The sequence below is a fragment of the Plecotus auritus genome (assembly GCF_963455305.1).
Source record: "Plecotus auritus genome assembly, chromosome: 5".
Lineage (NCBI taxonomy): Eukaryota > Metazoa > Chordata > Mammalia > Chiroptera > Vespertilionidae > Plecotus > Plecotus auritus.
The window spans coordinates 153,070,614-153,214,792 of record NC_137776.1 but is presented as its reverse complement, the minus strand read 5'-3'; the positions used below and the strand labels follow the sequence as shown (position 1 = coordinate 153,214,792).

General features: G+C 40.0%; 2 protein-coding genes across 8 annotated transcripts; both read left to right on the top strand.

The window, feature by feature from the left end:
• The first annotated feature begins 59,548 nt into the window (after positions 1-59,548).
• Positions 59,549-113,612, top strand: TUT7 (terminal uridylyl transferase 7). Of its 7 annotated transcripts, XM_080667671.1 has the most exons (29): positions 59,569-59,723; positions 59,930-60,022; positions 60,812-61,362; positions 67,375-67,556; positions 67,859-67,975; positions 68,431-68,608; positions 70,192-70,280; positions 71,465-71,516; positions 72,163-72,232; positions 73,080-73,206; positions 74,956-75,075; positions 77,551-77,703; positions 80,674-80,854; positions 82,621-83,678; positions 84,514-84,664; positions 85,905-85,991; positions 86,811-86,911; positions 88,481-88,538; positions 91,320-91,423; positions 93,597-93,686; positions 94,083-94,196; positions 94,840-94,917; positions 95,522-95,699; positions 97,375-97,422; positions 97,502-97,593; positions 99,206-99,321; positions 100,797-101,122; positions 103,620-103,683; positions 112,597-113,612. In XM_080667671.1, the coding sequence occupies exons 3-28, from the start codon at positions 60,843-60,845 to the stop codon at positions 103,634-103,636; spliced, it is 4,407 nt and encodes a 1,468-aa protein (XP_080523797.1). In that variant the 5' UTR covers positions 59,569-59,723; positions 59,930-60,022; positions 60,812-60,842; the 3' UTR covers positions 103,637-103,683; positions 112,597-113,612. The 7 variants fall into 7 exon arrangements, with proteins under 7 accessions (XP_080523796.1, XP_080523794.1, XP_080523797.1 ...); XM_080667669.1 differs by lacking the exon at positions 103,620-103,683 and having other exon boundaries at positions 112,597-113,611; XM_080667667.1 differs by lacking the exons at positions 103,620-103,683; positions 112,597-113,612 and adding an exon at positions 103,174-103,322.
• A 7,538-nt stretch (positions 113,613-121,150) lies between these two features.
• On the top strand, positions 121,151-132,412 carry ISCA1 (iron-sulfur cluster assembly 1). Its single transcript, XM_080669639.1, has 4 exons — positions 121,151-121,528; positions 126,113-126,166; positions 129,258-129,363; positions 130,749-132,412. Exons 1-4 carry the CDS (start codon positions 121,370-121,372, stop codon positions 130,895-130,897), a joined length of 468 nt encoding a protein of 155 aa, XP_080525765.1. The 5' UTR covers positions 121,151-121,369; the 3' UTR covers positions 130,898-132,412.
• Positions 132,413-144,179: the final 11,767 nt, after the last annotated feature.

The following is a 144,179-nucleotide window of genomic DNA, read 5'->3' as shown; positions in this document are numbered from 1 at the left end:
AAGGTATTACATATGTGTCCTTATCCTCCTATTGCCCCCCAACCCTCCATTCATGCCCTCACCTGCTGTGATCTGTGTCCATTCACACAAGTCCTTTGGTTGATATCTCCCCCTTACCCCTACCCTCCCCTACCTTCCCTCTGAGGTTTGACAGTCTGATTGATGCTTCTCTGTCTCTGGATCTGTTTTTGTTCATCAGTTTATATTGTTCATTATATTCCATAAATGAGTGAGATAATGTGGTATTTTTCTTTCTCTGACTGGCTTATTTCACTTAGCATAATGCTCTCCAGTTCAATACATGCTGTTGCAAATGGTAAGAATGCCTTCTTTTTTACCACAGCGTAGTATTCCATTGTGTAGATGTACCACAGTTTTTTAATCCACTCATCTGCTGATGAGCACTTAGGCTGTTTCCAAATCTTAGCTATGGTGAATTGTGCTGTTATGAACATAGGGGTGCACATATCCTTTCTGATTGGTGTTTCCAGTTTCTTGGGATATATTCCTAGAAGTGGGATCACTGGGTCAAATGGGAGTTCCATTTTTAGTTTTTTGAGGAAACTCCATACTGTTCTCCAGAGTGGCTGCACCAGTCTGCATTCCCACCAGCAGTGCACGAGGGTTCCTTATTCTCCGCATCCTCACCAGCACTTGTTTGTTGATTTGTTGATATAGCCATTCTGACAGGTGTGAGAAACTCTTATTACTAAGTTATATCACTTCCTATTTTTTAATTTAAAAAACAAAACACTCTTCAATCAAACTTCTTAGTACAGCCCATAAAGAACTGCAACTAGCATCATCTGGGAACATTGGAACTGTTCAAGAAATACTTGTTGAATAAACCATTTAAAAAAACACTTTTAAGGGAAACTCCCAAGGAAAGAAATAGCCCCAGCAAAGTAACAGTGAAGGAAGGGCAGGGGGGCAAGAAAGATGATGGTTCAAGCAGGTCAGGGCTCCACAGTAGCAGTTAGTTGCTTGGTCTTTGTGAACCCTCTCCAAAGAAGCCCCTGAAACTCTTCTATCATTGACGATGTATCTGCTTGCTCTCCCATCTCACCTTCCAGCTTCCACATGGTCTCATCATTTCAAGGCAACCACTGAGGAAGCCAGAGTCTCCTGGGGTCTTGTCAGACAGTTCCCTGAGTACCGGGGTCTCTCTCTGATGGTTGGCATCCAGCAAGGAGGCTCCTTGGTCTGTGGGGACAGCAACCACTGGGCAGGGCCAGGCTCCTACTGGTGATGGCATGATCCTTCACAGGGCTGCAAGTAGATGAGGTAGAGTCAAGTGGGTCTTGAAAATTATAAAAACTTGGCCCAGAAAAACCATAAAGAAGAGTCATAGAAGAATGGGATGATAAAGAACAGAATCAAGAGATTGTCAAGACGACATTTCACTCAGCCACACCTTCACCAATTCACAATGAAGCAGGATTAGACAGTACCAGAAACATGTCATCTATTATTTGCCACCTGTTATTTATAATACACTTCCCATTCCTGACTGTGTGTTTAATTATTCTCAATTATCTCTTTGTTTCAGCTGAAGGATCCCTTCAAGTATGTCACTACAATAGATATCTGAATTGGGAAAACACCAATTTCAGTTAAATTTTGGGCAGCATCAGGTCAAGTCAACAATAAACTTTACAGAATGGTGCCTTGACAAGGTTTATTTCTATGTGAGTATACTATGTATTTTTTAATGCCATCCAAGCAGCAGAAACATGACATATAGATGGCAGGACTAACAAACATAATTTGTGCAATGGGAAAGTGTATAACAATTATATGATTTATTCGTTGACAACTACAGAAAGGCGTATTTCAGTTAAGAAAACAAAAGTTGATGAACAGCAGATCATTAGAACTAATGGAAAATTCCAAAACTAAAGAAAGACATTGCAGAAAGAACTGATTGATAATCCCTAGTGCCAATTTGAAAATGTGTTTTCAATTCCTGGATGATCTCATAGAGACTATATAAGACCAACAACAAAATGAAGTAAACAGTTTTCAAGGTGATACTAGTAAATTATGACATTGCCAGATATATTTTAAGTACTGTCAGAGAAAAGGACAATCTAATTATATTTATTTAAAATCAAATGTTGCAACTTGAAATAATAGTATAACTATTAAATTGAAATAGCAGGAATCATAGGGTGTAATCACCCTATTTCTATTTCCTACTGTTCCTTTAAATGTGTTACAGGGCTATTTCTTCCCATGACAGCAGATGAAAACTTGGTCAACCCCTTTATTTTTCTCGTCCCTTTTACATAATACACACAATGTGCATTCGAAGTCACATAGCACAGCCCCAGTTTCAGACTTAAAATGCCCAGCATCATGTAACAGATAAAGCTTGCATCTTGTTTTAATTGTAAAGAATATTTCACAGCCCCCAAGTCTGGTTCAGTACAGAGAGGATGCCCACCAATGGAGGAAGAAGAGATATAGTGGGCACATTCTCTCTTTCCCCCATCTAGATCTTCCATTCCTCTTCCTTGTTAGTCATGGTCTCTGGCCCTTCCAGGGTTGGAGTAGAAGGAAGAGAAGGGGAAAGGAGGCAGGGACATTCTTCCTTGACTGCTACTGTCCTGTAGTGTGACTGTGGTGACCTCTGAACTTGACAGGTGCTTAAAGCTGACTTTCTCTTGAATGCTTTTGTGGGTTCTTCAGACACTCTTCCCTTCTATTGCTAGGGACTACATACTTGCAATTCCTTTGACCTGGGCAAATGAGTCTCTAGTGCACCTGATGGCTGCAGCCTTTTCCTGCAGCAAGTAGACTTCTAGGGGCACTCCTCTAGTGTCTTTCTTTCTCTCATGAGAAAGCCTGGCCCCTAGGAAACACTCGTGTGTCTACAAAACTCTGGAGCACAGGCTGATCCCAGGGAAGCAGGAAGCCCTCCTGTGGTCCACCATCACAGTGGCAGGTCAGCCGGTCACTCATCCTATGGATTTCTAAGTTTGAGTCCAATACCATTGCACTCTATCTACTGAACTGCAATGGTTGCATATTAAGTTCTCCAATGTCCTTGGGCTTTAGGTAAGAGGTACCACAGCTCTCCCCCAAGGTTGAAGAGGACTTGCAGAACATAGACAGATGGCTCCAAAAATCCTCTCGTCTAATCTCCAGAGTCTGCCTGTCATAACCTCAGTGAGGGTGAGAAAGACAGAGAAATAATGAGACTGGGTTTTGCCCATATCCTTTAAAGATTCTGCAGTCTGGTCTCCATCCTCACTTCGGGATGATTGATGTGGACAGATGTAAAATATATTAATAAATATATATTATATATATTATAAAATGGGGTGAACTTTAACCAGGATTTCCATTTTAATAACCTGTTGCATTAATTTCTTTTAAACATCCACTGCCAAGGCTGGTTTGACTTGACAGGTGAGTCAGCTATTAAATATGCCTGAAAGGAAATATGCTACAATAACATACTAGAACAAGATTCCATAGGCCATCAAAATGTCAGCATATGTCTACTTGAGGCAAAAAGAGAAACTAGATTCTTAAACCACTCCCAACTCTAAAATGCTATAATCATGACCATGTGATTAATCAAACGCTGTTGAAGAGCTCAGGAGGCCTCTCTGTAACAGCACCAGGTACATCCCGATTCCATTCTTGACTGCTCTTTTCCCCTAACACTGGCAGCTTCCCCAGTATCTTTCTCACCCACCTCTTTGCTGACCCTGAAGACAAGTTCACAGGCTGTGTCAGAATACTAAACACCTGAGCAAACAAAAGGATAACATTAGCAACAGTCACAAAAACTGGGAAACAGTGAATATTCTTATAGCCCTGGTACCCTCCTCAGGAGGCAAATGGAAGTTCTAGTATATCTGAGCCCAGACTTACATTTCTGAGAATAAGACTCTCTAAGCATTCGGTGGCCATGTAATTTATCATCCATCCTAAGCAGTTCTGGCATTAAAGCCGTGCCAATAATCATTATGCTGGGACAGAAATTTACACACCTTCTTCTCCTCTCCTTCCTGACAAAGTCTGTGCAGACAGGTCACCTCCCCACGGGGGCCATACACAAGCATGAACACATATCCACACTTGTCTTAGCTGCCAATTTGGTGCTTTAGTTTCCACTGGGGGGTTGCCCAATTAGAATACTGATCACTTAGAGCAGTGGTCGGCAAACTCATTAGTCAACAGAGCCAAATATCAACAGTACAACGATTGAAGTTTCTTTTGAGAGCCAAAATTTTTAAACTTAAACTTCTTCTAACGCCACTTCTTCAAAATAGACTCGCCCAGGCCGTGGTATTTTGTGGAAGAGCCACACTCAAGGGGCCAAAGAGCCGCATGTGGCTCGTGAGCCGCAGTTTGCCCACCACGGACTTAGAGTATCTCTGTAGAGGTCAGGTCTTAAAAAAACCGTTCCTGAGTTTTAAGTATCTCCCATGGTTTAGAATTTAAATGGTGTAGAGCAAATAGTGAACCTTCTCAGTGTTTTTAAGTCATTTTACAGAGTCTCCAAAGCATGCAAGTATTCATCATGTGGACATTCTTCATATGGAAACCCTCTACCCAATGAAAAAGAGCAAAGGACAAGAACCAAAGCCTAGTCCTTTAATGAAGCATCTGCCATGAAAATACGGGTGCAAATGGTTTAACAATCTGCATAATTCACTGCCAAACTCAAAAGGAAAACTCATGACTAAAAATGTCAAAGTGAAAACCCTCACTGAATTTTTACACAAAACCACATGATTATAGGATTCCTTCCTCTTTGGAAAATATTAGCTCTTTCTAATTGATCTTTTTCTTCTAATGTAGAGAATTAGCACTGTTTTAAGTCTTCCACTTTTGACTGTTACAACCTTTATTAAAGAATTTAAGCCTAAGCTATTAACTCTGGCTGCAGAACATCAGCCTAAGAGATGGCAAGCAGAATATGCTTTATGTAATATCTCAAGTACATATGAAGAAAACAGTTCAAGCATAATACCCACCATAGTTAGCTCATTCATTTCCTAAGTCTTATCACACTTTGACTATCACCTCAAAAAAAACTGCTGGTGTTATATTTTTCATTATTATTTTCTTAAAATAAATATTACATGAATCATCTATTCCAGATGACCTCTAACATCAAGTTACTTTTTGCAATGCAATGTATGAATATTATTTAAGTTTCAAATTAAATTGGAGCGTTTTGATTAAGGGGCTCAAATAGGAAATGTTTTGTCCTTTGAAAAGGAAGATAGTTTATTAATATCAATGGCTTGAACTATTAGTATAAAATAGTGTGAATATTTCACATATATACAGATTATTAAATAAATCAACCTAATCACCATTCCATATTAAAGTAGCAAAAGGTTGTCCAAAAAATAAAAATTCATTTCGTCACTTATTATCTTCCTCATCCTTTGTCTTTCAACTCTGCACATACCTTCCTATAACTTTGTAGTCCAGCATTACGTTCCACTTCTTTCGCACACGAGAAGAAAAAGTACCTTTACACTTAATTTTAACTAAAAAATTTACATTGTACTTTACAATTTACAAAACATTGTTCATGGGAGTTTGCCCCATTTAAAATAGTTGTGTGTGAAGGTCAAAAACAGTTGAATGTTGGCAGTTTCCTATGGCTCAAGGTAGTAGATCTCATTGGTTCCTCACCATCTTGTGAGAAAGATATCATTATTCCTGTTTTATTGATTAAGCTGAAATTCAGAAAGATTAAGAAATTGGCACAAAACCTTTCAGTTAGAGCATGTCCAATACATAGGGCCCGTATCTTCGGATTCCAAATTTTTTTCCACTATCATGTGTTAAATGCAATACATGGCTCAAGGCCTTTAAGATATCTTGTGTAGGATATTCAGGACCTAAACAATTTCTTTTTCCTCTATCCACTGAGGTGTACTAAGGAGAAGATGCAAGGCCAAGAATGACTGAGATTGCCTTTATGTTTTAAAAGGCAATTTATAAGGACAAGGGAAAGAGAAGCAGAGGAATATGTATAAAGGACCCTATTGTATTCTTGATTGGCTGGGCCTCTCAATCCCCCCTTTATGGGTGCAATGAACACATGAAACTACATGGTTTCCCAGACCATCTGCTTTCCCTTTAATTTAAAGTGTTTCCCTTTTTGACTTGTATGCATGCATATAAGCATAACCAATGGACACAGACACTAGGAGGGTGAGGGCATGTGCTGGGGGAGGGGGGTGGCCGGGGAGAGGTCAATGGAGAAGAAAGGAGACATAAGTAATACTTCAAACAATAAAGAATTTTTAAAAAGGACATGTAGAAATAGATTTCACAGCAGTTGCAATTTAGCTTTATAATTGCTTATAAAATAGTATTTTCTAATAACACAAAACAAATAACTAAAGTGTTTCCCTTTTTCATAATGGATTTTTTTTTCTGATATAAAATGAGGGTCAGTTCTTCATAGAAAGAAAAAAAAAAAAAAGGCCAGCATTCTCTAATTCATAAGCTGGATCGAGCCACTGCAAGTTTCATTCAACTGGGGGGGGTGGGATGAGGGCATGCGACAGGGGTTAGGGGAGGCTGGGGGAAGGTCAAGGGGGAAAAAAAGGAGATATATGTACTACTACATGTAATACTTTAAACAATAAAAAAAATATTTTAAAAAAAAAGATATTCTCACAGATCTTGACCCACACAAATCGCTGGTCCTATCAACACACCAGTGGCTACCGAGCAGAACCAGTACCGATAACCTGGAAGGCAGACTTGCCTGCATTTTTAGGCTGTCTCCCAAGAATTCAGACTCACAGGTAGCTAGAAGCACATAAAATCTGAGCATTCAGGAATTGAGAAATAGCAGATCTGAGTCAATGTGACGCCTTCATCAAACCTCCTCCAAACTCTAAACCTCCTCCATGACATCTCCTGTAATAGAAAGTCAGGAAAAGAAACGAAACCCCAGGTGCATCTTGTCTATCCTAACAAAAGGCATCCTTTACTAACCTGGCATTGTATGAATACTGTACTGGTATTCCATGAAGAGATCCCTACTCTGAAGAAATTCTAAAAGTGGCTTAAGCTTTCACATCTGGACAGCACATCTTGGAAATGCAATGTGAGAGAATGTTCCCGAGGAGATGGAAGCATATTTATGATCCCACCTTATAGGTGAATAAAGCAGGACAGCGAAGACCTAAATTTTCTCTGTAAACTAAATTGGTAAAATATGTTATCTTGGAGGAAAAGGTAGTATATACACACACTCATGAAACCTTGAACTTTTCAGGATTGTTAACATGATAGACTCAAGATACAGAAAGAGCTGAAGAGGGAGACCATAAGCACAATGCATTGTTTCTAATTTTTATTTTTTTAAATATGCTTGTCCTGAGTTTTTTCAGACCTGTCTAAATTTCCCTTTGCGTCTGGAGACTGGGGATGAGTACCAAATGTTGGTGGCTGGCTAAGGGACTCTATCCATGGAGGATGTTTTCCTGTTTCTTATTTAAGGCACTAGTAATTCATCTGAACTGTCTTTTTTCAGACATAGAAGAACCAGATTCTAAAATTCTCTCTTTTCCTTCCTGTCCCCTCCGCACCCTTTCAGGAGAAATGGAAAACATTTTTTCCTGTCATCCTAACCCTCTTGGATTTTTGAATTGCATTTTCTGTTAAGCTTCAGGCAGTTTGAGCTCTGAGGTATCTGAATGACAGGAAGTGATTTACTAAAATTCATCCCCAGAGAACAAAGATTGGAACACAATAGTGATTTTGTTAATAATATGAAAAGAGATTTTCTACATATAAATCACAATGGCATATGTTTCTAGGTTCAATGTCCATAAGGTTCCAATTTAGGCTAGAAAGGGGGAAAAAAATCACACACAACAATCTCATATTGTAGTTTTGATATGGAGCTAGTGAATTACATTCAACAAAATCATTCGCTTCTAGGGGGAAAAAACTAATACAATAATTGACTAAAAATATTCTTATGGTAACTGTTAAAATATTTTCAGAGAAAAAAATCATGAAAAAAACCCATAAGAATTCTCCCATAAAACAGAAGTCTTAGATTCATGCTAATTTGTAGTGAGTTTGACATTTAATAGGGCATTTCTCATTAGATGCTTTACCAAAATCTCCCTTGGGCCAAATGTCTGCAGAGAATGCATTCTTGCTTTTCAGTCAAATAAGGGTGGAAAAGGGGGATGGGGAGGGTGGGATGGTGAAGATAGTCTGGCACTGAGATTCCTTCAAATTTTTTCTGAAAAATTCTTTTTTTTTTCCTTTATTGATTAAGGTATTACATATGTGTCCTTATCCCTGCATTGCCCCCCACCCCCCAATCATGCCCTCACCCCACTGGTGTCTGTGTCCATTAGTTAGGCTTATATGCATGCATGCATACAAGTCCTTTGGTTGATCTCTCCCCCTTACCCCCACCCTCCTCTCCCTTCCCTCGGAGGTTTGATGGTCTGATTGATGCAGCAACTCTGAAGGTAAGAGAGCTGAGTTCATTCATTCATTTACTTATTTAGACACATGACATGTATCAGGAGGCTAGTAGATGTCAGAGATCACTAGAGCCCAGCTTGCTGTTAAGAAATCCAGTCTAAAGCGAAGATTTGACTTTGGGTGGTGGGCGCACGGTACAATATAGTAGAAACCCACACCTGAAACCTATATATTTATGTTGACCAATGTCACCCCAATCAATTTAATAAATAAATAAATATAGCCCTAACTGGTTTGGCTCAGTGGATAGAGCGTCGGCCTGCGGACTAAAGGGTCCCAGGTTCGATTCCGGTCAAGGGCATGTACCTTGGTTGCGGGCACATCCCCAGTAGGGAGTGTGCAGGAGGCAGCTAATTGATGTTTCTCTCTCATCAATGTTTCTAACTCTCTATCCCTCTCCCTTCCTCTCTGTAAAAAAAAATAAAATATATTTTTTTAAAAATGAAAAAATATATATAGATACATAGATATATAGATAGACAGATAGATAGATAGATATCCAGTCTAGTGGAAGACAGCCTGTAAACACTTAGAGTATAATGTATGAGTGCTAGCTCCAGAACCAAGCACTCCACATACAACTCTGTGCATGACTGTCCTTGTCACTTCTGGAGATAAAGGAATGAGTAACAGCATCTCTGCACACAGGAAACACAGGAATCTAACATGAGCACTTTGTGAGCATTATGTTAAGCCCCGCCTCAGCAATCTAGATGGGTATTATTGTTCCATTTCATAAATAAGAAACACGGAGCCTCACCTTTTACACTGCTTGTGTGAATGGTAAATTGGTACAACCACTAGGGAAAACAGTATGGCATTACCTCAGAAAGTTAAAAGTAGAACCACCATATGACCCAGCAATTCCACTTCTGGGTATTTATCCAAAGGAAATGAAATTATTATCTTGAAGCAATATCTGCATCTCATGATCACTGAAACATTATTCACAATAGCCAAGACATGGAAACAACCTAAGGGTCCATCCACAGAAAAATGGACAAAGAATATGTGAGATATATATCATGGAATATTATTCAGTCATTAAAAAGAAGGAAATCCTGCCTTTTGCAAAGCCATGAATGGACCTTGAGGGTATTAAGCTAAGTGGAATAGTCAGAGAACTACAAATAGTTACGTCTCACTTCTATGTGAATCTAAAAAAAAAGCAAACTTACAGCAGCAGAGAGAAGAATGATGGTTGCCAGGGGCTTGGAGTTGGGGTGAATGCAGAGATGTTGGTCAAATAGTACAAACTTATAGTTATATAATGAAGAAATTCCAGGGATCTAAAGTATAATATGATGACTACAGTTAACAATACTGTATTATATATTTGCAAGTTGCTAAAAGAGTACATCTTAAATGTTCTCACCACAAAAAAAAAAAAAGTAATTATGTGAAATGATGGAGGTGTTAACTAACCTTATTGCGGTAATCATTTTACAACTCTATACATGTATCAAATCTCATGTTGTACACCTTAAACCTACACAGTGCTACATATCAATTATATCTCAATAAAGCCGGGGAGGGGTAATCGTAGATAATACATAAAAGCAGCCATCCTATCTAATAAAAGAGTAATATGCAAATGGCCATACCTCCGCTACACCCACAAGCCACGCCCACCAGCCAATCAGGAGCACGTATGCAAATTAACCCAACCAAGATGGCTGTGGCCACGGAGTGAGCAGGAGACTTGGGTTTCCTCGGCAATGGAGGAAGCCAAGCTTCCTGCATACCCTGGCCGGCCCAGGCCTCCGTTCAAGACTACAAAGTTTCAATTATAGAAGATAAATAAATCCCAACAAAAATGACTGTGGCCAGGGAGCGAGCAGAGGCTTGGGTTTCCCCAGCGATGGAGGAAGCCAAACGTCCTGGCTGGTCCTGGCCTATGCTCAAGGCTACAAAGTTTCAATTATAGAAGATAAATAAATCCCAGATACCAGGGCCTCCGGTTGGGTCACCAGGGGGCATGGCCAGCCTGCAAACCACCACAGGCCCCTCGCCCAGGCCACCCCATGCCCCAAGGGAACCCCCACCCTGATCCAGAACACCCTTCAGGGCAAACCAGCTGGCCCCCACCTGTGCACCAGGCCTCTATCCTATCTAATAAAAGAGCAATACGCAAATTGACCGTCACTCCAACACACAAGATGGTTGCACCCATGTGGTCAAAGATGGCTGCCCCCATGTGGACACAAGATGGCCACCACAAGATGGCCAGCAGGGGAGGGCAGTTGGAAGGGATCAGGCCTGCAGGGGAAGGCAGTTGTGGGTGCTCAGGCCAGCAGGGGAGGATAGTTGTGGGTGATCAGGCCAGCAGGGGAGGGCAGTTAGGGGTGACCAGGCCTGCATGGGAGGGCAATCAGGCTGGCAGGGGAATAATTAGGCATCAATCAAGCTGGCAGGGAAGTGGTTAGGGGGTGATCAGGCTGGCAGGCAGAAGTGGTTAGGGGCAATCCGGAAGGCAGGCAAGCGAGCAGTTGGGAGCCAGCAGTCCTGAATTGTGAGAGGGATGTCCGACTGCCCATTTAGGCCCGATCCAATGTCCGGGCCTAAACGGGCAGTCAGACATCCCTCGAGGGGTCCCAGATTGGGGAGGGTGCAGGCTGAGCTGAGGGACACACACACCCCCGGTGCACGAATTTCGTGCACCAGGCCTCTAGTAGATAATAGATAAACCGATGAGTGTGTCTGTGTTCCAATAAAACCTTATGGAAGAAGAGATAACCAAAGAACTTACATACTTATATGCATAGCCCATGGATGTAGGCAATAGGGTAGTGAAGGCCTGCGGAGGTAGGGAGGGGGTGAGGGCTGGGAGGAGGGGGGTAAAGGAGGGGAAATGGGAGATATCTGTAATATTATCAACAATAAAAAATATATTTAAAAAAACACACCTTATGGACATTGGGAAAAAACACTAAAGGTCAGAATGTATAGATCTTTACTGTTCAAGGGGCATAAAATTTCATTTATGTCAGATGAGTAAATTCTAGAGATCCTATAATTAATAATACTATGTTGTACATTTAAAATTTGTTAAGTTGGTACATATCAGGTTTAGTATTCTTACCACAATAAAACATTTTTTTAAGAAAAAAATGAGAGATCTTAAGCACTATGTGAGGAAAAAAGCTGAAATAGAATACAATATCCGGTGTCTTGACAACAGTGGAAGGAAATAACAAAAAAGCAAAGTACCATGTTAATATACAAAAGTCAGTGTACTTCCTCTATTCCAGCAATGAACAAAAGAAGTTCATCACCGCCAAACCAGTATTATATGAAATGCTGAAAGGTATTCTTTAGGAAGAGGAAGAAGAAGAAAAAGGTAAAGATAAAAATTATGAACAACAAATACATGTCTATCAACAAGTGAATCTAAAAATCAAGTGAATAAAAAATCTGATGAACAGAATAAACTGGTGAATATAATAGAATCAGGGGCATAGAAAGGGAGTGGACTGACAATTCTCGGGGCGAAAGGGGTGTGGGGGGTGCAGGAAGAGACTGGACAAAAATCGTACACGTATGGATGAGGACAGTGTAGGGTAGGGGTAAGGGCAGAGGGTGGGGTGGGAACCGGGTGGAGAGGAGCTATGGGGGTTGGGGAGAAGAGGAACAATTGTAATAATCTGAACAATAAAGATTTATTTAAAAAAAGAATTGAAACCTTTTTAAAAAATAGCATTTATAATAGTACCAAAAAAAAACCTGAATACATAGTTATAAATCTAACAAAATATGTACAAATCTATGTCCAGAAAACTATAAGACAGTACAGAAATCAATCAAATAAAACCTGAATAAAGAGATGTTCTTTTTTTTTTTAAATAAATCTTTATTCAGATTATTACAATTGTTTCTCCTTTTTCCCCCCATAGCTCCCCTCCACCCGGTTCCCACCCCACCTTCTGCCCTTACCTCCCCCTCCACTGCCCTCATCCATAGGTGTATGATTTTTGTCCAGTCTATTCCTGAACCCCCCATACCCCTTTCCCCCTGAGAATTGTCAGTCCACTCCCTTTCTATGCCCCTGATTCTATTATATTCACCAGATTATTCTGTTCATCAGGTTTTTAATTCACTTGATTTTTAGGTTCACTTGTTGATAGATATGTATTTGTTGTTCATAATTTTTATCTTTACTTTTTTCTTCTTCCTCTTCTTTAAGAATACCTTTCAGCATTTCATATAATACTGGTTTGGTGGTGATGAACTCCTTTAGCTTTTTCTTATCTGTGAAGCTCTTTATCTGCCCTTCAATTCTGAATGATAGCTTTGCTGGGTAGAGTAATCTTGGTTGTAGGTTGTTGCTATTCATCACATTGAAAATTTCTTGCCACTCCCGTCTGGCCTGCATAGTTTCTGTTGAGAAATCAGCTGAGAGTCGTATGGGTGCTCCCTTGTAGGTAATTAACTGTTTTTCTCTTGCTGCTTTTAAGATTCTCTCTTTGTCTTTTGCTCTTGGCATTTTAATTATGATGTGTCTTGGTGTGGTCCTCTTTGGATTCCTTTTGTTTGGGGTTCTGTGTGCTTCCTGGACTTGTAAGTCTATTTCTTTCACCAGGTGGGGGAAGTTTTCTGTCATTATTTCTTCAAATATGTTTTCAATATCTTGCTCTATCTCTTCTTCTGGCACCCCCATAATTCTGATGTTGGTACGCTTGAAGTTGTCCCAGAGTCTTCTTACACTATCTTCAACTTTTTGGATTTTTTTTTTTTCTTTTTGCTTTTTCGGTTGAGTGTTTTTTGCTTCTTTGTATTTCAATTCTTTGACTTGATTCTTGTGTTCCTCTAGTCTGTTTTTGGGTCTCTGTATAATATTTTTTATTTCAGTCAGTGTATGTTTAATTTCTAGTTGGTCCTTTTTCATATCTTCGAGGGTCTCGTTATATTTATCGGCCTTTTCTAGGATATTCTTGAAAAGCCTTATAACCGTGGTTTTGAATTCTATATCCAGTCGTTTGTTTTCCTTCATTTCTTTCGTTTGTGATCTGTTTCTTTGATGCCGCATTTTCACTGCTTCCCTGAGTTGGTAGGGTAAATTTGTGTGCTAGGTTTCCTATATGGCCCAGTGGGTCGGCCTCCCCAGTTAACCTGAGGTGGACACTCTTGGTGCACCCCTTTGTGGACTGTGTGTACAGCCTTGTTGTAATGAAGTCTTGATTGTTGTTGGTATCACTGGGAGGAATTGACCTCCAGGCCAGTTGGCTGTAAGGATCACCTGTGTCTATGCTGGGAGAAGTTCGGTGCTGGAGTCAGCCTTATTGGATTAGACTTGCCAAATTGCAATAGCCTCTGTGCTCAGCTTGGATGGGGTGGAGTCTCAGGGTGGAGCAGACAGTCTTGGCTTCCCGTCAGCCTTGCCCTTGCGTGCACTCGTAGACCTCTGCCTTCCCCAGCTCCCGAGTCTCTGCCCGAGAGTCCAGACTCCCCCCACAAAAGCGTGGGTCCCCAGGGGCTCGCCTGGAACTGGGGTTCAGTGCAGTCCGAACTGGGGCTCAGTGCAGTCAGGAGTCTCTGACTCCCTTCCACTAGGGAAAGCCTGTGGCAACCTCCGCTGCCTTTGTGCGCACTGGCACGTGCGTACTTTCAGACCTCTGCCTCCCCCGGCTCCCGAGTCTCCGCCCGAGAGTCCAGACTCCCCCCGTAAGAGCATGGGTCCCCAGAGGCTCGCCCGGAACTGGGGTTCAGTGCAGTCAGAACTGAGGTTCAGTGCGGTCGGGGGCTTCCTTCCCCCTTCCGCCAGAGAAAGTCAGCCAGGCTCTCAGCCGCCCTTCCTCTCTGCGCGCACAAAGACCCTTTGCCGTACCTCCAATTCTCTGTGAGCTTTTCTCTTTCCTTCTAGTTGTAGAATTTTCACTCAGCCAGCTTTCCTGTGGTTCTGGATGGTGTCCGTTCTGTCTTTTAGTTGTAGTTTTGAAATTGTTGTGCGAGGCAGCAGTTTAGGTGCTTACCTATGCCGCCATCTTGGTTTCTCCGAGATGTTCTTTTTTTAAAAGGAGACTAAAAAGGGGACATATGTAATACTTTCAACAATAAAGATTTTAAAAATTTAAAAAAGAGCCTAAAAAACAAAATAAATGAACAAGCAGAACAGAAACAGACTCACAAATACAGAGAACATTTTGACGGTTGCCAGATGGGAGGGGGGTTGGAGAACTGGGAGATAAACGTGAAGGAATTAAGAAGGACAAATTGGTAGTTACAGAATAGTCATGGAGATGTAAAGTCCAGCCCAGGGAATATAATCAATAATATTGCAATAATTATGTATGCTGTCAAATGGATACAGGATTTTTCTAGATGATCACTTAATAAGTTATATAATATCTAATTACTGGGTTGTACACCTGAAACTAATATAATATTGTATGCCAACTGTAATTGAAAAATAAAAATTATTTTAAAAATTAAAGCAATGGAAAAGCTGCATAGCTTTATATCTAAAATAAATGAGTCCCACTCTGTACTAGCCAAGCCACACTCAAGTCTTCCTGACACCCCATAACCATGTGCCTTGCACCAAGTGAAAAATAAAGAATAAGCATCCAGCCCTAGCCAGTTTGGTTCAGTGGATAGAGTGAGGGCCTACAGACCAAAGGGTTCCGTGTTCGATTTTCAGTTGCAGGCTCCTCCCCGGCCTCCAGGTCTGTGCAGGAGGCAACCAATCGATGTGTTTCTCTCACATCAATATTTCTGTCTTTCCCTCTCTCTTCCACTCTAAAAATCAAAGGAAAAATATCCCTGGGTGAGGATTTAAAAAAAAAAAGAACAAGCATCCAACAAAAAAAAAAAAAGAAAAAAAAAAAAAAAAACACAAGTAAATAAAATATATCAGTTGTCTAAAGTCGCATAGCTATTAGACAGGAAAGCCACTCTGAAGCTTTGCTGGCTCTGTGAAAGCTCCTGGACCTATTTGTGCTCATGTAAAACTATCCCTGAAGAGAACCATCTGGGTTTGCAACAGAAGCTTATGGTCGTTAGATGTATAACTGTTTGAATTAGAGGTTGAATTAGTTTTAAACTGTTAATTCCCAGGTTCTCATGAGGCAAGGCTTTCCTCAATGGATTTACCCACCACTCAGTTCCACAATAATCCACATTTACAGATATATGGAACCCATCATATCACTCTTATCTCCAGTCACAGAATACGTGGTGTCCATCTGACTAGTTGTCCTCCTTTTCACTGCCCAAGCCATCGGGGCATTTGTGGTCTCTTTGACACTTCCCTGCAACTAACCTGGATGCAAATAGGTTCACCTTCTATTTGGATCATCTGTTCCTTTCAAATACTATAAAATGTTCTGAGTATACAATGCAAAGAATAGACACCGTTTATAAAAGCCCTAGCCGGTTTTGCTAGTGGGTAGGGCATCGGCCTGAGGATTTAAGGGTCCCAGGTTTGATTCCAGCCAAGGGCACATGCCTGGGTTGCGGGCTCGATCCCCAGTGTGGGGTGTGCAGGAAGCAGCCAATCAATGATTCTCTTTCATCATTGATGTTTCTCTCTCTATCTATCTTTCCCTCCCTCTCTGAAATCAATAAAATAAAAAATAAAAACACAATTACACATAGTGATTGCCTTTCCTTGCACTAAAGGGAAAAACATACACACCTGCAGCAACTTCACTAAATATGTGTTTCCTGACTATGCTTATTTTTAGGACAATATGTTATTTTTCATGTCTTAAGTATGGCCAAGTTAAAGCCCCATTGTTTTGGCTATTGAAGATGTTAGCAAGTCACAGAAAAAGAATTTTTGATTGGTTTCATCCCATAAAATTTGTATGGGAAACCTTTTCCTCCTCCTAGGATAGGAGTATTAATTCAATGATGCAATAATTAGATAATATTTTCCAATATATTTATTTTTTCCTTAAAGAGAAAACTGGTCTCATAATCCCCACCCTTCTGTCCCTCTCCACTAATATTAGAATTATCAAAGGTTTAGGTAATTGAATTTTTGGTTGTGCAGGGGCAGGAGGATGTATGGGTGATTCTAGCTCAGAAACTGGTTCGTCCACTGACGGAAACAAGGATTATAGGAGGGTCTTTTTGAGGGGAAGATAAGAGTCAGAAGCACAGGAGAGAAGTCTAGACTGGAATTATAAATTTTGAAGTTAGTCTACTAAAGAGGTGTTGAAATGGGCTCTAGACTTTATATACCACACATACACACACACACACACACACACACACACACACACACACACAGCGTGTCCTTGGTTATGTAGGTGAGGCAAAGATTTCATTCTGATCAGAGTGCTGGACTGATTTGCAAGATGCTACACTCTTCATTCACACATTTGTGCCCTACATGGAATAAATTCAAATGCATGCAGTTGTGTTAATTCAATTATACTCATACCAAGACTCAGGCATACCTGGGCACATCTGAGAGTGGAGGCTATGCACATCAGGGACCAAGGAGCTACCAGGGAAACAACCCAGGTTAATTGATGCGAGGTCCATTTCAGGATAACAAGCGGGTAAAAAAGGAAAGTTATCTATATATATAAAAGGCTAAGCTACCGTCCAACCAGTAGCTTTGATGCGCAATGACCACCAGGGGGCAGACACTCCAACTGGTAGCTATGACGCATACTGACCACCAGGGGGCAGACACTCAACACAGGAGCTGCCAAGCTGCGGTGACTTGGCAGCAGCAGTTCTCGGGTGACGCACCCCGGAATCAGAGCGGTAGGAGCCCCATTCCAGGGTGCGTCACCCAAGAACCGCCATCTCACAATCCGGAACCCCTCGGGGGATGTTGGAGAGCCAGTTTCGGCCCGATCCCCGCAGGCCAGGCCGAGGGACCCCACCTGCCGGAGAGACCCTGCTCACTCCACAGACGCCCTTCAAGCTGTGGCACCGCCCCAGGTGCAGCCTGCCAGGGAGGGGGAAGGCTGGCTCCAGGGCATGTCTTGCCCATCTCGCCCAGTCCCGCCCCACCAGCCACCTTCTAGTTAATTTCCTTTCAATGTGCACGAATCCGTGCACCAGGGCACTAGTTTTTTAATAAAACATGTGCCTGTCGCTCAGGTTTCCCTGCCAGTCTTCAGGGACACATACCCCATATTCACAGTTGAGACAGGTTTATGAAAAAGAAAGAAACACTCACAAATATCTCCATGGGGCTTTGAGAACACAGGTGGAGCCACACGGGGCAATGGCTTTCTCAGAACAACCTCTGTGCAGAGGTGAACACCTTGAGCAAGAACAACTCACAGTCTTGACATCAACTTTGCTGACACCTCACCCTTTCAGCAGGCATCCCAATTGGCAGTGGTGTCTCGACAGGTGAGGACATCAACACTGATGCTCCCAACACAGACCCAAAGCATCAATACCAGGCGCAGGGTCATCAGGGAAAACAGACAAGACACTAGTCTTATGTGAAGACAACAGTCCTGGGTACCTGGGAAGGCGGGAAATAGCAGGTGATAGCGCTCTGAGCATTTATGAAGTTATTCAAATGGACCTCTCCAAAGCTATTTAGGAAGAATTTGAGAATCTGGAGTTTCTAGAGTTTGTCGAGGCAGAACCAGAGATATACTATTTTGTGACTTATTTTCATCTTAATTTTACCCCTAAGCCAGTGTGACTTCAGAAATACAAGTAATGCTGAACAACAGGGTTATAAAAGTAGAGATAGAAAAAACATTTTTATATTTCCCACCATTTCCCCATGCGTGAAGAATTATCTATATTCAATATAGATATTGCAATGCAGAAGTTTCTGATTTTTTTTCCTATAAAAATATAAGCCCAGCTGGTGTTGCTCAATGGTTGATCATCGACCTATGAACCAGGAGGTCAGCGTTTGATTGCTGGTCAGGGCATATGTCTGGGTTGCGAACTTCATCCCCAGTAGGGGGCGTGCAGGAGGCAGCTGATCAATGATTCTCCTCATTGATGTTTCTATTTCTCTCTCCCTCTCCCTTCCTCTCTGAAATCAATAAAAATATTTTTAAATAAATAAATATAATTACAGCACAGTTCCCTTTTCAGCCCCTGGCAATGAAATTCTCACAGCAACTGCTTGTCTCTTAACCTCTCCTGTGGTCATTTGGGCCTCTTTTGCTTTAAGACAGGAAAGAAGAATCTTGTGGGATCCTACTTTTTAATTAATATTCATAGTGATCAAAAAAGACAGTTTTCTTGAAGAATTCAAGGTAAACTTGAGACACAATAGCAGGCACTGTGTCCTACAGCTAATTGGGGGAACCTGGATGGTGCCCAGGTTTGAATCACAAAGAAGTAATTATTCTTTTCCCCTCACAGATAACTTTAGAAGCATTCCCTGACATTCATGAACTTTTCCCACTGGCATGAGAAATGCAGGAATGTGGCTCCGCCTGCCTTGCCTAGAGGAAGATCTGTTTCCCCAAACTGAGTACATAACCCCATTAAAAAAAAAAAAAAGTTGAAAGTTTAGCTCAAGATTTGCTTTTGGGAGTAGAGGGATGGAATTTTATCAGATTGCTGGGAAAGTAATGGTATCTGCCAAAGAATCATATTGCTTTCTTTTTCTTTAAAAGAAAGAAAAACTTATGCTGATTTTGCAGCAGGAAGCCTGCCCATATGACAAATTAGTCAAGATGAAATGCAGTGGTTTGGCCTTTCTGGAAATTTAGTTCTAAGGTTTTGAAAAATCTGGGGAAAACAAGAAATCTTATTGTTAAAAGAGAGAATAAGTTAGAATAGTGGCAGCAACCCACTTATAAGAAAAGCTCATTTGCAAACAGGAAGAGAGTTTTGAAACAGGTTGCCTGTAAAACAGCCATTTAAAATAACTACAGAAAGATCATCTAAAACCTGGAGAGAAAGAAAAAGCACAAGAATAAAGGCCCCAAAGCAAGAATGAAGAAACAGTGCAAGGAGCTAAGTGTCCTGTGCAGGTTTTACCCTCTGCTTCATTTTACCCAAGTATCAGGAAGAAGGGACCCAGGGGCCTCTAGCTGAGATATTAAACTGAATCCCTACATCAGACGAGGATTAAAAACCTAGAGAGAAAAATTAGAAGCAGAAGAGAATCGGAAACGAGAAAGCAAGGTCAAGAATACAAGCGATGAGAACCAGGTCACCACGCCAAGATCAGGAATACTGAAAGTCAGAGGGAAGGGACAGAAAACCACCAAGTCCAAGCCACTTACTGAAAGAGGGCAAGCCCAAAGAGGCCAAGGAGTGACTTAACACTAGGCTTTCAGACTTTTGCAAGAAACCCTAATGATAGAACAGAGTAGATTCATACCCACAAAGATCCTGGAGGCATGGTGGGGGCAGCATTTGTAAATATCTTATAACTTAACAAATTAATGGAAAATGTGCATTTTGCCCTATACGGTAGCTTTTTTCTTTTCCGTGTAAAGTTAGTGTAACATCCGTTTCTCACCACTGAGTATTAGTATTAGTAAAATAGACTGCTCAAGAGAACACACCAGAATCAGCATAGGAATATTGAGTATCATTGAGTATCATTTCATCTCTCAAAAGTAAGTCTTTTATTAAGTGCAGGAGCAAACAAGATTTCATATTGCATCAGAAAAAAAAAGTCAATAAGCAATCATTTAATTCCCAAAGTATACACAGCACTTAGGAGATTACAACTTGGAATTCAAACTAACCTTCTTGTTTGTTTTGTTTTGTTTTGTTGCTTCCTTCCTCCTCACACTGGAGCTCCACCAGGTAGTTCTCCTTATTCTTCATCAATAGGTAAATTGCAAGAAGTAGAAAACCTAACTGAAAAAAACCTACATAACCAAGAACTGGGATGAAAGGCAATATGTGGTATTTTGCTCCTTGTGTTCCAAATTGAGAAACATCTGTTCTTGCCATTGTGTCCATCTGATTTGTCTTCTAGAACTGCAAGTCCCATCCATCTCTCTTACTAAATCAGAGAAAATGGGGGAAAGTCTGGGCAGGAGATAAAGGGGACTTGTGATTGGACTGTATACCATTTCCAAATTCTCATCTCAAGAACAAATTAAGTCCAGGTGGGAATAATTTAAACTATTTATTTATATCATACTTTAAAATATGGAGCCAGCTGGAAAGAGGGCAGCTTGAAGTCAGCGTGCCCCTTAAAGTCCCCTTCTAAAGCAGTATAACAATGTGAGCAGACAAGGCAATATGAATTGCTGTAACTCTTAGGGAAGGTAATCTGTCACTCTCTATTAAAAAGTAAAATGTGCCTACACTGAACTCAGTAACCCCACTTGGAGTAATGCAGCAGTCCATAAAGATATACGTGCTCATGCTTTGATTGCTGGTTATTTGTTATGGTTTACATATTGGGAAAAGAAAAGCTAACTAAAGACACGTGCATTGTGTTTAGGTTGATGGGAAGCGATGCTTTTTAAGAAAAATCCACTAAAGAGAAACCAAGATGGCAGCATAGGTAAACACCTAAACTGCTGCCTCGCACAACAATTTAAAAACTACAACTAGCCAAAACCGGTTTGGCTCAGTGGATAGAGCGTCAGCCTGGGGACTGAAAGGTCCCAGGTTCGATTCCGGTCAAGGGCATGTAACTTGGTTGCAGGCACATCCCCAGTAGGAGGTGTGCAGGAGGCAGCTGATCGATGTTTCTCTCTCATCGATGATTCTGACTATCTATCACTCTTCCTTCCTCTCTGTAAAAAATCAATAAAAATATATTAAAAAAAATAATAATAATAAAATAAAAAAAATAAAAAAATAAAAACTACAACTAAAAGACAAAATGGACATCATCCTGAAACACAGGAAGGCTGGCTGAGTGAAAATTCTACAACTAGAAGGAAAGAGAAAAGTACACTGAGACTCACAGGAGCTGCAGGAGGCAGAGGTACTGAGACGCGTGTATGCTGAAAGGACTGGCAACTGAGTGCGCGGCTGGCTTTCTAAAATGGGAGGGAGACGGAAGCTCCCGACTGCGCTGAACTCCAATTCCGGGCGAGACTCTGGGGACCCAGACTCATTCGGGGAGAAACTGGACTGTCTGGCAGTGAGCGGAACTTGAGGGCAGCTTTCTCTCAGAGGTGCTTGCAGCAATTATCGCAGGACACTCAATTATCGCAGGAGACCCAGGGGCCTATTAGGGCAGGGCTGATGGGAAACCAATGCTGTCTGCTCTGCTCTGAGACTCCGCCCCATCCAAGCTGAGCACAGAGGCTTTTGCAAGTCTTGTCTCATAAGGGTGTCTCCAGCACAGAAGTTCTCCCAGCGTAGACACAGCTGATCCTCACAGCCAATTGGCCTGGAGATCAATTCCTCCCAGTGATACCAACAACAATCAAGGCTTAACTACAACAAGACTGTGCACACAGCCCACAAAGGGGTGCACCAAGAGTGTCCACCTCAGGTAACTGGAGAGGCTGAGCAACTGGGCCCTCTAGGACACCTAGCACACAAAGCCACTCTATCAACTCAGGGAAGCAGCCTAAATGTGGAGACAAAGAAACAAGTCACAAATGAAAGAAATGGAGGGAAGCAAACTACTGGATATAGAGTTCAAAACCACGGTTAAAAGGTTTTTCAAGAATTTTCTAGAAAAGGCCAATAAATTTAGCGAGACCCTCGAGGATATGAAAAAGGACCAACTAGAAATTAAGCATACACTAACTTAAATAAAAAATTTTACACAGAGATCCAACAGCAGACTAGAGGACCACAAGAATCAAGTCAAAGATTTGAAATACAAAGAAGCAAAAAACACTCAACCGAAAAAGCAAAAAGAAAAAAGAATCCAAAAATATGAAGATAATGTAAGGAGCCTCTGGGACAACTTCAAGCGTACCAACATCAGAATTATGGGGGTGCCAGAAGAAGAGAGAGAGCAAGATACTGAAAACCTATTGGAAGAAATAATGACCGAAAACTTCCCCCACCTGGTGAAAGAAATAGACTTACAAGTTCAGGAAGCACAGAGAACCCCAAACAAAAGGAATCCAAAGAGGACCACACCAAGACACATCATAATTAAAATGCCAAGGGCAAAAGACAAAGAGAGAATATTAAAAGCAACAAGAGAAAAACAATTACCTACAAGGGAGCAACCATACGATTGTCAGTTGATTTCTCAACAGAAACTATGCAGGCCAGACGGGAGTGGCAAGAACTATTCAAAGTGATGAATAGCAAGAACCTACAACCAAGATTACTCTACCCAGCAAAGCTATCATTCAGAATTGAAGGGCAGATAAAGAGTTTCACAGATAAGAAAAAGCTAAAGGAGTTCATCACCACCAAACCAGTATTATATGAAATGCTGAAAGGTATTCTTTAAGAAGAGGAAGAAGAAGAAAAAGGTAAAGATAAAAATTATGAACAACAAATACCTATCTATCAACAAGTGAATCTAAAAATCAAGTGAATAAAAAAATCTGATGAACAGAATAAACTGGTGAATATAATAGAATCAGGGGCATAGAAAGGGAGTGGACTGACAATTCTCGGGGGAAAAGGGGTGTGGGGGTGCAGGAAGAGACTGGACAAAAATCTTACACCTGTGGATGAGGACAGTTGGAGGGGGGCGGGTTAGGGCAGAGGGTGGGATGGGAACCAGGTGGAGGGGAGCTATGGGGGAAAAAAGAGGAACAATTGTAATAATCTGAACAATAAAGATTTATTAAATTAAAAAAGAAGAAGAATCCACTACAGTAAGAAGGTATGTAACTTGCATTTTTCATCTAACACCCCCAAGGCAAAATGAGCATCAATAGATATTAAGTATAATGGACCTTTTTAAAAGGTTTAATAAGCTTCCTGATGAATCACTCACATTAGCTGTTACATTTTAAAATCATCATTAGTTTTCACAACAACCACTGTTTTATGACTCATGTAATTATCTAAACATTGTTTCTGAAACATTTGAAATAACTGAGCTCTATAAAGTATCTATATGTGTGTAGAAAAGTCAAGTTTATTAGCCCTAGAAAGATTCTTGCCTTTTTCACCTTCCATGTCACCAGCTTTAGAACAAAGCTGAAATGCACTTGTTTTTCAGATTCTCCTTAGCCTTGAAAATCTACCTAGAGACAGAACCTTATTGTTTAATGCTTAACTTTCATTCTTAAAAATAAATCCATATTTCTGATCTCATATTTCTTCTAAGATGAGATGCGGGTATGCATTTCTTGTATAATGTCTATCGAATGGCTAAATAAATTGTGATACCTAATTAATATGAAATATTGCACAGTTTTATTTTTTAAATGTTTGATCTATATTTATCATCCTGAAGAAACCCACATTATATAGAATGAGAAAAGAAATTTGCTGAATGTCTTCAGCAAAGAAAAATGAACCTCAAAACAGTTCCAATATAATATATAATCTGTACACTGTAATCCTAGTTAAAAAAAACAACTCTGTGTGTGTGTGTGTGTGTGTGTGTGTGTGTGTGTGTGTGTGTGTGTGTGAAAAAAGATAAAGAAATGGAAACATTTATTCTAGGTCATTAAGGGGGTAAGGTATCATGAAATTTTTCTTTATACGTTTTAGTTTGTTTAAATAGCCATAATGATCATAAATTACCCTTGTTAATAACAACAAAATCAAGAGGAAATAAAAGTAAAAAAGGAAATTGGATGAAGGGGGAAGTATAGATGGTACTAATAAGTTCTTTCAAAGTTTTAAATGCCAATAATGTATTTCTAGTAACCTAAATTGTTTCCTTGTTTTTAGTATTTTTTTTTCCTTTGGTTAATTCTTTCCACCTTCAATTCATCTTTCAGGAATATTTTTGATAAATTAGAGTTATCTAATTTAACTAGCAGTTAGTTTTATAAATTGCATCTATATACATAGTCAGGAATAATCTATCATTAAACAATGATGTGTAAAAAGGAAGAGCTAAGTAGTATGCAAAGTTTATTCAAATATTTGATGTGAAAGAGAGGACTTGAAAAACCAATATGGAAATATAGATCTTTGACTTCAAAAAGTTCATCTATAACTTGCCAATGCCTTCAGACAGATCAATATGGGAATATATACCAAACTGCTGAGATTCAAGTATAATCACTCTCTAAAGTTCAAATAAATATATATATAAATGTGTTCCTTAGTGAAAGCATCAAATAATATTTTGATAGGATTGTGGAGAAAGGTGGCATCTACCTAAAGTACCACAGCTTAAATGTGTGCTCTTTGGAAGACTGACCTTGAAACTGGAAAGAGAACATTAGAATAAGAGAGGGCAAAGGTGCCCCACAAGGTTCAGCACCTTGCAGTTTATACATGCCTGTGTGTACAAAGGTTAGGCAGACTCCAGCATAATCCTGACACCAGGGCTGCTCTGGGAGCCTGAGGCTACGGAGTGTTGGTAAGGGCAGGGAGAGCAATCTTAGCCACAGGCTAGCTGATAACTATGACCTTGGGCCAAAGTTCTCTAGACATCTGAAAGGGAATTTCTGCATCCTTCCAGACCCTAATTCCTTTCTATTGAGTAGAAAACGCAAGACAATGTGAATATGTAACTGTAAGGTTTGACCATAACTATAGGACTTGACCAAAAGGAGCAGGACCAGAGAAAAGATCAACATTACCAGGGGCTCTCTGGAGCCTCCAGCCTCAAGTTTACTCTTTTTTCCTAAGTCAAATTCCTTCCCTTCGTGAGCTCCTTCTGCAACAGATCCTTCCAAAAACTTTCTTCAAGGTGGGGCTAAGTAGACCACATTGAGATAGCACTGGTTAATAAAATTATGTAAACTTCTATAATACATCATCTGTATATTGTATTGTGTGTTCACCACCCAAAGCCACGTCTCCTTCTATTGCCATTTATGCCCCCTTTACCCTCTTCTACCTGCCCCCAACTCCTTTCCCCCTGATAATCACCATACTGCTGACTGTGTCTATAAGGTTTTTTACTGTTTGGTTTTTTGTTTGTTTGTTTTTGCTTAATCCCTTCATCTAATTCACCCAGTCCTCCAAACCGCCCCCTCCCCAACAACTGCCAGTCTGTTCTCTGTATCTATAAGTCTGTTTCTATTTTGTTTGTTTTGTTTTGTTCTTTAGATTCCACATAGAAGTGAAATCATAGTACACTTTTGACTGCTGATGATAATTTTGAGCTAACTCAAATCATCCCATTGTCCCTAGTGCTTCCCACTTTGCAATGCTGCCATCATCCCCTCATACAATTGTCTGTATTTTTTGTTCAGGATCACCACTCCAACTTCCAGTTGGGGTAGGAGAGTTCTCATACCCCTGAAAGAGCCCAAATCACAATCACACATCCCTGTCCCCATAGTGTGTTCAGTCTCTGACAACTCAGGATGCATGTCAGGGGATTCAGGAAATATCCCATGGCCCCATTAACCTCCATCCTATAGTAGCCAAAACTAGTTTCCAGGGAAGTAAATGAGGAGGAGCACCCTAAGCCCCCACAGTTGGGTTACAGAAACCACAGGAAGAGCTATCCCAGCACCCAACACGTAACTGTTATAAAAGGTGGCTTGAGATAAATGTGGTGGCCTGACCTACCACATTTGTGGTGGCTCCATTTACTCATTAAAATGAGTTCTTCCATTTGATGAGCAAGGCCCACATTCTTAACTGGCTCTACCACCCTAACAACTCAAGTTGGAAAGTGCTTGCTAGTCCACTTCTTTTTCTCTTTGGTAAGGAGACGCTGACTTGAGTTTTTACTTCAACTTTCCATGGACAGCAAACATCTTGAGCTGTTTCTATACTAGGAAAGGGGTGATGTTGGTTTTGATTTCCTGCCCCATACTTTGTGACATTCCCCAAGAATATGTGTGAATATTCACAACTGACAAATTTGGGCACATATAAAATCCTCGCCCGTGTGGGGTTCATACTTTCCTCTCCTCTGCAATGGGAGCTGTCAAAAACAAATTAAGTAATTAAATAATGTTGCTGCAGCTGTGTGTATCCTTCATTACATTATATGACTGTAGCTAAAGGATGACTCTCTCCTGCCTAACTGTTAAAATATTTATAAAGGAAGGTGTGTTGTCAGGGCATGTTCTACTGTTGCCAGAAAAAACAAAAAAATAAATGAAAATGACGTTGATGGCATGGCATGACTGCGCGCAGAGCTTGTGTGTGTGTGTGTGTGTGTGTGTAGTACATGCTCTGCTGTAAAAGTTACTCTGGTTACCTGTTTTTTTAAATTAATTTTTAAAAGGCCATAAAAATAGAAACAGAGGGTTTCTCAATTTTCTAATGATTCAATAAATAAAATATCCTTAGAACAAACAGTAGGATTTACTGACCACAATTTATCATTTCTTTTAAAAATTAGTACTCTCCATTGAAAAAATTGTATAAATAAATAACAAGTATTTATCCAAGAAAATAACACCTTCAAGAAAATAACACCTCCAAGGTGAGTGTTTGGTTATCTTTTATTGTTGATATATGTATGAAAGAAAAGAGTAAAGAAGGAAAAAGGAATTAAAAATGGTTGATCATTCTAGAATGTGTTGCTTTAAAAATCTCACATTAGCCTTTAGACACTGGTATCCTCAAAATCCTTAATTTTAGCAATATTAGTAAGAATGAGGGAAGAAAACTTATCATTTCAAGGTTTGTGCCTACTTCCTTAGGGAAATGTCTCCATCTTGAAGTAGGTAATTTTCAACACATTGGATTTTTCATAACTCTAAGAATGCATACGTTTAATGGAAATACCAGGCAAAGGCATCTGAATAAAAGAGAAGTTGTTACATATGTATCATATATTAACCACATATTAAATGTTTAAGATAATATACTAGTAGCTTATTTAAAATATATATTATACTAAGAATGTTAGAGCTTCAACTGAAAGCAACAAAAATTTAAGCGAAACAAAGAATTAAAGGACAACAAAGAAACACAAAGACACACCAAGAAACAGGACAGAGCCAAATGAGTATAAACAAAAAAATCTCTAAGACCAATAGGACATTCAAGAACAGGAATTTATTTTGTTGTCATGGAGGAGTCATCTTCTCATTATAAACATTTAGAAGTAATAAGTGAATCTTAGCCAAATCAACAACAAAATTTAACACATATCTATGCTGGAAAAACAAGAAAATCCCCATGTGCCAGATAAACAGAGAAATCAAGTCCAGAGTTGAGAGCTGACCCAACAGAACTTTCCACCTCAATCACAGGTACTAGAGGTTCGGGACCAGATTCTAATGCCTCTGTGAGGACAGAACATAGAGTGTCTACAAAGGGCCAAAGAGCTGTAATTGAATATCCCATGTAAAGCATGGAGCCATGAAAAACTATGTCCTCCATGAAAAAACTAAAATACTCCTCCTACTGCGAAAGCACTTAATAAGCTTGCCACCTCTCCAGGGCCTTCGGTTAAAAATAAATCACCTGTGAGAAATCAAAACTCCCAGTACCCATTACCATGGGTATAGGGTTTAAGTGTGTAACACTTCCATGATTAAGGTACCACAAACCATGCAGTTGATATAAAATGTATTCTGAAAGCACTCTTAGCATTGAAGAAAATGTGAAACCGCTCTTTGGGGATACTTTAAAAAGGAAGGAGGAACAAGGATTTAAGAAACTTGCAAGGGGACTAGGGTGGGGGTAGGGGAGCCCCATTGTTGAAAATCATTTATAAACCCAGTAAGAAATCAAGACACTGTAAGGGAAATTCAGAAAATTCAATCAACAGGAAAATTCTCACTCCCAAAATCTGGGTTATGCACAGTATGAAAGAGACTACAAGTAAATTTATTTAAAATTATTGAGATAGCGCTTCCAGTCAAGATGGTGAAGTAGGTAAATGTAGTACTTGAATCCTCCCACAACCACATCAAAATTACAACTAAAGTACAAGCAACCATCATTCAGAACCACCTGAAACCTACCTGAACAGAAGTCCTACAACTAAGGATATAAAGAAGCAGCCACATTGAAACTGGTAGGAGGAGCAAAAACAGGGAATGAGCTGGTCCTACACCCATGTGGGGTGGATAAAAGTTGAGAGGGATATATGGGCTGTGGAGATCCCCTTTGAGAAGCAAGGGGTTCAAGCCTCACTCCAGGCCCTCCAGCCTGGGGTTCCATGGCCAGGAAGTGAAGTCCCCATACTCCTTGTTGTAGAAACCAGTGGGGATTGTGGCTGAGTGAGACAGAGGGATGCTTAAGTCCCTGGTGTTCCTCTTTAAGGGCTTGCCCACAGACTTACTCATACTCATTCGCTTTGAGCTCAGGCACTAGGGCAGCAGTTCAAAGGGTGCCAGAGACATATGGGGAGGAACTGAATTGTCTGGCATCAAGGTGAGAAGTAGAGGAGCAGCTTTCTCCCAGACAGAAGTACTGGCAGAGACCACTGTTCCTTTTACCCCCCTCCCCACTCCAAGCCACCAGGAGGGTGCAATATTCGAGTCTCCATCAACCTGGCTACCAATGTTCACCTCTCCCTGGTGACTCCCGGAGACCCCACCCCACCCAGTTTTGGGGGCTCACCCAAGCTGTTTCCAGTGGTTTTTCCATATGAATGCCTGTCTTGGCTCATGCTTCAGACTTCCCTAAAATATCTCAAACAAGCAGCATCTGGCCTTTGCATGCCCATACCTCTTGCTAAATAGCCCCAGGCCCAGCACTAGCTGCAGCTGGCTTTGGTTTGCAGCTTAGCCTCTTCTGGGCACCTCCAAGCCCAACATAAGTTGCAGCCATCTGCAGATCACTTTATAGCTCATGCTGGGTGGCCCCAGGCAGCAGCTGACCTTGGCCTGCCCCTCCTGGGAGGCCCCAGAGCCAGCACACCTTGGGGACAGCTATAGACCATGTAGAAGTACCAGCCACCTCCACAAGTGACACACTCCAAGGGCAGGATCTTCCATCTCTATCACAATAGTCTTTCCCTCTGGCCTTCTCTTTTTCTCCAAACCTCTACTTCCCCAGACCTTTAAAACTCAACCTTTTCCATCACATCCTGGTGTTGGGGATTTGAGAGACACCATTAAGTCAGTCCAGCTCCCTTCTTCGCCTCTAGATCAATTGCAAAATAAAAGTAAAGCAGGTGGGAGTGCCTTATCCTTTTTAAGGAATAAAGCTGCCTTTCCCAAAGTCTTATATTTAAGATCTTTTCTGAATATAGCAGCCAAAGACACTTGATCACCGTAGCTATACTTTAAGAATGGCCAATAGTTCATCTATCTCACAAAGCAAGTCACATGAGAGTGACTAGTGATTAACTGAGCAGTTGGATTGAAATTCTCCATCCAAGCACACTGACCTAAAACAAGCATAGCACACATGCTGACTTGTTAGAGAGAGAGAGAAAAGAGGCCTAAAGGTGACAGTAAGAAAGAGCCAAAGAGAAAAACAACAAAAAACAGTTCACTTACTTTTGAACCCAGATTGACCCTGAAAATATGAACATATTATTGGAATTGGACATTTACCAAAATCTGATGAAATAAAGGAGGAAATAAATTGAATCCCAAACAGCACAGATATTTTTCTCTTTTTTCAAAAGGGTGGAGGGCAGAATTGCTGATTGGTACTGAATTTCTGTATCGTTTTTCTCTAAAACACTTTTGGCCAAATGAGAAAGATCTCTACTCCTGCATAGAAGATTCTTTTCAGCCACAGGTATTAATGCACATATAAGGTTAATGCTTTAGCATTTTAGTTGGAGAGAAAAAGCATAAACAAAGAAAAATATTAAATTTTTTAAAAGGAGATTTAAACACCTGCTAAACAAATACAGGAGTTATAAGAAGGCCTAGAGCTAATGTCAAAAGAATTGTATTCCAAAGAAATCTAAAAGGATGGCCTGATAATATTACACTAAAGCATTGGTTTCCAAACCAGAAGATAAGCAAAGACAAAGAAAAGAGCCCCACATAAGTCTAACTGAACTGGTAAAGGATGAGCAAAGCATCGCATAAACCAACAGTTTCAGAAAGGGGTGGAGGCGGGGAGGTGCCTCATTCGCTCAGCCCACAGCCCCGTTGCTAAGGAAGAATCACACTGTGGGAGAGAGTCAGGAGAGACAGGAGAGAACAGGAGGGGCATCCCACCTCTGCTAAGACAGCTGTGGAGACAGCTGAGGACAGACATTGGCGACTCTGGAATGGGAGCTGCTGGGAAGAAGAAGGCATCCCAGCTCCCACTCTGCAGCCACATTAAAGGTTTCAAGGATTAGCAAAAATGTCCAACCCACTGTTCAAGTAATTCTGGATATCCAAATCTAAACTGGTCGACGAGTTCATTCAGGCCAGTGTTTTGTGGACTTGATACAAAAGTCACATGTCATTTTTTGTCAGGGAAGCAAAACAACGGTCTTTATGCAGCACCCTAGTCAACATTTCCCAATGGCAGTAAAGCAATTCTTTAACTCTGCTAATTCCTTAACATAAAATCATGATTGTCAAAACCAAATCACAGTCCCAGAATTCTTTCTTTCTACATAAAATCAAATATTGGCTATCTGTACGGTAGTATCCAGCCTAAGCACTTATTTGCGATCCTAGAAATCAAAGCATAGATGCATTGCTCCCTCTACTGGCTTTGCAACTGCAGTTAAGGATGCGTTCAGAAAGCCCCTTAGCTAGATTCCTTTCTCCAATGAATGAAACATGTAACAGTGCAAGTTTCTTAAAGTAAACCTTAACCACAGATTTACAAAACCTTTAGCAAGCATCGCACTAAAGAGTTAACATAAACACGTTTAAGCCCTTACAAATAAATGTTATTCTTTATTTTTGTTGGCCTTTGCTGGAACTATTGAAATTTTCTGATCTTGACTACCCTGGGAATTAAGGACTAGAAAGGAATTTTTAAAAGGAAAATAATAATGAAGCCATTTTAGATGTTTTAAAGCAACATTTTCATGCATTTCCTGTTATCTCTCTTCTCAGTACTTGCAGAACCTTTGCCACCCATTCTTCCATAACTCATACCTCTATTTTCTCTGAACTTCCAGAAGAAAATACAGCTATATAGATTTTATTAGGTAAAATTGAAAACCATGTGGTATTTCCTGGTTCTTGAAAATTAATAAAAATAATGGCAATGATCTATACCAGCAGGTGAAATAACCTTACTGGAGCCAATTGTTACTCAGATGGCTTAATGGCTGTTTCCTCCTCACTAATAAGCTGGCAAATAGTCCAAATTTGACATTCTTGATTCTCTATTCCAAGTTCCCAGTTCCATCCTGAAGTGTTTATTAAGCCAAATTCACTCATTTGGTCATTTGATAAATATTTATAATGTAAGGATAAAGAGAGTTGGAGTCCTGTATTAACATCAGACAAAATAGATGTTAAGACAGAGAAGATTTTATGATCAACATACAAAAATAAATTAAAATTTTAATTTTTGATAGTATCAAAAGATAAAATACTTAGGAATAAATTTAATAAAATAAGTGTAAGAATTACACACTGAAAACTACAAAGCATCATTTAACAAACTTAAAGAAGACCTAAAGTAATTGAAACACATCCTACTAGTATATTCATGCAGGATGGGATAGGGACACAGAACATCAGGAAAGGTTTTATAAAAGTATCACTAGAAGGGAGTATTCATTTTAACTTTTTTGTAAAGTTTTTCTTCCCTAGGTTGAGGGGAATTGGGAAATAGGGCATTCCAAGTGGAGGAGGTAATAACGGGAAAGCATCATTTGTTCGAGGAGCTGTGATCAGCTCAGCATGACAGGAAGGCACCCAAGGTGAAAGGCAGTCAGAAAAAGGCTAGCAGCGCAGGAGCCAGATCACAGAAGGCCCCCTCCAGGAGGGCAGACTGAATCTCCTGGCAAATGTGAATCCCCCTCCCCTCTCCAACAGAGGCATTTTCTTTGGTTAGTTTTCTTTCCAAAAACCACAAACCAAAACAGAGGAAGGATTGAACCTTTGAGACTGCCTATTTCTAAAGTGTTCTAGTAATTTTAATGCTGAATGACAGACATTTATTGGTCACTCACTGCAGAGCACTCAGAGGCTGCAGGATAATTATGAGTGGCAGGTATCCTGGACACGTGCATCTGCGCTGTGCATATACCCAGCGTCCCTTGCGTGCTCCCAGAATGCACTGTTCCCACACTGCGAACCAGAAGGGCTGAAGCAAGATGTCCACTACTGGAGGAGGGCCTTCAATTACCCACAACAAGCATCTGGGCACAAGTCCTCATCATAGGTGATTATGGCCACGGGTTAATCTAGCGGTTCCTCCTAATTAATGGCCTGCAGGATTGAAGAAGCCAGAAGCAACCACAACACTCCGAGTTTTTGGAAAAGCCCAGCTGGCCGAGTGTCAGCCTCCGTTAGAACAAACCTTGGTGTGTTGTTAAACCGCATCACCCTTTCCTGGAATCCAGCCCTTTGGCTGACACTCTTCTGTGGAGACAGAGTGTCCCTCTTGTGGCTCCAAAATGCCATTTAGGCTTTTCTTCTGCCTCAGCATTGCTCATTCTCTCAGCTTCTTTCGGTCCGTTCTTCTCTGGGAAATGCTCTGTCTTTCCTCATTCATTTCTTTATTTTCTCCACAGTTGGTTTATTTTTTCTTTTCCTTCAAGAGATCTGATGGCCCTTTCTTTCCTGTTCTTGATTTCTCTCTTTCCTCCATCCTTCCTCCCTCTTTTCCCCATTCCCTGTCTTTTTCATTGACCTGGACAAAAATAAATAGATCATATTGTATTACATGACACTCTCAGCAGGTTCCATGCATGGCCCTCTTTGATTTGGTTCATGTTTCTTTCTAACTACTTGTTTTAATAAGATAAGCACCAAAGACTCTAACAACCATTGAAACTAAAAGGGGGGGTCACAACAATATCCTCCAGCAAACCATTGGTAGCACATGACCCCACCCCAGGGTCCCTCACTCAGGGTAGTTACCATGCTGAATCCCGGCCATCCTTCCTTCCTTTCTTTTTATACAGATTAATTGTATCTATATGTAGTTCTAAAAAATTATTTTGACTCTATTTTTTAAGTCTATGAAAAGGTTAGTGCTTTCACTTTGTTTTACCTATATTTTTACAGGTTTTTTACTTTTTGTCTTTGAAATAAATTCAAACTTTTAGAAATGTTTCAAGAATAATACATACGTTGAACTCTCATATGGCCTCCCTATATATTATATTTTTATATAAAGTTATTCATATCATTTGAAAATAGGGTGCATACCTCTTTACTCCTTAATACATCACTGTGTATTTTCTAAGAATAAGAAAAATCTTACATTACCACAAGTAAGAAAATTTAATATTAATGCCATACATATATGCTTATATCTTATCAATAGTCCATTTTTAAGTTTTTTCAATTGTCACAATAATACCATTTATAGCAAATTTTTCAGGTCCAGAATCTGGTCTAGAATCACATGTTGCGTTCCATTGTTGTGTCTCTTTAGTCTTCTTTAACCTGAAATAATTCCTCAGCCTTATTTTTTACTCTATGACCTTAACATTCATGTAATATTTGGTTAGTGGTCCTCAATTTAGGTTCTCCTGATACTTGCTTTTGATTGCATCAAGGTTATAGATTTTTGGCAAGAATATCACAGAAGCAATAGCATGTGCGGTGTCCTCAGTAAATCATATCTGGGGGTGCACTGTTGGTGACATTATCTTTGGTCCCTTGCTAATAATACTGCTCAGTTTGTACAGATTATATCTATGCATATAATTTCACTTAATATTACATTGCTAAGATTTATCCATATTGTTGCATCTCACCTCTCTCTACCTCACCCCCCATTTATCTCTCTCCCACTCCCACTCACAGAACACACACATACATCTACACACACACATATTTTCTTATCTTTTTTACTTCCCTGTCTCATTTTCCAACCACATTCTTACTTGAAATCAATTTGGAAGTATACAACTCCTTTTCCATTACTACAGACCAAATCTCCAAAGATTTGTAAATAGCATGCCAAAAATATGTGTTGTAAAAAATAGGTGACTTACCAAAGAAGCATATACCAAAAAGATTAAAAAGGGATCCTTCACTATTCACTCAACTAACCAACCCTTCAACATTTATTAACAGAGTAACTATTATTTTCCTAGAACCATGATTGACTGGATGGGGGCATATAAAGTACAAAACTACAAAGGCTTCTGAAGCCTGATGCTTCCCCCAACCAGCAGTGTACCTACCCTTGGACACTTTCCTCAGGACTCAGCTCAAATTTCACCTCCTCTGTAAAGCTACCCCTGCCTGCTCTTACTCAAGTACCTATCTAAATACCTACTGTTTTCCAAACACAGTATTAGAAGATTTCTTCACAGTAGTTCTGGAAAGAAGGTGTTACCACCTTCATTTGTTCGAGTAGACAGAGACCCAAATTTTTAAAGGACTTTGCTGTCACTCAGCTGTTTCAAGGCAGAGCCAGAATTGGTGCCCAGGCCTGACTTCAAAGTTGAGTAGTCCTCTCAACTATTCCAAAATGACTCCTAAAAGAGATAGTGCTTTTTCTTTAAAACTCTGATAACATCTTACTTATAGTTCAATATCAGTGGTTACTGCCTAAGATTGATTTTGACTATTCAAACATACGAACTAAGTAATACTCATCTATGAGTCCCCAGAAGTCAGTAAAGTAACTGCAAATATAGTAAATCCTCATTATTCACAGGTTCCATATTTGAGAATTTGCTAAAATTTGTCACCCCAAAATCAATATTAGGAGCACTTTTGTGGGCATGAGCATGTGCAGAGGGTAAAAACTTTGAGTCACCCAACTCGCACAAGCTGAGGTCCAACAAGGCAACACTCTGCCTTCTTGTTTCAGCTCTCAAACTATAAAAAAGTGTCCTCTATATGGTCTATTTAGTGCCATATTTTTCACAATTTTGTGCTTCTTTTGTGATTTCACTATTTGAAATGACTCCCAAACCCTTAAACACTATTGTTGGGATTGTAAATTGGTACAGTCACTATGGAAAACAGTACAGATGTTCCTAAAAAAATTAAGAATAGGACTACCAGGTGGTCCAGCAATTCCTATTGTGGGTATTTATATGAAAATACTAATTCAAAAAGATGTGTACACCCCTACGCTCGTTGCAGAATTATTTACAATAGCCAAGATATGAAAACAACCTAAGTGTCCAACAACAAATGAGTGAATAAAGAAGATGTGGAATATATATACAATGGAATACTACTCAACCATGAAAAGATGAAATGTTGCTATTTCCAACAATATGGATGGATCATGAGGGTATTATGCTAAGTTCAATAAAACAGATGAAAAAGAATAAAAACCTTATAATTTCACTCATATGTGGAATATAAGAGAAAAAAAAGAAATGAACAAACAAAACAAAACAGAAACAAATTCATGGATACAAACATCAGATTTGTGGTTACCAGAGAGAGGAGGAGTGGGTTGGAGGGCAAAATGGTTAAAGCAGGTCAAATGTATAGTGACAGGTGGAAACTAGAGTTTTGGTGGTGAGCACACAGTAATATATAGAGATACTGAATTATAATGTTGTACACCTGAAAGTTATACAATGTTATTAACCAATGTTACCTCAATTTAAAAAATGTTTTTAGTTAAATAAAATGACTTCCAAGCATTGTACTGAAATGCTGTCTGGTATTCCTAGGTGCATGAAGGCTGTGATGTGCCTTACCGAGAAAATGTGTGCCCTTGATAAGTTTTAGCATGAATTATAGTCAACTTGTCAACATTTATTAACTGAGTAACTATTATTTTCCTAGAACCACGATTGACTAGATGGGGACATATAAAGTACAAAACTACAAAGGCTTTTGAAGCCTGATGCTTCCCCCAACCAGCAGTGTACCTACCCTTGGACACTTTCCTCAGGACTCAGCTCAAATTTCACCTCCTCTGTAAAGCTACCCCTGCCTGGTCCGATGTGAATAAATCAGTAATATATATTAAATAGGTGTCCTTAAATGAAAACATCCATAAAATAAGGTTATGTATTAACTCGTTTACAAAAACATTGTGACCACAGACTGGTAGGAACCAAACCCTGTATTTTCCCCTAGGAGCAATGTTTCAGTATTGCTAATGTAGTGTTCCCACTGACTTTGTAAAACATAACTACTGTGAATAGCAAGAATCAACTTAGTCAGTGGTAAAGAAGTGTATGATGAAAGAATAAAGAACAGAAGACATCTGGTTGGAAAAAAAGACAAATAAATGAAAAGCTGCTTCATGAACCCTCATGAAGGCAAACATATACAAAGAGAATTTTATGTTGATACTAGAGGCCTGGTGCACAAAATTCGTGTACTCAGGGGGACGTCCCTCAGCCTGGCCTGCACTCTCTCACAGTCCAGGAGCCCTCGGAGGATGTCCAACTGACAGCTCCTACGGGGAGTGGGCCTAAGCCAGCAGTCAGACATCCTTAGCGCTGCCATGGAGGCAGGAGAGGCTCCCACCACCACCGCTGCACTCACCAGCCGTGAGCCAGGCTTCTGGCTGAGCAGCACTCCCCTTGTGGGAGCGCACTGACCACTAGGGGGTAGTTCCTGCATTGAGCGTCTGCCCCCTGGTGGTCAGTGCATGTCATAGTGAGCAGTTGAGTGGCCTTAGCATATCATTAGCTTATTATGCTTTGATTAGTAGAACAGCCAACTGGATGACCGGACACTTAGCATATTAGGCTTTTATTACATAGGATAATAAAGAGGTGCCAAGTTATGTAATACAAGCAGAAATAGACTGCCATATAATGAGAACATACAAAAGGAATAGGTAATAAATGTATATTTTTTTATTCAATGGAAAGAAAATGTTCTGTGATAATTTCTTGCCAAATGAATGTTGTTATGCAAATTCAGCATATCTGACTGCCCTGAATTTAACACTCCATAATAACTTTACTCTTTGTATCTCATTGAGCACATCAAAAATCTGCATGTCTTTTATTTGCAAAAAAATATAATAGTACCACATTTTTTAACCACAGGTGTTTTCAAGAGCTCATTACAACTCTTTTCCAATTTTTTTATTATTAAAATTTTTATTATCAAATAACACAGCATTATTGTGTCCAGTTTTAAATAAAAATGCACTGGAATATTTATCTGTGAGCTCTTCATAAAGCAAGGAAGAAGAATTTGTTTACTCTCCCGCCTGACTTTACTAGTATACAACAGTTTCTACACTGTTGCATGATGGGAGAGGGCCTGACCTGCCAGTTCTTTATCCATATGATTGTGGTAAAAGCAGACATAACATTATGGCTCAACAGAACAAAGATGAGCATACAAAGTACATGGTTTAAATAATTCCAGAGCTTTTGGACACAGATCTCTTTTTTCAAGACACGAATCTCATGTAACCATAATCATGATTGGTGGTGGAGAATTTTAAAAACAGAATCTCCCCTAAACCTCCAGACTTAGTTATACCACAGCTAAATCAGGTGATTCCAACACATGATTCACATCCCACAAAAAAATGGAATGTTTACAAAAGCAAGGCTCCCAAAAGACAAAGTAGCCTTTTCTCAAAATCCATCCAAATTTTAAGACAATCTCTCTATGTTTTGACATAACTACCATGTTTCCTATTCTAAAATAAAAGGTTCATATAAACACACAGTTTTCACATCTAAGTATCAGGGTTCTGACATACATTAAATGCAACTTTGCCTTAGTAGATTAGGTCATGAATCAAGTCTATTACTATAGTGATGTGTACATACATACGTTATATTTTTCATTATGGAAATTTTCAACTATACACAAAAATGTCAGAAGAAATAGTATAACAAATTCCTATGTACCCATCACCCAGCTCCAAAATTATTAGAGATGTTAGGGATTATGTTTTAAATACAAAGAAAAGATTACACACCATCCTGCCTTGTCCTGCCTACACCTGCAGCAAACAACAAACATCACCACCCACACTGAATGCTTTGCAGGATATGAGCTATTTAATCTGCAAACATATTTAATTCCAACTTGAGATGACTAGGGCTAGTAGCTGCACAGAGCAATTCTCCTAACTCCCTTGTATAATGCAATTGATGCTAAAAATTCATGTTGACTATTTTAAAATCTGATTTTTAAGTGTTTTATTTTACTATTACAAAGCTAATACATTTTCATTTTGTAAAATTGGCCAATACAATCATAAATTTGCATATGGATAGATATTTTATGATATTATAAAATAATTGCTTATTTTCTTTATTGTGATAATGGCCTTTGAATAAGTAGGAATATTACTTTATTTTTAGGAGATATATAATGAAGTATTTGAGGGAGAAATATTATTTTTAAAATATTTTATTGATTTTTACAGACAGGAAGGGAGAGGGATAGAAAGTTAGAAACATCGATGAGAGAGAAACATCAATCAGCTGCCTCCTGCACACCCCCTACTGGGGATGTGCCTGCAACCAAGGTACATGCCCTTGACTGGAATCAAACCTGGGACCCTTCAGTCCGCAGGCCGGCGCAATATCCACTGAGCCAAACCATCTAGAGCGAGGGAGAAATATTATAATGTCTGCAATTTGCTTTCAATGTTATACAAGTAACATTGTGTGTGTGTGTATGCGCGTGCGTGCAGATCCTGGGTTGACAAATTATTTTCTGTAAAGGGCCAGATAGTAAATATTTTACACTTCGCAAACCAAAAGACAAAAATCAAAAATATTCTTTGGATAGCCATATAACCAGTTAAAATGTTGTTGCTTGAAATTTTTAAAACCCTTCTTAATTGGGTCTGTACAAAAACAGGTGATGGGCGCTGGCCGGGTAGCTCAGTTGGTTAGAGCAGTGGTCGGCAAACTGCAGCTCGTGAGCCACATGCGGCTCTTTGGCCCCTTGAGTGTGGCTCTTCCACAAAATACCACGGCCTGGGCAAGTCTATTTTGAAGAAGTGGCGTTAGAAGAAGTTTAAGTTTAAAAATTTTGGCTCTCAAAAGAAACTTCAATCGTTGTACTGTTGACATTTGGCTCTGTTGACTAATGAGTTTGCCGACCACTGGGTTAGAGCATCTTCCCAATATGCCAAGTTGAGGGTTTGATCACCACCTGGTTAGGGCATACACAAGAATCAACCAATGAATGCATAAATAAGTGGAACAACAAATCAATGTTTCTCTCTCTCTTTCCTCCAAATAATTAAAAAAAAGAACAGGTGATGGCCCAGATTTGGCCTTGGTGATAGTTTGCCAGCTACCAATGTATACAAATGGATAGACAGATAGACCATCCTCATCCCAGCTCTGTAGAAAATTCACCCAAGTTGCTTTGGATGTTTTCCTTTAATTCTACTGCCCTCTAGTGTGGAGGAAAAAGAATTCTGTACTCCATAAAAAAAAAAAAAGAGAGAAAGTGAGTGTGTACTATTTGCTTACTTATCTGGATTCAAAGTCTGTTTTACTGCAGAATAAACTTTTGAAAACTATACCTACCATGATCTTCTTGCTTTACTTTGGATGAAGTAAACTTTCTAATAAAGACGATATTTTTATCAGTCTTCACCTGGAGACGATTATGCTAAGTGAAATAAGCCAATCAGAGAAAGACAAACATCACATGATCTCACTTATATGTGGAATCTAACAAAATAAACTGATGAATAAAATAGAACCAGTGGCATGGAAACATGGAATCTCAGAGAGAAGGGCAGGTGGTTAAGAAGAGATTGACCAAAGAACTTCTATGCATATATGCATTGCCCATGGACACAGACAATAGGGTGATGAAGACCTGGGGGGTGGAGGTGGGAATTCGGTGGAGGGGAACAATGGGGGGAGGTAAGGGGGACAATCTGTAATATTTGCAAAAATAAATACTTTTTTTAATACTTCAAAAATTAGACTGTATTTCACATTACCCTAAAAATAAGCTAGGTGATAAGGCTTGGCTTTCCCAGGGACCCTCTCACAAAGGATTCCTCCAGCTGCTCCTTTCACTACAGTTGTGTACTCAGGTCTTTGGCAAAATGTAACAGGTTAGAAAGGGGGAGGTAAAAAGAGGAAAAGAAGGAGAAAGTCAAAGGAAAGAAGAAAAGAATAAGACAAGGGTGTGTGTGGATGATAGGAAAAATAATAGACTAAAAAAATGGAGTACAGAACAAGAAAAAAAGTGAAGAAGAAAACCACTCAGTGTTAGAATAGGAAGTCCAGGAGTCAAGAAAGAGAAAAACAAGGGGGGAATGTCAAGGATGCAAGATAAAAAGAGGAAAGGAAAGAAATGAGAAGGCAATGAGTTGTGCTGGTCAGTTGGTTGTTCATTGATTCACCTGAGGAGGAACCACCAGGCCAGGCCCACACACCTTGGGCAGTTTGCTCAACCCTTCCAGTCTCCACATCCCACCCCACCCCACACAGCCACTGCTCCCCACCCTACTGTGTTTTTTCCCTGGTGCTCACAGCCTCCTTTTTCACAGGATAATTGGCTTATTCGTTATACAAAAATGTAAGCCCCAAGAGGGCAGAGAATTTTGCTTTTTTCCCCCGTTTTGTGCACTGGTGTATCCCAAATGTCCAGAGCAATATCTTGCACATATATGACATGCATTTAATAAATATTTATTTAATAAATGAAGAAATGGTGAGGGCACCTCTAGAAACGGACAAGAAGATATATTTGCAATGTTTGTTTTGCTATGTGTTAGGGTCACCGAATAAGGATCACACAAGGCCAAAAGGGGTAAAGAATTATAAATTTCTAGAGGCCCAGTGCATGAAATTCATGCACGGGGGGAAGGGGATCCCCTCAGCCTGACCTGTACCCTCTCGCAATCCGGGACCCCTTGGGGGATGTCCGACTGGCAGTCAGACATCCCTCTCACAATCCGGGACCACTGGCTCCTAACCGCTCACCTGCCTGCCTGCTTGATTGCCCCTAACCACTATGCCTACCTGCCTGATCGCCCCTAATCATTCTGCCTGCCTGCCTGATTGCCCCTAACCACTCTGCCTGCCTGAATGCCCCTAACTGCTTGCCTGCCTGCCTGACTGCCCCTAACCGCCTCTGTCTCGGCCCCTGCCACTGCAGCTTCGTCCGGAAGGATGTCTGGAATGACGTCCAGAAAGTTGTTAGGCTGTCTGGTCTAATTAGCATATTATGCTTTTATTGTTATAGATTATTACATTTGCTAGCAGAAGGACTGAGACCAAAATTGCATCAGTGGGGCAGAGTTGGAGGAGTGGAAAATTTATGTGTCTTGTAAGGGTCAGCCAAGGTAACCAGGTGCAGGTGGAGGCGGGCCACTGGAAACTAGGTGAGGCAGTTTAGTGGAAGCCAAAGTACAGGACAATTGCCGGAAGGGGCAAGAGCCCCAAGCAGAGCATAATGGAGCCTAACACTGTGATTATGATTCCTTTTCTCCTGGGCACAGCACATTTTCATTTGCAGGCTGCCACCCAGTTTTTAACATATAGTTCTGGCTATAGACTGAATCTGTGTCTCCCCAAAATTCATCCATTGAAACAAATACCCAATGAGATAGTATTAGGAGATGGGGCCTTTGGGAGGTGCTACCCAATGAGATAGTATTAGGAGACGGGGCCTTTGGGAGGTGCTTAGGTCATGAGGTGGAGTTCTGAAAATGAGATAAATGCCCTTATAAAAGAGGCACCTCAGACAGAGACCCCTTGCATTTTCCACAATGTGAGGACACAATGACAGAGGGCCCTCACCTGACGTTACTGGCATCCTGATCTCAGACTTCCAGCCTCAATAACTGTAAGAAATTCATTTCCATTGTTTATAAGCAATCCAGCCTATGGTATTATGTTATAGCAGCCCAATTGGCCTAAGACACTTCGCTTCTGAGGAGACAAGCACTTCTTAGAAATCACTGGTTATAGCTCCACTCAAGTCATCATTGCTTCTGAAAGTCAGATTCTGACATCAGAAGCAAAAATATCGATAGGAACCATGTAATTCTATAAGCAAATCACTTTTTAAAAACCACAAATCAAATTACAGAACATATAGATCCTCACTTCAGGCTAAATCATGGAAAGAAAGTTCTAGAGCCAAATAAATCAAGTTATAAAAGGTTGTTTTCCTTTCTTTCTATTGCCTTTTCTGTTTTCCATCTTAAATGATGTTCCACTCAATCTTCAACATTACTCACCAGATATTTTACAATGAATATCCAATGACAGTCTAAAATACTTCAAATAATGCAAAGGCAGCAAAACAAAAATGCCCAAATTTTAACATGAACTCACCTCCATGATTACATTTCCAAAGACAGGCTGAAATCCTTTGACCTTGGTCAATTAATGTAGGAAGACATTAAGGTTTAACATTTTCTCCTCAGATTTGCTGTATCAGAGGAATCTTCTTCTCAAGTACATAATCCTGAAAGCAGAAAGACAGTGGATTGTGGATCCAGTAACACAAAAAGAACTTTTAGGAACAAGCCAGAGGTTTGAGGCACCATCAACAAGCAATGCTTCCAATGGAGGAGCCATTAAAATGGTGGCCAGTGACTGACAAGCACTCCCGTATCTCCTTCTCGAATGCTATAACTCTGCTTCTCACCTAAGTAAAAGAATTTATTCTACATTTTCCACTCCCCAGCTCTGTGCTCAAGAAGATGCTAGGACTGTCTATGCATCTTCAGGCCATTCCCAGCACTATTGGTGCAACAGGTACCAGCTGCCATATTGAGGCTCTGGCTAAAGTTACCATAAAGAACAATCAGTTAAGGAGAACCACGATGGCGGCGTAAGTCAAATGCCTGAACTCACTGCGTCCCACAACCACACCAAAATTACAACTAAAATACAGAACAACCACCATACAGAAAAACCATCATACAGAACTGACTGAATGGAAGTCCTATAGCTAGAGAAGTAAAGAAGAAAGCACACTGAGACTGAGAGGAGAGGCAGGGGCATGGAATGGGAGGGAGATTTTTTTAATTGGGAGGGAGACTGCCTCTGCAGAGGGCATCCGGAGGAGCAAGTGGTCCCAGCCCCACACCAGACGCCCAGCCCAGGGTCCCAGAGCTGGGAAAAGAAGTCCCTATGGGCAATAAGAACTACAGGCCGTAAAAACCAGTGTGGATTGGGGCTCAGTGACACCAAGGCTGCTGGAGACCCAGCTGCTCCTCTTAAAAGGCCAGCACACAAACTGAATTTACAAGGTCCTGCTTCCTCTGAGCTCTAGCACCAGAGAGAGGCTCTGGGAGACCCAGACACATATAAGGAGAAACTGGACTGTCTGGCATCGGGGCAAGAACTCAGGGGCACTTGTAGTGGTCATTGTTCCCATGCTGGGACCTCCCCAGTTGCAGGGCTGACTGGAAGCCATTTCTGTTTGCTCCACCCTGGTGATTCCCTGAGATTCTGCCCCACCCAATTTACAACCCTACCCAAGCTGTGGGCAGCAGCTTTTGCATATGAATGGCCTGTCCTTTCTCAGGCTAAAACCTGTCAAACAAGCTGCAGCTGGGTCAGGGAATCCCAAACCTATCAATAAAAAGCCCAAGACCCAGCACTAGCACCAGCCTGCCTTGCTTCACAGCTGGGCCTCTTATGGGCACTTCCAAACACGATACAAAGAGGAGGAATCTGCAGATCTCTCTGTAGTTCCTGCTGGGTGGCCTGAGGCAGTGGCTGACTTTGCACCTCCTTGGAGACCCAAGAGCCAGTGTTCCCAGTGGTCAGTGTTCCCAGTGGTCAGTGTCAGATTACAACTCTACACATCCATAAGCGACACACTCAAGGGGCAGATTCAGTGAGCACCAAAGCCCCAATGAAACAAGTCCCGCTCCATAAGGGTGTCTCCTACACAGCAGCTCTCCCACTATAGGCTCAGCTGGTCCCCTCAGCCAATGGCTTGGAGGTCAATTCTTCCCAGTAACACCAACAGCAATCAAGGCTCAACTGCAACAAGACTGTGCACACAGCCCACAAAAGGGGTGCACCTAGAGTAGCGGTCGCACTGTGAGGTCCAAAAGGTTGGCAACCCCTGCTCCAAAGGTTTCCTTAAACCAGCGGTCACCAACCTTTCAGTGGTCACCAAGCAGTGTTCCGCAGACCACTGGTGATCCATGAGGTCCGAAAGATTGGCGACCGCTGACCTAGAGTGTCCACTTCAGGTGATTGGGGAGGCTGAGCCACTGGGCCCTATAGAACACCTACTACACAAGGCCACTCTATCAACTCAAGGAGATTTAGCAGCTCTACCCAATACATAGAAACAAACACAGGGAAGCAGCCAAAATTCAGAGACAAAGAAACATGTCACAAATGAAAAAAATGGAAGAAAGCAAACTGGATATAGAGTTCAAAATGACAGTTATAAGGTTACTCAAGAATCTTCTAGAAACCTCCAAGAGTCTTAGTGAGACTTTCAAGGACCTTAGTGAGAATGCCAAAAAAATCTAAAAGGACCAGACAGAAATTAAGCATACACTGACTGAAATAAAGAATAATATACAGAGATTCAACAGTAGACTAGAGGATCCTGAGAATCAAATCAATGATTTGAAATATAAGGACACAAAAAACACCCAACAAAAGAGCAAAAAGAAAAAGAATCCAAAAATATGAAGATAGTGTAAGGAGCCTCTGGAACAACTTCAAGCGTACCAACATCCAAATTATGGGGGTGCCAGAAGAAGAGAGAGAGCAAAATATTGAAAACCTATTTGAAGAAATAATGACAGAAAAATTCCCCTACGTGGTGAAAGAAATAGACTTATAAGTCCAGGAAGCACAGAGAACCCCAAACAAGAGGAACCCAAAGAGGACCACACCCAAGACACATTATAATTAAAATGCCAAGGCAAAAGACAAAGAGAGAATCTTAAAAGTAGTAAGAGAAAAGCAGTTAGTTACCTACAAGAGAATGCCCATATGACTGTCAACTGATTTCTCAACATAAACTATGTAGGCCAGAAGGGAGTGGCAAGAAATCTTCAAAGTGATCAATAGCAAGAACCTACAACCAAGATTATTCTACCCAGCAAAGCTATCATTTAGAATTGAAGGTCAGATAAAGAGTTTCACTGACAAGAAAAAGTTAAAGGAGTTCATCACCACCAAACCAGTATTATGTGAAATGCTGAAGGGTATTCTTTAAGAAGAGGAAGAAGAAAAAGATAAAGATAAAAAATATGAACAACGAAGTGGCAACAAATACATATCTATCAACAATTGAATCTAAAAATCAAACGAATAAAAAATCTGATGAACAGAATAAACTGGTGAATGGAATAGAATCAGGGGCATGTAAAATGGAACAGACTAACAATTCTCAGAGGGATGAGGGTGTTGGGGGGCGGGAAAAGATTAGACAAAGATCTTATATGCATGTATGCATTACCTATCGACACAGACAATAGGGTGGTGAGGAACTGGGTGGAGGGGGACTATGGGGGAAAAAGAGGTACATCTGTAATAATCTCAACAATAAAGATTTTTAAAATTAAATAAATAAATAAAACACTGTGCTAACCAAACACTGAATCTGGAGGTTTGATTCAGCCCAGAGGCCACCATTTTCAGCCTTCTGCCATCACGCCCCTTAAAGATTATTTGGTTTCAGTGACCATTCATATGTTTAACACACGGTTCTCTCTCTCTCTCTCTCTCACACACACACACACACACACACACACACACACACACAACTTCCACACAAAGAACAATGAGCAGTTGAAGTATTCGCTGACAGCAAAGTATAGTGAGATGGGCAGTGGAAGAAAGTAGTTATAAATCCCAACTATAGCCATGTGGCCAGTTGCAGAGATGAGAACTGTAATAATTATGAATATTTCTTTCTTACTTTGTTATGGGTGTGTTTATATATGGATAGTAATCAATTATTTTTGTTTTCTTTTCTCTCTTATTCCTTTATCACCACCTAACTTAAGATGCATGAGTAATAATTACCTTTATATCACAGCATTGAAATCATAGGACATCAATGAGAAGAGTGAATATCATCCAGGACTTCACATTCTCTTGTGGGAAATTGGTTAGCATGTTTCAGTTGTATGATGGAGAAGTTGTATGATGTTAGTATGCCTTTTATTTTCTTTATTTGGAGATTAAGTATGGTTTAAGATGTATCTGGTGCTAAGTTGACAAGGGGTGGGCTATGATGGTCTTTTTGATATGCCAACTTGGCTAGGCTACAGTCTCCAGTTAACCAAACACGAATCTAGGTGAAGGTATTTTGCAGATGTGATTAAAAGCCATCAAATTTTAGGTAATCTGGATGAGACTCATTCAGATTAAAAGTCTTTAAAGGACGAAGGGAAGGAAAGAGGAGGAGGAGGAGGGGGAAGAAGAAGAAGGAAGAATCGTAATGTAAGTATCTGTGTTTTCCAATGGTCTTAGGCTCTACAGCAGCGGTTCTCAACCTGTGGGTCGGGTTGAGAACCACTGCTGTAGAGCCTAAGACCATCGGAAAACACAGATATTTACATTACGATTCATTAACAGTAGCAAAATTACAGTTATGAAGTAGCAACGAAAATAATTTTATGGTTGGGGGTCACCACAACATGAGGAACTGTATTAAAGGGTCGCGGCATTAGAAAGGTTGAGAAGCACTGGTCTGGTGTCTCTGGGTTAATGAGACTCTATTTCCAGTAAAAGGAAAAATTATACTATGCTTTTAGGCAAAAAAAGGGGGGGAGCTTTTCCTGCATTTCCTGCTTCTTAATAGTTTTCAAAATAACTTTTTCTGTCAAGGAGGCATAATTTGGAGTAATATATTCTGCTTTCCTTCACAGAAAAAGGGGTAACAAAGAAAGGATTGAGGATAAGGGTTTCACTCCCCACAAATTGAATACATTCTCTTTATATAAAATTCACTTCCCTCTTTCTTTGTTTTTCACTTTATCCAAACTGATGAACATTTCCTATCACCAATCCAAGAACTTGCATGGGAGGAACATTTGAGGAGTATTCCTTTGAAGTCCTTTTTTGCTCTAAAATTTCATGCTGCTAATACTGTTGCTTCTGTTTCCACCACTTCTCCCAAAATCCCAAGAATTTAAAAGCTAATAGAAGGCTGGAGGGAATGCTTTGTGCAGATAAAAACTTGACAAATTGAAAAAAAAAAAATAAGGCCTTTTCTCCTTGCGCCAGGTTATCCAGGAACTCATCTGACCTGAAGTTCCATCTATTTATCTGAATCCAGGGTCTGCCTGGACTGCGACATTCCTATGTGGGTGGAAAAAAAAATACCAGGAGTGACACAGCCCAGGAACACACTGCACCAATAATAATTTTGCAACAAGCTACCCAGATTGTTTTTACTTCATGAGTCTGCCTGCAAATTCAGGTTTCTCTGGTTCATCTCCTTTATGTTAGTATTTATTTATTAAAGTGAAATGATCACATCTTCATTTTTTTCATGCCAGGATTAAAGTTCAAAGTTACATTGAATTGTCTTCACTTCATGTTGTTCTCCAGGTATCTGGGTTCATCAGAACTCATATATTTCTCTGAGACTTATTAGCTCACTCTCTCTACCATGCTCCCAAGCAGAGAGAGAAAAAGAACTCTGTGTCCCCACCCCCACATAAAAAAACATTTTCTCTTTGCAAGCAACTGTTGTATTTTTCAGCTGGCATGTCCTAGATTATTCTAAAAAGAGCAGCAGCATGAGAAATATAAGAACAGCTCATTCAAAGACTCCCTGACAACGCACAGCTCACAATTACAAATGCAGGGGTAGGCGGAACATCTGTATTCTGAGTCATTCCAATTTTCTAGAAAGGAGAAGGTCCTTAACCCTCCTTCTGCATAAGCTTTTGTGGTCTACAAGCAGGCTCCAGAACTGGTTCACTGTGTGCTATGTCTTTTTTTTTTTTTTATCCTCACCTGAGGCTATTTTCCATTGATTTTTTTGAGGGAGGGGGAGAGACAGAGAGAAAGAAACATCAATGTGAGAGAGACACATCATCGATTGGTTGCCTTCCACAGGTGCACCGACCAGGGTTGGGAACCATGCCTGTAACTGAGGTATGTGCCCTTGACCAGAATTGAACCTGGGACCCTTCAGTCCGCAGGCCAACAATCTATCCAGTGGGCAAACCAGCTAGGGCAGGTGTGCTCTATCTTGAGACTGCAGCAGACTCCCTCCCTACTCTCACACAAGCTCAAGGTATTTTGAAGTCATCTTAAATATTGACTGCCTGCAACCAAGAGTTTTAAAGTACATATTTTGAGTAATGAATAATGTCTATGCAAAAGAAACGTGTGTGTGTGTGTGTGTGTGTGTGTGTGTGTGTGTGTGTGTGTGTATTTGGGGGAGAAAGAAGTAAATAACCTTAAAAATCCCATATTGGTTTATGACCTTGGTTCTCTCAGGCCTGGAATAATACAAATTTAAGAGATATTCCCTTTTGTGGGAAAAGATCCTAGGAAAAAGTGAAAAGGGAAGTAGATATTTTTTCTAGAAAACTATAAAAACAGCTATTCCAAAAGAGAGCTGGTTCATTAATGAGTAACAAAAGATGCTGACAAAAGAACAGTAAGACATTGATCAGTAAAATCAAGAGCTCACAGCAGTTAAGGCAGAGCCAAGTTCACCAATGTGTTTTTAGGAGTTACTGTTTCTTCTTGTGTAACTCCAATTTCACTGTTTATACAGAGACATGTCAACATATCTGTTGACTTAACAAAACACAGATTTTCATTCCTCACCCTTCCCTCCCTACCAGCCATGGTACACAGTCTGACATTTAGGCTCATGGGCTTTGGTGTTGAGTCAGAGGTTCAAATCCTGCTCTTTATAGCTGTGTCTTAGGACAAGCTTCTTATCTGCACCTATGTGATGGGGATGGTATGTCTGTCAATCTGTATCAAAGGGCAGTTGTAAGTAATGATGAAATAATGCAGGTAACCACCACACAACAGCTCTTGGCACACAAAACGTGCTCAGTGACTGTTGGTGTGGAGTGGGATGACAGGCTCACACTTACGAACACCTGGTACAGAAACTAAAGCTCTCAGGGTATGGGCACTAAAACCTCAAACTCTAAAGTGACAACATCATCATGTGAAATTTGTACAAGATTGCTTTGGGTGAAGAAATACAACAGAGCCTGAAAAGAACCGAGGATGGCAGAAATACCCACTTGGAAAACTTAAGACACACTTAACTGCTTGTGAAAGAAAGATGACATATTAAGGTCAGGACTCCTTGAACTGATCCTACCTGGTAATTCCAGAAATTCAAATGCCCTGCCCTGAATCTGATTTTGTCCAAGTGTCCTCAGAGGAACTCTTGAGAATGGTGTAATTATTTCTGTTATTTTGCCTAAGGTAGAAATGGGGAGAGAAGAGAGTGTCTGGAAAGTAATTTTAGGAAGGACATATGCTAGGACTGCAGTAGGAGAAATGCATCTCAGAGTACAGAAAGCATTTCATTATTCACACTTCCTCTCACCCTCCCTTCCACCAATCTCTCTCAAAATGGCATGGGCTAGGGCAGTGATCAGCAAACTGCGGCTCACGAGCCGCCGTTTGCCGCTCTGTTGACTAATGAGTTTGCCAACCACTGACCTAGACTCTCAATTCCAATAATTACAAGCTGTTGTTGTTCCTTGTGATTAAGCCCCTACCCCAGTGGTCGGCAAACTCATTAGTCAACAGAGCCGCAGTTTGCCGACCACTGGGCTAGGGCACTGGACATCCTTCAAACTTGACCAGAAATTATCTCACTCTGAGATAATGAAACTGTATCCTTTTATTATTTACTTTAGTAGCTGGCACTATAATTCTTCTTGCACAAGATCTATCCTTATTGGGAAAAGACCTGGGTAAGGACCACTTGGGAAAGGGGAATATCTGTGGGGTCATGGATGTTGGCTGGCACCATGGATTCTGCAAAATCACCCAGTGTAGGATGAGTTGCCTGTGACACTCCTGACGAAGAAGAGGAAGAAGAGTCAGGAGGGAGAAAGAGAGAAGAGAGAAGAGCACATGAAATGGTGGCTGTGTTGTGATGAAGGAGACAACTCCTCAACTTCTCACCAAAACCCCTAAACCCATGAAGCTTAGAAGTGGGTTGCAAGTATGTGTGGGGTTTGTGTCTGAGTTGATAGGTTACAAAACAGAGGATATACATGCAGACGAAGGAGCTAGAGAGCAATGCAATCAAACATACATCTACTAATGGCTCCAAATATCATAAGCAGATACAGAAAGGTGAAAATAAAACCTAGAGAAGATGCTAAGGATGAAAGTGGCCTGCTGAGCATAGGAAACTGCCTGTGCTCAGGCATGCATGCAACCACACACACCAACACTCATTATCAATATTGGATGAACTCCTACAATGTGTCAGGCACTGTGCTAGGCTGTGGAACACCATAGTGAGCAAAGCCAGAGTGTGGAAGAGACAGACATTGATCAAGTAACTGCACAAACATTTGTAAAGTTGCAATTGTGAGGAGTGCTATGAAGAAGGAGTACATGGTATTAGAGAACATAGTCCTGACCGGTTTGGCTCAGTGGCTAGAGCATCGGCCTGTGGACTGAAGGGTCCCAGGTTCAATTCCAGTCAAGGGCATGTACCTTGGTTGCGGGCACATCCCCAGTAGGGGGTGTGCAGGAGACAGCTAATCGATGTTTCTCTCTCATCGATGTTTCTAACTCTCTACCCTCTCCCTTCCTCTCTGTAAAAAATCAATTAAAAATATTTTAAAAGAGAGAGAGAGAGAATATGAGAGCCCTAGCCTGTCTGGCTCAGTGGATAGAGCATCAGCCTGAAGACCAAAAGGTCCCGGGTTCGATTCTGGTGAAGGGCATGTACCTCAGTTGCAGGCTCCTCCCTAGCCCTGGCCCTGGTCAGGGCTCACATAGGAGGCAACCAATCAAGCTATTTCTCTCACATCGATGCTTCTCTGTCTTTCCCTCTCTCTTCCACTCTCCCTAAAAATCAATGGGAAAAATATCCTCAGGTGAGGATGGAGGAGGAGGAGGAGGAGGAGGAGGAGGAGGAGGAGGAGGAGGAGGAGGAGGAGGAGGAGGAGAAAATATAAGAGAGATTGGCCCAGGCAGAGAGACCAGAGCTTCCCCAATAAGTGATGCCTGAGCTCAGCACTGACAGATGAAAAAGGTAAAAAAAAAAAAAAAGAGAGAGAGAGAGAGAGAGAGAGAGAGAGAAAAGCAGCCCAGGAAGAATGTGTGTAACTGCCCGGGATGACAGGTTTGAGGACTGAAAGAAGGCACAGTGTGGCTAAGGCAAAGACAGCCTGGGGAGAATGAGCAACATGAAGGTGGAAGGCAGGGAGGGACCAGGCTCCTCAGAGACTGTGGACCCCAAGGTGGAGTCCGTCTTTATCTTAACAGCAGTGGGAAGTCATTAAAGGGAGACTGACAGGACCCCCCCCCCCCCCCCCGAAAAAAAAGCCTGAAAATGGTAAATGAGACCCCTGTTTACACTTTATCCCCACTTTTCTAGGCATCTCCATTGACTATCCATCTGGCTTAGCCTGAGTAACTGAGCCCAAAATCAGGGGGAAAAAACCCACAACAAACCAACATTTAATAAACACTGTTAACGCAGTTATTTTATTTAAATAATCAGTATTTTTAAATTAATTTTCCATCAGCATACAAGAAAAAAAAAAAAACACCAATTCTGACCCACCATTGAAACACAAATGCCCAGTGCATACTAGTAAATTCATATTAATTCAGTATTTAATCTTTACTTTAAAAATACTGGATTAGGAGTCAAATAGCCTGAGATGTAATTCTGACTCAGCTACTTGCTAGTCACATGATCTTGGATAAGTCTCCAAACTTTAGTCTCACCTATAAAAAGGGTAAAAACTTTTGCCCAACAGACCCTACAGAATTCAAGTGAGAGCCTTGCCCAGCTGTCCTGGTTCAGTGGCTGAGCATCAACCTATGAACCTGGAGGTTACTGTTCAATTCCTGGTCAGGGCACATGCCCGGGTTGCAGGCTTAATCCCCAGTGTGAGACATGCAGGAGGCAGACAGTCAATGATTCCCTCTCATCATTGATGTTTTTATCTCTCTTTCCTTCTCCTTTCTTCTCTGAAATCAATAAAAATATATTTTTAAAAAATAAAGTGAGAACCTTTTGTGAGAGAGCAAAACAGCAAATAAAGATATTATTATTAACCTTCCTCTAAACTGCAGAGGAAAATACACAACATATTCTATTCAGATAATCTTTCTTTTAACGTCCCATATCTGTTTTGCAATATTTTACAAAATAATGCTTTATCTTGAAAGTCATTGCCCTCCAATCCATTATAAAACCTTGTGTACATGAAACCACCCAGAGGGATATTCCTTGAAAAAAAATTTTTTTGTTTCATTTATTTTAGCACAGATAAAAGATTCAGTTCAAGTATTATCACCAAAGTTTTATATTTACTTTTTAAAGGAAAAGGATATATAAAATATGCTCAATTCATAAAAAGAGAAGTAGATGTTAAAACAATATGACATGCTATTTTTCACCCATCACATTAGCAAAATGTAAATTCTTGTAGAAACAATCTGTTGAACAGATTTTTGGAAAACAAACATTCTCATTCACTACTGGTGGGTACAAAATCGAGAGGAATTGGGCTATATCGAGCAAAACTACATGTGCATTTCCCCTTTGGCCTAGAAATTCCACTTGTAGGAATTTACCCTAAAATACAACTCTGACAATACAAGAAAACACAGGCATAAGGTTATTCATTGCAGCATTATTTATAATTGCAAATATTGAAACATCCCAAAGGCCCATACACAGGAGTTTGGTTGTATAAATTATGGTACATTTACTTAATGGAGTACTAAACAGCTGGAAAATTAAAAAACAAAAAACATTTCCATGAAATGACAAATTAATTTCCAGAATATATTATTAAGTGGGGAAAAACAAGATACTAAAGATTATATGTAGCATGCTAGATTTTATACATATTTACATAACTATATAAAATATATATTCATTTATTTTTACAAAACACAGCAAAGATAAACATAAAAACAAATGAATCTGGTTACCTAAGGGGGTTGGGGAAATGGAATAGAAGAGATAAAAAGGGGAACTGTTTGAACATAATGTTCTATATAGCTTTGGATTTTGAACCATGTTATCATTTTACATATTCAAAAAACTAAATTAAATCAACAAGATTGGGGGTAAGGGTGGAAAGACCTACAACTGCAAAGAAAAAAGAATCCAAAAAACTTTTTGAACATAAAGTATTCTGACTATACACTTTCAGTGGGATATATTCTAAGGACAAAAAATATCTTGAACTTCACTTGGTAGGTTTGTTTTGGGTAGTAATGTGGTAAGGCAATTCTGAAACTGCTTTGTGTATATTGCAGGATTGAGCAAATGAGTAAATATACTGTTTTGAGGAAGCAGAGAGTTCACTGTGGGAGAACAAAGACACAAATATGGAATGGTGCAAGGAGAGGAAGAATCCTCTCCTACTGAACTGGGTATCAGTTAGAGCTATCATTATGAATTAATGGTTTTTAAAACATGTTTCCTAGTTCTTCCATTGAGAGAACCTAAAAGCAATTTTAGCCTAGAACAATGAGTACACATGGAACCCAGGTTTCACTTTCCAAACAGTATTGGGAAAATGCCTATTTTAAGGTAAACCTGGGACATCTTGTGCCAGAAATTAGGGAAGCGCTCAAAACTGACGAAGATCTGTGAAGGAGATGTAAGAACCAGTTTAAGGGGCTGCCACTTGCCAAATTTGGAACAATTTGAGAATCAAAATAGATACTGACTGGAATGGATTATAACACACTTAATAAAATAGAATCCATGAGCTCACACTGGCCTTAAAGAGAAACTTTAAAGAAAATGGGAGAAAGTGAAAGTCCTCCTTTATATAAGAATGCCAAATAATAAACATAAGAGGGATGATAAAAATAGAAAATCGCCATTTCACAACTACATAGCAATATTTGATTTCAGGAGTTAATCTTTAATGGATGCTAAAACCTTTGGGAGAAAGATAGGGGGACAGAATATTCACACAGCCCAAAGTATCACAAGTTATTTATTAATTTCAAATGAAAAAATGAATGTTTATAATGGAGAAATATGGTAGATATTATCTTAACCAAGTGATCAAACTTATCATTAAAAAAACATTGCCACCTCATATGTCCTCTGCTGTGCTACACTGAGATGTGTGATACAACATCACCTATATAGTATTCCTGTCAAAAAAAAATGGTTAATGAAGTCGAACCATAGGGAAACAATCAACTGCAAAAGAACGGGCACAGACTGTTCCAAAATGTCAACATCATGAATGGAAAAAAAATGGCAACCTGTGCTACATTAAAGAACACTAAAAAAAAAAAAAAAAAGCAATGTATGAATCTTGCTCAAATCTTCAGTAAAAATAAGTGTTAAATTAAAAAGTATACCATTATTGGGACAATTGCAGAACTGCATGTTAGAAAATAATACTGTCATGTCCAAATATCCTGAGTGTGATAATTACATTTGTGGTTATGTAGGAAAATATTCTCAGTTTTGAGAGATCAACACTAAAGGTTGGGGGTTTAGCTATCTAGATGTCTGCAACTCTCAAATGGTTCAGCCAAAAAATACACACATACACAAAGGAAGAAATGTGACAAAATGTTAAAATTGGTGAATTATATAAATAGTATATGGATGTTCATTGTATATTTCTTGAAACTTTTCTGTAGGTTTGATGTTTTTTCAAATACAACATGGGGGTGTGGAGGGAGAAAAGGGAGTTGTTTACCAGTATACAGTCACTGCAAGAAGACAGCATAGACAACCTGACAAGCAGCCAATATAGCTGTTGGGTGGATCCTCACCAAAAGTGCAAGCTCCAGCAGAAAGGTTCCGGGAGATACTGCAGATAGCCAATTTGGGCAACATTATTCATTCATTCGTTCATTCATTACAGGGTGCCCAGTCAAATTTGAATTTCAGATAAACAACAAATAGTTTTTCAGTATGTCTCCCCCTGAGAGGCTGTTCCATACCCAGGGGACAAGGGACAACAGGACAGTTCAAGATTAGAGCCATTTATATTCCTACTTACTATTTTTATTTAATCAAATTCCACTCTATTTTTATTTTTTGAATCTTTATTTTTCAGAGTATTACAGATGTTCCATTTCTCCCCCCATTGACCCCTTCTAGCCTGCACCTCCCAATCCCCCATCCCAAGGACAGTTGGCAATACCTGGGGATATTTTTTATTGTAAGTGAGGATGGGATACAGAATAAAATTTAGGTCCCTTCAGGAAGGACAAAGGTGAGAATGGATAGCAGCCAACAACATCTATTAGGTTTTATATCAAACTCAAAGCTGTATGCACCCTAACTGACTCAAAGAAGTATTCTAACTCAATTATTTGAGAATTGGGGGGTGGGGTGGGGGCGGGGGAGAGATTGGGGAGAAGAAAGCCATTGTGAGGATGTTGAAAACTTTAGGCAGATAGTGAAAGAGGAAAGAAGGGTAGAACATTTTTAAGTTTCTGAGTTTATTTTTCATATATATATATATATATATATATATATATATATATATATATGCCAAGCGACCTGAACGACAGAATGACCAGAATGACCGGTCACTATGACGCGCACTGCAGCAGCCAACTGTCCCATCGGGGCCCTGATCAGGCCCCCCTAACCGCCCTCTGCTCCTCCCCCTGGCCAGCCCTGCCCCAAATCGGCCCCCATCGGGGCGGGCCAGCCCCCATCAAGACAGGCCGGCTGGACCTCACCTGTGCATGAATTCATGCACCGGGCCTCTAGTCCTATTATAAAATTAGACCTCTGTCAGAGTACTAACACACCATAAGAAGAGAGGGGAATCAAATGTTAATGACAAACTACTGCTGTACAGCCTAGTTTGTCCTCCTGGATGAAAACCTAATCTGTAATAAACCTAACCAAAGGAACCTCACAGGGTGATCTGATCACAAGTTCCTAACTGAGCAGGTCCTGGTAGTTAATCACATCCCAGGCCCATAAAAGGTTTATCTTTGCTTTAAGCAAGCCCTGTTCATTGTTTTTTATGCATCTAGGTTAACACACTTGAAAAGCCTCTTTTTAAGACCCCTGTGAAGCATAACCACCCTGAAGAGAGAACATATTCTTATTAACTATCCTGTAATCCAATCATAGAGATTTCCCTGCCTTACTTTTCTTCCACATTCATGTACTAACCTTCTTTACCCTCCCTCCTTAATTCCAAATGTATAAAAGGAACTGCAAACTGTCATTCTGGGAAGCATTTTTCTCACTCTGAGGAGATCTTGCGTCCAGATGTGTCCTCTGCTGGTTCAAATAAACTGTTACAAAAATTCTCCAAACGTTTGGATGTTCTTGCATTGACATCCTGCATCTTTCATTCATCCCACAAATATTTCTAGGGAATCTAGCATGAGCCAGGTAATGTTCTAGAATCTAGATCAGGGGTGGGGAAACTTTTTGATTCGAGGGCCACAATGGGTTCTTAAACTGGACAAAGCATGGATGGAGTGTTTGTGTGAACTAATATAAATTCAAAGTAAAGGAGCGGAGGGGAGAGCAAGAGAACCAGATAAAACAGCCGGATCCGGCCCGCGGGCCGTAGTTTGCCCAAGGCTGATCTAGATCCTAGAGGATATACTGATAAAATTGGCAAGTCTCTGCCCTTGTTGAACTTTTCTTATGGAGTAATACAGGCACGAAACAAATAATCATGACAAATACAGACCAAGTGAGGGGAAGACAGAGGAGAGGGCAGTAGACAGCAATTTAAATGAGTGATAAGAATTGCTCTCATTGAGAATGTGAGCAAAGGTTTGAAGGAGATGGAGGTGTGACCAATACAGACACCAAAGGGAGGGAAAGCTTTCTAGCAGAGGAAATAGCCAGTGCAAAGCCCTGGCATGATGAAGGAATTGCAAAAAGGCTAGTATAGCTTGGGTGGAGTGAGTCAGAGGAATAAAGAGTGCCATCAGAAATAAAAGGAGGGGCTTTGTAGCCATTTCAAGGACTTTGGCTTTTACTCCCAGGGAACTGAAGAGCCACTGAGGGATTTTGAGTGGGAAACAGTAATCTGACTCAGATCTGAACATGAGTTTTCTGGCTACAGTGTTGAGAATAGATGAGGAGGGCAAGGGTGAAAGCTGATGATTGCAACAATGCATCAGAGCCATGGTGGTTACTAACATCAGGTTGGGAGCAGTGGAAGTGGTGAGCAGTCAATGGACTCTGGACAGAGTTAAAGGGGGAGCCAATATAATTCACTAAAAAAGTGAATAAAAAACACTAAGGGAAAAAAATTGGCTGACAAAGCTATGAATACAACCTCTGCACTTCTGACTCCATGGCCCTACAGGAAAAACAGCACTGGCATAGTGTTTGTTAAAGGTTAACTTGTCAAGAGGTGCCACAACGTTAAGCTTCTGGTTCAAGAGAAGACACATTATAACATATGGAGCAATATTAATGTCCTCTGAACCAAACAGGCCCCAAATTTGTGCTCCAAGTTGTTGGAAAAATGTCTAGACTGTGAAGCAATCACACAAAGAATCTGAGAAACTCAATTCCCTACAGTAACATTAAAAAAAAATTTTTTTAAACTGAACTTTTCAACTTAAAGAGTCCCCATGACCAATTTAAATTGTCATTGCAGTATAATATAGACAGAGGTATATTAACTGTCAATATCCTTTGATTAATATTGCATCTTGTTTTAGAGAGCCTCATTTATCCTCAAGATGGCTCTTGTTAAAGAACAAACTTCAACTGAATAAATCTGAAGGTCTAGTTGGTTTATTAATTGATTCATGAGTCAGTCAGCATCCCATCTAGCAACTAGAAGGGCACTACAAGGAGTTGTACGAAATGTAAGGTTGTTTTAGACAGAAAGATGGTAGATAGGACAAGAAAGGTAAAAGAGTGGATTATTTCAGGCAAGATCACCTTCCCTTAGGGAAGGACAGGGGGGTCTTACTGGGCATATTACCTCATTAGTGCTGATCAGGAAATTTCAAATTGAATTAAAATTCCACTCCTGGGAGAGGCTGAAACTGTAATTAGTTTAGGTATTAAGTCTTGGTTGGACTTACCACAGTGACTGCATTTTGGGTCTGCTATTTCTTTTTAACAAACCTCAAAGCAAGTTTAGGTTTTTGGAGATGCATTGAAAAAAATGCGAGTAAAAAATATTTTTAAATCCTTAAAAAGATGTATCTTCTATTGCTCCTCTAGAACTCTTCCTAAACCAGTTCTTGTGTGCAAGAATTACTCCACTGGGTGAGGCAACGCTACTGTCCCTTAGCAAATGCAATCATGTATTACCAAGCTCCCTTTGGACTCTATTAAAGGCACTGTCTGCCTGTCAAACAGATTACTGGCTTGATTCCCATGTATTTTTCAGAACCAAAGCATTTGGATATGGCATGGATTAAGTGACTTAATATTTGTTAAGCCCCCAGACCAGTTCCTGGCAGTAGCCAGTACTTATGGGTTCATAATTATTTTAAGTCCAAGGCCTCACAGGATCTCGTGAATATGTTTAAATGTTTTAAAGCAGAGCAATCAAAACTATCACATTTTTTCAACGCTCTGGGGTGTTTGCTAGTTCCAGGTGTGCAATTTTCGTTCAAAAATTCGAGTACATCTCTTGGGTCATCTTTTTAGATTACACATATTCTTAAAAACACCGTTCTGTGTTGTTTTTAAGTAAAACTAATACGCACCCAATCTAAGAAAAAAAGCAAAGCATCTCCCTCGACCATACTGAGAGCTGGGTGAACAGCGGATGCTTAAACAGGATAGGCATTTCTACAGGACCGGCAACCAAGACGTCCTGAGACGTTACATCACTCGGAATTACCAGGAAAATATCAAGAACACTATGAGACCTCAGACCCAGCAACCAGGAGCCTCCAGGGGCAAGCCGAGCTTCCGAGCCTACCCCGGCACGCGGGCTCTGCGTCTCCCTCGGAGAACCAGAGGTTCCCTTCCTACGCTTCCCCGGTAGAGAGGAGACCTGGGCGAGGAGAGACTGCCCGTTCTCCCCAGAGTCAGCGCACGGCGGCGGAAGTGGGCGGGGCGCTGCTGAGGCGGGAGGGGCGGGGCTGGAGGCGGGCGGCCCTTCGGAAGGACGCGCGTTTCCGGCGTGAGCGGCGGAGCTCTCCGGCGGGGGCGGCCCCCGTCTCCCAATCGCGCACAATGAGCCAGCGCTGAGCGCCGGAAGTGGGGCCGAAAGAAAACACAGAGAGGGAGCCTAGCCAGGACCGAAGGAGGCGGAGGAGCGCCGCGGAGGTGGTGAGTGTTTCGAGCGTCTTCTCCTCGTGTCCCTCCCAGACTCGCCTCCGGGGTGCGTCTCCGATAGGTTCTCCGGTCCCCAGACTGGAGGGCGGGCTCCGCCCAGGAGTTGGGTTGGCTTCATCCTCCGCTGGCCTCGGTCCCTGTTGCCAGGCCAGCGGGGACTGAGCTATCAGGTTCGAGCCCGTATCTTCACTTTCTGTCAGACCCTGCGAGAGCCGAAGAAGAAGGGATTTAGGTGGAAGAACTCGGCCTCGGCCCCCTGGCCAACCTGGGGGACCTCGGAACCCATCAGGGAGGTAGGTCACTTCCTGCTTCCTGGTACCCGCGGTGGCTTCGTGGCCAGGAGTACGGGGACGCTTCCTCTTTCTCCGCCTCCGTTCCCAAAGGGTGGAAACTGAGGCAGGTCGGGGGTGGGGCGATCAGATGGGGATCGTAGTGGGAAAATTGCAATTTGTGACAAAAAAACAAATTTGTTTGGGGTGGAGAAGGAGATCGGGGGAGAGTAGCTGGAGTTGTTTCTTGGTTGGAAACCCAGCCCCTTTGACTGAAGCGGAGCCTCGGTGGGGCCTCCGTAACCCAAGCGATCGAAGCCATCGTTCTAAATAGTGGTGGTGAGGTGAGCCAAGGTCCCGGGACACGGAGGAGGGACGGAAACGTGGAGTTTTAAAGACTGTTTCGGGAGTTTTCTAACAATATGGGCTTGGAATAAAGCGGGTGTGTGTGTGTGTGTGTGTGTGTGTGTGTGTGTGTGTGTGTGTTTTAAGAGAAGCGCTTTTGTCATATAGGTAAAACTTGGTAGGAGTAATATTTTTTAACACTACAGTTCTCGAGACTATAGGGAGCTTCCCTTAGTCACAGGTTTAATCTTCATGTTAAATAGTAGGTACTAATTTTCATGATGAATACCATAGGATAAGCCTCCTAACTTCTAGTGTAATACACTGGTTATTGGAATGTGAAGGAAATTAGGGGGGGGGGGGTTTCCTTATGGGCTTTTGAGCATCTGTGCAATACATGTGGTATTTTGTACATTAGGTATGATATCTTGTTATAGTTTTATTTTCCCCCAAAATGCTTTCTTTCAGGTGCAAAGTAAGAAAAGTGAAGTCAAAGACCATGGGAGATGCAGCAAAACCTTATTTTGTGAAGCGTGCTAAAGACCGGGGAGCTATAGAAGATGAGGATTTCAGAAGGGGTCACCCTCAACAAGATTATTTAATAATGGATGATTATGCCAAAGGCCATAGCAATAAAATGGAAAAAGGCCTTCCCAAGAGAAAAATAACACCAGGGAACTATGGGAATACTCCTAGAAGAGGACCATATGCTGTTTCCAGCAATCCATATGCATTTAAAAACCCAATTTACAGTCAACCCGTTTGGATAAATGACAACCACAGAGATCAAAGTAAGAGGTGGCTATCAGATGAACTTGCTGGTAGTTCAGAGAGTTGGAGAGAATTCAGACTAGGACCTAGAATTCCTGTTATGAACCGACCAAGAAAAGACTCCTTTCAAGAAAGTGAAGATGGATATCGGTGGCAAGACGGAAGAGGCTGTAGAACTGTAAGGCGACTATTTCATAAAGACCCAACAAGCCTGGAAACCATGTCAGAAGTGGAAGCAGGAAGCCACGGTAATGTGTTGCAATTTGTCAAGTTAACAACCCAAAGTCAGCAAAGTCTTTTTTTCTTTTTCATCCAAATGAGTTTTATTATTTTCAGCAATGCAGTTCAAATTTTTCATAGTTTCTGCTTATTTAATATAATTATTTTAAGGATTGCAGTTGTGATACATGTATATATTGGTCCCTTTAAAAGTTTCCTTTGCCATAATGCTCATTTTACTTTAGTCAACATATTTCCTGTTGGTGCTTTTTACATAAGAGGGTGATCATATCCTCGAGGAGACTATATCATAATTTCTGAGTGTGTGTATATAATTTCTAAACCATGTATCACAGTTTTGTATTTGAATAATATAAATGACAGACTGTGAAGATTTTAAAAATCTTATTTGTTATAAAAGCACACTATAGTCTGCATATATCTCCTGCCACAGTGGGATAGGAAGGTAGTCCAGGATTTTTTTTTTCCCCTCAAAAGTGAGCTTTAAAAACGTATTGAGAGATATTAAGTTTAGAAGTCAGAAATACACATAAAAGTTTTACCTTTCAGTTTCAAACCAGAAGCCTATTCTGAGTGCCCTACGTGTTTGATAATAATTGCCCCCAAAGCGATTATACAGTTTTCTAAAAGGTGAATTGTCTTTGTTCATGTACCTATGATATCTGTAAATAGGAAAATTGTTTTTATCTAACGGACAGTTAATTACTAAAATGAAGTGAAGTCATATATTTGTAGAAAAAATAAAACTAATATTTAGTCTGAAAATGCAAAGTATGCTCAGAAAATTATTCTTGGAAAAATGGGCTAAGTTTGTTGACTTTGTTATTATTGTTGTTAACGTTAATCCTCACCAAGGATATTTTTTCCATTGATTTTAAAGGGAGTGGAAGGGAAGGGGAAAGACAGAGAGAAACATTGATGCAAAAGAGATACATCGATTGGTTGCTTCACACATGAACCCTACCAAGGTCAGGCCAGGGATCAAGCCTGCAACCAAGGTGCATGCCCTTGACTGGAATCGAACCTGAATCCTTTCAGTCTGAAGGCCAACTCTAACCACTGAGCAACTGGCCAGGGCTGCCTGCTTTTTTTTTTTTTTTTTAAGCAACTTAGTTATGTTCTTTTCCCCTTCCTTCCCCTTTTGAATAAGTTATAACCCACTAATTTTACCACCAAAATTATTCCTGTTAATTTTATTACTGAAATCTGTCTTCTTTATATTCCCAGTCTGTAGTTCTTCATCATCTCTACTACCAAATCAGCCTAGCTAAACACTCTGCCTCCATCATCACTACTGGTTTGCTTCCTATTAAAAAATATATACTCTACTATGCCAATTTCTTCCTAAAAACTTAAAGCACTTCCTGACTGACTATAAAATAATGAAAGAAATGGAGTGCTGGGCCTGGCGGGGAGTGAGGGAGAGGCGGTTGACACTTTTTAAATAGACTTATCAAGGTAGCCCTCACTGAGGTAGTGAGGGAGCCAGCACTGGGAATCTTTGAGGAAAACGTCCTCCACTCCCACCCCTGTGTAAAGGCACTGACAGAGCGTGTACATTCCAGGAAGAGCAAGGAAGCCAGTGTGGCTGAAGGAAAGGAGGCCATATAGAATGAATTGCAAACTAGCTAGCACTTTTACAGGTTTGGTTTTGTGTATGTGTGTTTGTTTTTTTAATTTAAATGCTGGCAGACAGTGTTGGCACTTTCGAGGCCCTTTTCCTTCATATTATCTCACAGTGATGTGTGTGTGTGTGTGTGTTTTAAACCTGTAGGACATTTGTGCTTTAAACCTGTAGGACATTTGTCACCTGTACATTTAGAAGTCTTAGTAGGAAAAACATCATGTTCTATCTTTAGAAGGTCTTATGAAAGTATAAAATGGGAGAAAAGGTGTTATTTTATATTTTTTTAAATAGGAAAAGTAAAAGAAAATGCTTTGAATCAAACAGCCAAAACAGAATGAGGTATTAGGAATCAAATGGATGGGAGAGATCAAACCTTAGCCTCGAAAATCTTGAAGCTGTAAAGAACTTGAAGGAATTGTCTGTAGTGATATACCAAAGGTAGAATCACAATTTTACAAAGCAGGAAGTTGTGGCTCAGGGAAGTTAAATTTATCCAGAATTGTTTATGTAGAAAGGTAGATGAGGAAGTGAAACTGAAATCATGTACTGTGCTGCTCTGGCCGCTAACTCAGCATCACTGGACCGGAAATCTGATAGAGGGAAACTGAACACACATTGATGAATTCTGGACTTTTCATTTGTGTTTTTCTTTTTAAAAGTTTGTGTGATTTTAAGTTATTTGTGTATTACGGTGTCTGTGGGACATGGACATTTTAATTTAGTTACCAGTAGTTGGTCTTTTAGAAAAGAAAATTTGATGTTGAGCAGCATTATGAAAAGAAAGACTTATAGATCAATAGTTTGCAACCAGAAAGATATTAAAAGGAACTGTTTACATATCAAAAACCTCTTATATGTGTTTGTGTTTCGTTTTAAAAGAAGTTGATTTTAAGAGGTTTTGAACAGGAAATACGTCTTCACTGTCTTTTTAATTGAAAGCTCCCGTGTTTTCTCTCTGTGAAATACAGGTGTATTCTTTCACAAATGCAAATTAAAGGTCTTTTCAGTCTCTATTTCTTGAAAATCTTCATACAGGAAGTATTAAGCTTTGGTATAACATTGCTCACTGTAGAGAGAAATTTAAACTTCGCACTACACTCAGAGATTCCTAAAAAGGAATTTTCCTGAAATCAAACTTGTCTTAATAAGGAAGGGTCTTATTAAATGATGTGAGAAAATGTAGTGAAATTATCTCGAGTTGCTTTGTTTTTAATACTGTCTATTTTTCAGTTCTCCATTACCACTCACACTTCATCTCTCATATATCCTAGGTTGCCAATTTATCGTATTTGGGACAGTTCCATTAATAATCTTAGCTGGAAAACATCCACTCAAATACACATGTCCTTTGTGAATGGAACAATGGTTCATATGCAAGTAAAATATGGGAAACTTAGAATACTGTATATAGAGAATTCATTCATATTACCAAAAAACTTGGGATAAGCCAGGTAGTCTAAGTAATTATGGAAATTGTTTTTAGCAAAACCCAGCTTTGCTTTCCTGATTCCCAATAGCTAGATTTTATTTGGTCATTTTTGCCATGCAGGCCTGTGAGGTTCATAAGGTTATATTGCCTTATCAGTACTGGTCTGTTCCAGTTGTGAATGAGTATGCTGCAAGAAGGGATTTTAATTGGTTCTTTTTAGTTTGTATATTGTTACAAGGCTGAATTTAAGAATTTCACCTATGCTTTAATCTCTGTTTCAAGTCCCTTTGCTTTGACTTAGTCATGTGTCTCTGCACAAGTCACTTATTTTCCTGGACCAGCATTTTCCCCATCTGTACAATGGGAGTAATTTTAGCGTCCATGACAGGATCACTGTAGGGATTAAATGAGGCAATGCCATATAAACTGCTTGCATTGCATCTGTTGCATAATAAAATACTCTGTAATGGTAGCTGCTGTTATCAGCATCAGACAAAATTTCTGCAGCCACCTACTTCTCTGTATAAAAACAATAAGGAGTTAATTGTGTTCTCTGGAGGGAAATTGAAGTCATTCTTTCTAGAAAATGACAGCAAATATAGTTATATTTAGCAGTCTTTGTGAGTAGGAAAGAGAGGAGGGATTAAAAAAAGGAATTTGGTTCTATATCACTTAGTGTTTTTGAACTAATATGGACTTTCCTAATGGGTATTGCACATATTGGTGTAAATCTCTAATGAGTGTTTGCCTAAGTGAGAAAGTTCTGTCCTGAATACTGAAATCAGATGCAATTTTTTTAAAGTTGGTAATGACAAGCAAATTAAATGAAAATAGACATCCTTTAAAGTAAAAGAAGTGCCTATCTCAAAAGTTTAGGGCAGACCAAGAGTACTGTCCTTAAAAGATTTATATTTTAACTGGGAGTAGGGGGAGTATTTAAAAGCAGGTATTAAGGTATAGACTGATTTTTTTCTTCCAATGACTACTTTTTACTATTTTGTTTGGTCTATGTTGATTGCTTTTAAAAATAAAACTGTATTTGTCCTAATACTTCTTTAATTTTGTTTAACTGCCACTTACTGTAGTACAGAAACTGTTTGCAGAATTTCACTGTATTCATCTTATGGTAGTTTGAACACAGTGCTTGCTGATTTCCATGTAGAACTATTGGCAGGTAGCTTTTGTAAAATAAAGGTCCTATATCTCTCTTTTCTGACAATTTTTTTTTTCAATTAACTGATTTATTGTACCTGCTATACAAGTAATAAGTTCCAGTGGAAACTTGACAGGAATTGCCTTATGCAGGGCATTGCAGGTTTCTATTTTCAGACTATTTATTGATAAGCCATTTAGAAGCTCTATTCAATCCATTTATCACAATTTTAATTGGAGAAATGAATTTAACTTTGATTGCATGTGTTACTAATAGTTTCATTTTTCAGAACTTGAGGGAAGTTATCCAAGTTATTTAAGACAAATTTTTTATAAAGCAATCCCACAATCACCTTTAGTTTCACAAGTTAAAAGTTACACATTTTTTTAAAAAGTGACAGATTCATTTATTATAAGGATTGTAGAGCAGCACAGTCTATAAACAAGTGAGAATTAGTCTATACTTGCAGAAAGTTTTTAGTTCAGCTGCTAATTGTTTCTTCCTTTGATATATATTCAGTGTGCATGCCATTGAAGAAGTGAAAATGAAAGTAAAGATAAAATGGGAAATGGTTGTCCTCAGTAAATAAAATTTTGGCTTAAACTTCTTGATATTAATGTGGAGGGACAATTATGTGAAGACTGAATTTTCACTTCAGATAAGAATGTAGTTGATTTCTGAGATCTTTGGAAATATATTTATTGTCCATCTGTGCTCTGTTGATATTGTTCACTTATGAAAATGAAAGTAAATGTGGATAGTTTTCATTAGAACAACAGGTATACTTACAAGTATCCTATATAATAAAGAGCTAATATGCAAATGGTCATCGCGCCCTCATGCTGGGGCTGGGGGACCTGAGGGCTGCGCCCCCTGCCCAGAGGGCCTTGATGGGGGACCTAAGGCCGTGCCCCCTGGTGCCAGAGCTAGGGGACCTGAGGCCACATCCCTGGCACCAGGCCGGGGGACCTGAGGTTGTGCCCCCCTCCCAACAGGGCTTGATGGGGGACCTGAGGCCGCACCCCCCACCCCCACTCTGGCACCAGGGGACCTAAGGCTGTGCCCCCCACCTGGCAGGGCTTGACAGGGGAACCTGAAGCCGTGACTCCCGGGGCCAAGGGACCTGAGGCCGCATCCTGGGGCCAGGGGACCCGGGGCCAGGGGACCTGAGGCTGCAGCCCCCCGCCCTGCAGGGCTTGACAGGGGTGGGGCTGGCCAGGTCTGGGTCTCACGCAATTTCAAGGTGCGAGCGGTGTGTGGGGACTTGACTCTGGGTCCTGCGGTGCACCCCAGACTCTGACAGGAAGGAGATTTTCATATACATTTTACTAATTTTCTTTCATCTCTGACACTTCCATTATAGGGAAAGAGCAAATAGCAATATTAAAATATTTCCTCTAATTAATTCCCTTTTAATGTGCACAAATTTTGTGCACCAAGGCCCTAGTACTAGACTATAGTAGATATATGTATATTATATATTATGATGATATATCAGGTATATTAGAACAGGTATACTCATCTTCAGAGGATACTTTCAGCAATATACCAAAAAGATGATAAAATCAAATTATATGATTGAAGTAGAATTCCTTTTAAGTTTAAAAAACACACCTATTTCTATGGATTAATGTATCTAGATGAGGTGCTTAATGAGTATTCAGGCATTCTATCCATGCCTATCCCTTTCCTTATGCTCTGTTCAGTTGTCATTCAGATATTACACGATTTCATTAATAAATATGTAAATTCTGCTTTTTAGTCAGTTCTGTTATTTAATATCACCAATAATATTTTTTTCCTAACTTAAGAAGACAAGAAGCAGAAGTCCAGACCTAGGAAGCCACGGAGGACTAGAAATGGGGAAAGTGAACTGGACGGGGACTTGGAAGGCCCTGTGATTGACGAGTCTGTGCTTTCAGCAAAGGAGCTCCTGGGTTTACAGCAGGCTGAGGAGCGATTGAAAAGGGACTGCATTGACAGGCTGAAAAGGGTAACATCTTTTATTTGTTAGTTAAAATCCTTGTTTTGTTTAAACTGTGTTAGTAATTGGGGATATGTGCTTTGATGAATTAGATATCCTACTTTGGTTATTAGTATTGAAGCACTACAAGCTACAAGTGATAAGTCAGTTTGATTTAATGAGTTTCTTAAATAAAAATGACTATTAGGATAGTGATAGAGTGACAGCAACATATTAACTGTTTTAAAAGTGGAGGGGAAATCATTTTCTGCCTAATTTTTGTTGACCTATAGTTTTGAGGATATATACCTATAAATCTCATTAAATTACAGCGACCAAGAAACTACCCTACAGCAAAGTATACCTGCAAACTTTGTGATGTTTTCATTGAATCTATTGCATTTGCCCATAAGCATATCAAAGAGAAGAGGCACAAGAAAAACATTAAGGTAAGTTTAATATAACCAAAACAAATGTTTATCTGTCAGTTGTTATTTCTTGTCTTTGTTACTTTCTTCTCCTTAATAACTTTGCTACCTATATTATTGAATTTACCCAAAATACTTTATGCTGCTCAGACATGTTTTGCTGGGTAGTCTTACGAATTTCCTTAAGGACACTATGAAGATGAACAAAGTCATTGATAGGACTTAAGTATATGTCGTTATGCCAGTAATAAAATAACTTGTCATTGCTGTTTTTAATATTCTTTTTTAGAACTTTTTTCTTATTCCTATCTTCCCTCTATTATCACTTTATGTGCATGAAGAAATGTTTGATAACATGAAAACTAACACAGCTAAAGTAAAAGGGAAGGCTAAGAATATTCTATAGTGTTGTCTTGGTAAATGGTAGAAGGTTAAAAACGTGTGTCATTTTTTAATCTCAACATTGATCTTAAAAGGAGAAGCAGGAGGAAGAGTTGCTCACTACATTACCCCCGCCTACGCCCTCCCAGATAAATGCAATTGGTATTGCCATTGACAGAGTTGTACAGGAGTTTGGGTTACTCAATGAGAACTTGGAACAGAGACTAGAAATTAAACGTATCATGGAAAATGTGTTCCAACACAAGTTACCAGGTATTTTCTAGATTTGTTTTTCTATTTAGCTAGCTAAAGGTACTTCAATCATTTTTCCTACTAGTAATAATTTTCACCTAATAGAAATTGATTTGCCATATCTTTATTTTTTGCCTGTTTTTGTTTTTCCTGGCTTCCCCTGAGGAAGCAAAGACTTTTACATGCATTGTCATTAAACCTGTTTTCATTATGAATTTCATTATGTGCATGTACTTGAAATTAAATACCCCATGTTAGTGGGACACTATGGGACTCTTGTGTATATATTTGTTTACCTTTCTACCCATTTAAATTGACAAAATATTTTTAGTTAAAGAGAAGTATGTTGGAGTCAGTTTCACGTATGTGTCCAAAAAAGGTTCTATTTAACCACACTTAAAAGACTTAAAATACCTAAAATGAGCTTTGCAAACTAATATGTAATAGATTTTGTGTACTGGTGAATTCATTCTCCATATTATGTCTGTGGAACCATGGGAAACTATTTTTTAGAATGTTCCTCAAGTGATTCTAAAACATAGCTAGGGTTGAAATCACTGTTTTAATTATTACTGTATTACCCATAGAACCATTTGTTCCACAGTAAGATCATTACATATAGTATATCATTCATATTCATACATGCTTTCCTAAAAATAAAGGGTGAGAATCTGCTCATTTCATTATATAGGGACCTCATTCTTTATGTTGTAGATAGTTCCTGAAAAGTCACTTATAATTTTGATGTTTTTTGCCATAGATTTCCATTCTAAAATTGAATGTATTTTTTCCATGAGAAACTTTTAAAGCCCAAAGAAATCACTTGACTTAACCTGGGGGGAAAAACCCACAAAGTTTACTGATGAGAAAGGATAAAATTTTGGCACAATAGTGGTAAAACATTGAGTGGTAAATATAGGCCATATACACACTTTTCTCTTAAAAGTGAATCACATGTTGCCTAGTGTTTTAAATTGTATCAGTTATATAATTATTTTTCAAAAGTTTTCCTAAAGGGATTATATTATGTTAAATGCTGCTTGTTTATAATATGAGTATTTCTATTAAAAAACTTCATGCTGAAGGTCATTTTTATGTATTGGTTTATAGAAACACAATCTTTATAGTAAATTACACCTATGTGGCCTTTCTAAAAGGTGAAGTGTTTATGTTAACTCTTTAGTATACTACCAGGTTTATAAATATAAAACAAAGCCATTTCTTTTTCACTTTCACATTTAAACATGTAAAAAATGATAGCAAGTAGTATTTTTTGCACAAAATGTGAAATAATAATTTAGGAATTTTTGAAATATGTTTTACAACTGAAAAGAGTAGCCCTTATGCTAAATCACTGTCAATGAAGTCTTCCCTATTACATAAAATAAAATAAAATAAAATAAAATAAAATAAAATAAAATAAATAAAGGAAGAGCAAAGAGTCACCCTTGCTATCCTTTGTTTATGCCAGACTTGAATAGTGTTTTGCTTTTGTGTATAGTTTTAATTTATGATCCTATTTCTGAAATAACAGTGCTTTGTTATAACTTGCAAGAAATTTTACCTTATTTATGACTTTTATTTATTTACTTTTTTTTTTTTAGATTGTTCTCTAAGATTATATGGGTCATCCTGTAGCCAATTGGGTTTCAAAAATTCGGATGTAAACATTGACATTCAATTTCCAGCCATTGTAAGTACAAAATTAAATGTTGCAATTTTCATAGAGTGGTATGGAAATCCTTTTTTTCAAATGTGAGCTATATTTCAAATATGAATATAGTTTAGAGATTTTCAGATTCGTTTAAGTGTAATGGTGGCAGCATTTTCCCCAAAAATTTATTTCTATGTTCTTTTGCCTGTCTTCAGTTTTAGGGCATTATTTCAAATACTCTATAGCTTTTCATACTTACTTTACTCTTTAGATCTTTCATACGTCAAATACTGGTATTCTTACCATGTGAATCTTATGGGGCTATTTAGGTTCAGTTAACTTGAAATGATTAAATTACCTTGGTAAAGTCAACTTTCCAGTGCAGGAAAGAATTTTAGATGTTAAGCAGTGTTGATATATAACTTTTATGACCTGAAAGCTTAATTTGCTTCTGGGTTTCCTCTTTTATACACCTACTTTATTAAAATAATTATGCTCTTTTTTTTTTAATTCCCTCCTATTATCCCCAGCCACTCAAAAATAATTATGCTTTTGAAGAACCACACCTGACCTAGCTTTCTGGTTTAAATATGACTCAAAACTTTTGATGAGTCAGAATTTTAAAACTGGAAGGCACTTTAGTAGATTATGCATTTATCCACTGGTGGTTACCATAGGTGGTTACTAGTGTATAGATGGTTTGTGTCAATTTAATTTACCTGGGTTGCTAGTTCAAATACAAATCCACCCACAGAAGTTCTATTTTATGGCCTCATTCTTTGCCATCCTGGGTACTATTGCTCCATGGTCAGCTGATCAATAGATTTTACTATTCTTTTAACCTTAAATTAAGATTAGTAATTTATCAGCACAGCAGTTACTTTGATTCACTCATTCATTTAGCAAATATTCACTGAGTCTCATAGAGTGAGAGAGGTAATATTGTTTACAGTAGGTCAACTTGTAGCCACAACTTTTGAGATTTGCTGAGAGGCTAAGTAACTCAGGAATTAATTTGGCGTTAACTGTGTAGTAGGTCTCCTTTGCCCATATTCATCCTCGTTTGGTGCTCATTGCTCTGTCCCTGACCAATATAGTGATTAATTTCTTTACTCTGGTCGTAATGTGCTTTCTAATTTGGATAATTTCAGATGACTGTATATCATCTCAGTGAAGCAAAGTACTTACAGATAATTTGATGTATTCATTGATCTATTTTCTAGATGTCTCAGCCAGATGTTCTCCTACTTGTTCAGGAATGTTTAAAGAACAGTGGTAAGACCAGATTCTTTCTACATTTTGCTTTTAAATGTTTCTTTTGTCTATAATTTGAATATATCATTTCTGAAACTTTGAAAATGGGAAGTCATTATTTAGCTTGATGATAATGTCACAATTTGTAAAGATTAAATGAACCTTAGACCAAGTCTAAGAAGACACAAAATATGTAAAATTTACTCTTGAAGGTAAAACTAAAGGGTAATCTGCTTTATACAGTGGTTTAAATTAATACTTTCTAATGACAAATAGGTGTGACCCAAACCTGATTAATGAATCAACAAACGTTTGTTCCCAGATAGATTTGTCAGTTTCCATATTTTAGAAGCTTTTGTAGCAATTTTGTTTGAATAGCCTACCCATATTTCTAATTATGTTATTCATATAACATTTAAACAGTCTAATTCAATAATATAGTCATTTTCAGTCAAGCATAGTTTTACAAAATAAGAGTTTTAAATTAACATGATTACTTAATTCTTGAATGTAATACTTTCTCCTTTTCAAATCATCTTGGAGCTTTACTTAATAATGGTTTTGAAAAAGGCTGAGCAGATAAATCACAACTGGAACTTGTACTTTATCTAGTTCTCTAAACAAAAGTGTAATTAACCTACTTAACATTTTTGTCTTCTTTCCTCAGATTCTTTTATTGATGTTGATGCAGATTTTCATGCTAGAGTGCCAATGGTGGTGTGCAAAGAAAAGAAAAGGTCTGTTTCTTTAAGCTGTTTATATATTAAATATCAACTTGCCAAAAGCACGTGTATTTCACTAAACCTTTTTTTTTTCTATACTTCACTAAATCTTATGTCTAATTTCTAGAATGATAGAGTCCTTATGTGGTTAATTTCATAGGCTTACTACTAGCTTTCTCCCTATACTTTTGGCAATTGATGCAAAGGAAACTTTAATTTTGAAAAGAATAAAATTTTTTAAAAGGAGAAAATAGAGGAAGGAAGCATTTTGACCCATTTCAACATGGTAAAAAAACAACTTCATTAGTTACTTGCTCAGATCACCTTTTGCCATCTTTTTTAACAGCATTTTTAACACTGCTAAGTAGCAATTAGATGACTTCACCCATGTATTTCTTCCTCCATCTGGAAGTACTATCAGTACAATAAGTGGGTGGTTTATAGGCTGTAATGATTGTTTACTAGGCACATTTCTCCAACTCTTGGAAGAACACTTTTATACTTTCAAATAGGAATTCATGCTCTCATTTGAAATATTTTATAGTATTCCCTTATTTTCATTTCCACACAAAATAGTTTTAATGTATGAAAGTACATAGTTTTTAGTTCTGAAAATAAAATTTACTCAGAAAATGGCTGCCCTATTTTTTTTATTAAAAAACAACAACAACAATAACACACTTTCTTAAGTGACCCATAAAGATTTAGTGAGTTTTGGGTTGTTGTTTTTTCTTTATTTTCATTTTTAAAGTACTTACTATCAATGTAAATTAGTTGTTGGCATAAAAGATAACCTAATACCTATATAACACTTTTTATCTTTCTCTTTTTCCTTCCCATCCTCACCCCTGACCCCCACCAGTGGTCTTTTTTGTAAAGTGAGTGCAGGAAATGAACATGCTTGTCTGACAACAAATCACTTATCTGCCCTTGGAAAACTAGAACCAAAACTGGTTCCTTTGGTGATTGCATTTAGGTACTGGGCAAAGGTAGGTCTAGTGCTCAAGTTTGTGAATACGTTCTGTGTATGCATAAGCAGTATGCTTTGATTTTTGTATGGTTAATTTAATTTTAAATGTTTGGTATATTTATAAACAAAGAGTAGGCATCTGAATATTGCAACAAATTTTTTTTTAAGTATATTTTATTGATCTCAGAGAGGAAGGGAGAAGGAGAGGTAGAAACATCAATGATGAGAAAGAATCATCAATCGGCTGCCTCCTACTGGGGATCGAGCCTACAACCTGGGCATGTGCCCTTGACCGGAATCGAACCTGGGACCCTCCAGTCCACAGGCCAATGCTCTGTCCACTGAGCCAAACCAGCTAGGGCAGAACAGAAATTTTAATGTGCACAGAAAGGGCAATTCATTGTTTCTGTTTCACTGTATAGTAGTATTGCTCAAAAGATTTATAGTGCATATTATAAATCAGATTTGCGAGTCAAATCCCAGAAGATATGGCCCACAAATTTACATTTTAACTAGTTTTATGAGGTGATTATAAGGCACAGGAAAGTTTGAGAAAAGCTTCATTTCCAGTAATATACCCAGAGACTCCAAAAAATGAAAACCACTATCTGGCCTTGCTTACATTTTCATAATGTTTTAAATACAGTATCTCAATTAAAATGCCAGTAGAGCATTTAACATTGGCCCAAACTGTAAGGTCCCATCAGGACTACAAAAATGAGTTGCTGTGCAGGTGCTTTATAGAGAAAAATCCAAAGCTTTACTGATTAATATATAGCAGTAACAATGCGTATAGCCCTAACCAGATTGGCTCAGTGCATAGAGCGTCAGCCTGCAGACTGAAGTGTCCCAGGTTCGATTCCAGTCAAGGGCATGTACCTTGGTTGTGGGCACATCCCCAGTTGGGGGGGGGGGGGTGAGGAGGGCGGTGCAGGAGGCAGCTGATCGATGTTTCTAACTATCCCTCTCCCTTCCTCTCTGTAAAAAATCAATAAAATATGTTTTTTTAAAAACAAACGAACAGTGCATATAGTTCCTGTGGCTTGTGTCAAGGCTAAACAGAGAGTACCCCACTCTTAACTTGGTAAGTTGATAATTACAGTTTGCCTTTTTTGAAAGCTGCCTCCTGCTTGATCACAAAATAGTCCATCCTTTTTTTTTTTTTAATCCTCGCCTGATTACACACAGAGAGGAAAGGAAAGAGAGAGAAACATCTCTCAGTTGCCTTCTGTATGTGCCCTCACTGGGAATTGAACCAGCAACCTTTTGGTGCACAGAACAACCAACCGAGCCACTCTGGCCAGGCTAGACCATGCTTCCAAGTTGTTTTTGTTAGTGTTAATGAATCTGCCCACATTCTCTCCCCTGATCACTTATGTGGTTAAAGCATGCATTTTTAAGGCAGTAGGTTAGGATGATGAGGGCTTGCACTTGGAATCGAACCATCGTTTTGATTTCATTAACAAGTGTTTTAACCAAGTGAATGGATTACTGTGGATGTGAAAAAAATGAAACAGCAAATGGTATTTTAGGATCCTTTACAAATATGTATAGTTAACAAGATTAAAATGTTGAAATTAAAGCTGTTACTCAAAACCACAGTATGTGGTTGCTCCAAAAGTATAAGGAGGTTTTACATTTTGTCACTGTGGTGTTTTATTTGAGAAGTAAATCATGTAATACAAGGAAAAGAAGTTACAGGTTTTAGACCAAATTATATAACAAGTTGGTACAAATGAAAGCTTATCCTCTTTTCTCTCATTTGTAGCTTTGCAGTATAGATCGCCCTGAAGAAGGAGGTTTGCCACCGTATGTGTTTGCCCTGATGACTGTTTTCTTTCTTCAGCAGAGGAAAGAACCCCTTCTGCCTGTTTATCTAGGATCATGGGTATAAAACTTCAATATTCAATATTGATTTTTATACAGGACCACACAATACCTGTGCATAATTTCAAAATCTAAAAACCTACTCAGAATTGACATGAATTTATTTATCCTATTGTGAATACTCATATATTTAATTGCTGAAATGTTAATGTATTTGTTTACAATATGTTGCTCTATCCTCTTCTGGGAGAACTATTCTATATTGAAGAAAACACTTGTGAAACACATATGATCCTGAGGGTTTCGAACAAGAGAATGTGAACCTGTAATAAATTTATAATTTGGTACACACTGTCTCTGGGTATAGTTTTATAATTTGATATAAGAATTGCTGCTGATGCAGAACTTAAGTAATCACCTCTTGAATAATACTTTGGCACTATCTTTAAGAACAATTAAACTCTCTTTTAATACCGAGGTATTTATCTTAATAAAGTCTGTGTACACTTACTTTATAGAAAGTCTCACTTGGTGAAAAGCTAAGACCCAGGAATAAAGACTAAAGCAGAATAAGCCCCTTATAAACTCTGTCCTGGAATAAGGAGTTTCAGTCCACTTTGTGCCAGCTTGCCTAAGGGAGTCTCTTTGTGTTTCTAGTTCTAAAATGAAAGAATTCAGGCCTTGAGACGGTATCTTTGCTAGACTGCTCTTCTCTGGTGGAAAAAAAGAATGAGAGAACAAAGTCAATTCTTAGTGGATAATGCTTCCTGTCACACCCAAGTCTGAAATTCGAATGACTTGCCACAATTAAGCAGTTTCCCCCAATTAAGCAATTCATTGGGGGAAAGGAAAGTCTTTTCAACAATTGATCTTGGAAAAACTAGATATCCGTAAATGAACATTAAATCTATGCTGAAATTAACTCAAAATGAATCAGAGACATAAGTGACATGGTTAAAACTATAAAATGCCCAGAAGAAAGCCTAGGAGAAAAATCTTTGCAGCCTGGGGATAGGCAAGGATTTCTTAGGTAGAAAACTAAAAGTGCAAACCACATCAATAGGGAAAAATATTGATAAACTCTTTAGAAATGTTTTACTCTTCAAAATCCAACAAGAAAACAAAAACATAAGCTATAGAATTAAAGAAAAATATTGAATATATAAATCTAACAGTCACCGCACCTCGTATTTTCTGTAAGAGCGGTTTGTTTTTTCAGTCAGTTAGCAAGTCCTTATTGAGCATTTACCTGTGCTGGGAACAGTTCTAGATGCTAGAGTTAGAGCAGTGAACAAAACATCCTTGTCCTCAAATTTCTATATACAGTGAGGTGAGAAAGGTAAATAAGTACATATCAAGTGGCAGTAATTTCTCTGAGGAAAAATAAAATGGGGGAAGGACAGAAAGTAAAAGGGAAGGATCTATTTAGAGAAAAAGATATTTGAGCAGAGCCTGAGTGCATTGAGGGAGAGTGGGCTAGTAGCAGGTATCAGCTGTGAGTCAGGAAGATGGGTCAGAGAAGAAGCAAAGAGCCAGATTATGTGGGCCCTCTCTCGGCCCTGGAAAAGGCTGTGAATTTCATCCTGAGTTTGAAGGAAACCATTATAACTGGGACCAACATGATTTCTCTCTCTCTCTCTCTCTCTCTCTCTCTCTCTCTGGATTACTCTGCTAAACCAAAGAAGCATTTGATACGGAAATACATTTGGGAAATAGTATACCACATCACCCCACTCCACATTCATTGTATACATTACCTGTTTCAAGGCTTATGATAAATCCCATTCTACACTCAAGAAACCTGTTTAGATTTGTCCACGTTTCTTAGACCTTTTGAGCCCAGACTTTTCTTTAGCAATTTGTATCTCAGCAACATCAGTAGAAACAATTTCTTACATTTATTGACATTTACTCCATCCCATACCTGTATCTGAATCCTTTATTTCCATTATTTCATGTCACAACTATCCATGAAGGAGGTTCTAGTGTTATCTTTTTAAACAGAAACCTGAGACTTAAAGAAAGTCATGAGGGAGCTGTGATTTTTTTTTCACTTTTTTTTATTGGACTTATTGGGGTGACTGGTTAATAAAATTATATAAGTTTCAGGTGTATAGTTATATAATACATCATCTGTATATTGTGTGTTCTTACCCCAGGTCAAGTCTCCTTCCATCACCATTTATCCGCCCCCATACCCTCTTCTACCTGTTTCCACCCCAGGAGCTGAGATTTTATCCCAAACAGATTTACTGCAGAACTTGTGGCCTTGGGCCTGGGCTGTTTTGCCTTCTCTTATTTACTAAAGAGTTATTTCACAAAATCATTTATTTTGCAAATCAAAACTTTATTTTTTACTTCAAAAAATATATTTTTAAAAAATTTATAAATATCTCAGAAAATTTTCATAACGATACCTTTTACATTTTTAATGAACCATAGAGTGTAATCTTTATATTCCTTTCAGGATTAATGTGTTCTGATTGATATAAAATTGTTTCTACCTTATAATAATGTATGTCTAATTTTTCTCTAGATTGAAGGATTCTCATTAAATAAACTAGGCAACTTCAACCTAAAAGATATTCAGAAAGACGTTGTGATCTGGGAATACACTGATAATGCCACAGGGGATGCAGACACAGCAAAAGAAGAGGCACAAAAAAAAATACCTGTTAAAACAGGACAGGTGTGTTCTCTCTTATTTTTAATTTTACCATCTATTTTTAATTCTGTCATTAATTGTAGAGTTCATTAATTAATCAGTCCTCTCTTCTTTCCTCAATTATCTTAACTGTTTCATTGATGTTTCATTTCCTAGTCTGTGCAGTGCTTTGAATAGACAAGTAATGAGAAAAGGTAAAATTCACAACATTAGATTTACAGTTATTGATGTAGTTTGTGTGCAGGGTCCTGTGGAAGATACTGAGAATTCAAAGCTAAAGCCCTACCTATTCTCAAAGTACTTGGGTTTTAGATGGTATTATGAGGTTTAAACAGATGAAAAGTTAACCTCAGATTATTAAAATAACAATGAGTAATTATATGAACTTGTTTCCATACTATTAGGGGTGGGCAGGGAAGTTTATGCACAAAGAAAGAATTGCCATTTGAATTTCAAACAAAAATCTGAGCAGTATAACTAGTAGTAATAAGAATAGGATTTCAGCCCTAGCTGGTTTGGTTCAGTGGATAGAGCGTCAGCCTGTGGACTGAAGGGTCCTAGGTTTGATTCCAGGCAAGGACACATGCCTGGGTTGTGGGCTTGATCCCAGTGGGGGACATGCAGGAGGCAGCGAATCAGTGGTTCTCTCTCATCATTGATGTTTCTATCTCTCTCTCCCTCTCCCTTCCTCTCTGAAATCAATAAAAATATACTTTAAAAGGAAAAGAATAGGATTTTGCCCCAAATTGGGGCAGACCCCACAACCTTATAACCCTTGGGGGTGACATGATAATAATATCCACAAATTACTTCTGAGACCAGGACTTTAATACCAACTTTACACCAGTAGATCATGTCACTCTTCTAGTCCATGCCCGGAAAGAGGAGGTAGTGGTGAATCATAAGATACTCTGGTTTGCTTTCTATAATCCTGGAGGGGTGAGGGGAAGGGGGAACCTGTCTTTCTCTGCTGCCACCAGCATAGCAACACTTTTATCTGTGTCCTACTTATGGTTCAGTAGTGGATAAGAGCACAGGCTGTGGAGCCAGAATATGTGTATTTGTATCCCAGCTCTCCCACTTCTAGCTCGTGTGTCCTTGAGCAAGTGACGTAATCTTTCTCTGGGCCCCAGTTTCCTCACCTAAAAATGGGGATGATATTGGTACCCTCTCATAGGGTCATTGATTTATTGAATGCTTAACTCAGTGCCAAAAAAGAAAGTGTTCTCTACTTTAAAAAAACAATGACAATAACAAAAAAACCACTGAAGTACCACTAGTTTAGATAAATGAAAGGTCTCTTTAAGTTCCGTAGTACAGTATTACCAAGTCATTTCAGTGAGATGCTTAAAAATCCTTAGTAATGCTGAATAAGGCATATGGATGAAGAGGTAAGATTTAATAAGGCTTTCAGTTTCTGGGGGTTTTCTTTGTGTCCTCAACTATATAGAGTTTGGGACCTAGACAACTTCCTTTTTCAACCAGGTCTGCTTTGTAAATCCACCGGATGACTTTGTTTTATTAGATAGATCCTGTGTGGTTGAGATGTAGTAGTTATTAAAATACTCTACCACTTGTTTTGAAGCTTGCTATAATAAAGTGCAATCAGGAACAAATTTATACCTTAGAAGGAAAAGTTATTACTATAAGTCCAATTAAAGACTGTATCTTTACATTTTTATGTTATTTGGAGAGAGTAATCATGCTGCCACTTCTGAAAGGGATATCTAAACTGTCGAAATTGCTTGGTGTGATTGAAATAGCACTGTACTGGGATGGGAGACTGTTCTCATTCTGCCACTGACAAGCAGTGGGACCTTTGACAAGTCACGTAAACTCTCTGGCTTCAGTTTCTTCTCTTGTAACATACGGGAGTTGAACTAGATTACTTCTTAACAGCATCTTACAGTTGTGACTTTATGTTTCAGTGATAAATGGATTTCTTGTACTTAAAGACTTTAAGTGAAAAAATACAGAGAGCAACCACGTCTGCTTTCCCTTGTTTCTGATTTAATCCTCATAACTATCCTGTGTTATAGGTGGTATCATCCCTACTCTGCAGATAATGATAGCGACCATTTTTTGAACATGTGTGCCAGGCACTGTGCTAAGCTCTTTTCAGACACTCTCTCACTCAATCCTCCCAACAACCCTATGAGGTGGGTACTGTGATCCCCGTTGTTCACATGAGGAAACTGAGGCTTGGACAGCTTATATACCTTGACTAGGATCATGCACAGCTAGTACATGGCAGAATGGGATTGCAAACCTAAGCATGTCTCATTCCAAAGCCAGTTCTCCTATTCACTGTGCTATACTGCCAAATGAGAATGAAGAAGCTAAGTCACAGAGCAGTTAAGAACTATGAAGTGGCAGAATTAGTATTGGACACTTTTTTTTTCTTATTCTAAGTCCTGTGTGCTTTCCAATTAATTACAATACAGTGTGTTCCAACTTGTCAAGAGTCTGTGAATGTAAAACTAGCAGTAATAGCTGATATAGAGAGTTATTTGACTTGCAAATTAATTTAAGATCACTGGCACATTCAGTGAGCCAGTGATCTTCTCAGAGCAAATCAGGGGAGCATTTTTCCTTTTGCTCTGTGATTTAGCTGCCGCCCATTTTTGTGTGTAACATTGTAAAGGTGTCCTCCAGCAGCAGAAACAGGGAGAGCTCAATGAAATAGATGCACAGTTCTCTCCACCTGTCATTAAAACTTCAAAACTAGGAGTACTGTCTGATTACATACAATTGCCTGTCTATTCCTATGATGATGACAAGGTTTTAAAATACTCTAATCCCAGCACTGTAGTGAAAGAATGCTATTTTTCTACAAGCAAAATTAAAACTAGAATGCGATTTATCTAAATGGTTGTCAAATTCATATCTTTGCTAAGGTTTTTAAGATTTTTTAAAATGTCATGCTTTTGAATGCTAATTTTTCAAATTGTGCTGACATCTGAAATACCTGTGTTTTCTCTTTGCGATTAATAGGTATCATTAATATTTGATTTAAAACACCAGCCTTCAGTGCCAGTTGGGCAGCTCTGGGTGGAATTGCTTCGATTCTATGCTTTAGAATTTAATTTGGCTGATTTAGTGATAAGTATCCGAGTCAAAGAAATGATATCTCGTGAATCAAAGGATTGGCCCAAAAAGCGCATTGCCATAGAAGGTATCCCAAAATGTTTATCTTTAATTCCTTTTTTATTTTTTAAGGTATCTGTCTAACAGCATGCTTTTTATTTCAGTCTCTTTTCAGTTCCTACATGTAAGGTAGGCCTGACCCCAAAAGTGAAATAGATAGGATCTTGGATGCATTACAGTGGTCATTACAATTAACCAAACTTTTTGTTTTGAAATGTATTTTTTAAGTGCAACAATAAGTGCATCTTAATTACTTAAGCAACTAATATAATGGCTGGCTGAGTCCTTGCTTTCTTTGTAAATTGCTTAAAAACTTGAACCCTTAAAAAGTTTTCTCCCAGTGATGTACGAATCCCCTTTCTTCTTTTAATGTCCTCATTTCTGTATTTTTTTAATTGAGTCATTTCATGAATTGTTGATGTTGTTTAGTTTTACAGAGGTTGAGGGTAATACTTTTTCTTGTGCAAAATAACATTCTTTGTTAGATTCCTCACCATAGAAAAGATAAGTTATTTTTGGAATATCTGCAGTAACATTTAGAACTTACTTAATGAAAACACTTTTTCTAGTGAGGCTCATTTAATCGAAAACATTGTTTAAAAGACACACTGATGTGGCCCTGGTCGGGTGGCTCAGTTGGTTGGAGTGTCATCCCATACACCAAAAGATTTCAGGTTCAATTCCCGGTCAGGGCACATACCTAGGTGCAGGTTCAGTCCCTGGTCAGAAGCAACCAATCGATATTTCTCTCTCATCTTGATGGTTTTCTCTCTCTCTCTCTCTCTCGCTCTCTCGCTCTCTCGCTCTCTCGCTCTCACTCTCTCGCTCTCTCTTTCTCGCTCTCCCCGTCTCTCTGTCTCTGTCTGTCTGTCTTTCCTTACCTCCCTCCTTTCCTACTTTCCTCCCCTTCTCCCTCCCTCTCTCTAAAACATATCCTCAGGTGAGGATTAAAAATAAATAAAATAAAATAAAATAAAAGACACACTGATGTGCCCCATAGACTTCATTAAATGGACTAGCTCTTCTCAGCTTTTCAAAGTCAGGCAGTTGAAACCTCTCTAGAAATCTTAATTCTCCTCCTTTAAATAATTTAAAGAATCTCCTAAATGGAATTCTCTTATTTTTGCTTGATTTTTTTCAAGCTTTATATTGCATAAGAGGGTTTTTTTGTTTTTTGGGGTTTTTTTTGCATTTAGCATAAATTCTTTGTACAGTCATAGGGATCTCACCTTTTTAAACCCTCCCCTGCAGTTTCTCTGGCTCAGCTCTTCTGGCCAATTGCCTAACCTGCTGGAGTCTAGGGGAGGAGAAAAGATTGAGAGAAGTGGTGTCTCCTCCTGGTGCCTCCCTCTCGCCCCTGAATTCAGCTCAGCCAGTTCAGTGATGGGGCTTCCCAGGGCAGAAGAGTGGAGGTAAGCAGTACAAACCACACAGCCTGGCTGAGTGGGGAGGCAGAGCACTCAGCAGAACATGGTAGAAAGCCCTCACTTCCCCAGGCACAAGAGCCACACTCAGGACATATTTTTTACCTCCATAGTCATAGAACAAAATAGGGAAGGGGTACTGGTTCAAAACAGAATGGGTTCTCTTCATAGAGCAGATATTTAAGAAAACATTTCTTTTTGTTCTTCAACTCTAATCTTCTTACTCCCCACCTCCAAGTTTTTAAAAGCATAGATAAGGTACATGCTGAATTTTATAATTATTCATTTGTTGTCTAATTTTATCTAGAGCAGGCTAATTTTAAAAATATGTAATACAAATGTATGCAGTGAATTTTTTTTTTCATTCCAGATCCTTACTCTGTTAAAAGGAATGTGGCAAGAACCCTAAATAGTCAACCTGTGTTTGAATACATACTTCATTGTTTAAGAACAACCTATAAATATTTTGCTCTTCCACACAAAATTACAAAATCTAGCCTTCCGAAGCCTCTGAGTACTGTTACATGTTCAGAACATTCTAAAGAAGTAGCAAAGCATGATCTAGATTTACAAGCAAAAAATGATAAACTCAAAAACTCAGTTGTTGTTCAAGGTCCCAGTGCTCCCAGTTCAACTGCAAATACCTGCAAGGTACAGCCAGTTACTCTTAAAGAGACTGCTGAAAGCTTTGGAAGCCCACCAGCAGAGGGAACAGGAAGCACAGACATCAGTGTCCACCTGGGAAACACAGATTGTATGAAGGTAGAAGTTACTTGTGATGATCATGAGGATGTTAATGTACACCATGGAGAAACTGGAAGTAAAGCTGAGAAAGAAAAAATTGGAAGGGAGGGCAAGCATCCTTTGACTGCTGATGCTCAAGATTTAAGCAGTAGCAAACATGGAGAGCCTCTCACCTCTGGTAGCACAGAAAATACTGAGACAGATTGCACTTTGGATGTAGAAGGTTTCCAAAGCTCTACAGCTAAAGAATGCGATGGATTTGCTACTTTAGATAATAACATAGATGTTGATGAAGAAAGCTTAGATGTTGATGAACTAGAAGACTCTCTAAGCCACTTTGCCCCTTTAAGACAGGGCCAGATATCAGGAGTCATTCACTCTGATGAAGAGGAGGAGGAGGGCTTTACCCGAAAAGAAGAGGAGGACGATGGTGCTAATGAAGATGGGTTAGACAATGCCTACACCGGATCAGGGGATGAGGATGCCCTATCTGAAGAGGATGCGGAGGTAGGCGAGTCTAAGTATGAAGACTCGAAAGAATGTGGAAAAGATGTGGATGGAGCTCTACTAACAGAACTTGATAAAATCAGTCTTAAGGAGGAAAATGTATGTGAAGAAAATTCAACCTTGGATCCATCTAACTTCTTCTATGAATTTAGTAAGCTCCCCTTCACCAAAGGCAAGGTAGGTAATCAGTGCCAGTCTTAGACATAGAACTGGGAGACTTGAAACAGTTGTAATACATGTGATTACAATTTTATATACTAGAACAGGGGGCTCCCCATTTTGGTAGTGATTAATGAGTTGGTCTACAACTCCAGTACTGGTCCACTTCCCTCCTTAGTCTCATGGAAATTTGCACAGGAGAAAGGGAATGCTGTTGGTAGTGAAAATAACTTTCTTTTCCTCTTGAGTATGCCGTCCAGGTGTCCCCATCTCAGATAGCTTGGAATGGCTGCACTTTTTATTTTCACTAGAGGCCCGGTGCACAAATTCATGCACCGGTGGGGTCCCTCAGCCTGGCCTGCAGGATCGGGCCGAAACCAGCTCTACGACATCCCCCGAAGGGTCCCCTATTGTGAGAGGGCGCAGGCCAGGCCGAGGGACCCCACCAGTGTACTATCAGGGCCGGGGAGGGACCGCAGGAGGTTGGCCAGCCAGGGGGTGACCGCAGGAGGGCTCCAGGACATGTCTGGCCTGTCTTGCTCAGTCCTGATCAGCCGGACCCCAACCACAAACTAACCTACTGGCCAGAGTGTCTGCCCCCTGGTGGTCAGTGCACATCATAGTGAGCGGTTGAGTTGCCTTACCATATCATTAGCATATTATGCTTTGATTGGTTGACTGGACAACCAGACGACCGGACACTTAGCGTATTAGGCTTTTATTATATAGGAAGATTCCTGTGGAATGTGAAGAGTAGATTGTGTACTTAAAAATAAAAAAAGATTTAGGGCCCTTTTATTTGGCAAATAAAGTTTTATCTTAAGTCTTGTTTTGCTTTGCCCTCCTCCTGCAGTCCCCTACAGTAGTGTGCAGTTTATGCAAACGAGAGGGTCATCTAAAGAAGGACTGCCCTGACGACTTCAAAAGAATCCAGCTGGAACCTTTGCCACCATTGACACCCAAATTTACAAATATCCTAGATCAAGTTTGTATCCAGTGTTATAGTAAGTTGTTAACATTTCTTTTGATTTGTTAAATTGATGTTTTTTCTCAAGAGTCACCTGAATCACTAACCGTCTAGCTTTCTAGGGACTAAGTCTGTTCCGTTCCCCAATGTATCCAATGTTCTTTGTCTCCTGTTCCATTTGGGATACATAATAAGTAATTGTTAAAGACAGGAAGGAAGATCTTTAAAGGCTTAAGATTAGAGTACTATCGTTTCCCAAGTGGTGTTTCTTGAAATGTGTTTCTAGGTACAGTTAATAGTGTTTTGTGACAAGAAGTATTCCACAGGTCAAGTAGGGAATAACTCTACTTACTGTTCCCTCAGAGAGCACAGGGCACAGTAGCATAATAAAGGCTTTTGATAAATGTTATGGTAAAGAATTTATTTAACTCCTTAATCCCACATTTCCAAAATTGAGCATAGAATACTTTTGGTTAACAGTAATTAATAGCCTACATAACAGCACTTTAAGAAGCATTGGTTTTGGGAAGCACTGGTATGCAGAGGTTTAAATTTCTACTAAGAAGAATCTTTTAAAAGAAAGGGATGCAGCTACTTAGAGAACTGGATGCATCACGGTGCTATATCCTGAGGTGTCTGTGTGCTAAAAGATCACCATTCTTAACAAGTGATTTACTTTTTAAGACTTTTTGGAGTTTATAACCTATGAAAGGAAATTGTAGGTCCTCCTTGAATATATATATACACTAGAGGCCCGGTGCACGAATTCGTGCACTGTTGGGGTCCAGCTGGCCTGCCCGATAGGGGCCATCAGGGGTAGGCCAGCTGGGGCGAGGGGCCACAGGTGGTTTGCTGGCCAGCCCCGCCCCTGATCAGGTTAGGGGGAACCTCTCGGGAGTGGGGCCAGCCGGGGGGGAGGGGCTGAGGGTGTTCTGGTCTTTCCACCATTTGGTCAATTTGCATATTACCCTTTTATTATATAGGATACACATGCTCACAAACTTTTGTGTGCGCCCTCTGGAAGAGTTCCCTGAAGGCTGCCCTTTAGAGAGTCCTGGGTCTCTGAAATGCAGTACTTCTCAGATTACTTTCCATTTCAGAAGCAGTTCTTGGTGGTAGAATCTTTTTTTAAAGGCATCCTCTTTATTTTACATGCTTTCTACTGAGAAGACACAAAATTTAGGGTGTTTTTTTTTCTTTAAGCCTGTTAGGTTTCATATAGTTTTCAGAGAATGTGAACATCATTTTTTCTGAATGTTTCTCTTTATTTTAAACAGAGGATTTTTCCCCTACTATTTTAGAAGATCAAGCTCGTGAACATATTCGGCAAAACCTAGAAAGTTTCATAAGACAGGAGTTTCCAGGTAACTAACTTTTTACCTTTAAGAAAAGAAGGGTAGCATGACCTTCCTTTCAGAAAGCGTCCATGTGTTACAGTCACACTAATTTTGAGAAAGAGAACATAATCTTGCAGTGATGGGGACAGGGCTTCAGTGTGTGGCATGCCTAGGGTGGCCATTGGTCGGCTCAGTCCTAGCTTCCCAACAGAGAAGACAGCTGCCTATAGGATTTCTCTTAGCAGATGCCTCGAAGTGAATTTCATTGAGGACTATGTTTAGAGTCAAAGTTCACACCTCTAAAAAGTCTATTTAGAAAGTAGTAAGCTTACAGTATTAAATATGTTTAGGAGATCCACATTTTCCTCAAAATGGCCTTACATTTTTTATTTATTTTTATTTTATTTTATTGATTTCAAAGAGGAAGGGAGAGGGAGAGAGAGAGAGATAGAAACATCAGTGATGAGAGAGAATCCTTGATTGCTGCCTCCTGCATACCCCACACTGGGGATCGAGCCTGCAACCTGGGCATGTGCCCTAACCGGGAATTGAAACATGACCTCTGGTTTATAGGTCAACATTCAATGACAGCCACGCTGACCAGGCAATATCCTTACATTTAAGAATAAAGTGGCACTTGGTAATCTTTCATGCCATGTAGAACTTGTATTTATTTAAGGTAAAGTTTGAGAGAAAAATACAATAAATGACTGATTAATAAGGACATAATTAGGTGATTAATATAGGATAGTTAACTGGGTATTTTGATTTATGAGCAGGACCTTTTGATCCAAAAATTAAATGTAATCAGGTAATTAGTTATTACTTTTCATATATCCCTAACAGGAACTAAATTGAGCTTGTTTGGCTCCTCCAAAAATGGATTTGGGTTCAAACAGAGTGATCTTGACGTCTGTATGACAATTAATGGACTTGAAACTGCTGAGGTACAGTGACCACATAAACTTCCATTTGCTGTGGCAGTGTGATTTGATAACTTTGACTGACAGTATAGCTCGGTGTTCTCCAAATTTATCAGGACACAGTCTGTCTGACCAAATATAGTAAGAAGTTTAGAGTGGATGTAAGGGTTACAAAGTCTTATACTTTCAACCTGGAATACAAAGTGAATTTGAAAGCAACTTCTGGGAATTCTAGAAAGCCAAGCCAGCCTCTCCAGTGTCCCATTGGTATAGCAGCTAGGCTTAGATTAGAAAGCAGTACTGTGGTATAATGATAAGAGTGCTGAACTTGTAGTCCAGTGACCTGGATTCAAGACAAACTTGGTTTTATCAGTCCCTATACATGTGGTCTTTGGTTGATAATCTACAAAATGGAAATGGTAATTCTGGTCCTTTTGCTTCAGGAGATTGTTATGCACATCAGCCTGGATCATGTAGGTCAGGAGTCAGCAAACACTGTGGTCCATGGGCTAAATTCTGCCCACTGCCTGTTTTGTAAATACAGTTTCATTAGAACATAGCCACACCCCTTCAGTTATGTATACTCTACTGCCACTTTCACTCTAACTGCAGAACTGAGTAGATGCAACAGACTATATGATCCACAAAATAAAAGGTTTGCCAGCTCTGGTGAAAATGAAATAAAAATACTGTGAAAAGGTATAAAATCTGAGAAGTACCAAATCCCTACTCTTAAAAAGATATTTAGCAACAATCCAAATACTGTATATCCACATGAGTGATGCTGCTGTTGCCCAAGATCTTTTTATGCCTTTTCTTAGTTTCAAGTCTGTCTTTGAGGATGTATCTGATTTGGGAAGATAGCCAAGTTAGCCCAACTTTAGTGAATAAGGTAGATAAGTAATACTGGGATCGATACATAGAATGACTTTAATGTACATCAAGATGGAATTTTTACATGATTTATAAACTAGTTTTGAAGGCATTTCTAAAATAAAATTTCAGTGTATTGTGGGTCATATATAACCTTCAAAAAAAAAAAAAACCTATGTTGGAAAGGGTCAGCCGAAATATTTTTAAGTATGATCTATTAGAAATATTCATATTTGCTGTATGATTTTCATTTTGTACATTATATTTTTGTCTAGTCCTATGGAAAAATAATCTGAGCTTAATCACTCTCCACAGCAATTCATCAGCTCTTAATGAAACTATAAGGAAGGGCTACCCAGAATGAATTAGGGCATAGAAACTCCTTCTTATTTATGCTGGCACATAGGGTACTTCTTGGTGACATAATTACCCAGAGGGAACAATGGAGGTCCTCACTGGTTCAGAGACTTTTCTGGAGGCTCCAATTTCAGCCTCTGTTGAGCCTCCAAAAGCAACTAGTAAGTAGGCTGTATTTGGGGGAGGGGGGTGTATCTTTAGGATATTTGCTATGTATACTAATTAATGCTCACCTAAAAGGGAAAAAAAAAAAAGAGTTGAAATTAATTTCATTATTTCTGAAGGTAATAGAAACTATTTATAACAGGATTAGAAACCTATTTTCCATTTTTGTTTCAGTACTTTATGCCATTTTTGTTACAGGGGTTGGACTGTGTAAGAACTATTGAAGAATTGGCCAGAGTCCTCAAAAAACATTCAGGTATCTCTATAAAATTTTTTCTAAGTATAAATTTAGATATAGAAATAGATTTATTTATTTACAAGCAAAAGTTTATTGAGAAAATCACAGAGGTAGAAATGAGCCATGGAGGAAGTGAGCTAGCTGGGCTGCATGGGCTCAGGAAACAAGCTACAGAAGCAAAAGAATGGCCATTGGAGCTTAGGAAAAGGAAAGAAAGAGACACGCCTAAAGGAAGAGGGCGCAGGCAGAGAGAGAGGAAGAGTCCTAAAAATATTTTCGTCTTTTTTTTTTTTTAAAGGACCAGGCCCGCCCCCCATTTTTTTTTTTTTTTTTTTTTTTTTTTTTTTTTTTTTTTTTTATTCAGAAAGGAAGGGAGAGAGAAACATCAATGATGAGAGAGAATCACTGATTGGCTGCCTCCTGCATGCCCCCTACTGGGGATGGAGCCTGCAACCTGGGCATGTGCCCTTGACTAGAATCGAACCTGGGACCCTTTATCCGCAGAACTATCTATGCTCTATCCACTGAGCCAAATCAGTATTTTGCATAGTTAGAATTTACTAATGCCAATAAAACAGCATCATGGCTTATTTATACTATATTTGCAGAATTGGCATCTTATTAATATTAGTAAGTATTAAATAACTTCTGAGGAGAAAATGGGAAATTGTTGCATAGGAGAGGTTTGTGGAAAAGATGGCCTTGTTCTGATCTCAAATGATGACGAATATGATTTGAAAAGAATAGGAAGAGAAGTCTTTCCTTAAAATGGAGTGTAGTATATTTTGGAGAACAGTGAGAAGATTGATACATTTAGAGAGGAGTTTCAAGTAGAAACTATGAGGAGGTAAGGTAAAGTCTGTAGATATTAAGAAGCCACTGAAGTTTCTGCAGGAGAGGAGGAACCCAATAAAAACATAACTTGAGCTTTTTAGGCAACTAGCATTGTCTCTGTTGGAGGGTATAACCTAAGTGACAGAGCAGAAAGACCTGGTCCAGGTCCAAGTGGTCCGAAAAGGAAAAGATCAGAGGTTCCAAAGGAAAATGTCTTAGATTTGGTACCTACAAGTAGGAAGTAAGGGTTCAGGCTGATGTCTGGGTATTTGGGAAATGGGAATATTTGCAGAGAACACCAGTGTGGAGGTGTTTAGTTTGCCATGAAAGTATAATCTCCAAGAGGTAGCACTCTAGTAAGAAACTAAAAATATGGAGTTGTCAAATCAGGATTGTAGAACAGAATAGAAGTTTTGCATTGAAAGCCTTAACGAGAGAGAAGTAGAGAAGCCAAGAAAGAGAAAAGTAGAGAGGCCAAGGGAATTGTTGTTTAGAGAAGTTGAGGACTACACTTTAATTTCTGTGTGTAGAAATTAAGGAGGGACACTGAAAAAGGAGCCATTGGGATAAAATAAACCAGGATGATGTGCTGTGACTAAGTCCTAGAGGATGGACTTATAAGTGTCATTAAGGTTAACAGTGTCAAGTTCTAGAATGAGAAGTAGGTGGAGAAAAAGCTGTCTACTTCGGAAGCAGTATAGCAAAGTAGTTGGGGGTTCTAGAATCAGACTTTCTGGTTTTAAATCTTGGCTCCCCCGCTTGCTGGCTATGTGATCTCAGAAAGTCACTCAACCTCATTATTAGCACTCAGTTACTCATCTGTAAAGTGGGAATAACAATAAAGTTAAGTTTACATCCATATTATATTGATATCCTATCTAATAAAAGGGTAATATGCAAATTGACCATCACTCCAACACACAAGATGGCTGCCCCCATGTGGACACAAGATGGCCACCACAAGATGGCCAGCAGGGGAGGGCAGTTGTGGGTGATAAGGACAGCAGGGGAGGGCAGTTAGGAGGGACCAGGCCTGCAGGGGAGGGCAGTTAGGGGAGACCGGGCTGGCAGAGGAGGGCAGTTGGAGGTGACCAGGACTGCAGGGGAGGACAGTTGGGGGGACCAGGCCAGCAGGGGAGGGCAGTTGGGGGGGGAGGGACCAGGATGGCAGGGAAGGGCATTTGGGGGTGACCAGGCCTGCAGGGAAGGACAGTTGGGGGCAATCAGGCCTTCAGGGGAGTGCAGTTGGGAGGGATCAGGCCTGCAGGGGAGGACAGTTCAGGGGGACCAGGCCTGCAGGGGAGGGCAGTTAGGGGTGGCCGGGCCAGCAGAGGAGGGCATTTATAGGCAATCAGGCTAGCAGGGGAGTGGTTAGGGAGTGATCAGGCTGGCAGGCAGAAGCAGTTAGGGGCAATCAGGCAGGCAGGCAGGCGAGCAGTTGGGAGCCAGAAGTCCTGGATTGTGAGAGGGATGTCCGACTGCCCGTTTAGGCCCGATCCCACTGGGCAGTCGGGCATTCCTCGAGGGGTCCCAGATTGGAGACGGTGCATGCTAGGCTGAGGGACACCCCCTCCCCTTCAGAACCGCTAGCGACCTCGAGGGGTCCCAGATTGGAGACAGTGCATGCTGGGCTGAGGGACACCCCCCCTCTCTAAGGGATACTCCCCCCTCAGAACCACTAGCAACCCTGCTAGCAGTTCTCAACCTGTGGGTCGCGACCCACAGGTTGAGAACCGCTGCTGTAGAGCCTAAGACCATCGGGATACACAGATATTTACATTACGATTCATTAACAGTAGCAAAATTACAGTTAGGAAGTAGCAACGAAAATAATTTCATTGTTGGGGGTCACCACAACATGAGGAACTGTATTAAAGGGTCCCGGCATTAGGAAGGTTGAGAACCACTGACATAAAAGCTTCCATGCCCTGCTGTATTTAATGATATTCTCTTGTTTCAACCTAGGTCTGAGAAACATCTTGCCTATTACAACAGCAAAGGTGCCAATTGTAAAGTTCTACCATTTGAGAAGTGGTCTGGAAGTGGACATCAGTTTGTATAACACATTGGTAAGATAGACATTCTAAGTGGCTTCTCTAGAGAGATTAAGGGAAACAGATGTCTCTCAAGCCATTCATTCCATTGCATTCATTCTTTCAGTAGTTACTAGTGCTTGCTCGGTGCCTGGCAGTGATCTGAGGCTGGGGGTATTCATTTAAAATTAGGTCAGAGTGGCAGGCACTTGGGTTTGGCTTGAACTTTTTTAATTTTGGAGTGTGTGTGTGTGTGAGTGTGAGTGTGAGTGTGAGTGTGTGTGTGAGTGTGTGGGAACCCCTTTCACGTCCCGCGTGGTTCAGGGTTCCGGTTCAGGGTTCGGGTTCTGGAGAAGGCCGCACACAAATGAAAAGAGACTTGGAAAAGAGTTAATTTGGAAATATTGGGGGGCCAGGCGGGAGCCCACCTCTAGTGGGAGGACTACCTCTAGGCTCTGGCCTTGCTATCCCTTTTATTGAGGCTATGGGATACACCCATTACCCTTAAGCAGCTTTGGGAAACACCCATAGCCCTTAAGCAGGTAATAAGCGGATTATCATATCAGTAAGGATTTACATGATTACAAGATGGGGAAGTTGCCTCAATTACCATTGTCTCAATTAGATAGGGAGTGGTTGGCTCTGACCTTTCAGAGCTTCAAGGTTGACCAGCCTTCCAAGGTTCCTTGTCCACACCTTTCTAATTAGTGAGACAATGATCGGTTTCCGGCATGAGTGAGTGTGTGTGTGTGTGTGTGTGTGTGTGTGTGTGTGTGAGTGTGTGTGATTGTGTGTGTGTGTGTGTGTGTACCTGGTTTCACACTTGGTTTGTTTCAGGGCTTTATGGCACCTCTCTGGCCCCTAAGGGCAATGCCAGGGCAGGTTGGGGAATCATCTATCTACTTACAGGAAACTGATTTTTTTATTTTATTTAAATTTTTTATTGTTGCAAGTATTACATATGTCTCCTTTTTTCCCCCATTGACCTCTCCCCAGCTGCTCCCAACCCCTAGCACATGACCTCACCCTCTCCCCTACTGTCTGTGTCCACTGGTTATGCTTATATGCATGCATATAAATCCTTTGGTTGATCTCTTACACACACACACACGCACACACACACACACACACACACACACACACACACCTTCCCTCTGAGGTTTCACTGGCCTGTTCGATGTTTCTATATCTCTGGATCTATTTTTTTCATCAGTTTAGGTTGTTCATTATATTCAGGAAACTGATTATTGTAATAGCCCTTATTTTTTAGGAATGTTTACACTAAGGACATCCTATCTAATAAAAGGGTAATATGCAGGTTAACTGTCACTCATCACAAAGATGGCGGCACCCAGTCCTCTCAGCCCCGCCAGAGTCCCCAAGTCCCGGGGGGCGGCCACTGATGAGGCAAGCATTCCTCGCCTGGCCGCGGATGGTCCTCTGGGCTGTGGAGAGCCTCTGGGCAGCGGGTGCAGAGCGGCCAGGCCCCACAAAGAGCTACTGGTGCACGGATTCGTGCGCAGGGCGACTAGTCTATATATGTAAAACTCTAAGCGACTGTTTGACCGGTCACTATGATTTGCACTGACCACAAGGGAGCAGATGCTTACTGCAGGAGCTGTCCCCTGTTAGTCAGTGTGCTCCCACAGCGGGAGTGCCGCTCAGCTGACTGACAGGCGCCAGATGCTGGGCTTATGGCTGGCGAGCACAGCTTCGGCGGTGCAAGCCTCTCCCATCTCCACAGCAGCGCTGCCGAGCGGTGACAGCAGGTGTAGCGGGGCCAGGATGAGCGGGAGCGGTGCAGCACCCTGCCTGGGCTGGGCTCGGGCTCCTCCCCGGCCACCTGCCGCTTCAGGCACTACTACATCCCTCGGGATATCGGACTGCCGGTTTCGGCCTGATCCCCGCAACCGGCAGTCTGACATCCCCCGAGGGGTCCCAGATTGCAAGAGGGCGCATGCCAGGCTAAGGGACCCCACTGGTGCACACTGGGTCCTCTAGTAACATAATGGAAATCATGAAATCAAATGTCATTTACAATTCTTAATATCTCTTAAATTATCGAAGCTTATTTGGGGGGAAGAAATGCTAGTTTTAGTCTAAGTATGTTTATTCTAAAATGAATTACAGTATAGCCTTTTCAGAATATTCTAGCTTAAAACTTTTTCTTCTAAATGATAGCCTTATAGTATCATTTCCTTTTTAACAGGCCCTTCATAACACAAGGCTCTTATCTGCTTATTCAGCCATTGATCCCAGAGTGAAATATTTATGCTATACCATGAAAGTTTTTACAAAGGTGAGTATGCTTTCAGTTTTACCTTATCAGGAAATTTTATTGCATCTTCAGACCTTGTTGAAAACAGGTCTCTTTTTTTAAAGACTAGCCATGTCAAAAAGCTTCTTTTAACTATTTGGGAAGCCCTACTCAGCAAGCTAAAATTTTGTCTTAAATTTTACATGATTATCTGATCTTGCTATGACTGATTGTTCCACTGCTTTGTTGGGTCCTTTGTTTTATTTGGGTTTTTTTTTTTTTTTCTTACTTGGTTTTGTTGGCATATTTTAGCATTTGAAAATGTAATTATTATATTAATGCCCTGTAGAAGCACTTACTTTTAGTGTTAACAGAATAGCTGCAAGCAGAAAACATTGGTAATCTTTCCTTTGTGCTCCTCGTTTTCCTTCCCTCCAGATGTGTGATATTGGTGATGCATCCAGAGGCAGCTTATCATCATATGCATACACACTTATGGTGCTATATTTTCTCCAGCAGAGGAATCCACCAGTCATTCCTGTCCTTCAAGAGGTATTAATAAAGTAAATCCTAGCCCTACCCGGTTTGTCTCAGTGGATAGAGCGACGGACTGTGGACTGAAAGGTCCCAGGTTCGATTCCGGTCAAGGGCATGTACCTTGGTTGCGGGCACATCCCCAGTGGGAGGTGTGCAGGAGGCAGCTGATAGATGTTTCTCTCTCATCAATGTTTCTAACTCTCTATCTCTCTCCCTTCCTCTCTGTAAAAAATCAATAAAATATATTTTTTAAAATAAAATAAAGTAAATTCTATTTCTTATCTGTAAAGCTGGGTGATATTTTGAGCGTTCTTCCTTCTCAAAAATTCTTTGGTTGTAGTCCAGCCAGCATGGCTTAGTGCTTGAGCATCGACCTATGAATCAGAAGGTCATGGTTTGATTCCCAGTCAGGGCACATGCCCAGGGTACAGGCTCAATCCCCAGTGAGGGGTGTGCAGGAGGCAGCCAATCAATGATTCTCTGTCATCATTGATGTTTCTATCTCTCTCTCTTCCCCTCTCCATTTCTCTCTGAAATCAAAATATATTTTTAAAAAATTCTCTGGTTTTGTAGTTAAAATTTTAACAATTTTTCTAAAATTTTTGTATCAGTGCATCAAGTTTGTAATCCATACTAATAATTTAAAAATTAATTGCAGATATACAAAGGTGAAAAGAAACCTGAAATATTTGTTGATGGCTGGAATATTTATTTTTTTGATCAAATAGATGAACTGGTACGTATTTTAATAGTAAAGATTTTTTTCTTAACATCCTTGACTAAAAGTTAGCTATACTATGCTGTAGTGTAGAAAGATGGTCAACAACTATATTATCATTTGCTATAGTTATTTGTATTACGATAGTGAAAAAACGAGCATATACAAATGCTTCCTTTGAAGTTGAAAACATTTTTAAGCCCAGTGAGTTTTTAGGGACTATATCCAGGTTCTTTAATGCCTAATAATTTCAAATAATTTGGTAGTTTTTTCCAAATAAACGAATATTTGCTCGGTGATTTTTGTACACAGCTTGGAAAGACTTTTAATTATCACCAAGGCTCTTAAAGTTTATTTCAAGATTCTTCCACTAACATGCATTCTGAGGTTTGATATTAAAACCCTGAGCTCTCCCTATCTCCAAGTCATAGGCTGAAGATTAATAAACTCATGTAGGTGGTATTTTAAAATGTAAAAGAAAAGTTTTGTAATTACATATTTTGTGTATTTAAACTCTAGTTAATTAGAAATAAGTCCATATTTATTTCATAAGGTACAAGTGAATATTGACATTAACACTTTACTATAGGGCATGATATCCCTTGTTTTCTTCTGTTTCTAGCCCACCTATTGGCCAGAATATGGAAATAATACAGAATCTGTTGGGCAGCTCTGGTTGGGACTTCTTCGTTTCTACACAGAGGACTTTGATTTTAAAGAACATGTTATTAGCATCAGAAGAAAAAGTCTGCTTACAACTTTTAAGAAACAGTGGACCTCAAAATACATTGTTATTGAAGGTACAAATAGAATCAAAACTTAAAGTTACATAGAATATAGAGTTTGAATTAGGAGGGCATTGTTCTTCATCTCTCCAGGCGGGCAACCCGGAGCCACTGATTGCGGTGCACAGTGCACCATCCCATTACTGCCTGCATCAGGTGGAGCCATCTGCTTCCCACCTAAACACTTACTTTTAAGTGATTGGTACCTTTATGTGGAGCCCCTCACATTACATCTCTGGTCACCATGACAGATCTTTTACTATCATTGAACACTTAGTGGCGAATAAGGAAAGTCACAGTAGACATAAGCCAGCTTCAAAATAAGTGGGATTTTTAAAACCTTCCTAATAAAAGTGAATTTTCAACATCTTTATTGGCTATTAATGGAGGGTTTTTACCTATCAGGAGTCATATCACCTAAATAATGTGTTACTCTAGGTCAGCGATTTTCAACCTTTTTCATCTCATGGCACACATAAACTAATTACTAAAATTCTGCAGCACACCAAAAAATATATTTTTGTTGATTTGGCAAAAAATAAATTGGTATAATTTTGACTCATTCACATTGAATGGCTATTGTTGTGTTGGCTGTTGTCATATTTTTATTTAACAGTCTCAGGGAAAAGAGATCAGTCCCCCTGACTAAGACAGGTATTGCATGTTTTAAAGTTCATGTGGCAACACACGGGTTGAAAAATCACTGCTCTAGGTTAAACTTTCATCTACCTATTGATAGTCTTATAATGTGAAAATATGTAAAATGAAAATCAAATCACAATGGGTTGATTCCCCCCACCCCCCCAAAAAAAAAGATTTTTGAGTGGTTTTTGTTTTGTTTTTTGCTTTCTTGAATATGTTTTTAAGCATTTACAGAAAATAATTAAATATCTACACATTAGGTTTCACTTATGAATTATCATGCATGTAAATTTATTTTAAATCATTTATAAAGTATTTTGACTTAGAAAGCATGATTTATCCCCATTTATTTTGATAAATATTCAGATCCCACATATATCTTTGACATCAGCAGCTTTATATCCTTCCTACTGCTTTCTGGATCATCTAACAGATAGTGTTCCAGAACACAACAGATATCCACTCATCTAAGATGTTTGAGTGGAAATATTTAAGATCATATGGGAATGCTTATATGAAGCCTTTACTAGAAATTGAGATCCAAGTAGCTATTGCCTGTGTGTGTTTTAATTTATCATGTGAATGCATTCTGTGATATCCATGATGAATTATATTCTAAAGTGACCTTTAAAAAGCTTGTTAATTGGCAGGAACATTTAATTCTAAAATGTTTTAAATATATTTGTGACCTCTATATGCCTTCAAAAACTAGCATTTTAAATAATGTCAGGCCAATGTTAGTTTTCTCCAAATAGTATTTTCTTGTTCAAAATAAAGCAACTCCTCATAATGTGAAAGATTTTATAAGAATTCAAATATAAAGCAACACCCTCTTTTCTGATGGACACTTTTGAGAAAAAAACTTGCCTTACAGTTGGGAATATATGTTACCTAACTATGTAACAAATTTGAAGATCATTAAAAAGGTAGTTATTTAATACTTTTAATAATGATAAATTGTGTAACAATTTCTTGTTATATAAACCATTTATTGTATGAATAGTTGCATTTTCTTTTTGGTTATCTTATTCTCATTTTTTTTACTTAGATCCCTTTGATTTGAATCATAATCTTGGAGCTGGATTATCAAGGAAAAGTAAGTTAACTTTGTTTATAAATATTCATGTGATCTCTTTTTAATTCACCTACTTGAGCTCTTATTCTTTGCTTTTTAGTGACCAATTTTATAATGAAAGCATTTATTAATGGTAGAAGAGTATTTGGTATTCCTGTCAAAGGATTTCCAAAGGACTACCCCTCAAAAATGGTAAGCATCTGTTGGACATAAAAAAAATAAAAACAATTCTGAAAGCCTGTATTAAACATTTAATTTGTACACATTACTTCAATAATAACTTAAATACTCTGAATATCTGGTGAGTCTAGCCACCAAGATGAACAATTACAACACAAATCCCTAAAAACCCTTTCTAAAACATCCCAGCTCTGAGACAATTCATCAGGAGTACGGGAGAAATAGCCAGAGGTGGAGTTTGGTTGAGATTTATAATTTTGGTGCTGCTTTTCCTTGGTAACACATATAGGTGGCATTGCTGTGCCACCAACATTGAGCTCCATGCCAGCCTCAGCCAAGCCGTTTGCACATGCCTAAGGGCATCCATATGAAGTCTAGACTTTCCTTTGTTTGTTTATTACTGTACCTGCAAAGAGTAATACATCCCTTAATGGGATGGTGCTGCCTGTACTAGAACTGTCTGTTCTCATATAAACTAATGCTCAGGTTTCTATTGAGCCGCATTCATTAAAAACAAAACAAAAGTGCATTATAAAGATAACGTATTTCAGTGAGAAAAAAGGGGGTTAGAAACTAGAGGGTTTTTTAATTATTATTATTATCCTCACCTGAGAATATATTTTACTGATTTTAGAGAGGAGGACGAGGGGGAGAGAGAGAGAAACATTGATATATGAGAAAAACATCAATCGGTTGCCTCCTGTCTGAGTATCGAACCTGAAACCCAGGTATGTGCCCTGACCAGGAATCGAACTGTCAGCCCTTCAGTGCATGGGATGATGCTCCAACCAACTGAGCCACACCAGCTAGAGCAGAGCTAGAGGGTTTTATGTTTAAAATAAAAGTTTTCTGCATTAATCTTCTGAATACACTTTTAATGAAAGTGTATTTTAACTATTTGGTGTGTAGCCATATTCAGCATTTGATTGCATGTGTACATCTAGTTGTAGATATTGCTGGGTAGTCTGTCAGTGCTTCTGAAACTTGTCCAAACATATCACTTGGGGATTTTGTTAAATGCAGATTCTGATTCAGGAGGACTTTGCATTTCTTACAAGCTCCCGGTGATGCTGATGCTGCTGGTCCCCCACCTTAATTTCACTGGTAAAGAGGCTAAAGTCCAGACCATTGTCTTTCCTTTCTTCTGGTATTTCCCTTCAGAAGCCACTATGAAATAAAGCAACAGCACATAGCCTCTTTCTTTTTCTCTGTAATCTGTATATGCAAATCATGTTCCTCAATTCATTAGATGTTAGCCTTTCTTTTTTTTAGAGCAGCAAAGCCTTTGTACCTGGACTCAGTTCCCCCCGAGTCCTGGGGCAGCTGACTTCTGGGGAATGTGATGCTCCTATTTAGAAGTGCTGGGGAAAAGCTTACCTTTGTGGTTAAGGATAAACAGTGCTGCGTGATGAAAAGGACTACATAAAATTGGAGTTTAGGTAAAATTAACCTGATTTGACCTCATAATGGTTTCAGATTTGAAATTAATCAGTATAAATAATATTTATTAAGTTAATGATAATGTTGATGTTGAGATATAAGATACCTTATTGCTGTCGGGTTAGTTTTTGTGTTTTGATCTCACAGTAATAGTTCATGTTTGTATATATTTATGTTTTCCTAGGAGTACTTTTTTGATCCAGATGTGCTAACTGAAGGAGAGCTGGCCCCAAATGATAGATGTTGCCGAATTTGTGGGAAAATTGGACACTTCATGAAGGACTGTCCTTTGAGGAGAAAGTAAGTAAATGTTCAAAAGTGGTGGTTTTGATTTTATGCTCTTAATGTACCAGTTTTTAAATGAGGTTCTGTTGTAACAGAAAATAAACTCATAGGAAATTCAGCAGTTCTCACGTAAATTTAAGGTTTTTTATAATGAAAATGAGGTGATTTAAAATATGGCTGTACATACAGATAATGAGAATTGACTCCAGTGTAACGGTGACAGTCTCTCAGTCTTGGTCCCTTTTCCTAATTTTGGTCATGGCCCTAATCATTACTCAATCATTTGGTTATCGGCCTCTCCAGCTGGGATGGAAGAGAAAAGAGGAAAGCAAAATGCTTCCCTTTTACCGCGGTGAGAAGTTCAGAATCATTTCAATCAATGAAAAGTAAAAGTGGTTCCTTCAGGATGTCAATTACACTTCTAATGTACAATAACAGGTGTGCCATGGTGGGATTGGGACTCACTGACAGTGTCTCAGATTCTAAGACCCTTTCACTTGTACACAGTTTCACTTGTACGCCTTAATATTGCTATGGTGACCTGCTCAGCTTGGTGACCATGCTTTCTTCTGTTTGCAGGAGGACAGAGGGACAAAGTGGATGCTCACTTTGAACATATTGTTTAGGGTGGTAGTGGTGCTTTTACTTGGATGATAATATGCTCATTTAAAAACAGGTTATCATCTCCCTGGCTGGTGTTACTCACTGGTTAGAGCATCGGCCCTGGCACCAAAGAGTCGTGGGTTTGATACCTGGTCAAGTTCACGTACCTGGGTAGCAGGTTGGAACCTTGGCCCTTGTCAGGATGTGTATGGGAGGCAACCAATAATGTGTCTGTCTCACATCGATGTTTCTCTCTCCCCCCACTTTCCACTCTCTCTAAAAATCAATGGGAAAAATATATTCGGATAAGGATTAACCAAAAACAGCAACAAAAATAAAACAGGTCATCATGTGAAATTTAAGACTCTTATTTAGTACATATTTGTTTTTTACTCAAAAATAATAATAGTCACTGGTCATGAGCAAGGAAGAAATTATTTTAATATTTTAAGACCCTAAATCTCCTTATATAACTATCACTTGCTTGTGAACCTATTTCCTTCTAGTCCCTTTTGTGGGCATGTGAATGAATGTATTTAAAGTTTCACATCTCAAATTTCCAGTGTCTAGTAAAAAATGCTAAGCAGGCCAGAAAGGTTCTAAAAAATCACCCCAAGGATAAGTTTCAGTACATCAATATCAAGGAGTTCCACTAATTGTAAAACTGGTTTTAGAGCACTGGAGTAATTGTGAAAATGAAAAGGAAAAACACCCTTAAGCCCTGAGGTTGCTTCTTAGTAGAAAAAAAATAGATTTAAGTTTGTTAAATTCTGCGGTTGTCCTCTAATGCCCTCTGTTTCTCGTTATTTTCTAAACCTAGAGTTGTCTTATTTTGTTAGAATTCTGTTTGGGTTTTTTTCCTACCAGTATTATATCATTTTCTACAGAGTGAGGCGACGGCGAGATCAGGAAGATACCCTAAACCAAAGATACCCTGAGAACAAAGACAAAAGAAGCAAAGATGACAAAGAAGTTCAAAACAAGTGTGCAGAGAGGGAGGTGCCATCAAAAGAGGAGAGGCCCGTGCAGTACACGCCTCAGAAAGCCAAGCCGGCGAAGGCAGTTGTCGACCTGGGGAGAGAGAAGATGCTCAGGCCACCGGTGGAAAAGTGGAAGAGACAGGATGACAAAGACTTGAGAGAAAAACGTTGTTTTATTTGTGGACGAGAGGGGCACATTAAAAAGGAATGCCCGCAGTTCAAAGGCTCTCCAGGTATGCACACCAGTCACACTTTGATGTTCCCGATCACATCTCAAGGGAAATCTCCTTTTTAGAGTTCTGTACTATTTATTTCTTCAACAAATCTAATGACTCAAAAAGATTTCTTTTAAGAATGTGAGATTCCCTCCCCTCCTTTAATTCTGATCTTTTATAAGTTAAGTCTTAAACACTTAATTCCTGGTTTTATTTAGAAGCTTATGAAAGTAATTTGGTTGAGTTTTTAAATAAGATTATCAATAAAATGAAAACCTGGTCATCCCCAGTACCTAAAAAAACGTAGCCTAAGTGACCATAAAACAAACTGTAACCTGAGCTTCGCTACTCAGTGTGGGCACTTTTGAAGTTGAAGCACTGCCCAGCCACGGAGGAGGCATCAGGTTATCTCAGGATGCCAAACTGTGTGTTCACTGAGCCACGTGTATTTTTATTTAAATACGTAACATGCACATGCGTGGAAAAGGGACTAGAAGGAAATAGGTTAATAGTGGTTCTAACTGCAGAGGAGAATATGGAGGAGTTTCTCTTTGGATTTTATCATTAAATATTTTTCTGCAGTATGTATGATGATTAAAAACATAAGTCAGTAGTTCAAAATCATCCATTATCTTGCCTCTTTAAGTTGTTGGATCTGAATTAACATATTATCTTAAATGGCTCAAATATCCATTGAAGGTACCTTTTTAACAGACTGGTAAGAGTAAGGGTGCCTTTGTGTATGTATAAGCAGTTTATACACTCACTTTTTTAGAACAAACCTGTGAATGTGGATGAAATATGGTTAGTTTAGAAAAGAAACTCTGAGACCATTTTTTAAATTAAAATAGTACCCTATTTCTGTCCTCAATTGTATATGTTTGTGAATAGCATACAAAAGTTAGCACTGCTGATAGTTTCCTTAAAGTGTTCATTCCAGTGTTTATTGTTCCTGGAACACTAATAACCTCTTCCCCACTTCATTAAATCAGCAATATGGTGTCTCTTTCTTTCTTTTTTGTCTCTTTCTTTTTAAGACAAGAAAGTTATAGATCACCTGTACTTTTTCCAACAAGAAGCTTTATATGCAAAGGAGTATATTTTTTAATTAATTATTGATTTTAAAACAGGGTTTAAAACATTAATGAAAGATACATCTTGCCCTACTTCTAAAGAACTCAGACAAACTCAAGCTCTTTTGCCCTAATGTGGGACAAATGCCAGAATAAAATGATTTTCTTTTATGATTATATGAGATAAATATAATTAAAAGAATTTAAAATAATAGCAATAACTAACATTCACTGAGTGCTTAATATAGACCAGGCACTATTTTAACTACATGGGTAATTTCATGTAATTTTCACCACAGCCCCATCAAATGTGGTATTATTGATATCCCCAGTTTACAGATGAGGAAACTGTAAACAGTATAGATAAGATGTAATAAAGTTTTACCACAGTTATTTTTGTAGGCCACCATTCAGAGGAACTCAAGGTCTGTGTTACTAATAGCTCGAAGCACATTGTCATTGTGTTCCTTTTTGGTACAATGTAGTGGTGAAGGAATGCCCCTGTGGTCCCCAGCATGGATGGATTGCTTCCTTCTAGCTAGTAGCAAGTTTTAAGTTATCTACTAGTGAAGCTCTCAAAACAATTAGAGCAGTGATTCTGTCAGGCTGGGACAGCAGCAAATCAGAGGAGAGGGGACATCCTGGCGGGGAGGTGGGTATAATCCAACCAAAGAAAAAGCTTTATAGTCTTAACTTCAGAATGCAGTATGTACAGTTTAAGTCAAGAAGTCATATTATAAAAGTAAAATAAGGGAAGAGTGGGGCTGGAGTGTGGTTAATTTCCTCCAGTAGCAATGAAAAATAATTAGCTGCTGCTTCCTATCTAAGAGTTATGTTGCTCCCTCTCGTTTCTGCAAATACATTATTATTTTGTCCACACAATATATTCTGTGGAGCTTCTGTCCTATCAACAGACAATCTTTCTGTGCAAGTTTGAAAACAGGGCCACTGCTTTCAATTTAAAGTAGGAACAAAAAGTGCCGATTTCTTTCTTAGGTATGTTTAAATCACATTGGGTATGTGGATCCCCTTCTTCACCTAGTACTTTGAGACCAACTGAAACATTTGTTCAGGTAAATCTAGCTCAAAACTAAGCAAGAAGGCCTTGCAGCATCTGTCTATTCAGCAAACCTTTACTGGGTGATAGCAGCTCTGTGCTGGGTCCTCGCGGTGCTGGGCAGGCCCAGGCCCTGATTCCTTCCTTCTGGCTAACCCCCGGCTCCCTCCCTCTGCCCTCAGCACAGCGTGGTGAGGAGGCTTGCTGTGCTGGGGACGGCAGGGCATGCTTTAAGGATCTCTGCATATGTGTCTTGCTTTTCAGTAACTTGCAAAGTTCTGCCACCCACATGCCTAATTTCAGCTCTCGGATAAGGTTGCAGTTTTAAAGCTCTTTCGGATGCTATTCCTTTCAATTTTGTAAACCAGTGTATTTCATTTTTTAGGCAGTGCTTTTACATGAAGACAAAAAGAAACAAAAAGCAACTATGTTTTTGAGTCCCCAGTCAGGTATGTGGGTTAAAAAGAACAACAAATGTGTGTTATTTTACTTACTGCATAGTTACCACATGCCTTTTGAGACACTTCTTTTGAATAAGCAGTTTTAACAGGGATTGGACATCAGAATCCACTGGGGAACTTACCCTGCCCCACCTTCATCTCCTAAATCATATTCTTCAAGGGGTAGGCTTGGGCCTGTGTATTTTTTTAATTTATAGGTGATTCTTATACCATCCCTGAGAAGAAAACATAGTCTTGAATTATTTGTCCCTCTTCCATGCTTTTTGTTTCTGCTTTGAAATTGCCACTGTGTTGTCAACAGTGTAATCCCTTTATGGAGATTATTCACTGCACCAAAGTAAGGGAAGAAAGTAATTGTTGGTCTGAACTCCACTCTCTCACTAAGTCATTTGTTCATTCCTTTAACAAATATTTAAGGCCCACACCCACCCACCTGCTAAGTGCAGGGCATGGGTCTAAACACTGAGGATACAGCATTGAACCAGCATAGCCCTTTCTCTCATTCTCGTCAGAGGAGATACATAAACATTTCACGTAGTGACAGGTGTTAAGAAATATAAAGCAGGAAAAGGGAAGCAGAGAATGTTGGAGCGGGAGGCGGCCTTTCTTATAAAGTAACTTCTAAATTTAAGCAAAGAATCAAGGAAGGGGCAAGTCATGGGAAATTGGAGTTCGACTGTTACAGCACAACTAAAAATAGTTTTTGTCCTCCAGGGTCACTGAGTGGAATGAGCAGGAAAGGGTGGTAAGAGGTGAGGTCAGGGTAGATGGTTTGGATCAGGTAGCACCTATCGATGACATTAAGTGAGGACTTTTACTGTATTTTGAATGTAGCATCTTCAAACATGATTTTTGAAGGTTGGATGACAAAGTATAAATCAGAGATGACACTATGATATTTGGCCTGAGCAATCAGAAGAATAGAGGTTGAATTTTCTCTGCTGAAGAGCATATTGGCGGGGTGGGAGGGGGAGAGTTTAGTTTTAGAAACCTAAGTTTAAGAAACTGGCTAGATATCTGTGTAGAGATACCAAGTAGCCAAGTGGATATACTACAAGCCTGGCCTTTAGAGCAGAGGTCCAGGCTGGAGATATAAATTTGAGTATTATCAGTGTGTTTTAGTACTTAAAGGCCTGGGTCTGAGTGAGATCACCTAGAAAGGAAATTCCGATAGAAAAGAGAAAAGCATTTAGAGACTCAGGTAGAAAATAAAGGAGACAGAAAAAATGGTGAGAGAGCAGAAGCAGCAAGCAAGTTGGGTCCTGGAATTCAAATGGAGGAAAAAGAGAAGGGAATTGCGTGAATTGCTGCTCATAGGTCTGCTGCAGCTGTAGACTGAGAATTAAGCATTGGACTTGGCAATGCAGAAGTCACTGGTGACTTTGAAAAGAGCTGTTTCTTTGGCCTGCAAGGGAGAAAAATGTGATTACAGGGAGTTCTGGTAAGAAATGCTGGGAGAGGAATTGTAGGCAACATGACTTCAGCTATGGGCACCAAGTGTCAGGGCCCCAGGTCTATGGACAGGTGCTGAAAGGGAGGGGACAGTGGAAGGCTCTGCAGGCCTTTTTATAGAGTTTCAATAATGCTTTTGAGTCTTGAAATGGAAGGGAGGAAATTGAGACAGAAAAGAAAAATAAAATAACTTTAACATACTAACTTTTTCAGCTTTTTTGGTATGAAGGGATGAAACTATAAATTTGATGCAAACATTCTGACTTCTGGCCTGTTGATATCCTTAGTAACTTTGCTTAAAAGTGTCCATCAGTCTTTCACCGCTCCCCTTTCCTCTCTCCTTTCTCTCTCTCGCTCATCTTGTTCAGTAAAGTCGTTTTAAAGGAGGGACATTATATAAGCATGTGTAGTCTTTTGAACTTGATTGTGTACTTTATGAGAAACGTTTTTGAAATTTTAAAACTTCATTAAGGTAACCTGACATTTTTGTACATCATGTCAACCCACATTTTGTATGCTCAGTTTGTATGTGTCATATTATTGCTAATGCACAAACAACTGTTTGCCTTTATATTGGAGAGATGCCTGTGTTAGTTACAGAGTGTGAAGAGCCTAAGCTATCTCCCATAAATGTCAGTTACTGAGAAGTAGCACTCTCAGGTCCTCAGCAGCCTCCTATATCCTGCAGTAAAGAGAGCTCTTCCCTGCTTCACCAGCCGGGTGCCAGGGCACAGTGGTCTCACCTGGGAAGGCTAAGAAAGCTCCAGTGAGGAATGTTTGGTTGACTGTTAACAGGAGAAAAGTAAATGGAATTGTTAAGTTATTTAACTATTTCCACTTCTGTAGGGGCCAAGGTCAATTATCTCATATAAAATAATCTAAAAAGAAATAGGCATTTATTTTTATGATCCGTGAACTTGATAGGTGGTGGGTTTTTTAATAGCATCAGAACTTTTTTGCAATCAAAATTTCAAAGGCATGGGGATTGAGGTTGGTATACAGAGTGAGGTCAGATGATTCACAGAGAAGCACAAAGCTTCAAAGAATTGCCACCCTTACCCAAAAGAGGACTGGAATGCATGAAAGGTAAAGACAGGAGGCTTCAGTGAGAAAATTCAGGAGCAGCTGTTAGCTGGGAAGGTTTTGTAATTGTTCTCAGTAGAATTCTTGGACTTATAAACCAAAGAAGTACTACTGGGAAAACCCCCAAAATCAAATAGACAGAAGTGAAATGAGAATGGAGCCTATTGTGAGATGATTTGATTGACAATGAGAGCAGCCATGAAAGAAGGATAAGGAAGTTGACAGGCTGCCCCTGGAAGCAACTTTGATTCAACAAATGAAAGCCTGTGGGAAACAGACTCCACTGCAGTTTATGGGTTGTTTCTCAGAGATCCTCAGAGTTTGAGGGTCACAAGGTTAGCATATGTAAACAAGCCAAGAGTTGTTTTTATAAGGTCAGCCTTGAACAAACATTTCCAAAACATGTTACATAGGAAAAATACTGATTCTTGCTTAGGTTAGAAGTTCATTTGGCCAAAGATGAAATGTCTTAAGAACATCAGCTCTGCAGTCAGATTGCATGGTATATTTTCTAGCCTCCACTTGCCTCAGTTTCCTCATCTGTTCTAGGGGATAATAATAAGAGAAATACCTGATTTGTAGGAATGTTGAGAAATCCATGTCAAAGCACTTATAACAGCGCCTGCATACAGCAAGAACAGAGCAGAGGTTTGTGGTGGGTGGTGATTCATTGGTATTTCTGCAGGGCTATGTCAACATTGCTCCTGCTAAAGGTTTTACACATCTTGAAAGTAGAATTTTATTATAATTTTTTTAAGTGCTGGAAGAATACAGATGTTAGACATTATAAAATGGCATTACCGATTGACAATAAGTTAGGATTTCTGTAATTATCTTCTAAGTAAGAAACTGACACTTAAAAATTTTTTGAGCAACTGTACTAGTAAAACTTAAATTTACTACAGAAAAAAAAAAATAGTGTGATACCAGAAAAATACAAATAACAGTTATAGGTAGCTAAAATCTATCCTTTTTAATAAATTAAACTCTTCAAGTAAGTACATGACAGCTGTTAAGACTGTCAAACTTATCCATGATAAACTTACCCAAATTATATATGTTGTTATGAATGTGAAATGTCTCAATTATAAGTAGTGTTAAATTTCCCCAAAGCTCTTCCTTCTCACCAGAGCCTGTTGATATGGACAGCCCCTACTCTTGCACCTGAGCTGTGTTGACCTTAGGCAATAGGTTAACTTTTCTGAGCTCCAGATGTCTCATGTATAAAATTGCAGTAGCACCATTTATCTCGCTGGGTGCTGAGAAAATGCACCCAGATTATAGTAAGCACTCAGCCACGTTCCCTGTCCTCTCCTAACACCTGTCGCCATTCTTTTTTATTTATTTATTTCAGAGAGGAAGGGAGAGAGAGAAACATCAATGATGAGAGAGACTCATTGATCGGCTGCCTCCTACACACCCCACACTGGGGATCAAGCCCGCAACTTGGGCATGTGCCCTGACTGAGAATTGAACCATGACCTTCTGGTTCATAGGTTGATGCCATGAGCTTTTAAAGTCAGACATACTTGAGTTTGAAATCCAGCCCACTATTTACTGGCTGTGTCACCTCAGCAAGTTTTGAACCTCTCTCTGCCTCAGTTTCCTTATCAATTAATTGGGACTAGCATCTTACAGGGCAATAAGGATTAATTTCATATATGTAAAGCCCATAGCACAGTATCAGGCACATACCACTCAATAAATTATCACCGTTCTTTTTTTTTTTTTTTTAATTGATTTTTTTACAGAGAGGAAGGGAGAGGGATAGAGAGTTAGAAACATCGATGAGAGAGAAGCATCGATCAGCTACCTCCTGCACACCCCCCACCCCCCACTGGGAATGTGCTCACAACCAAGGTACATGCCCTTGACCAGAATCGAACCTGGGACCCTTCAGTCCCCAGGCCGACGCTCTATCCACTGAGCCAAACCAGCCAGGGCAACCGTTCTTATTACTGTAATTAACAGGAGGTATCAACCTTGCTGTAATTTATCTTACAGGACAAATTTCTTAGTAAGATAAGAGTATTTGGAGATTAGAGAATCGTGGTTATAAACTGACTTTTTTGCATAAATTAATTACTCTGGCATAATTATGTATAATAGTTTATTCAGTCTGTGAATCTCAAGGACCTAACATATTTCTGATCCTTAATCCTCCCCCACTTTTTAAAGGAAATTACTTTTCTCAAGGAACTACCTGTTTCTTCATTTATTCCACTTTAATTCCATGGTTTGAATTTCTTAAAAATTAAAGATGCTGTACTAGTAAATAGATTAATCGGTATCTTTTCTCCCTCATGATGATGTGTACTTATACAATTTTTTTTCTTTTTAATATATTTTTATTGATTTCAGAAAAGAAGGGAGAGGCCCTGACTGGTTTGGCTCAGTGGATAGAGCGTCGGCCTGCGGACTGAAAGGTCCCAGGTTCGATTCCGGTCGAGGGCATGTACCTTGGTTGCGGGCACATCCCCAGTGGGAGGTGTACAGGAGGCAGCTGATCGATGTTTCTCTCTCATAGATGTTTCTAGCTCTCTATCCCTCTCCCTTCCTCTCTGTAAAAAATCAATAAAATATATTTAAAAAAAAAAAAGAAGGGAGAGGAAGAGAGAGAGACAGGAACATCAACGATGAGAATCATTAATGGGCTGCCTCCTGCACGCCCCACATAGGGGATCGAGCCTGCAACCCAGGCAGGTGCCCTGACCAGGAATCGGAAGTGTGACCTCCTGGTTCATAGATCGACACTCAACCTCTAAGCCATGCCAGTATTTTTTGAAATAATGTGGAGAGATCTTATTATCCATGAATGTAAATCATCCTTTTAGATATCCGGTATTCTTGCTATTCCAGTGTATCACTATATTATTATTTCTTTAATCATTCCTGATTAAGGTACCGTTTTCAAGTATATGATATATCAATGTCTTCAAAACATTTTTTGATTTCATACTCTTTCACAAAATATTGAAAGTTCATATATCTCCTTTATATTTTTAAGTTGATGTCTAAATTTTTCATCATAGTTGCAAAGCTTTTATAATTTCTGTGGGTGTGGGGGATTATAAATACTGGCATTATAAAATACAACTTTTAAATCAGCCTTAAATGTATCAAATGAAATATAAATATTATTGCAGAAACTTTACATCATTTCATTTTTTTCCTTGACTACCTTTGTTTCACTTCCACAGAATTTTATATTAAGACTGAAGGCCTAGTGCATGAATTCATGCACCAGGTGGGGTCTGGCTGGCCCGCCCCGTTCGGGGCAGGGCCGGCTGGGGGAGGGGTTCCAGGTGGTTGGTCCCACCCCCATTGAAGTGGGGCGGTGATCAGGGGCAGGGCTTACCTGCCCTGCCTTCTGGTCAAACTGCTGGTCGAGGGGACAATTTGCATATTAGGCTTTTATTATATAGGATGATATATTTTTATCATATAATTCAAGCATTTTATTGATCACTCTATCATACTTATCTGAAATAAAAATATTTATGTAAATTGGAATTTTAAGCTTTTTCTTAAGTCCCAAAGTATAAAATTTTTTTCTAAGTTGTTTTTTTTTTTAAAAAAAAAAAAATTCTTTATTGTTTAAAGTATTACATGAGTCTCCTTTTTTCCCCTATTGACCTCTCCCCCGCCATTTCTAAGTTGTTTTTACAACAATTAGAACAATGTGATTGATCAAAGCAAATGTTACAAATTTGGATTTAAAATTACTTTTTATGTTTACATACTAAAAATGACTATGATTTAATGAGCAGATGGGATTTTTCCCAGTGCATTTATCTGTCTATGGACCAATACTACTTATTGCAGGAATGAAAACAGTGTTCTTTATCATTATTATCTCTAATTTTTGTTTTTTTGTTTTTATGGTTGGTAAATTTTGAGAAAACTTAGTAGTCTTTATGATAGCAAATTAAAAATAATACAAATTCTTTTGAGAGTTTGGGAATGGAAAATGTATTATAACAATGACTCTTAATTATTTTTCATTCCTTAAATGACCAAAAACCACATAGTAATGTAATATCAGAAATTGTTCATGATGATCATCAGCTATTAATGTAATTTTACAAAAAACTAAAACTTTGGGGTTTCATTAGAGGCATTTGCGTTCATCATTTTCTTTGCCTCCTTGCCTCCAGGTTTTTCCACACCAGGGCAACGTACCACATTAAGATTTGGATGGTTAGGAGATAAGCCTGTCTTTTGTATTATAGTGAAAGTAGGAAAAGCATTGTGGAAGGGGAGTTGGAAAGGAAAATTGGTGTGATCTCTAATAACCTGCCCAAAGCCTTAGCCATGAAGGCATTCTCAGGAAGAATTCAGATAGAAATTGAGAGGCTGCAAGCAATTCTCTTAATACCCCTTCCCCACTTGTCTTGTTAAGTCAGCTCAGAAATACATATACCCAAGTTTGAAGATCACTATGTATATAAAACCCTATAAAAGATATTTGTCTAGGTATATATCCTCAGGATAAATTCCCAGTTAGAATGATGGGTTGAAAAGTATGTACCTTTCAGCAGTGGTACCAGTAATGCCAGTTTATGATTGGCAATCCCAGAGAGTCATTCACAACCTGTTTCCCACACCCTCACTTCACTGAGATACTCTTTGTTGTCGATCTGCTTGAATTTCTATTATACCATTGAACTCAACATTTTTGTACATGTTTTCATTTGTATTTCTTCATGTTATATCTTTGCACTTTTTATTATAGTAGTCATCTTTGTTTTTAGTTCTTTCTACATAGAAATTCATTCATGCTTTGTCAAAAGTGTTACAACATGCTTCACCACCTCCACCCCCAGTTTATTATTCTTTCAGGCTCATTTATGATTTGTTTTGCCATACAGACATTTGTTTGCTTGTTTGTTTCTTTTTGTAGTTTGATTTCAAGCCAACTTTCCCATAGTTTCAAGTCATGCTTACACAATTTATTAATTTCATGGTGTTCATTTATATTTTACTCCTATTAGTTTTAAAGTATCTTCAGGTATGCTGAGATTTATGTTTATACTAGAGGCCAAGCGCACAAAATCGTACACAGGTAGGGTCCCTAGCAGCTGCTGGCCGGGGCCTCCCTTCATTCTGTGCTGCCCCCTGGTGGTCATAGCACATCATAGCAAGCAAGCGAACTCCTGGTCAGTCAAACTCCCGAGGGGATACTTTGCATATTAGGCTTTTATATAGCGAGATATAGGTGGTTACATGTTTAGGTAATATATTAATAAGACTATTAGTACTATTAGAAAAGAATGGTTCTTAACATTTGGGGAAAAATATAAAAAGATACACATAATATAACAACTACCCATCTACTAGAGAAATAGCATCATTTTATTTCCATTCCTTTTTTTGGTTAATTCTCACCCAAGGATATTTTTCTATCTTTTTTTTTTTTTTTGGCCAGGAATTGAACCTGTAACCCAAGTACGTGTCCTTGACTGGGAATTGAATCTATGGCCCTAGGTGCTCAGGCCAACGTTCTAACCACTTAACTACACTGGCCAGGGCTCATTTACAATCTTTTTTAAAATAAAAGATTAAAATATTGAAAGTACCCTTTTACTACCACCCCCGGGTCCATTCTGTAAGTCATATCCCCCTCCATCCTAGAGGCATCCATTATTGTGAGTTGAGGGCTCATTCAGTTCTTCGTGAAAGGTCACACATATGTATCCTTTAACATATTACCCCTGGTGAATTTTTAAATTTACATGGCATCATGCTGTATAAAGTGTTCTACAACCTGCTTTTTCATATCTATTTAACAAAATGATTTTTAAATTTTAAACATATTGCTGTATTTTAAACATATTGCTGTATATAAATTTATGGTATTTTTTTAATAGTATTCCATCATATGAATACAGAATATTGTATGTATCCATTACCTAGTACATGAGCATTAAATTGAGTCTGATTTTTTGCTGTTATAAACAATGTTGTGCACATTCTTGTGTGAATGTCCTTGAGTATAGGTGAGAGGTTCCATAGGGTGTGTGTGCTCAGAAGTCAAATTGTTTAGGTTACAGCATATATTATTATCTGTTCTGTGGTGTGGTTTTAATTAGTAATCCTCGTTTCTGAAACTGTATTAAAATGATGTCACTCTAGCGACTTGTCTGTATTTAAAAAGACTTTGACTAGGCTTATGTTTAACAGATCACGTTTCATATGCTGTAGACTTTTTTATATCTAGCCTAATTACTTAATTCAAAACAAGTGACCATTTCCAGTGTGAAAAGTTTCCGTGAATAATTAACAATAAGTAGCAATGTTACAGATTTCTTGATGAAGTGAGACTTATTTCATTTATGTTGGGTTTTGTTTCTTCCCCTCCTCTAGGTAGCCTTTCCAGTAAATATATGACTCAGGGAAAAGCCTCAGTGAAGAGGACCCAGCAGGAATCATGAGGGAAGGAAAATGCAGCGCTCTAAATGGCCACTCAGGCATTCCTAATCACTCTGAAAATTAGGTTCATTTTACAGGACTCAGCAGCATAGATCAGGCTTCAACTTAACATTTAAGGGAAATGTCAGATTTTTTTTTTAACTGAATGAAATTCATAATAAGGAAAAAAATTTTAATGTAGTCTTACCTACCACAAATCCTCATAGATTTAAGGATTTTAATAGAAAGCCATGGTGTATGTATTTAAGCCAGGTTTAAAAAAAAAAAAAAAGGAACGATGGGCCAGTATTCAGTGAATACAATTTCATGGTTTTTAATTTTCAAATCACACTAAAATGGTGTGCTGATAAACCCCAAGAAATTAATCCTTTCTTTCCTATAAATCCCTTTTTTGTTTTGAAGAGGGGAAATTATATTTATTGTTGTTTACTGAACCCTGTGTGAAAGTGTGTCAAATATGTGTGAACTGCTACTACTGTGTTTACCATTTACAAACCTTATTTTATTGATATTTGTAGAAGAAGTGATAACATGAACATGATTACCTGTTTATGTGAGTCTTCCATGGATGAGCAATGCCAATGAGGGGCTTTTTGATATTTTCCCTCTCTAATATTAATTAGGTTGACATATATCTACTATGCTCCTAAAAATGAAGTGAGGAAAACAGGTAGTCCTGTTTGCTGCTAAAAACATTTTCAAAGGAAAAATGACAAAAGTGCTTTTCACTTTTTATGGTATTCAGAAATTAGGGTGGAGAACTTCAAAAAAAATCCCTGCAGATTAAAGAAGCCATCTCTGCCAATTATAAGTTTGCTTGGTGTCATTTTGGGTCTGACTGGAACCCTTATGGAACTGTTTCTGTAACTTCACAAGCCTTTCAAAAGTAATACATGGTCAGAACTATGTTTCTATTTGATTTTGAAATAAAAGCAAAATTTCGACCTGTAATTTTATCCACATCCCTTTCTAGTGAGAGTGCTAGCTTTTATGAGGAAACTAGATCGGGAGAAAGGGCAGTACAGATCTGAGCCTCTTTATCTCGTGCTCCCTTTACTTGTGCTTATACTGTACTGGTGTTCATTGACACCCACTGTGTGGCAAGCACTAGGAATGCACAACTAGGCACAGATTTAGGAGAACAAATACGTAGAGGGAGGTACCAGAGGGTTTTTGCTGGGCAAGCATTCCTAGATAGGGGAGAACTCAAAACATATATACCCATGGCCCTTTTTTTAAACAAATTACTTGAAAACATATTCCAGCTAAAGGAGAATCATGTTAAAATTAACTTCAGAATTGTGATAGAATTAGTGATCATTCCTTACTCAATTTGAATGAATGAATACAAACTCATAAATTAAGTGAATTATGCAACCTGGGCTGAAACTCTGCTCTACATGACTTTCCTCGGCTGCTGCTCTTCCGAGTTCCTCTCTTGCCTTCATGCATGAAAGTCAACTTGACTGGACATAGAGTTCTTGTCAGACTTTCTGTGGAAAGCCTATTGATGCTGCTGTCTTCTGGCATTATAGCAGAAGTCTGAGGCCAGCCTGATTTTTATTCCCTTGCAGGTTTTATTTTTCTGCTTTGAAGCTTGTGTGTTTATTCCTGTATCTTTTGTGTCAGTGACTTTTTTCTCAACAAAACTGAATCCAATATATCTCCCTACCCAAGTTTTTTTATTGTTTTTTTATCCTCACCCAAGGGTATTTTTTGTATTGATTTGAAAGAGAGAAAAACATCCAGCTTCTGTACATGCCCCGAACTGGGATCCAAACCCACAACTTAGGTTTGTTCTCTGACCAGGAGTTGAACCCGCAACTTTTTGGTGTATGGGATGACACTCCAACCAAGTGAGCAACCTAGCCAGGGCTTTTATATATATATATATTGATTTCAGAGAGAAAGGGAGAGAGAGAGAGATTGAAACATCAATGATGAGAGAGTCATTGATCAGCTGCCTCCTGCACTTCCCCTACTGGGAATCGAGCCCGCAACCCGGGCTTGTGCCTTTGACCGGAATCAAACCCGGAATCTTTCAGTCTGCAGGCAGACACTCTATCCACTGAGCCAAACCAGCTAGGGCTCAATCAATTTGAGAAAGTATCTATGTTTTTAATTTTTTTTCCTCAAAAATTCTTCTGTCTTAATATTCCTCTCATATTTTTCCTTCTGCTAGGAAAACTTCTCAAATTTAACTTCCACATGACTAGCTTGATTTTTTAGTGTCATTCTGTTGTTTGCTGTTTCTAACTAAATTTTTTCATTTCACTTCTAATTATCTTGACTTATTCTCACCCACTTTCCTTTTCCTCTCATTTTAGCTTAATTTCATGGTCTTTTCATAGAAACCATGTTTTCTTAGATCCTTTTAAGGATGTTGAAAGTTTCCTGCATTCTATTCTGATTTCCAAAGTAGATCCTACCAGTGTACTACGCTTTTAGTTTGATTTTGAGCCCTCCCACTGGATCAGTGGACAGTGACCAATATTTGCCAGCAGACCTGGAAAATGGGTTGCCCTTGGGTTTTTGCTCCCTTCGTTTGGATGCCAGTGATAGCCCCTTCTCAACGCCCCATCTGTCCCATATCATGTTCAGTTCCCTGAGCGCAGCTATCTTTTGAATGCAGCTGGTCTCTCTGAACAGGCTCTACAAATGCCCCACTACTGGAGTTCTTTCTCTTTCTGTCAGGAACAAACAAAAATATGAAATCCATTTTTATAACCCCAATCAATACTTACAAATCTCTTGCTCAATGTGTACAGTATCAACAGTGTGCACAAAGATGTTATTTAATTGTTCTGAGATAGCTTCAGTTTATTTTTTCATCTTAAAATGTATTTCACAAATGGTTCTGGTGTTTTTTAATATTTCTCAAGTGGGAACATTTGTGAGTAGATAGCTCAAAAGGGTTCATAGTGTTTCAGGCCAAAAAAAGTTTTTTTCGAAAAGCAAATACAGAATTTAACAACCCCCCCATAAAACTGTAAAAATGTGCTCCATGCTTTTTACTTGGAAAGCAGGTGTGTATGGGCAGCAGTCAAGACTTTAGCAGACTTCACTGTGTGAAATTCTCAACTTAAAGGGGGTCTGGCTCTGCCAGTTTTCCAGCTAAGAGTGTGGCACCCCTCCTAACCTTTTGGCAGTTATAAAGTGGAAATCATACCTGCCCTTCCACTGTGTAGTGAGGATCAAGGTCTTATTAGGAAAAGACATTCTTAAATGTCTAGAACCCTGAAACTAAATCCTCAGGTGCAATATTGAACATTTCCCTATTGAAAGTTCTTAACCTACTAGTAGACATCTGAAAATGATTACAGCTTGCAATCTCCTTTAACAGTTCCCACCCCGCCTCATTTCCACATCACAGAACAGCTCCTGCTCTGAGATAAAGGAGTGCACATATTTCTTACTCATGAAAACTCTTTTAAATTTAATTTAAGGGACCTGCTCCAGTTTCAAATAGCATTAGGTATTACTGAACCACTGACAAGTAGATTTTGCGATTTAGCACTTAACATGCAAAACACCTAACCAAGTTAAAAACTAAGTGTGTCTTAAAGGAAGAGGCTGTTCAATGTACACAGGGTCCTGAATCAGAAGACTTAGAGTTAAAATTTTAAAATAGCATCTGGTGAATTATATTAAAAGACTTGGAGTTTAAAGCATTGCTTGTAAAATAGCTGCACTAACATTTCTGTCCTATACAGCTCAAAGTTGTGAGGCTACTATGACACAGTGTGCTAAGGGTTCTTTTAAAAGCTGTAAAGTGCTATACAACTGTGTGATATTTTAATAACTTATAAAAATGATAACAGGAATCAATTTTTACATTTTAAAAGGACTTTACTTATATTTTTTATTGATTGATTTTTAGAGAGAGGTGAAAGGAGAAACATTGATTTTTTTTCTACTTATTTATGCATTCATTGGTTGATTCTGGTAAGTGTCCTGACTAGGGATTGAACCCTGAAACCTTGGATATCTAGACAATGCTCTTAACTGAGTCACCTGGCCAGGGCCTTTTTTGTTTGTTTGTTTTTTTATATTTTTATTAACTTCATTTTTTCACAGCAAAATTTAGCAGAAAGTACAGTTTCCATAAGCCCGACAAGCCAACCTCCCCCATTATCCACATCCTGACCAGGGTAGGACATTTGTTACAATCCAAGAACCTAAAGGGACACCATTATCACCCAAAATCCATCGGTTACATTAGAATTCATTTTTGGTGTAGTACATTCTATGGGTTTAGACAAATATATAATGGCATGCATCCATCATTGTGTCACACAGAATATTTTCAAAATGTATGGCATCTCTAAATATCCATTATTAATTAGCAACCTTTACTGGGCACTGCAATGTGCCAGGCACTCCTCTAGGGGCTTTTCATTTGATCTTCACAATACCTGTAGGAGGAAGGACATGAGAAGTAAAATACCTTGTTCCTAAATCACCCAACTACTATCCCATCACACTTCTGTCTCCTAATCCCAATTTCTTCTAAACTTTGGAGGTTAGGGAAAAAATAACTTACTCTCTCTTATTGTCAGTGCAATTACATTTCAGTACCAGGGAGAGGGAACTATTTAACAGGATTTCTAACCAATCCTATAGGCTCTAGAGCAAGCATGTCAAACTCAAAGGCTAACACGGGCCAAATAAACAAGGTTTAAGTTTATGTGGGCTGCAATAAAAACAAAAGCTTCAATTTTCATGGAGACATAGGTTTATTTCAATAGAGACATGCTAAATACAAAGGGCTGAAATAAATGAGTAATCATTAACAAAATAATAGAACATTTTAATAAAAATATTTTTTCTTGAACATTAACTTACCACTGAATAACTACATAAATTAATAAATGTAAGGCAAATAAACCTATTTTTCTTGTTCTTCAAACGCGAAATATTTCCTGTTGCGCACACTAAACAAGTCAGTCCAAGACTCATGACGTGGCAATTGGCTGCTAAAATATTTGCTGCTAGTATTAGTGGAGAGAAATGGTGCGCCTACATGTAAGGCACATAAAGGAAATGAATGCAACACGCTTATAGTAATCAGTCATTAGCAAACATTGTAGTTTGTTACTAATAACTAGAGGCCCGGTGCATGAATTCATGCACGGATGGGGTCCAGCTGGCCCACCTTAATGGGGGCCAATCGGGCCGGGCTGGTGGGGGGAGGAGCCACCCCCCCCAATGGGGCCAGTTGGCCGGCTGCAGTGCACATCATAGTGACCGGCCGTTCTGGCGTTTCAGTCACTTGGCTTTTATATATATAGAGACCTAGTGCACAAAATTCATGTACAGGTAGGGTCCCTAGGCCTGGCCGGCAATCAGGGCTGATCAGGGCCTTCTAGCTGCTGACCAGGGCTTTCCTTCAGTCCACACCGCCCCCTGGTGGTCAGTGCACATCATAGCAAGCAGTCGAACTCCCGAGGGGACAATTTGCATATTAGGCTTTTATATATATAGATTATGTATAACAGGCAATGAGATTAGATTAAAAATGGCGGCAGAGTAAGTGGATGCAGCACAGACATGCTCCCAGGAACAAACTGGTATTACAACTAAAATACAGAAAAACTTCCTGAACAATCAGTGGGAAACTCGCAGGAGAGAACCCTGATACCCGATGACTGAAAGTAGAGACCGCATAGAGACTGGTAGGAGGGAGGGGTGGAGGCTCGAAAGCCTGGCCGGACACCCACAGACAGCAACTGAAGTTCCGAAGAGATATCTCAGGTGTAGGGGGTTGCCACTGAGAACTCTGGGATCTAATCCCCAAGCTGGGTCTCCCAACAGAGATCACCAAACCTGAGGAGGGTACCCATATAACATCTGGCTGTGAAGCAGCGGGGTGCTGTCTGCCAGGGAGTAACAGCTGAAAACTCAAGGACCCCCTGAAAGGACCAACACACAAAATTCCCTGTGGAGTCACACACCTTGTGCTCTGGCAGAGGGAGGGTGAAGTGGACTGGAGCTGTGAGAGCAGAAGCCAGGAATGGGGACTTGGGAGATAGAGCTCAGAAGGCAGACACTCCCAAGTTTCCTGGGCTGAGTCATTCCCTCACGCAGCAGAGGACATCTTTCCCACATAGACATCTGCCTTGCCTGGGGGGAAAACAGTCGACACAGCCTATTGGATAACACCTTTCCCTGAAGAGATTAAAAATAAGAATTAGTCTCTAGCAGAAGAAACTGCCCCACCCTATTGAAAATAACTCTCACCACAACTGGGGGGCATTTAAAGTTGGGATCCTATCAGTCTGTGGGCAGAGGCGGTCTCTGAAGGCTTTGAGTCTATGCCTGATCTAATTAGTCAGAAACAGCCTTTAACACAGTCCTGCACTAGAAATTGAGAGGTGTAGAGAATCTACTTAATACATAGTAACAAACCCAAAAAGAAAGCCAAAATGAGGAGACAAAGAACCTCCAAATGAAAGAACTAGAGAATTCTCCAGAAGAAGAGATAAATGAAGCAGAAATAAGAAATTTATCTGAATCAGAGTAATAATGGTAAAAATGCTCAACAGCATAAAAAAAATATATAGTAACTGAAAAAAGAACAGTCTGAAATAAAGAATGACATAACACAAAGAACACATTGGAAGGAATACACAGCAGAATTCTATCTAATAAAAGAGTAATGTGCAAATTGACCATACCTCTGCTACACCCACAAGCCACGCCCATCAGCCAATCAGGAGTGAGTATGCAAATTAACCCAACCAAAATGGCTGCGGCCACAGAGAGAGCAGGAAGCTTGGGTTTCCCTGGCAATGGAGGAAGCCAAGCTTTCTGCCTGCCCTGGCCGACCCAGGCCTCCACTCAAGGCTACAAAGTTTCAATTATAGAAGATAAATAAATACCAACAAAAATGGCAGCAGCCACGGAGCTGGAGAGAGCAGGAGGCTTGAGTTGCCCCCAGCAATAGAGGAAGCCAAGCTTTCCGCCCACCCTGGCCTGCCTTGGCCTCCGCTCAAGGCAACAAAGTTTCAATTATAGAAGATAAATAAATCCCACATACCAGGGCCTCTGCTTGGGTTGCCATGGGGTATGGCTGGCCTGAAAACCACCACAGGCCCCTCACCCAGGCCACCCCACGCCCCAAGGGAACCCCCACCCTGATCCAGGACACCCTTCAGGGCAAACCAGCCGGCCCCCACCCGTGCACCAGGCCTCTATCCTATCTAAGAAAATAGTAATATGCAAATTGACCATCACTCCAACACACAAGATGGCTGCCCCCATGTGGTCAAAGATGACTGCCCCCATGTGGACACAAGATGGCCGCCACAAGATGGCCAGCAGGGGAGGGCAGTTGTGGGCGATCAGGCCAGCAGGGGAGGGCAGGTGGGAGAGACCAGGTCTGCAAGGAAGGGCAGTTGGGAGAGACCAGGCCTGCAGGGAAGGGAAGTTGGGGGGGACGCAGGCCTGCAGGGGAGAGCAGTTAGGGGCAAACAGGCTGGCAGGGGAGCAGTTAGGCATCAATCAGGCTGGCAGGGGAGTGGTTAGGGGGTGATCAGGCTGGCAGGCAGAAGCAGTTAGGGGCAATCAGGAAGGCAGGCAGGCGAGCAGTTGAGAGCCAGTAGTCCTGGATTGTGAGAGGGATTCCAGATTGGCGAGGGTGCAGGCTGGGCTGAGGGACATACACCCCCATGCACGAATTTTGTGCATCGGGCCTCTAGTAATTAGTATAAGAGGATATTATAAAAAGTTACGAAATCTTTATTAAAACGTTTCTTACATACCTTTATAATGGCTGGGCCACAAAAATATTCGTTGTGGGCCGCATGTGGCCCACAGGCTGCAAGTTTGATATGCTTGAATTAGAGCATTAAAGATAAACTAGGCTGCAAACACACTGCCCTGATTAGTTCTTTCCACATCAAAACCCTGACCAAGAATCTATCCTCCCCAGCACCACGCCTCTTCCCCCTTTACTTCTAGCACTTCTGTGAGAAATGGCCGTCTATCCTGATGTTCTCCCATCTGCTAATCCTGCTGTACGTCAGTCCTACCAGGATCTCTCATTCTTCCCGGGGCCCTCTGTTTACCATGCTTCCTATTAGTGCCTGGTGCTCAGGACTATCTGCTGAATTAACAGGCAGAATTGAAAGGCAGGGCCCCTAAGCAGCCACGATAAGGTCTGACACTATAAATGTGAGCATCCACAGAGCTGCCCAATCACATTTTAGGATACGGTAGTGTTCCAAAATCAACACCTAAAGCGAAAATTGCATTATCTCCATCCTTCAACATCCCACGCAGTCCAGCACGCAGGTTCGGGGGCTCTTTATTTATCCCACGACTCTGCGGCAATTCTACGCTCCAAACGAACAAGACATTCTTTCAAATGGAGAAACATCTGGTCCAGCTGTACCGAAAAAGGAGACGGAAGCGTCTGGAGCTGTGTGGGCCTCGGAACCATCCTGCCTGGAGAGCACCAGCTCCCGAGCTGGGCTGACTGGTCGGCGAAGCCAAGTGGTGGCGCACCTGGCCCAGTGCCCTCGCGGTGGCCCGGGGCCACGCGCCTCCGCGTCCTCACGTCGCAGGGCATCCGCGTGCCTCAGCCCCGCTCTGACACCACGCCCAGTGCCCTCGCGGTGGCCACCTGTCTCCGGGGCCTGCGACGGGGCGGGGCGCGGCGGCGGGGCGGGGCCTGAGGCAGCCAGCGGCGGAGCTTGTGGCGTCAATGCGCCGCTGTGTCCATGGAGAGAGGCTGAGGCATCTGAGCTGCGGCCCAAGACATCAGGGCACCGGGACGGCCAGGATGTCGGCTTCGTTAGTCCGGGCCACCGTCCGGGCTGTGAGCAAGAGGAAGCTGCAGGCCACCCGGGCCGCCCTCACCCTGGTGAGTTTTCTGGCGCACGGCCTGGCCCGTGACATTGGTTCACCTCCGCTCCGCAAGGAGAGGTTGGGGCGGCGGGGTGCGCTACGCCGGGCGGCAGGGCCCCAGCCCGCTCCGCAGCTCTGCGCCCTCCACCCCTAGGCCCCCGACCTTGCTGGGAAAATAGATCCGGGAGGGGCTGCCCCGCCCGAGCCGGCGCCCCCTCCCCCCCGCCCCGGTACTACGTTTCCCATCGGGCCGCGCGCCGCGTGGGGGGAGGGGCGGTGTGCGTGCGTGACCCCGGGGGTCGGGTCGGCGCGGCCTGCCTGCCACCCAGGATCCCCCTAGGGGGCTTTGGGGTGCTGTGCTTGAGGTCGTAGGTTTAGAGGTCGAAGGGGACAGGCGCGGGCCATAGCTGGGTGAATAAACCAGAACTTACCCATGAGGTGCTTGGGAGGACGGAAGCTGGCGGACGGACCTCAGTGTAAGGGGGTGATTGGCAGTGAGAGTGCGTTCCCAAAAGCCCACCCCCTGGCCAGATGAAGGCTGCAGGGCATCTAGGGTTACTTCCTGGTGTTGGGGTTAGCGGAGGCTTTTTGGAACACCCTCTGTGTTCGGGCCCTGCTAGGCCTCTTACAAAGAACAAAGAAGGATCAAGATTTCTACCCCGAGTTCGTTTACAGTGTTTTCTGGGTGAAAGGTCTGACACACGCAGAGGGCACCAGAGCACAAACTCAGTTACTCACAGAATTTAGCGTTCATGCCGACCCCCGACGTTGGTTTGTTTTAACCAAAGGAAAATCCACGTAACATTAACCATTTCAAAGTGTTCAATTCAGTGGCAATTAAGTGGTACATTCACAATATTGTCCAGCCATCATTTCTATGTAGTTCCAAAACATTTCACCCAAAAGAAAACCCTGTCGTGTGCATTTGCAATTTGGAAAGATTAATTTCATTGGAAAGCTTATGATCAGCGTCCTTCTCACACATATCTCCCTCTCTTTGACTAAGGAGAAGACTTTGTTCAAGTATTTATCACCTAGATACTAGGAAAATAGATTACTCTATTTAAGTGGAATCATTGATTCCAGTCAGTATAATGCCAGAAACCAGAAAATTCGTGGTTGCAAAATGGAAGAAAGTCATGATCAGGCAGAAGAATTCATTTTTATAATGAATTAATATTTTACACCATATTCTATATTACTTGTTTCCATATCACCAAGTCTGTTTTCATATTTCAAAGATATACCATCGATTATTCGGATTTTATAAGGTTTTGAAATCACAAGAACTAGAGGACATGACTCATACTTGGTGTCTCCTTTTAAGGAAACACAGTATTGAAAATGAAAAGTTTTTGCTACAAAGGAGAGAAACCCTATGACATTGGATAAAAGTATGCATGTTGCTATGAAGTAGGTGAAAAAATGCATCATTTACAGTTCCTTTTTCCATAATTTTGACACAAAAAACAAACGAAATGTTTTTCTAAAAGGCCAAACTATCTCACTCAAAGATGTTCCTTCACTTGAAAGAATGTCTTGTTCTGTGACATACATATGAGTAGATTAAAAACCATCGTTATATTTCATTGAGTTTTAAGAGTCTCTTAAGGTTTTTTTAAATTTATTTTTTATTGTTGAGGGTATTACAGATGTCCCCCATTTCCACCACCACCCCCTTAAGAATCTCAAGTTTTAATTCACTAACCAGATCTCAAGTGACCTAGTCATTAATTATACATAAATTTCTTGGAAAGGCATGGGGTTCTTGAGAAATGCAGTGAAATGGGAAGGCTGCTAGCTTGCAGCCTGTTGTTTAGTTGAAGTTTTTATACTATTTCCCAGGTTGATTTTACTTAAGTGCAAAGTTGCTGAAATATGTAAATAGACTTAGAACAAAGTGGGCCCCTTAGCTTCTGCCAGAAAGTTTTCTTTTAGTCCCAAATGTTCCCTGTTTAGTCATTCTGACTTGTTCTGAAAATCAGACCCATCGCTTGGAAAGTTACAAGAACCAAATCTTTCCCCTTAAATGAGTACTAAACTAGGGTATCTGTCATTATTAACACTTCTCCCAATGGAGTATATTTGGGATTTGCCTGTCACAGAAAAATTGAGGGTTCCTCTTTTTACTAAGAGTTGAGAAAAAAAGAAAATATATTATTCTGTAAAACTAAATGAGGTCACCTAGAAAGTCACTTGGAGATAAAGACCCTTGGGGCTCGTTGACAGCTTAGTGTACAGACCCCTGCATGTGTGTTGTTTACTTCATGCAGTGGTATGCCCTCTGCACCTTTGACCCACCAGCTTTAACCAAGGTCATACCTTGGGTTGTACTTCCAAAGAATATTTTCCCACGGCTGTACCTTTTTTGTGTAATTTATCAGCTATCTTTTGCTTTTTGACAATAATTCGAGTAAGTTCTTCAGGCCTTGTGGGAAGTACAACCATAAAAATTACGCAAGCTAGTTTTTATTTTCATTAATATTTCTGTAACTGAGGTTGGAATGCTATGGTTTCCGAAATAAATAAAAGCCATAATTCTTCTCTTCAGCATTTCCTTCTTTCTCCCCCTGGCTGCTATTCCCTGTCTTCTTGAGCTGCTCTCCTCCTATTAGGATAAAATCGTGAGAAAGGCCCTTTATGGACACTGGTAGTGATTTGTTTAATTTTTTTTTTTCAGTGACATTGGTAGTGATTTATGGACACTGATAGTAATATGTTTTGTTTTTACAATGACACACAAATATATATATATAGTATATTAATAACTGAAATCAAAGTTTCACTGCTCATTTATCTTTATCAACTGCAATGCATTGTTTTCTATTTTGTGTTTGTTTTCTGGGTTTTAAAAATGCTAGTTTCGACCTTCTGAATTGGTTTCATGACCTTTCTAATTTGGGTGCAGACTTTGCTTCACCATCTTCATCTGGCTGAGTCCCCACGGGGCAAAGCAGAAGAGCATGCTCTGGGGCCATCCATTGGGTCTGCTCCCTCGGCACAGGCTTGAGTTCTGGCCAGAGTTACTGCCCCGTCAGAGGTCATGATGTCCACTCTTTGGGATTTCACAAACCAGGAATATGCTAGTACCAAAAAACTGGAGGACCAGCACAGCATTGCCAACTAGAGGAGCTAATAAAGTAGGAAGGACATGATTTCATCGTCATAACAACAGCTGGCTTATATTTGCCACTGCTCTAAATGCTCTTCATGAATCCTGAAGAAGAGGGACTATTATACCCATTTAAGCCACGTAATCGGCTGGGACACAGCTAGGAGGTAGACCAGGAATGCCCTGGACAGACTTTGTCCCTAACAGCCTCCTTCTCAAGAAAGTGGAGTCGGTGATACACATGCAGCATGTTGTGATGTTTTTCTTATTTTGAGGACCGCTGGACTAGGTTAAAAGCATTTCTCCCAAAAAAAACTCCTCCCTGTTCTTGTTTCTATTATTGATTAGCTTAGATACCCTGAAATACTGATGTAAGCTAACTTCAACATTGTTTTTAATATGTTTGTATTTATTTCAGAGAGAGGAAAGAAGGAAAGGGATAGAATTATCAACGATGAGAGAGAATCATTGATTGGTTGCCTCCTGCATGCCCTCTTGCTAGGGATCCAGCCCACAACTTGGGCATGTGCCCTGACTGGGCATTGAACCGTAACCTCCTGGGTCGATGCTCAAGCACTGAGCCACACTGGCCGGGCAAGCCAACTTTAGTATCTGAACATTGCTGGGGCTGAGATGAGAGACACACTCTGGTTTATTTGATGACAGTAGCACTCTTTCATTTAGGTGTGCATTTTGATGGGTTGAAATAGATTTTGGGTAAGCAGAAAGAGCAACGGAGTTAATCAACAGGAAAAATACCTGAAAATTGGCTTTCCCAGGAGTTAACTTGACTCATTCGTTAGCTTTTGAGCGCCTTCGGTGTGTCAGGCAATGTGCTTATTGCTGGGCATGCAGTAGGAGCACAAAACAGATGCTGCCCAGAAAGATTACATTTGTGATGTACGTAGATAGTACCATAGAGATTGTGACAGGGAGTGGACCTTTACTGGGGAGCAAGATGAAAAGGCTGTTGCTAGAAGACATTTTAAAAATAAAGAGAATGATTAAGCCCTGGATGGTGGCTCAGTTGGTCCCATACACCAAAGGTTGCAAGTTCTATTCCCAGTCAGGGCACTTACCTAGGTTGTGAATTCAATCTTTGGTCCAGGTGCATATGGGAAGCAACCAATCCATGTTTCTCTCTCATATCGATGTTTCTCTCATGTCTCTCTCTCTCTCTCTCTCTCTCTCTCTCTCTCTCTCTCTCTCTCTCTCTTTCTAAAAATCAATGAAAGCATATCCTTGGTGAGGATTAAAAATAAATAAATAAATAAATAAATAAAATAAAATAAAGAGAATTTTATTTTAATTAAGTACAGTTTATATGTTTGTGTATAAATTCCACAAGGTACCCTGGTGAGAATGGAACATAAATTCATCACATGAATTTGCTACAGATAGACATGAGTAGTCTTAGATACTAGAAAATACATAAGACTTTGAAGAATGCAAGTTTTGTAGCTAAAAACTTAACATTTTATTTTTCAGACACCTTCAGCAGTAAACAAGATAAAACAACTTCTCAAAGATAAGCCTGAACATGTAAGTAAAACCAGTCAAATACTTAGTAAAAAAATGAAGTTGTATTTTCACAATGAACTTGTCTTGTGATAAACAGTATGCTTCTATTAATTAGGGGTTAGTTTATTTGAGCCAAACTGACAACATGTGCCAGGGACCAAGATCTCAAACACTCCCTAAATCCACATAATACAACAGGATACTCCATGAAAAGGAAGTCACTCTCTTACCCCAGACACTTCATCGTCATTCTCCCTTTTAAGAGGCAATTTCTTAGTGTCCTTTGGAGATAATCTGTACCTTTTATTTACCTAGACCAGGGTTTCTCAGCCTCAGCACTGTGCTTTTAAGCTGTGCAATTCTTTTTTGGGTTTAGTTTGCAAGATGTTTAGTGTCATCTATAGTCTCTGCCAGTGACTCCACTTCACCCCTCATTTGTGACAACCAAAAATATTTCCCTGAGGGGAACCACTGGCCTCAACACTACTTGTTAAGCTTGTGTGTGTATTTCTTCTCCTACTTAGGTGAGAGCAACCATATATGCTGTAGTTACACTTTGCTTTTTACCCCTAATGAAATAGCTTGAAGATCTTTTCATAGCTATCTATAATAATAAAGGCTTAATATACTAATTAGACCAGATGGCCGAACAACTTTCTGGACGAAACCAGGGCTGCGAGGGCTGAGGCAAGCCGCCATGGCTGCAATCTTGTTTACTGTAGATATATATATCTACATATATACATATATATATACACACACACATACACATATACACACACACACACACACACACACACACACACACACTGAGTGGCCAAATTATTATGCGTTCAGAGATCATAATAATCTGGCCACTCAGTGTATATATATATATAAAAGCCTAAGTGACCATCACAACCGGAATGACCGACCGGTAGCTATGGCTCTGAAGCGCACTGACCCAGACCTTGCTGTTGGGGCCCAGACAGCCCCGAATCTGGTTCACCCGCACCCCGGGCCCAGACAGGAGGGAGGAGGGAACCCAATTCCTTGAAGAATCAGCCATTGGTTAGCTTGCTGCTGGGCCCAACCTCCCACGATTCCTCACCCCAGCCGGCCGGCCCCTCCCCACCATCAGCCCCAATTGCCAGCCAGGCCGAGGGACCCCACCCGTGCACCTGGCCTCTAATCTTTACATAAAGATCCACCTCATTGTTATTCCTGGCTGCATTTAATAGTACAATCCATTGAACAAGTTTGATTTATTTAACCAGTCCCCCCATATTAAAGATTTTTGGGGTTGTTTTCATTCAGTGCTGCCACAAACATCATTCAGCAAATATTTAACGTCTGTAGTATACCAGGCCCATTGTTCTAGGCCTGTAAGCGTAGCTTAGTGCATGTACATAGGCTATATTCCTAGATGTGGAATTGATGAGTAAGGGGTGTGTACATAATCTTAATCTTATTGCATTGCTGATTGCCTATAGAATACTTCCAAGACTGTTAACATTGACTGATTAGACCAGCCGTGGGCAAACTACGGCCCGTGGGCCGGATCCGGCTGTTCTATCCGGTTCTCTTGCTCTCCCCTCCGCTCCTTTACTTTGAATTTATATTGGTTCACACAAACACTCCATCCATGCTTTTGTTCCGGCCCTCCGGTCCAGTTTAAGAACCCATTGTGGCCCTTGAGTCAAAAAGTTTGCCCACCCCTGGATTAGACCATAGAGTGGTTTCTAGATTCCATTGTACAACATCCCATTACTATGGGAGTTCTAGCATCTTCCTCCTATGAATTATGTGCTAACGTATGTCAGTGTTCCAACTCCCTTTGGATACACTAATGACTAGAGTAGAAATTGACCAAATGAAACAAAAAATTAACTTTGTAGATTTGTTCATGGTGACATGAAAAGGATTGAGCAAGCACTTCATCAGGTGTCACTGTGGCAAAGTCGATCCCTTTTCCAAATTCCAGTTACCTAAAGCTGTACTTTCACATACAGTTTAAGTGTCTAGATCCATTCTGATGGTTGGACTTCCTGCTTGCTTGTGTCTTCCTGTTTACAAAGATAAAGACTAAGTTAAATACTTGTGACTTGAGCTCCAGAACTTCAGCTAGACAATTTATTGTGTATTTATCATGCTGAAGATGTTAAACTACCTCTGAGGCTCTCTAAGCTGGCACTCTGAAGGTGAATAAATCCGTGGCTCTGTCTCCTTGCTGTTGTTTGTTTCAGCTCATCAAAACTCCCAGATAGCTTGACATTCTAACTCACACTCTTCACCGGTGTCTTCCTACTTCATGATCACTTTCCGAAAGCAAGCACATGTTGCTGCTTTTCTAAGAATCAACATCTGCTTAGTGAAATAGTACTTTTTATGATGATATTTTTGCTGTATACATAAATAAAAAAGCAAATAGGATCCAAGAATAGAAATTCTGTAGACATTGTTAGAAAATTCATTAAGGTAGACATTGGTATTTTAAAAGTGCTGTTTGGTCATTTTTTAATTTCTTACATTTCTGTTGGCATCAGTCTTTTGCTTCCTGGTATTTGAGAATGTTGACACAGCTCTGCCATAGAATTAAGGCCCTGCTAGAGGCAGCATGATTGCCAGGCCTGTGGACCTTGGCAAACCTAACCATAGGGAAACTTCCTGAGAACATCTCACATGATGACTTGGAGCAGAAGTGTTTTTGAGCAAGTTCGTTTTTTTAAGTTGTCATCTTTGCCATCAGATACTTTTCTTTTTCCTTTTAAAAAAAGTGATTTTTTTTTTTAATTAAAACTTTTTCCTTTACATTGTTATTCCCAGTGACCATAGTTTAGGTTTTTCTCCCCTCTGTATTGTTTTCTTTGTATATAATTAGTTTTGATTTCTTTTTGGGCCACCCCTTAGTGTCATAATGATGTTTATACAATAAGTAAATTTTTTAAATACTTGCTTCCCATTCCACTTATACTTTCTAAAGGGCTATTTTATAGCCAGGAATCTAATATATATCTTTTAGCTTAAGAAGAAATGAAGAAGTGAATAATATCATATAGCCAGGACTTTTTAAATATGATTGTTTAATCTGTACTATGTTAAAATTAAGTTTATATTTACAATTATTTTTCAGGTAGGCGTGAAAGTTGGTGTCCGAACCAGAGGTTGTAATGGCCTTTCTTATACTCTAGAATATACAAAGACAAAAGGAGATTCTGATGAAGAAGTTGTTCAAGATGGTGAGTATTAAACTTTTTCTGGGCACTTTGTTTTGCCTAAAATGTTTCTCCTTATATAGCAAGAAGAGTAATAATAATAGTAGGGATGGCATATATAATGTTCACTATGAGGTAGGCATGGTTTGAGAGACTTTCCAAATGAGAATGATACCATATTGTCCCCATTTTGCCAATAAGAAAAACTGAGGCATGGAGAGATTAAATAGTTTGCATAGGGTCACAGAGCTCGTAAGTGGCCTAGTGAACATTTGAATCCAATCAGATTTACGGCAGAGGCTGTGCTATGGTAGATTATTGGTTAAATATGTTTATTTGTTTCAATTATGAAAGGTTATTCTGTGCAAAAAGTTTTTAAGATGATAAAACTTCAAAATGAACTGACTACTCTGTGAAGTAGCAGTTTTACATATATGTCAAATAAGTAATGTCATCTCATGCTTTTGAGGACTCTATAGTTTCCGTTTTAATTTCCACATTAAAATTTTCAGGTCTTTAATTATATTTTCCCCCACTGCCTGCCCCTACGCAGTAATCTGATTAAGCCTGTTGGAAACAAATAGTGCTACAGCTCTGGGGGAACTTCAGCGCACATGGGTTTTGCAGTGGTGGCTTTGTGCATCAGAAGTGTGCTGTTAGCTAGCTTTCTTGGATTCCTAGTATGAATTCATTTTATTAAATTGAATTTACTAACGAAGAAATGTATTTGTTAATATTTTATTTTAAATCAGTACATAAACTTAAACCTTAAATTTTCATCTTAATGAAGAGGAGATCTAATAAATATGTATGGTTATATTTAAGTAATGACTCAATTTCTTATAAGGAAGAAAGCTTTCTTAAACTGATTGTATTTATGAAGATGCTGACTTCTGCCTACATAATTGCTATGGGTTCTGTTACTACCAGTTTTCTAGCCCATGCACATAAGAACAGAATGGCTGCATCTTGCACCAGCCCACTCTACCACAGTCTTCGGTGTGTCTCTAGGTGTGGCAGTGTGTCGTGTGTATAGATGGCATTGCAGGGTTTTCATAACTGTATTGTCGCCATCTTTACAAAATTCACTGAATATACACATTTTCTTTATGTTGCAAATTTGAAAAATGGGTGAAATATAGTGAAAGGCAAATTCTAGTTTTACATAGACTTGTCATGGAATTTGTTTGGGTACAACTTTCTGACCTAATGTAATTGTTTTTCACATAGGTTATTGTGTAGAAAGGGGACAGGAAACTGAGCACTGAATCCCTTAAAGGAAACAATGGGAGATTCCAAAGCGCCCTGTTTGGGTTTTGTTAGCGTTACTATTTAAAGCTTACTTGAGCTTTGGCTGGGCAGGGTCTGTTGGTGTGCAGACTTTATATGACTGTTTTCTTCTCCTCAAGGAGTCAGAGTGTTCATCGAAAAGAAAGCACAGCTAACACTTTTAGGAACAGAAATGGACTATGTTGAGGACAAATTATCCAGTGAGTTTGTGTTCAATAACCCCAACATCAAAGGAACATGTGGCTGTGGAGAAAGCTTTAATATTTGACTCCTCGGGACTGCTCTGGCTGTAAGCTCCAGGAAAGCTGTGGAAGAAATCGTGACTGTCACATGCTTAAGGTTGGCAATGCATGGCTGCCTTATGAGGAAAATAAACTGATGCATTTTGAAAATGAAGCCAGTGTGTTAGATTTCAGAAGTGGCGTTTGTCTTCTTTTTAGGGGACAGACTATGAGAAGCCATCACTCTCTTTGGGTCATTTTTCTGATCTGTGAAGAAAAACAAATCCTGCCCTGTACTTAATTTTCTTGCATCCTTTCTGTTAGAACCAGTTTTACGGAAGGTGCCGGCCTGGGTGGATTTCGGGAGACACATTCTTAATAGGTGTGCCCTTTGGATCTCCGATGAATGGCTTGAATGTGCATCTCTAGGCCAGGATGATGGTTCTTAGAATTCAGAGGCAGAAAGTCCTGACTGCTAGGTTGACATGGTGGTGCATGGCTTTTCTACCCAAACTTGGCTCAGCCTTTCTACATCTTTATCCACAATTTCATTGTCGTGCCTCATTTCCTTACCCTTTAGCAGCATCAGCCATTAGATGAAAGTGTCAAAGATTTCCTTGAAATACAGTGCAGAATGGTTTTGAGTGATGGCATCAAAAGGTAAGAAATACTTCACCCACCATTTTTCATCCATTTTCTTTGCCACTCTCAACATCTGCTGAAGGTGGGATCTCAGGCTGACTTAGATTCTTTTATTTGAAAGGTCTCCTACAAGCCATCTAGCCCACCCCCTCAATTCTATACCTTAGGAAGCAAAACCCCAGGGAAGGAGGAGGGCTTGTGCCCACCTGCACATACAGAGCGGGGACTACTCACATCTCCCCTTCCGTGCAGGTGACAGGCCAGCCCGGAGCACCAAGGCAGGCAGCGAAGGTAAATGGGCGATCAGGTTTCCTAGCTGATTGACGTTTTGATAAGATTTCTGTGTAATTTGATGGAGATCATATTTTTATTTTGAGTGAGAAGTATCTTATTTGTAAACCCCTCTATGTGAATGACCATGTTGCTTCTTTCGAAGTGTGAAGCAGTGGTTTATACCTGCAGGGAAGACGTGGTAACCAGAGCACCCTTTTGGAATGTGGTGAGTGTAGCAGAGCACAGGGGTCTCCTAAAGTTCCCAGGATGCATATACTTCCTGGATCCTAAGTCCAGGTGCTAAAATCTTTAAATCTTAATATTTTAACCCAACATTTTTCTCACCAATTTTTCTCTTTAACAGTGTTCCTTTTGTAATTTAATTCTTAATTTTCCTGAGCTTGACATATTGTTTTATGAGATGCCATATGCTTTTTTTGAAAGCCAAGTCTTATGAATTGAAGTAGCTAAGTTCCTTGATGTTCGTCGTATTTACTAAAGTACCTGTCACAAATTGCACCAAAACCTAGAGCAGTTGCTTTATGCTCATGAGTTTGTATTAATATAATTGTCAACCCACTTATAATTTGTGCAATACTGAGTGTATGTAGTGATTTGAGTTGTCAATAAAAAAAATGTGGCCTCTTTGTGATCATGAAATTGCCTTTTCTTTTTAAGGAAGACGGGTTTAGGAATAATAACTGTTATAGCTACTTAGGAATAATTACCATACTTTTCTAACTAGTCTCCCTGTGGCCAGAATGTTCTCCACCTGATGCTGTTGCATTTCAGTTGCTGTGTTCTCCATGCAGTCCTTGACACAACCATTTCCAGTTGTTCTTGGCCCCACAGTCCTCAGCATTCCCTTTCTTCACGCTGTCTTTCTCCCGGTCTCACTTTAAGGATCATCCATGTCATCAAAGCTGCTTCTCCAGCCTCCACACAGATTTCTTTCAGACAGGCCCTACCTGGAATGCTTTTTCAGGTCTGTCTTCTGGGTTTTGTGTTCACCTCCAAAAAAGGTGCTTAACGGTTCACTTCAGGCATATTCATGGGCACCTGCTCTCCACTCACCCTGAGGTTTCACAGATGACCAGAGACAGTCAGTCTCTGACCTCAATGATCTTCAAGTTGACAAATGAGGCAGACACCAATAAAGAAAATATGGTAAGTGTTGCTAATAGCTAACGTTTATTGCAGACTTGCTAGGTGCTCAGAATTGTTCTAATATAATCTTCACAACACAGTGAAGTAGGTCTGACTTCTGTCTTTTGCGTAGATGAGAGCTTAAAGCACATAGATAAAGTAGTTGGCTAAGGTAACACAGTACGTGGCCAAGTCGATGACAGCCCATGGCGTCTGGCTCCAGCCCCATGTTCCTAGCAGCCAGGCCACATTGCATGTTAAAACAAGTGCACTTGGAAGTATCAGCCTGACTGCCCTGTGGAGCTTGGAGAAGGCTGTGTGAGGAGGCGGAGCGCAGGAAGCTACTGCAAAACCAAGCAGGACCTGAGCGAGGGTCCCGTATGAGGAAGGCTAAGGTGCAATCAGTGGGACTCCATTAACAGACCAACCCGACAAGGCCATGATCTTGTGCCTCTTGGCTACCCACACTAGCAAAACTTGTACCGGTATTTTTTATTTTGGTTTGTCTCTTGCACAATATTGAAAGTATCTTGACATGAGCTCTATCATTTCCTTTGCTATTCACCTAACACCAGGCACATCGTAAGTGTTTTTGGCAAAATGATTCCTATGGCCGTTAGCAGCCATAACATGTTCTGTGTCCTATTCATCCAAGCTCCACTCCAGACCCCAGGCATCCTGTGTTACAGGTAAACCATCAGCTTTGTGGAGGGTTCTTGACATAGAAGCAGAGCCAGAACCAATGGATTACCACAATTAAAAGCCCACTCTTCCACATCAAGGTGCTAACTGGATAGCTCGGGCCACTGTGGCTCAATACCCCGTGAAATGGTAGGGGTGCTAGGCCACACTGCCACAGAGCGTGGCCCTGCCCTCTGTCTCAGGACCCACAGAATGATTTTTTTTCTCAACAAGGAAAGGGTGGAGCGGGGTTGGAAAAATCCCTACAAGATCAGATGTTCCTCACATTTCTAGGTTTCACTTAGCAGGAAATACCTTTAAAATAAAAACAGCTTCTTGTCTCGTTTTGGTGCCTCAGAGGTCAGGAAATGCAAAGCCTGTGATGTTAAGCCGCCTGGCCCTTTCCTGCCATCTAACAGCCTTCAGAGCTCTTTGACCGTCAGTGCCCTGTGTGGCCTGGACCGGAGAGACGGCATCAGCCTGCAGTAAGTGCAAATTCGGCCGGCCTGGTGCAGTTCATGGGAGGCTGGCATGCAAAGGTGTAGGTCTGGGAGGGAGCTACCCCTGAATTTGAACCGTGGGTTCTGCCACTTTGTAGCCTGATGACCTGGCACAGGTGAGGTCACTTCTGAGCCTGCTTCCCTTCTGTTGAACAAGCTCAGAATGTGGGGAGATTGGATGAGTTAAGAGCACAGTACAGCATCCAACTTAAGATACCCATGGATTATAGTTTACCCATGGATTGTCCATCAAAGCAAGAGTTTACGGAAGTGAATCTCCACACAATTAGGGAATTATTGTCCCATATTAAAATCGGGGGTGAAATTCGCTGTATTTTTTTCCAATGACTACAGTACTACAAATACAATCGTACAGAGAAATTGTATTCTCTTAGTAGATGATTAGAGACTTCCTGTGGAGAGAAACCTGCCTTAATTGAGCCAAATCCGTGGGTCCGTGTGGACCGCACCAGACCTCAGAGGGAGAGCCAGGCTGGAGGTCTGCCCTGCCCTCAGCTTCCTTTGAGATGCTCAGCCCATGTTGGGGGTTAACTGTGTGATGGATGAGGTCAACTTCCTCCCTGGCTCTCCTGCGAAATCCTAGTTGAAGGCTTAGTCTGAGGATTCTTACTAATGGTGACTTGGGATCCAACATTCCCCAAGGCAAGAGCGCTGTACCTAGCTTACAACCCTAATTTTTTTTTATGGCCTTAGTACGTTACTTCATGGTTTTACTTCCAGGAACAAGTACTTCTCAAACTGATCACTGTAAAGTACCCACTTCTCCAGCGTTAAGGTGTAAGTAAGTCACTGGGGATTCTGTTCCAACATCCCTGATTCCAGGGGCTGGTGGGCGCGGAGGATGTGCACACCCAGCCAGGCCCAGCCAGGCCCATGCTGTTGCTCTGCCCTCTTAGTGCCAGGATTGCGAAGTATTTACCTCTGGAAGAGCCTGATTGTGTTCGTGACCATTTGTGCCCTCGTGGTGTTCAGGGTTTCTGACCAGTATGACATACCCAGGTTGCCATCCTGAGATGACAACTCGAAGGCCAGGACGGGGCGGCTATAGCTCTAAGGGCTGATTTCCCCTAGGTATTCTGAAATACTAAACACCCATTTCTACTTACTAGCTTCCTTGGTGGCTGGGGTCCCCAGCTCGGCCTCCACTGCTTGAGCCTGCAGAACCAGGCGACTTGGAGGTCCCACCAGTCATTTTTATCCCAATGCTTTTGAACCAGACTGTTTTCACATTGAAAGCCTATGTTGACACCTCAGGGACACAAAAGAAGGGAAAAGTCTTGCACGGCCCTTCTTCTGACCGGCCACCTAAGGTGGTTGTTTCGGCAAAGTGTTTAATGATGCCACAGAATCCTCGAAAGGGGAGCCATTTAAGAGTGGGGCATGGCGCAGAACACGGCTGGTGGGCTCCTAGAGCGTCAGCCTGGCCATGCGGCCCCCACCCACTCCCAAAGGGATCATATAGGCAGATGCAGGAAGCACAGGTCTGTCTCCTGACTAATTGCCTCAATTTCTCCTTTGCACCTTGCCCATATCTATAGAAGAAACACCTACCTGATTAGAAATTATGTTCACAATTCAGCTATTTAATGTTCGCTTTTTAAAATATATTTTTATTGATTGCAGAGATAGGGAGGGAGAGGGAAAAAGAGACAGAAACATCAATGATGAGAATCATTAATCAGCTGCTTCCTGCACACCCCACACTGGGGATGGAGCCCACAATCCGGGCATGTGCCCTGACCGGGAATTGAACCATGACCTCCTGGTTCAGAGGTTGACACTCAACCACTGAGCTATGTTGGCTGGGCTATTTAATATTCACTTTTTAAAAAATTACCTTTCCACCCTCCACTCTCTACCCATTTCCCTCATGCAGGGAGATAATCCCCTGACCCTTAATGTTACACAGCTGTTTATGTGACTTTGAGGATGTTCATATGTCACAATGGACAGGTACTCATTTACTCAAAACTTACTAAGCATTAGGGAGATGTCAGGTACCCTCCTAGACCATGAGGCTACTGGGTGAATGGAACCCAGCCCCTGCTCCCAGACACACAGCTTCATGAAAGAGATGGCCACCTAAACAGATGATTATTAAGCAGGTGGTAAGTGCCGTGATGAATAATGGGCATAATGAAGTGAAAAGCACAAACAGTGGAAAGGAAGCCAGTATGGGCTTGGCAAGGAGAGGTGGGGTGAAGTGGGCAGGGGAGAGAGAGACAGGAAAGGCCAGAGCCAAGAGATGGCATGGTGGCTGGGAGACCGTCATGCCTTCCAGCAGGTCCCGGAAAGCTGGACCCAACTGGTGGGGACTGTGCCTGCACAATCTCCCTCTTCCTTTGGGGCCTTCTCCACTAACAGCCCTGCCTTCTCCCTGCATTTCTGTGCCTTCTTCCTCCCGCACCACATTCCCACAGATGCATGGCCCTGGCCTGGATCTGCTCTCCCCACGCCTGGCGTCCTTCCTCCTTTTTTTTATCCAGTCTCGAGAGCATACAGCCTTGGAAAAGATGAGAGTCCACACGAGGAGGAGATGGAAAAATAATAGAGAGCTTCCTCTCCCCTTCCCCAGAACCAGCGCCTGGGGACAAGCAGAATAGCACAAGATTTCTTCACACTACTCAGAACAGCACGCAGTTTAACGCATGAGTTGTTTATTTCTGGAATTTTCCGTTTACTATTTTTGGACCACTGTTGACCAGAGATATCTGAAACCATGGAGAGTGTGATCTTTCAATATAGAGATTAAAATCTTTAATTCCAGGAAAACCTTCTTGAATTTTCATTTTAAATTTTTTCTTTTCCAGGATTTTGTTTTTCCCCTCTTTGGTATATCCAATTAAATATGTTATATCTCCTTAGCCCAACCTTTATACGTATCATTTTCTCTATAAATCATTTTAAACATTTTTATTGAGAAATAATTTATATACCATAAAACTCACCCACTCAAAGTATACAGTGCAACCCACTAACCATCACCACAATCAATCTTAGGACATTTGTATCACTCCCAAAAGAAACCCCATACAATTAGCAGTCATTCCCCATTCCTTTATGCACCCAGGTTCAGGCAACTACTAATCTACCTTCTGTCTCTATAGACTTGCTACGCCTATACATTTCATATAAATGCAATCACACAATATCTGGGCTTTTGTGGATAGCTTCTTTTACTTAGCATAAATTTCCAAGATTTATCATATTGCAACATACTTCATTTCTTATCCCTGAATAGTATTCTACTATACGGATGCACCACATTGTGTTTATCCGTTCATCAGGTGAAGGGCACTAGGGTTGTTTTCACTTTTTGGCTGTTATGAATAGTGCTGCTATGAGCAGTCATGTACAAGTTTTTGTGTAGACATGTGATTTCTCTTAGATATATACCTCGGAATGAATCTTCTGGTTATATGGCAGCTCTATGTTTGACATTTTGAGGAATTGCCAAACTGTTTTTCAAAGTCACTGCACCATATTTTATTCCCACTAGTAATGTATGAAGGTACCAATTTCTTGAAATCCTTGCCAACAACCATTATTATCTGACTTTATTATAGCCATCCTAGGGAGAGTGAAATGATATTCAACTGTTGCTTAAATTTGCATTTTCATGATAGCTAATGACGTTGAGCATGTTTTCATGTTTTGTTGGCCATTTGTATATCTTCTTTGGAGAAATCTCTATTCAAATCCTTTGCCCATTTTTAAATTTATTTATTTGTATTTTTACTGTTGAGTTGTAAGTGTTCTTTGTATATTTGAATATGAATCCTTTATCAGATATATGGCTTGTAAATGTTTTCTCCCATTCTGTGCATTGTCATTTTCACTTCATGGTGTCCTTTAAAGCACAGAAGTTTAATTTGATGAAACCCAATTTATGTATTTCTTTATTCTTTTTGCTTCTGATTTCGGTTGTATATCCAAGAAATCCTTGCCTAAGCTAGATCATGAAAGTTTATTCCTATGTTTTCTTCTAGGAGTTTTTTTTTAGTTTTAACTCTTCTATTATGGTCTAGGATACATTTTAAGTTAATCTGTGTATGGATTAGGGTAGGAGTCTAACTTCACTCTTCTACACATGGATATCCAATTGTCCCAACAACATTTATTTTAAAAAAAAAACACCCAAAAACATTCTTTTTCCCATTGAATTGTCCTAGCCACCTTATTTCTATTTCCTGTTCCAATTTTGCTTTTGTTTGCCACAATAGCTAATTATCATTATGCTTATTTCCATTTTCTCTTCAGTTCTATTATGTTCTTACTTAGACTGACATAAAAGGGATATTAAATAAACATTCTGCTTGATTAAGAGGGGAGTCAGAGTGAACACAGATGCGATGAAGAATGCATATGAGCACAGAAGATTGTTTCAGAAAAAAAATTAATTGCCCCCACTGACTGAAACAGAGAGAACATGTATGGCCTTGTGGTGACATAGAAATATGATTTGTAAATGTTTGGAATATTTAGAAGCAAATTGTGGATAGTCTTTTTAAGTCTGGTCAAGAAATTTACATCTTGCCCTGGCCGGTGTTGCTCAGTGGGTAGAGTGTCGGCCTGCAGACCGAAGGGTCCCGGGTTCGATTCCCGGTCAAGGGCACATGCCCGGGCTGCGGGCTCGATACCCAGTAGGGGGGAGTGCAGGAGGCAGCCGATCTATGATTCTCTCTCATCACGGATGTTTCTCTCTCTCTCTCTCTCTCTCTCTCTCTCTCTCTCTTCCTCTCTGAAATCAATAAAAATATATTTTTTAAAAAAAGAAATTTACATCTTATCCTAAAAGGAATAAAGAGCCAAGTTTGAAGAATGAACTAATGAATGGCTGGGTGAAGAGGTGATTTAGGATAGATTACTACTACTGCTGCTGTTACTACTACTACTACTGACAGCCACAACATGCAGGCAAGAAAACCGGTAGGCGATCTTCGTAGCCGTTCAAAGATGAGGTCAGTCAGGCTTCTTATCAGAATCATTGCAATGAGTTTGGAAAGACTAGAGAAGATACTTTTTTAAAATCAATTTCAAAATGAAAGGTTAAGAGTTAAGGTGGATAAAAATGAAGGCTGTGAAAACTGCATCAGAATTGATTATTGAGAACTCACTGTTATCTTCAAGATTTCAATTTTGGTTCATCAGTCAGGGTAGAAGCTCAATGTTGTTATACTGAAGATTAGATTATGAGAATATAAAAAATAGCAAATACAGAGGTAAAGGCAAGCGTAATACCAGCCCAGAGTCAAATGTGGGAGAGGACTTAGGTGCCACTTATTGATGAGACCAATTGTATACATTTTATGGCCATTTTTAACCCCTCAAAAAGGAATTAAACATAATTCCATCTGTAAAATGCCTGCAATCATTTGTGGCCCAAAGCAAATAATTTCAAAATGTTAATTATTGTTATTATTAGCGTTTTTCTTCCAATTAAAAAAAAAACATACTTTTCCTGGGTAAAGAAGTGTAAGTTTTTCTTCAAATTACCTGGAAAATCAAAAATATGTAAGACAAACAAAAATCTATATGGAATTCTTTGAACTAGTAATAAATGCCTGAACATATATGTCATATAAGAATTTGAGGTGTTTCACAGAAAATATTCCATTGAAACATGATTAATTTGGCAGACTTGGAGTAAGGAGAAAACAAAACAAAAATTGAATTGGTATAAAATTTAAAGTGTTCCACTTACAAAGTTTAAAAGATTTAAAAAGTGCTTCCCTCGCCCTAGTTGGTTTGGCTCAGTTGATAGAGCATTGGCCTGCGGACTGAAGGGTCCCAGGTTCAATTCTGGTCAAGGGCACATGCCTGGATTGCAGGCTCGATCTCCAGTAGGAGGCGTGCAGGAGGCAGCCAATCAATGATCCTCTCCCATCATTGATGTTTCTATCTCTTTCTCCCTCTCTGGAATCAATAAAAATTCCCTCTCCTTTGTATTTTATCTGACTTTTGCTCTTTCATTTCATCTTTCTTCATATTGATTTTTTAGGAATTAGAGAGTAAAATCCCAGCACAATGTTCACCAATAGAGATGCTGATCCAAGTAAAGATGATGTGGAGGCCAAGTTTCCCAGGTGTTCGGTATGTCCTTCTAATGCTATAATATGCACAGGAAACTGTGCTTTCAAGAATTATAAGAAGAACTATTAAGTACCCGGTGGCATGCCGTGGATGGGGGGCAAAGAGAACACAAACATTTCACTTCTGTGACTTCCCTTCCGTGGCACAACAAAAGACAGCTCCTCTGTGGGCAGGGGATCCCGAGTGCTGACTTGTGTTTGTGCTATTGGTAATGCGTTTGAAAGAGCCATTGACCAACTCAGCCTACTTCCTATTTGTTGCTGTTGACTGGAATTGAAGGGAAACTGCACTGGGCTAAATGACACAAGTTTGTGCTCTCACTTTGTCCTTTTTGGCCTTCCAATTCAATGACCTAAGAAACTTCTTGGGAATAATGGAATTAGCAGGAATGCTCTAGAAAATAAAATTGTATTCCTTTAATACAGGATTTTAGATAGAGAAGGGGGACTCTGAGGGGACATTTATTGTCTTTTCTGCCAACAATTCTTCCCAAACATTCCACAAATGTAGCCATTGGCTTTGGTAAAATACTCCAGTTAAAAAGGACAATTACAGCTTCGATTGCACAGTGTTCCTAAATATGCCAAGCCCCTCAGTCACCAGGGTGAAGCTTTGATATCTAGATGATCTAACTCCCTTTCTTCTTTAAAAGAAATGTAGCCTTACCCAAAACAGACTTTGCAAACCCCCACAACCGCGTCTCTCCATGGTAACTCACAGAATTTTAGAGTGGAAAGATCTTAAAGACCTTGGAAACCAGGCTCATTCTGCAATGCAGCCTTTCAGTGATGTGTCTACATACTACCTCTTTTGGGGAATGAATCTGAGACTTGTCCATCTGGTTTCTGTTCCTCATTGCCGCCATTGACTTGGCTTAGCTAGGCAACAATATCTTCCAAAGATAGATGCTTCTGTTTGAATGGTTACTTGTTAGCCTCTTTGTTTTAGGGTTTGCGGATCTGCCAGGCAATCACCATTCATTAATCTCATGACTTCCCACTTTTTTCCCATAGCTGCCAGAATTATATGCACTGGCTGAGAATGTTAATAAGGAGAGCAAAAAATCGAATCACCTAAAAACTCTTGGTATTTCACCAACTGAAGCACGGACAATGCTTAATCAAACCCTGAATGCTATGTCACCCACTAGCAGGACGGATTTGGGAGAAGATTCCCAACCTGTTTTCAAGTACAAGGTGGTTAGGAAAGAGGAGGAGAAGCCACCATCGATGACTGAACTCCTACACCGCAGCTTGCTGACCGGCTCGCCCTCTCAAGTAGACAGGCTGGGGGAATCCCAGCAGAGACTTGCTCACTATGGGATCCCTCCTCCCATGCACACTTTTCCCTATGAGATTATCCTCAGTGACACCAACTTCTCGGGCGTCACACGGAAGAAGTTTTCGAGTATCGGAAAATTATCCAGAATGAGCATTTCCAAGGTGAAGGCAGACAAGCTTTTATTTGAAGATAGGATTACTGAATACTCCATAATTGAACCAGGTACTCTAAACATGGTGGGAGAAAAAGAGTGGAAGTCTTACTAGAAAATTTGCCTAGATTTCTAGAGTTGAAAGTATCAAATATCGATCGATGGGAATATTGAAGTTCTGGTGCTCTGCTACATGTAAAAGCAATGGGAAATGGAGAACAGAGATTTATCAAACATTCCAGGGTCAAATCTTAGACTCATTCCCAAGAAGGTGTATTTAAACTTACTTTTCTAAAATGAGCCAGTTCAACTTGGACTCTAAAGCCCCCATAACTATTTGTTTATTGTTTCATGAAGGTAGTCAAGTATTTACTGAATAATGACTTATCTTTCTTAAATATTTTGATTTTTCCTTCAGTTGAGGATGGGGTTTTTTTTAGATTTTTTCATGAACCTTTATTCTTTCCTATTGTTACATCTCTACAAAGAGAAGGAAACTCTCCAGTTCTGATAGTTTAATAAGTAAGTACCCATAAAAGTCCAAAGACCATATGGAGAAAGTCAATAATATGTAAAACATATGTTGTTAAGTTATAATGAAAAGAGACTATTCCTAAGGTCTCCATTTTTCCTATGTAACTTGAGGAAAGCAATATTTTGTCATTCTGTGTAGCTATAAAAAATAGATTAAACTAATGATATAAAATATTCAAACTTTTCTAAAATAGGTTCTTGACCCAAGATAAAACCATTTGCACAGCAAATATTATGACATCACAATTTTATATTAAAAGTAGTGGGAGAGATGGGAACAAATTTAAAGGAATAAACCGATCACTCTGACCAATACAGTATTTGGTCCAAGATACTGGAAGAACCTTTACTCTCACTCCCTACATTGATATCTTGACACAGGTTTCAAATTCCTTTGATAGAATCATGCAAGTGTATTGGATTTCAGGCAGAAGTAGAAATTAAGGCAATTGTGGAATGGCCTACATAATCCACAAAACTGCACAGCTAAAGTTTGGGACCAGAGAGGAAAAAGCCAGGAAAGTGATGAGGATCCATAAGAACTGGCAAAAAGCCTACTGAAGAAGTGCTGAAGGCTTTGGATGTTTGATAGGTCTTGAACATTTATGGCGTTGCCACCCACAGGGGCTGAATTGTCCTTCCTTCCTAATGCATAGATTGCCTGCTGTCTGTCTAACCCCTGGAGGTCTCTCATGTGCCCTTCTACACTCTGACTCAATCTCTTCTCTCCCTCCATGACCTCATTTTTTGAGATCCTAGATATAAAATTTCTGAGGCATGAAGCCAGATAGGCATCCATATGAGAAATATCCAGTAATTCCTTAGGTTTAATTGATATTGCAACATTTCACCCTTTACTGTCCTACATTGCCCAATATTACTATCATTTCATCAGCCAGCTAGTGCCTGAAGTCTACTCAGTCCAGGAAAATTTTAGGACTCTTGGTATACCAAAGGAAGTATAGAACATATCTTTGCTAGCACCAAGCACTAGAGGAGGAAAAGGGAGTGGTGCCGCCATTTTTCTTCTCCTAGCTTTTGAGCAACTCTTGCTCAGGCTAAATCCTGTAGGTTAAGAATGTGTTTGACCAAAAATAGGGGTTATTTCTCCTATGTAATTAGAAGTCTGGAGGTGGGCAAAGAAGGGTAGGAACAGCGTTTTGATGTCATTGAGGCTTCAGGCTCCACCATCTTTTTCTGTATGGCTTTTGTCTTCATGGCCAAGATATGCTTCCTTCCCTTCCAGGAACTATGACCACATTCCAGGTTGGAAGAGGGAGATGGGACAAAGGCCCACCTTGGCTAGTTTGATCCTCTTTGAGTAGGAAGCAAAGCTCCTCAGAACACACATCCTGAGGTGACTTCTCCTTGTATTTCATTGTCCAGACGTGTGACCAATAGTAACCCTTACTACAAGGAAGGCTGGTGAATAGAGTTCTGATCTTTCCATCCCCTATAGTAGAGGAAGGCAGAAAAAGATTGTAATGGGTCTGGAGTGACCTAACCTATAGTGTCTACCACAGATCACAACGTAAAGCTCTTTAGTAATCAAAATAATCAATTCTATGGCCTTCTTTTGCCAAATATTCCTTTCCTGTCCTTTCTTCTATCACCAATTCTTGCTATGCCAACCCTCCCAAGATCTTGTCAAACTCCCTGAAACTTGGCAACTGACCCTGGGGATGGACTGTTGAACACCATGGCTCAAGGAACAGTCCCTGGCTCCAGTCTCCCGCTGCAGGCATGAACAGGATCTTATATAATAAAACCCTAATATGCAAATTGACCAAACAGCAGAACGACCAGTTGCTATGATATGCACTGACCACCAGGGGGCATATGTTCAACACAGGAGCTTCCCCCTGGTGGTCAGTGTGCTCCCACAAGGGTAGCGCCGCTCAGCCAGAAGCTGGGCTCACAGGACCTGCACCCAGGTGGGCGGTAAGGAGCGAGGGGTCCTGGACTATGAGAGTGTCCCGGACTGCAAGAGCCCGAGACTGCAAGAGG

Bases quoted from the DNA above. Each gene is read 5' to 3' on its own strand.
- TUT7 (XM_080667667.1), top strand. From the start codon at position 60,843: ATGGGAGATGCAGCAAAACCTTATTTTGTGAAGCGTGCTAAAGACCGG. The intron at 67,976-68,430 runs GTAAGTTTAATA...TGATCTTAAAAG, and splicing joins GGCACAAGAAAAACATTAAG to GAGAAGCAGGAGGAAGAGTT. The intron at 101,123-103,173 runs GTATGCACACCA...TTTCTTTCTTAG, and splicing joins GCAGTTCAAAGGCTCTCCAG to GTATGTTTAAATCACATTGG.
- ISCA1 (XM_080669639.1), top strand. From the start codon at position 121,370: ATGCGCCGCTGTGTCCATGGAGAGAGGCTGAGGCATCTGAGCTGCGGC. The intron at 126,167-129,257 runs GTAAGTAAAACC...ATTATTTTTCAG, and splicing joins TCAAAGATAAGCCTGAACAT to GTAGGCGTGAAAGTTGGTGT. The intron at 129,364-130,748 runs GTGAGTATTAAA...CTTCTCCTCAAG, and splicing joins TGAAGAAGTTGTTCAAGATG to GAGTCAGAGTGTTCATCGAA.